The sequence below is a fragment of the Amblyomma americanum genome, chromosome 4 (genome assembly GCF_052857255.1).
Source record: "Amblyomma americanum isolate KBUSLIRL-KWMA chromosome 4, ASM5285725v1, whole genome shotgun sequence".
Classification (NCBI taxonomy): Eukaryota; Metazoa; Arthropoda; class Arachnida; order Ixodida; family Ixodidae; genus Amblyomma; species Amblyomma americanum.
In genome coordinates, this window is record NC_135500.1 from 95246349 (window position 1) to 95368244 (window position 121896).

Genomic DNA, 121896 nt, shown 5'->3' on the forward strand with positions numbered 1-121896 from the left:
GCCACTGATCTTGCTAGCTGCCAAGTAAACAGTCATTCTGCATTTTCCTGTCTGTCCAAGCCGGGTGACAAACGCTTTTAGGCAGCAAAGTTTGTACTGAATTATAATCACGCATCCACTTACCTGTACTGCTGATTCAAATTCTCCAGCTTCTGCCGCACCTGCTTGACTGTTACGTAGTAGCACGTGCTGGCGATTAGTTCATTGAACCACACAGTCATTTCCGAATATAAAGATGCATTGTGCTTTTGCGATCTCAGCGGGGGAAGGTAATCTTCCCACAAATCAATCAGAAGGTTGGTCATCACTTCCATCTATACGAAGCGTTTGGCCACGACGGGGCCACGCTGCGCTGCTGCCGAACGTCCTTCGGTGGCTTCCATGCTGCTGCCCACGTGCTGCTACCGCTGCTACTGCGCCGTTCACACGGTTCACACTTCACGCGGCAGTCGGGCAGTCACGTGATCACGCCTTCAGTCACGTGATCACGCGACAAAATTTTTGATAAGTAATTAAACCTCTTAGTTTTGTTTTATTTTTATACGTTTGTTTAATGTATCTCGAGTGTTATTTGCCTTGTTTTTTTAGTTTCATGCTTTGCATATGCCGCTGCACACTGAGCCAAAACAAGTTTTTCGGCCCGTTGGTCGCCATCTTATCAGTTGGCCGTTCAACTGGGATTCCCGATCTCAGTCGAACTGAACTGCCGTGTAGATTTCAACGGCAGTTAGCGTTGCCATGTAACACCGCCAACTGCCGTTCAGTTCAACTGACGCTCAACTGAACTGCCGTTGAAAACGCCCATGTAACAGGGGTATAAGCATATGCGCCTCCTAGTTCAAGGCAGTGGCAATCATCCACCCAGGAGATAGAAGCGGAGAGCTTAGTGGTGGTTTTTCGGCAATACATGCCGGTACCATGCCGACAGTCGCAGACAGCGGCATGGCATAGTTGGTCATGCGCCCGATAATAAAGCGCAATGTGTACACAAACTAGTGGCGTGATTTCTATAAAATATAAGACGGCGAATGTTGAATGTGTGCACGCTAGACGCGCACATACCTCACGCAAAGAATCGTCACTTGACGGCGTCGTTTCTTCAGTCTCTGTATCCGACGGCCTCGGCGGCACCGGAATTCATTTCTGGCGCTCGGCCTCTTCTTTTGTGTTTGCGAGATAAGCAAATAAACAAGCTTTATCCATGCTTGCAAATCACTGAATGTGGCACATATTCTATCTCACTTTGGTAAGTGAGATAGAATATGTGCGAGCGAGATAGAATATATATAGAAAAGTTGCACGATTTGGGCTTGGTAATAACCACTTTGCTCATTATCTTCCCCGAAGACCTCATACCACTTGCTTGTCCTAAAGTCTTTCAGGCTTTCGGCTGGAAGCTGCGGAACTGACTAATCGGAAGAACAGTCTTCCTATCGTCATCATGAAACCTTACGTATGCGAACATCGTGATCGCTTCAGAGGTCGCAAACACGTACTACACCAAATGAACTCTAATGACTGCACCCACGTTGCGCTGACAACAGAAACGTGCACTGCGGCATGGGCAGTCAGGCGGCTCAACAAGCGTGGTGGAGTACTGATGATGATAGCCACGCATGCAGTTCTTTATTAACTTTTTGTCCCGCTGAAATTAAAAACTCAAAAATATACATAAATACAAATGATAATTTTTGCAATAAATTTTATCATAAGTGAAATGTTATTATCAGTATAGATATGTGCATCTGTGATTTGTATACATTGGCCGCAATGCCATGGTCATCCCTTAGCTGACTCTTATCAAATCCAATCCAGTTGCTGTTGTGTGATAGCTGCAAGGAAGGTTATGGATGAAATGCAAAGCACACCGCGAGCGAAGAAAAGAAAAAGGTATTTAGAACTGGGCGGGGAATACGCTGTGCCGAGGACGTTGCTCTACCAAAAGAGGTCAACCTTCTGCAACGGTACTGAATACCTTCCCGAAAACTGGCATCCAAAACCACTCGCCTCCAACTGCTAATCCCGTCACGGATGAGCAGTCTTCAGAAATCACAACTCCATATGCCTCTGTCAGTGAGCTTCAAGAGCAACAGAACTGCTGCGAAGATCACGAAGTCCACATCAATGACGATTGCTACAGAAAACCGGATGAAGAGAGCACATACGCAGACAGTTGTTCTGCGAACGAAGACAGCGTGGACAGCTGTTCTGCGGGCGAAGACGACTTCAGCGATGATCGCTGCAGAAATGCGGACCAACAAAACTCTGATAGTTGCCGCTCTGCGGACGAAGACGATGTCGCCGACCATTGCAACAGAAACGCGGACAACACGCACAGTTGCCGTTCTGCGGACGACGGCGACAGTGATAGAGTTCAGTGATTTTTTTTCCATTGAGCGTCTGCCGAACTCGGACGTAAGAGATAGAGACGCCATGTTCATTTTGATGGCATACACATCATCATCTGGGGCCAGATTACGTAACTGTCAATTAGGAAAATTGTCAAAAACTTGTCACAAAGGTGTCAATAAGCCTCGTTCCTATTGGTCGGTGGTGGCCGGCGGCCATATTGCTTTTTTGCGTCATGGGTGGCTGCAGATGACGTCACGGATGTGGCAGAAGTGATGACGTTGCACACCTAATTATGCAGCCGCTATTTCACAGTTTTTTGTCACAGTTTTGAGGCTGCCAATTTGACCGTTGCCTTTGTGACAGAAAATGGCAGCGGTGTACGCGGCCATACGACTAAGGCGGCTGCGCTGGCACGAGCAATGGCGAAGGAAGACGCGTTTGACTTGCCGAACGAGTTGTTTCGACGCCTTTTTCGACTGGAGAAGCAGACTGTGGAGTGGCTGTGCATCGAACTCGCCGATGAACTGGGAGGTTTGCGTGCGAGCGCGCTGTCGGTGCGGCGGCAAGTGCTGTGTGCACTGCGGTTCTTTGCCAAGGGCGGCTTTCAGGCTGCCGTTGGTAGCGAGGCGCACTTCGGCATCGCACAATCGACGGTGAGCAAATGCGTGCGGTGGGTGGCGCAGGCAATTTGTAAAGTCGGCGCGCAGGAGGGGTGGGTTACGTTCCCCGTAAGCCCTGAGGAGAAGGCGGCGGCAAAGGAGGGCTACCTTCGCAACGGCAGTATCCCCGGCGTCGTCCGGTGTGTTGTGGATGGCACACTCGTCGCCATCAAGGCGCCGCGGGGCAATGCTGCCCACAGGGCAGCCTTTTGGAGCCGGAAGGGATACTTCACCCTAAACACACAGATCGCGAGTAGACTTCTGCCTTTGCTTGCTCACATATGTTTGGTTACGAGTTCGGCCCTCGAGAGTGGAAGTCCACGAGGGAATTTTTGCTGTCCGTTTTCTGCAGATTTGCGACGCCAACATGTGTATTCTGGCTGTGGACCCCCGCAGGCCGGGATGTTGCCAGACGCGTTTGTACGGCAGTATTCAGCGGTCCAACGAGAGATGGCAGGCCTGCTGGCCGAAGGAGAGTTTCTGCTCGGTAAGCATTAAGAAAGCCCTGTCAAGCATCGTGCCACCTTGGTTTTACGTATAGCGCTATGCAGTGACCCGCATGCACTCAAGCTAAAAGAATGAGGCGGGCTAGTTGGTCATGCGTCGCAGCACGATATACACGGCTTGTGCAAGTTTTCCCGTATGTTACTGCTTGTTATCACAGGCGAACACAAGGCATATAAAGCATTGTTCAAATGGACTGTATTATCAGCCCCAATCGAAATCAAGGCAGAATCAGCTGTGCTGTGTGAGAAACTTAACACATCGTGATAAGTTACAACGCTTGTCTTGCAGCAGCGGTTACTTAAGCATCTTTTATTTATTTATTTATTTATTTATTTATTTTCCTCAAATTTCCCTTTCGGGACATTACATGAGGGGTGGGGATAACACGGCAAAAAATATTATACATTAATGAAAAATGGACAAAAATTATGTTGATGAATAAGCTTCCTCGATAGTGGTCTTGAACAGTCGATGATTCATGATGGTGGCCACTTCGGCGGAGAGGTTATTCCAGTCACGGGCAGTTTTTAAGAAAAATGATTGCTGGAATGTGGTGGTATGTGCACGTTCAGGGTAAACAGCGTTCGGGTGGTTATGGCGGGAAATGCGATGCACACGTGGAATTAATCGGTTGGCATCTGGAAAGTTGTGAAAGAACTTATGAAATAAGCAGAGACGTGCTGCGTTCCGACGGGTGGCTAGCGTAGGCAACTGCAATCGTGATTTCAGACCTGAGATGCTGGTATGATAGGAGTAGACAGATGAGATGAACCTGGCGGCACGATTCTGAACTGACTCAATGGTATTAATTAGGTTAATCTGATGGGGATCCCAGACAGAATGAGCATATTCAAGTTTAGGTCTGACGAAAGTCTTGTAAGCGAGCGATTTGAGAGAACTTGGTGCTAGAGCAAGGTTGCGCCGAAGATATCCAAGGACACTGTTTGCAGAGTTAGTTATGTTGGTGACATGGAGAGTCCAAGTTAGATCATGAGAGATATGGACACCTAAGTATTTGTAATGATTGACCGAAGAAATTGGGCAGTTATTAATAGTGTACACTGGCGCGATGAAGTTGGGGCGACGGTGAAAAGAAATCAGTGAGGTCTTTGAAACATTAAGAGACATGAGCCACATGTCACACCAATGTTGCACTTGTGAAAGGTATTCTTGAAGAGCGACGATATCTGAAGAATTTGTTATGGGGCGATATACGACACAATCATCAGCAAACAGTTGGACGTTTGAAGAAAGACTAAGTGGAAGATCATTAATATATATTAGGAAAAGAAGGGGACCTAGTACACTTCCCTGTGGGATGCCAGACTTCACGGGTGAAAGAGATGAGTGACAATTAGCATAGACGAACTGATGACGGTCAGTTAAGAAGGCACGAATCCAATTAACGATGAAGGGGTGCAGATTCAGACGGGAGAGTTTGTGTATTAAGCGGCCATGAGAAAATTTATCGAACGCCTTTTCGAAATCAAGGAACACAGCGTCACATTGAATATTACGGTCCAAGTTCGAGTGTAAATTGTGTAGGAAAAGGGCAAGCTGTGTCTCACATGAGCGGCCTTTAAGGAATCCATGTTGATTAGGATGGAAGAAATTTACAGAAGTTAGAAAGGCAGCAACATGTGAGTACAAATATGTTCCATGATTTTGCAGCAAACGCAGGTGAGTGAAATCGGGCGATAATTTAACAAGGATGAACGGTGACCTCTCTTGAAGACTGGAATGATTTTGCCGATCCGCCAGTCACGTGTTAAAGATCCTGATGATAGAGATTGCTGAAAAATGAGTGACAAGATCATACTGCTAATATCTTTAGTATTCTTGAGAACTTTAGAATTTATGCCGTCAATACCAGAGGACGAAGTATTGGTTAGCGAGTCAATAATTTTGGCAATACCTTGAGGTTCAAATGATATGTTTTCCATGAGTGGATGGTCCAAAAATGGGATATCTGGAAGGTTATCGGCAGGTTCACTAGTGAAAACAGAAGAAAACGCACAGTTAAGGACACCCGCCACATCAGATTTATAAATGGGAAATCTGGAATTATCACAGAGGGTAATAACAGAAGGTTCATGAGGCATAATGGTTTTCCAAAATCGCTTGTGGTTATTTTGTAGCATTGATGGTAAAGTGTTTGAGAAGAAGGTACGTTTTGCTTGTGCTGTTTGCGTGTTGTAGTGTTTTTCGGCGCTGTTATATTTCGTCCATGCTAGGGGAGAGTTAGTGAGCTTAGCCTTTCGAAATAAGCGTTTTTTCTTGTTATTTAGTCGTTTTAACGATACGCTAAACCATAGGGAACCAGCCCGCTCGGTTATGTCTATGGTTGGTATATGTAGTTTTAAGTGACGCTGAAATTTCGATTTGAAAAGCATCCAGTTTGATTCGACGGAGCGAGAAGGAAACCCAGGTGCAAACTTATCTAAGAAGGTTGTTAAGTCGCGATTTATGCCTACGTAATTGCCTTTATTATAAAGTGTAATCGTCTTTTTAATTTTTTTGTGATTAATCATGCTGCAAGAGAAAGTAGTGTGAACTGCCAAATGGTCGCTCAGGCCATGCATACAAGTTATAGAGGAAAAATTCTCTGGATGAGTCGTTTGAACAAGGTCCAAAATGTTGGCGGAGTGATCTGTTACACGCGTAGTAGTGGTAACTAACTGTGTTAAACCGAACGTAAGGCACGTGTTTAGGAATTCGCTTGGTAGTGTACATTTGGTTAGCATGGACGCTGTATCAGACCAGTTTATTGACGGAAAGTTGAAGTCACCAAAAAGCATGATGGGCGTGTTTGGTGTGTGGTGATTATGGTGCTCAGTGCGTCATGAAAGAGAGGTACGAAGGAACTATCATAACTGGGCGGACGGTAGCAGACGCCAATGATGACGTTTGGAAAACTTTCGGTGCAAATGAGCCAAATAATTTCAAGCGGTGATGAGATATCTAAGCGGGAGTGATGCCCATCGTAGATGTGCTGCCAAGCCCACTGAAGGGTGCACCGATGTGCAAAGGGATTATATTGGCCGTCCTTGATGGCGATAGCATGATTGAAGTTCCGGTGACCAGATGTGAAGATAGGCACAGCCTTTGATCCAGAGAAGGGAGGTGGGGTCGCGCACACTGGTATGCGCAACCGTCAAATGATGCAACGCCTTCCGAGAGACGCAGTTTCTCCACGTACACCGATCGCTTGGGCGTGAAGTTGAAGTCCTCAGGCTCGGAACGAGCGACGCAACGGGACATCGACCACGGGCCAGGCGGGACGCCCGGTAGCGGACCGGTCACAAGGGCAGGACTGGAGACCTGCCCGCCGTAGGAGCCCAGGGACTGAAGCCACCAGATGCCAAGGCACTGCACAGCGAAGAAGCGAGGCAGGTTAGTGATGCCCATCGTAGATGTGCTACATTGCATGCATGTGCATAAATACTGTAGTGTCGGCCTGGACGGACCCCCAAGAAGTGAGTCGTGACTGAAGAGTCATGACGAATGACGTTTTATTAATGGCAGGGTGGGTTTTTATAGAAAACAATCACGTTACAATCTAAGGCAATAATGAAGTCAGGTACTGAAACTTTAACACCAAATGCAAAACCGTAACTCAGAACACACCAGATTCCAGTTAGAGAAACCAGCGCAACAGGACGTGTACACAAGACAAAGAAATCACTAGGATGACGCTGGAGTGTAGCGTTTTCCTTGTGATGTCCCTGTCTTGTGTACATGCCCTGTTCCGTTGGTTTTTCCAACTGATCCCAAGCGGCAACTGGCCCAACAAGGTACGCTTCTACAACACTTACCATGCGTTTAAAAATGAGCCACTGAGCTCCGGGATGTGGATCTTGCTTTGTATAGTAGAGCGTGCTGCAAAGATGTTGACATCAACGACAAAGGGCATGTTTGTTGACTATGCAGGGGACAGTGGCTACCCGCTGGAGCCCTGGCTATTAACACCAGTGCCGGGCCATCCAAGTGCTGTGTCTCCAGAAGGCTGTACAACGCGGCACACGCCTCTATGCGATCGGTGGTTGAGCGCGCCATTGGCGTGCTCAAGAGCTGTACCGGACGCTCCACTACGAACCGGAGCGAGCGGCTTGCATCGTTGTAGCGTGTGCCGCGCTGCACAACCTCCGGATGACCCCATTCCAGCAGATGAGGAAGATGCAGCTGATCTGGATGACAACGGGCCGCCTCTGCCAGACGGCTACTTGCGAGGCAAGGGAACTCACCTGACGTACCTGCGGGGTGCAGCCACGAGGAACAGAGTTATCGACCTGTTCCAACGAACACGTCGCCAGAGGCTGGACTACCTCCGCATGGTACGTCGGCGGTTTCGGCGTCAGTCTCACCCACCGCAGTAGCTAACACCACCTTCCACTTGTTGCCTTCGTGTGCCTGGAAGCCTTCCGTGCCAAGGAAACAAGTGCTCACACCAGCTGCTGCTGCACGGATAGTGCACCTCCCAGTTCTTCAGCAGTATGTCACACACTCACTGCACAGTCTCCTTCCCGAGTCGAATGAAGTGTCAAAACAGCTTGTCCGACAAGTGAAAAGTGTCATCGTGCACCATCCTTCGTCGTTGCTAGCGCCAACCAACCTGCCTCATCGCTACAGTCACCTTGCGGGTCCTGGAAGTGTTGCATGTAGGCCGCACGTGTGTGTGTATCAGCGCAACAAGGCAAACCCACCCGCCTCTCCACTGCCATCACATTGCAGCTTGGAACAGTTGCTTGCGATAACCACCAATGTGTGTGTGCATGTGTGAGTCACTGCATAAATTGAAGTGTTTTGAGTGAACACGATAATAAATGGTCGTGGTGTTATTTGAAAATGAAAGGGCACGTGAACACTTTTTTTTCTATCACATGTATGCTTCGTGCTCTTAAAACCAGTACGGCGCGGCATGGCGCCCATTTGGAACATGCAGCGGCGCCCGTGCTGCATGCAATAAAATGGTCGCTGAATTACCGCACTCATCCTTACCACGTTACGCACAACTTGAGCCACACAGAGACGGGAAAGAAAGAACAGTTGGTTACTGCCTAAAGTTTACAGGGTGGTATCATAGCCCAGGCACTTCCTGCATAAGCAGAAAAGCCACATGCGGACATCGCAGTGTTAAAACGTGGTGCACAACTGCAGCATTGTGCAACTCTTGTATGGGACAGTTGTCTTCATAAATTTAGCAGGAGTAGCAAAACATGTGCAGTGCACGAAGCATTTACATATCACAGATGATGCATATACGTGTATGACTAGTTTAGTTCTATATTTTTTGCATTGCCACATCCCGGCCATAACAGGCGCGTTTACATATAGGGGAAATGCAGACTGCACCAGTGTACTGAGTAATGTCAGTGCACATCAATCTTAATCCGGATCCCTGCAATACACCATCCCTGATAGGCAACGAGTTCCTGCGAGATGTTGGAACCTACAAAACACAAGAAATTGTTATACCTCTAAATCGCAGTGTAAACATCACAGTTCTAAGGGTACACATAAAATGTTCGCCTATCACGAATAGAGAAAACAGGAGGACAACAGCGTTGCATATGCAACACCTTATACACTTGTGATAAGGCACGGGAAAGAGGGGAAAGCACGCGAATACACAACGAAACTTCTGCGCCCGGCAGAATGAAACTACAACAATAGGATTACAGGGTAGCTTCTGCAACTGGCAGAAGCTGCTAGGAGAAAGTAAAAAACAATATATGTGTGCAGCGTCTGCACCTGGCAGAAGGTAGAAAAAATAAACTATAAACAGAACAACTTTTGTGTTTTGCAGCCGTACAAAGAAAAAAAATGGCGAGAAAACATTTAAGATGACTCCTCCTGCGGCTGAACATTGCCGCGGAACAACATGGTGAGCAGCCCGACACAGTCCGCCAGCATCTGGTGTCGGGTCGAGTCCTGTTCCCGCGACAACGGCCGCCATCAGCTGCAATGCTGCTGCTGCGGTCTGCAGCACGACTGCAGCTGCTGCATCAGCGACGGTATGCGCAGCCGCTGCCACAACTGCTGCTTCCTGGCTCTGCAAGGAAAAGGGCCTTCAACTGCAAACTTCTACGGCGAATATTTGAAAAGGACTGCTGGCTTCCCTTCCATGAGACAATACACACTGTGATATGCAGGACCAATTCCCACAAGACATGGTCGTGTACACATCAATCTGACATGTTAAACACAAATTTTTCATACATTATGCTATAGTTATGCGCGTGTACACGTCAATCTGACATGTTAAACACAAATTTTTCATACATTATGCTATAATGCGCAAATTTAGGTATGTTTTGACCGCATATACCTGACTGTTGCTCTCAATGAGGCGATTCAGGGTGCCGAGCAGCTGCTGGTGGAACTCGGCGTCCTGCCGGTTGCGGGCCTCCAACAGGTCAGCAATGCGCCGAGTTTCCGCCAGCAGCTGCTCCACAGCTGCGTCTTCAGCGCGCCTGCACCTCCTTGGCGGGCGACCGCTTTGTCGGCTTGTGCCTGGCTGTGGCTGCTGGGGGGCTGTCAGTGGGGAACCTGCGATCATCATTTAATGCAGTACGCTGTGACAGCAGTATGGATGTGAATACAGGTAAAGAGCCCCATGCAAAAGCAGACGCTGTTAGTGCTGTAACAAACGCAACATTGTAGAAACATATATGATGAGTGCATGCAGCAACCAAGAGGTGGCATCACAATCGCCACTGCACGGGGACAAAACTTGCATGAGCTGCAAATGTGTGATGTGTACAACAGTTTTGCGGCCACTGCCAATTGATTGTGGTTGCACTTCTTGCCCTGCAAATCATGCAATTTTCAAGCAGCTTCCAATGTGTGGTTCTGTGGAGGGTACATATTTGCAGGTCGACTCACCAACTACACTCCTCAGTTCCTCACCGAGGAGCTCTCCCAGCAGCACACGTCAACGCTGCTGCTGTCGTCTGTATGAAAGCGTTGCAACACAACTTCTCAGTGGACAGTTTCTGCAAAGCGTGCTGTGCATCACAGTGAAATGCATGGCTACTTTATCCGAGGTCAAACAAGGACAAGCACATCCCTAAGAACAGATCAAAACCATTGCAAACAAATCTTGCGCTTGCGACCTCCATTTTCTGCGTTCCCTCTACAGCAAACAGACACATGACCTCAACATTATGCAGAACTCGCAAGCCGTACAGGCAATTGGTGAAATGGTTTACTTGCCTACTGACATTGGTGCAGACTGCACATATGACGGTGTAGCTGCCGCTAGTCGAGGTGGTGGTGGTGGTTGTGGCAGTGGCGGTGATGGTGCTGCTGCTGGGGGTGATGGTGGTGGCACTAGAGATGGTGCTGCAGCTGCTCCTGCAGGAGGCTGGCGCTGCAAGAAGGTAAACCACCGCACGCTTTTACATGAGTGTCCCGAAGTTCACCTTGTAGGTTCATTGTTTACAGCACATGAGCCTGTGAAACAGTCAGGAATCCCTCATTACCAGTAAGTAGGAAACGGTGAAATTGTCTGTAACCTAACTACGATTATCACTGCTAACGCACCTGTGGTCTGACAACGGCGAAAAAGTCGTCCCCCACGCCCTCGGCGCTGGCCAACCCCAGAAGGTTCATCACACGCCCTCCGGAACCGGCAGCTGACCACCTCCGGTGCCCCTACGATGGAATGTGGAGACGCACGTTAATGTGGCATTCCATGGACTAACAGTGTTGAGAGGCTCACCCTTGGCCGGCCCGCAGATGGGCCAGTTGCGCCCTTCTGCGGCAGCAGATTTGGCGCCAAGACTGCCGCCAATTCTCTGCTGTCTCGACGGCTGGGCCCGCGCGGACCAGTCGCTCGCTGCACGATTTTGCAGCCCCGCGACTGCGAGTCGCAAACCGCTGAACCAATCAGCGAGCGAGCCGAGCTTTCGGCAAGGACGCCGCTCGCGGGTGCGCCGAACGACAAACTGCTCGGCTGCCGTAGTCGTCGCTAAGCCTAGCCGGTTTCACGACAAATCAAAATCAGTTTTATTCAAACGATTAGTAGGAAGCACATGTGAATCATCTGGGCCCTTAGCCTTCTCGGCTCGACTTGGACCCATGCAGGAAGTGCGAAAAAAAATTATAGCGAGACAACTCAGTATTTTACACAGAATTCATGTAGCAGCAGTTATGCGACAGTTATACACAAAGAAAGGCGAAATGCTCAAGAAATTATACAATAGCTCGGAGGACAAAAGAAAAAAAATAAAAGGATGAATGCATCGAAGAAAAACACTGGAGTCGAATATTGCTGGCTCCGGAAAATTTTTTTTATATCGGCGATTGAGAATTGACCTACGTTTAAGTTAGCAGGCAGTTGGTTCCAAATTTTAGCAGTGGCATAGGCGATAGTTCTTTTACCGTACACATTATTAACAGCTGGAAGGTTAAAACGACAACTGAAAAAATTTCTAGTTGGACGAGATGGATATACAAAAACGGGATGTTATGGTTTAGTATGGACCTCCTTCACCCCGCGACGTCACGAAGATGCGGTGGCGCTGATGTTAGCAGCGACTTTCGCATGGTAGGCAAAACAGGTTCCGCTTGCCCGTGCCTACCGCAGCTACCGGCGGCTACTTCAAGCCTGTGCACTGCAGAAGCAGCATGTATTGACCAGCTGCGTCACTGCTAGATCCGCGTAGTAGCATAAAAAATATTAAATTAGCCTCGATAGGTTTCTCGCGCATAAATGCCGCATTCGGGAACTGGCTAACAGGCATTGGGCCACGGTAGTAAAGCGCGAAGTCTGGGAGTCGATAGGCACTGCCACTCAATGCACTTAATAGCATGCAAGTTACTGCGTTCATTCACCTGAACTTCAGGATAGTAGGCTGATAATTGCTCAAGGAAAAAAAAGACATATGCAGCTGCACACGTACTTATCACCTTGAGCCGGAGTGCACGGGGCGCCGACAGGTTCACTCGCCTTCAAGGAATGCGTTTTTTTTAATAGCACACCATGTTTTAATGACGCGTTTTATGACATTTAATATTTACTTGAAACCGTTTCTTGATATGACGACGTAATTATTTCATTCGAGTAGAAAGAAGTCTGGTTAAGTTGTGTCAATCTTGTGCGGTCGCGTCGGTGTGCTTAGAATAGCGTACCTTAAGTGTGCTAAGCGCCATATAGTTTTTCATTGCATCATGCATGTGTCATGTTTCATGTGGTAGTACATGATCGCGAAGCTTGTTTGGAAAGAAGCAGCCGCAGACGTGCTACTGACAGACGTGGCGAGAATGAGAGGGGACGCCGCAATGAAAAGTGTTTTCGTTATTCATGCATGCAATATGTAACTAAACTTGGTGCAAATATGAAATTCCTACGCTAGTTTTAGCAATTTCTTTTATTTATAGCTATACCTGGTGCAGTTATGGGTAATTATAATTAACACCGTCGTCAAGTCTCCCCAAGGTCTCAAATATTTGAGTAGATAGTGCGCAGTTTTTTTATGCCAGTATGTACATAAAGCCCTGTTCTGTACGATGACGCGATTAGTTCTTTTTCTATATGATCAGTACTTATGCATGCATAGTTACATGAAAACGTTTCTTACAAGAAATAACTAACAGTACTTACTGCACGTGTAGGGAAAAAAATCGAGAGATTTATTACGCTCCTCAACGTCTCAGGAATAGTTTGCGACAAATGGAATCATTTGATTTTCATGCGAATTACGAAGGTGAGTGATCCAGTCGCAGAAAATGTGAGAGGTCACAAAACGAACCTTAAAGTTTATTCCCACGTTTATGGCATCTTCGCTTTCGTCGAAGAAATGCGGCACTGAAATCAAAGAAATCACCTCACAATTTTGACGAGCACACTTCTAAAAAGCGTAATTTATAAATTTGTACTCAATATTTTGCTATAATTTTTCGTCACGAAACTAGACCTCAGGGCTAGGAAAGAAAATAATTCTAGAAATCAAAAATTTTCACCAAATCGACCAGCTTAACAAGAGGACAAGTCGGCCTGGGTGGTGCGTGGTCATGCGGCTAAAAACAGCGCTAAGCAAGACAGGAGATCAGGGACACGACGCTGTCCCCACTTTTCGCACAGCGCGACACGTACGTATGTCAGCAGACGATGAGCGCATGTCTGCTCCGACGAAACAAGGCCGGCGCTTCCCCTCACTATTGTCCTAGTGCAGAGTGCAAAACTAGTGCAGTGACACTAGTGCAGAGTGTCAAAACTTGTTTTACTCAATGCCAAGCGCATAAATAAACGGCAGGAACGCTTTCTACATGTTTACTACTAACCATATATACAATACAGTGGCAAACTATTTCTCTTTATAGGCCGCACGTGGCCAACGCGAGCTCGTGTACTTCAACAAATTACTAAGTTGGAAGCATCGACCATTGCTATGATTCGCAGAAACTGGAAACGCGCCTACAAGCCTTGAAAACCCGCGCTCAATACCTATCCGCGACGCCACTCCCCGACCTTTTGCCTACCACGAGCTCGCTAGCGACTGCAGCGCCACCTCGTTTGTTTACAAACATGGAGGAGGTCCATGTGTATAACCACACAAGCTAGTTGAAATCCCGCATAGCAAAGAAAGGTGTAATGTCTAAGTGACGAATGAGCGGATCTATCTGTGTTTACTGTGTTATTATTCGAAGTGCTCTTTTTTGTAAAATTACTATTTGATTTAAGTTCGTGTTATACGTAAGTCCCCAGGACTCCACACAGTAAGTCATATTGTTTTGAAAAAGGCAATAATACAAAAATTTTTAATGTGCGAAGCGAGAACTTTCTAGCGTTTATTAGGACAAAGCAAGCCCGTCTCAATTTGCTGCTTACTCGAAATTATGTGAGGATTAAAATTTAAAGCTGAGTCTAGAGTTACACCAAGATATACCTGTTGATCGACTCGTTCGAGGGGGTTTGCGCCTATTCGTAACTCATTTAAGCTATATGAATTTTTATATGGACTAGAGAACACAATGTATTTAGTCTTTGAGGTGTGTATTGTTAATTTATTTTGTAAAAACCACTGGCACATCTGAGAAAGATCATTATTAGCGTGCCTTTCGAGCTTATTAGGGTCATGACTAAAGAAGAGAAGGGCTGTGTCATCAGCATACATAATAGTTTGGGCATAATTCAAAGCATCTGGCAGATCATTTATGTACAAGGAAAAGAGTAATGGTCCCAATACCGAGCCCTGAGGCACGCCACAAAGGATGGAATGAACGCTTGATACGGATTTGTCGATTTTAGCACATTGCTTGCGACCAGAAAGATAGCTTTCGAAAACTGCTTCGCTTGACCTCTGAATCCATACCGATGTAATTTTGATAGTAGTATATCATGGTTCACAGTGTCAAACGCTTTTTTAATATCAACAAAAATGCGAACTACATACTCTGTTATTTAATGCTTTGTTGATGAATTCACTTAAACACTGTGCAGCCGTGGAAGTAGATCTGTTTTTCCTAAAACCGTGCTGGTTGGCTACTAGTAGGCTATATTTATCTAGAAAATGGGTAAAACGTTTCATCAATAACTTCTCAAATACTGTGTTAAGGGCACTAAGTATTGATATTGGTCGGTAGTTCTGGATGTCATCCTTACTACCGGACTTGTATATTGGTGTGACTTGCGCTATTTTAAATGCGTCTGGATATGTGGTCATGTAGAAGGATGCATTAAATAATTTTTCTAAATGCCCACTCAGTTCCTCAATGTGCTGTTTAATGACGAGTAAGGGGATCTTATCTTTACCTGGTGTTCTGCCTCCAGTCATTGTTTTAACGGTAGAAATGATTTCATCATGAATAATGTCATCAAAAACAAAACAATTAAGTACAGGAGCTGGGAGCTCGGGGGCTTCGTGCATACTTAGTTGTTTCGCAAGAGTTAGACCTATATTACAAAAGTATTGATTAAAGTCTTCCGCAAGGCTTTCTGTGGTTCTAGTAGGTGGGATAATTTCTGGCAATATATGATCCTTCTCTCGAAGTGTAATGACTGAGTTAACTATTTTCCACATTTTACGCGGAGCATGTTGGTTGCTTTCTATAGGAGTTGTATGATACTTTTTGGATTTTCTAAGTAAGACCAGAGCTTTATTTCTATGTATTTTATATTGTATACGATAGTATTCATTAGCTTTGAACTGCTTGTGCTTTCTATACCATTTATCTTTAGTTTGTATAGCAACTAAGACCTCAGTCGTTACCCAAGGACATATTGGGTCAGAATAATAAGAATTTGCATTAATAATTGTTTCTTTAAAGCAAGATGAGGTAACATTTATAAAGTGGTCGAATTCTTTGTTAATATTCTTACTGTTCTCAACATTTATCTCTAGGGTGCGTATACGGGAACTTAACAGGCTGTGATCAACAGTTGTTTTCACACGTTTCTTAATTTATTTTTTGAGAGGAGAACACGATGCTAGAAAAAACACTGGAAAATGGTCAGAAATATCAGCATCAATAACTCCAAAGAGAGACTGTGAGGTTTCGAAATTGCATAAGATATGGTCTATGAGCGTCGCTGTGGAGGGGGTGACTCGAGTTGGTTGTGTTATTTGATTAAGGAACCCGTAAGACTCAATCAGGTTCACGTATGGTGCTGCATTGTCATTAAGAGTGTCAATATTAATGTATCCACATATTATTGCAGGATTATTCATAGAAGCGAAATGTTCTAGAACAGGTTCAAAGGCATCTAGAAAAAGACTAATGTGCGAACTTGGGGAACGGTATAAAACACCTACAATTAACCTGGAACTCAGTTCAAGGAATATGAAATCATATGTTTCGGGAACCTGACATGTCAGTTTGGGACAATGCTTGAAAGAAATATTCTTGTGTACATACAAAGCAACTCCTCCGCCACGCGTCTTTGTTGGTCGCGAGAGATAAACTGAATTAAAATTTGGAATATTAAAGAATTCATCAAGTTTCAACCACGTACAACGCGATTATATCATACTCAAAGGAATGGGACTTTAATAAAACCAGCAAAGAGTGAATATTTTTAGTTAAGCTTCTAATATTTCAGTGTAGTATCTACAGATTATGCGCAGCTGAAAAAGCCGCATTCAGATGCGACACATTACACAATTCTGGAGATGGCTTACCTACTGCAGAGGCCACAAAATCATACAATTAAATTCAAGTCTTCCTCACAAGTGATGTCAATGACTGACGAGGTTTCAGTTTTCCGGACAAGAATTTTTCGATTGGAAACCCAGGAAAATGTCCACTGTTTTTCTTTCCTTTTCTGAGTGGTCTTGCCGAGCAATATCTTCAATTCCGGACATAAATGTTCATTTATGTAAATAGGATTGTCATTTTTGAATTGCAAGTTTAATGTAGAAAGTTTCTTCCTTTTTGCGAGTTGGAGGAAGTTGTCTCTGACTTTGCGAGATGCAAATCGAACAATGTTGGATTTCGTCTTATCTTTAGTTGATACCCGATGAACTACATCAATGTCCGATGCGGAGACTTCCATACCAAGTTTAGCTCCAAGTACCTGCACCGTATTTTCAAGGTTCTCATCAACAGTGAAAGGAAGACGCTTAATTTCCAAGTTCATTGCCCTGCTGTATTGCTTCAAATCAATCACGTTCTTCTTTGTGGCGGCAAGTTTCTGCTTAAGGTGCAGGTTTTCTTTTTTAAGCTGCTCATTGTCGTCTTGAGATCCGCGCAGGCAATCTCAAGCTTGGCCTTAAAATCATCAAAGGAATTACTAATATACTGAGTCGCTTCCTTGATATCGTCAAGGTCAGTCCTGATTGCATCAATTTTGTCAAGCTTCAGTGACATGTCCTGAACAATTTTCGCCAATTCTTTGATGGTGGTAGGTGCTTTTTCTCCCATCATAGAGCCAGAGCAGCGAGCGACTTAGAGTAGGTAATAAAAAGAAAGCGCCAAAGTCACGCACCTGCAAGATGGCGAAGGGCGTTTTTAGCAGCGCTGTTCCACGCGTGCTATTCCCACTGAGTCGCCCGCTGCTCTGTGCTGACAGGGTTCCACCGCCTTGCTTTTGTAGCTGCAGGACCGGCGGTGCGCAGGCGCAATGATGGCTTCTTGTCAGTAGAGTTGAGGGGGCGTCATGCAGGCTCTCCAGGTAATCACCGCGTCGATCTGCAAGATGGCGAAGGGCGTTTCTAGCAGCGCTGTTCCACGCGTGCTGTTCCCACTGAGTCGCCCGCTGCTTTGTCGATGCCGCAGCTGAGGGCGTTACAGAACTGACCAGCGCTGTAACTAAGATGCAACTTTCGTCACGGCTTTATTGTGAACCCCGTCTCATGGTAATATAAAAATATGCTCGATTTCCGCGACGCCTTCAGCAGCGGAGAAAGCAGATGCCAGGCGATCGAGCCGCTTTGGGCAACAGCAGCAAAGAGGCTATAAGAAGGAATCTGCTTGTATCCAGCAGCTCGGTATTGGCCAACGATCCTCAAAGTTGATTCATTTTTAAATTTCGACTTCCCAGAGCATGGTATGAACGGGAACAAACAACATATACTAGCGCATTTTTCTGACGCTAGCGGCCGGCCGGCATCCAGGCCGTCTGGCAGGCCGCTTGTACGGCCGCGGTGCACATTGCCGCTACATCCACCTCTTCGCTCAGGTCGTCGTAGTACATTGCTAATATCGAGAGACTAGAGCACTTTCGAGGACCAAGCGCGAGCGCAGGAGACGCGGCCAAAGCAGACGAAACTCTCGAAAGCGCGCGAACGGCGTCATTCCCAAGAGTTATCATTTCAAACGAAATTCGAACGAGAAGGCTACCCGCAGGTCGCCATTGCAAGTGTGAACATCGGTGTTGTCTAACTGCGGTGTAGTCGCAGGCGACTGCTGGTCGCGCGACTTCTGCGACTCTCAAGTGTGAATGAGCCCTTAGACATCGGTCCGGAAACAAGGAACGACGAGAAGTGCAGTTAGTGCTGCCCCACAAACCGTGTTGCTCTTCCTTGTTCGTTCCCGCGGTCGTTTTCGTTGCTTAGTCATCTATGTGCCGCAATTATGTATACATATCAACAAAACACGAATGTGCGCGCATAAAACTATTTTTCCCAGCAAATCGCACTTCGTGGTCGTCTTCTATTTCCTGAGGGAAAAGACACAGACAACCACATATTACACACTGCAACACTCAACCCTTTCACACTTCTGTCATCGATTGTAAGCGCAGACCAACACAAGACTCACCTCAAGCAGTTGTCTTCGTCGATTTCGTTTCATGCGCTTCTTGCAAGTTCGCTCGGTAGTCACGTAGCCTTCACCGCATTCGTTGAAATTTTTCTGCTCACTTAGGTCAACCGCAGAGTAGCTCGATTCCAGACGCCGCGCAAAAAAACTAGCACGGTGTGAAACAGCTGCTTTAGTGCAAAGCGGTCTTTTTATTGCCGTCAGCACACCCCCGCAGCACCGAAATTTACTCACCAGTCAATTTAATAGCACAACTTCGAACGCTTTTTGTTTTGCACATTGACACACAACAGCCTGTCATGTTGGCTTGGTGGACTTGACAAGCTCGTCAGTCATGCGGTAGAACATTCTCAAACAAGTAGAACCTCCAGCGAGTCATCCGTAGCCACTGTGCTTCGAACAACGCAAGAACAGCTGCTTGCACCGAGTAACTACGCCCGCCTGCCGTGATTCAAAATGGTGCCACAGGGAGAAATGAGGCGGCGTGGGTGCGGTCAAAAGATGGCACCACCCTGAACGGCGGCGCTGGCATCGAGGCACCCTAGCTGCGGCGAGTGACGAGGTATGTCACGTGGCTGCCACACCACCACCGCTGCTCCACTTGACGGTTAAATTGCGGCGCCGATTACTTTGGCTTGAGTAAGACAGTAAAGCTTTGGCTTTAAACGCTTTCCAGTGAATCCAAGATTTCCAACATAACCTAGGACACAATGGCGCCCTCCTCTCTCCAGCTCTAGCCTCCTGCTTATCGACAGTAAAAACAAATTGAAGGGCGGCTGGTGGCTTGAGCTCTTCTGTGTTCAGAGCAAGTGTGGGAACCTAGTGAGAGCATGAAGAGAAAGCCTAGGAAGGTGCCAGTGAGTGAAAGGAACCATTGTTCCCTTTTCACCACTGCCCCTTTACACACGTTCTCGATCCCTGATGGCAAGTGCCAGCGGACAATCCGCATGCTGATAGCATTCACTTTCTTGGCAATGCCGCAGAGGCTAGGCAGGAAAGGGAAGGCGACGGGCTGTTGTCCCTTAGCCTTGGGAGGGGGGGGGGTATCTAATTGTTCCAGGTAAGGGTGCGGAGGGTAAAGGGGGAAGCTACGAAGCTCATTTCACCTTGATGTCCTATCTCGCACACCCAAAAGATTGCACAATCATCTCAGTTTTACACGCATCTATGGTGACACATTAGCCTTCAATTCATCAGCACTTCCGCGAGCCATCAGATTATGGAATAACCTCCCAGACAACATCGCCTCGCTGACTAATCCTGATACCTTCCATCACCAACTCTGCACATTTCACTGAAGCCATCTTAACATGTTGATGCAATCTCTTTTACGTTTTCTATTACACATTTCGTTTACTTTTTCTCTCCTTTTGTTTGTATTTCTGTTTCCAAATTTTGTTGACACTAGTAAACGCGTCATGTGCTTTTTAATTTTATTTTTTTTTGTGGTGTACCCTGGGTCCCTTTTGGATTTATTTCGGTGTTCCTATGTGAACTTTACCTTTACTTATCATGCGTTCTTATTTCTGTGTTCCTATGTCAACTGTTCTGTATTATATTGAAGTTTCAAATTTTTTACTGATCATGTATAGTGTCTTGTTTCCTTGTTTTTGTTTGTCCCCTTTTAAATTTGTACTTGATGTTTTGCCGCCCCCCCTTACACAATGCCCTAAGGGCCTGTATGGTATTTCAAATAAATAAAATGAACAACACGGCATGGAGGCAAAGCCTAGCTGTCTTCTCCTTCGTGTCAAGCCTCTACTGCTTTGTCAAAAAAGTTGCCCCCAGTATATCTCTACTGCAGGTGGACGGCGCGGCGAACGGCAGACGCGGCAGCTTCGATCTGGGCACGTATTCTGATTTGAGACCGTTCGGAAAACATGCTTTTCGGCGATTTCAAAGGGAGCGCATGTTGGAATACGGGCCCTTGTCAGGGAATAGCCGTCAGAATGCAGGCGCATTGAAACGTCGTGTGGTTGCGATAGTGGCATTGCTAATACATGTGGACGAAGATGACTGTCGTGATGTCAGCTGTGCGGATCAAAGTCACTGGCAATAAGACTGGACCGCCAGGAAATAGCTCGGAGTAAAGAAATAACATAAGAGTTCAGGGTTACCAGATGTGTCCGAGGACAAGCCGTCATGCTATTCGGAAAGGTAGCCCAAATATAATCAAACGTGAAAATCGTATATGCTCACATATAGCCACAAAAAATTGGTGGTTTCTAAGGCAATATTGCGCACATCGAAACCTTGCAAAGAGGACAATTTCACAGGATGACCGTAGCATGTCTTTTTTGCTTTACCTCTTTGTCTCATATCGCCGGTTTCTGCGCTTTCAGTGGAATGCCCTGATCACTTCACAGCAGCTGCATGCGCGCTGAAAACTCAGTTCGCCATTCGCACTAGCCGCACATCACACCAACCAGGACGCCCACTACACCACCGAAAATTGACATTTCGAAAAAATTTTGCAGAGAATTTTACTTACCTTGAGTTTGGCGCATGATGGCCTGAGTTGCCTATTTGCCATAAAACCGAACACAACACAACACGCTTCTTCAACCGTGTCTATCGTGCTGCTCCTCTTCCCTCAGACCAAACATCTGAATGGAAATGCGTGAACAGTGATGCCAATACAAGAGGGATCGCGGTGGAACGGTAGTATTGACACGTTTATAAAATTTACCTAAGTTAAATACTAAAAAGATTTTTGCGCCACGACAATACACACAAGAAAGACGACACCACGGGCGCTTACTTCAACTGTTTAACGCCCTGCCTGGGGAGTAAGCGCACTCCCAAATTATATGGTCGAGGGTTCCTCCCGCCCCACACTTTTTACATTTATCGTCCTCGCAGTCCGATCGGATATGTTTGTTTAGTACTGGGTTTGGGTATACTCCAGTCTGCAGGCGTCTCCACGCCGTCGCCTGACTCCTATTTAACGCCGTGTTTGGTGGGGGAAAACACCTCCGGCATTGCTTAAAACATTAGCAGTAGGGAAGCCTGGGAAACCTTGTTGCGGAGCTCGGACCCTGAGCTCCAAATCACCGCCGTCCAACTGGCAGAAGAGGCCGCCGGCGAAACCAACCCGGCCAGCATCGAATGCGACCATCCCGTGCGGCTGGGCCACTCCTAAGTCCTCTCCCCTGTAAAGGGGGGTGAGACAGAGCGGCCCAGGCGGTGTGGTCTTTCTCTGTTGGACAATAAAAGTTTTCAACAACAACATTCAACTGTTTAACAAGTTTGAAAGCACTCGACATATATAGCCCTCCAAAACCCCGCGCATGCGCATGCGTACGACTTCAAGTGAAAAGTCTTATCAGAGGAGGCGGGATAGAAACCTCAGCTCAGCCTCGTAAAGGAAAACCCATGTGTCACTAACACAGTTCGGACCCGCTTTCGTAGAAGGCTTCCAATGTTTCACTCGATGTCTGGTACCCGGAATCCTCGCGTCGAGGAACCGTGGAATACAATCGGTGCAAGCCCTGCAGTGTTGCACAAGTCGCTCACCTTCATCTTTTGCATGCTCTCTAAGCCGGTGGTTCGCACAACGTCCCGTCTGTCCAATGTAGGATTTCCCGCAGGACAGGGCAATTTCATATACGACGTTTGTGGCGCACTTTATGAAACGCTCGCCATGCCTTTTCTGACAGCCAAGCATTTGTCTTTCGCAAGTTATGCGACGGCTTAGCTCAGCAAGCTTTTGGGGAGCGTAGAACACCACCGCCAGATTATACCGGTTAGCCACTTTTTTCAGGCTGTGCGCGACTTTGTGGATGTAGGAGACCACTATAGACCACTCTTTTCTCTTCGTATTTTTCCTGTTGTTGTTGTTGTTAGCCTATCAAAAGATGGCACATACCCACACTGGGGGATCGGGCAAGAATCGGGTGGCTATTCACCTGTACTCAGGTAATTAAAATGAAAAGCACGCGGAAAAGCAACACCGGAGTATTCTTCCTCATTAACAGAAAAGGGATAAACGTTTTGACTTCAAAATTTGTAATTATAATACTAATAACAATAAAGAGGGGAATGAAACAGAATTATTAAGTCAAAATGTAATAATTGACAGAAAAGAAAATTTTGTAACACTTAGCATGGCAGTCGGTGAGATTCTAGCAGGAAATTTAGAACAGCGGTACAAACAGATCTGTGGCTGAACCCAAATGTGGTGGCTCCAAATGATAGCAAGAGCGGGCTGCTTAAACTAAGACCAAGGAGCCGCAAGGGCTCCTCCATCAGCCTTCTTCTCAAATAGGTCTATCGGCGACAATATAGCAAAAAATGCTCAATAGATTCAGGCTCACGGCAAGATGCACAGAGGGGAGAGAGCGCCAAACCTGACATGTAGAAATAGAAATTTAGAGGAGGGATACGGCGCCGCAGCCTCGCCAAGAGATACTTCAAGCGGCCGAGATCGACAAACTTGCCTGTTCCAAGAATATCTTAGGTGCTGATAATCCGCCAACGTTACAAGTGTTGTGTCTTGCGTGCTTAAAAGCGCACGTCGCCGAAAACTAGATGCTGTAATATAGGCTGTAGCCGGAATGATAGGCAACCCAGTAATATACGTTGTGGGCTAGTTGGTTCATACTCAGACTTCTTTTATGCGCACAGAAAGACGACACAAAAAGACAAGGTAGACAGGACGGAGCGCAAACGGCCAAACAAAACCGAGATGTCAGGAGGCACCAATCCCTTCCTTATGCAGAATCCGAGCAACCTCGCACGGCACGTAGTCAAGGAAATGTGAGCAACAAGGCTCGAATCTTGGAAAGGATGTGGCGAAACACTCACAAAAGGGCCCACTGTAGAAGAAAGGTAATCCAGTAATATACGTTGTGGGGCTAGTTGGTTCATACTCAAACTTCTTTTATGCGCACAGAAAGACGACACAAAAAGACAAGGTAGACAGGACGGAGCGCAAACGGCCAAACAAAACCGAGATGTCAGGAGGCACCAATCCCTTCCTTATGCAGAATCCGAGCAACCTCGCACGGCACGTAGTCAAGGAAATGTGAGCAATAAGGCTCGAATCTTGGAAAGGATGTGGCGAAACACTCACAAAAGGGCCCACTGTAGAAGAAAGGTAATCCAGTAATATACGTTGTGGGGCTAGTTGGTTCATACTCAAACTTCTTTTATGCGCACAGAAAGACGACACAAAAAGACAAGGTAGACAGGACGGAGCGCAAACGGCCAAACAAAACCGAGATGTCAGGAGGCACCAATCCCTTCCTTATGCAGAATCCGAGCAACCTCGCACGGCACGTAGTCAAGGAAATGTGAGCAATAAGGCTCGAATCTTGGAAAGGATGTGGCGAAACACTCACAAAAGGGCCCACTGTAGAAGAAAGGTAATCCAGTAATATACGTTGTGGGGCTAGTTGGTTCATACTCAAACTTCTTTTATGCGCACAGAAAGACGACACAAAAAGGCAAGGTAGACAGGACGGAGCGCAAACGGCCAAACAAAACCGAGATGTCAGGAGGCACCAATCCCTTCCTTATGCAGAATCCGAGCAACCTCGCACGGCACGTAGTCAAGGAAATGTGAGCAATAAGGCTCGAATCTTGGAAAGGATGTGGCGAAACACTCACAAAAGGGCCCACTGTAGAAGAAAGGTAATCCAGTAATATACGTTGCGGGGCTAGTTGGTTAATACTTCTACATTTCCTTGACTACGTGCCGTGCGAGGTTGCTCGGATTCTGCATAAAGAGGGGATTGGTGCCTCCTGACATCTCGGTTTTGTTTGGCCGTTTGCGCTCCGTCCTGTCTACCTTGTCTTTTTGTGTCGTCTTTCTGTGCGCATAAAAGAAGTCTGAGTTTGTACCAACTAGCCCCACAACGTATATTACTGGATTACCTTTCTTCTACAGTGGGCACTTTTGTGAGTGTTTCGCCCCATACTTTCCAAGATTCGAGCCTTGTTACTCACATTTCCTTGACTACGTGCCGTGCGAGGTTGCTCGGATTCTGCATAAGGAAGGGATTGGTGCCTCCTGACATCTCGGTTTTGTTCGGCCGTTTGCGCTCCGTCCTGTCTACCTTGTCTTTTTGTGTCGTCTTTCTGTGCGCATAAAAGAAGTCTGATGATAGGCAACACGGGGCCGCTTAGGGAAGCCTTCGCGAGAGTATCAGCAATCTCATTTACTGTCACACTGCTGTGACCGGGAACCCATACTAAATGAACAAGACTCAAATGCGGAGAAAGCAGGGACAAGAATGTGTTGAAAATGGGACCGTTAACATGCGCGGCGAGAGACGAACACAGAGATAAAGAATCGGTAATTACTGCCACTGCGGTAATAGAGGGGTCTAGCTTGCGTAGAGCCAGTACTACTGCCAGAAACTCTGCTTGAAAAACGGGTGAAATCTGGAAGGCGCAGTGAAAAGGACCAGTCCAAATGCGAACAGAATATTCCCACACCTGCATTTTCTTTGCACTGCGATGCGTCGGTTGCTATTGCAATATTTGTAGGTAGGGTCCTTAGATGATCGTCTAGTAGATCATTTAGAAAACAGGGTGGCAAAAGTTTTGCATTTTCGGGGTAAATATCGTCTAAAACAATGTGGAGAGTGGGCCCTCTGCATAGCGCAGGAAGGATGTCATAAATTTTCACATCTAAAGGCTCAAGTAATCTTTGCACAAGCACTACCTGTGGGGTATGAAAACGAGACCAGAGGGCACTAAAAAAGGAGGTCGGTTGGCAACAGAAAATGCTTTCTGAACGGTGGAAATGAGATTCATAGATTCTTAGGTAAGTCTGCACAGTTAAAAATTGAAGTCGAGATAAGAGAGGGGGAATGCGGGTTTCAAGGTGCAGCACATTGGTAGCCACAAATTTTGGGAGTCCGAGGCACATCCGAAGTGCTTCCCTCTCCAAAAGAACGAGAGGACAAAGTTTGTATGTAGCCGAGCCTGAAAAAACAAAAATCCAAATTCTGAAATTGGCCTGACATACATTTTGTAAATCATTAATAGCACATACCTTCGCATGCCGTACCGGTGACTACATAATCTACGTATCATGCCCATGGCACGAGCCCCTTTCACCGCTAAATGGTCAATGTGGAGTCGCCAGGTGAGTTTCCCGTCATAATGACCCCTAGGTCTTTTAGGGATTGAACCTGCGGTATAGGTTGTAACTGGAAAGTGAGAGAGAGTACTACAGGATTGTGTAGAGGCAAAACAAGGATGGCGCACTTGCTAACATTTAACTTCAGGTGTGATCCCTTTCACCGCTACATGGTCAATGCGGAGTCGCCAGGTGAGTTTCCCGTCATAATGACCCCTAGGTATTTTAGGGATTGAACCTGTGGTATAGGTTGTAACTGGAAAGTGAGAGAGAGCACTACAGGATTGTGTAGAGGCAAAACAAGGATGGCGCACTTGCTAACATTTAACTTCAGGTGTGATCCGCTCAACCAGAGCTCAAGTGTACTCAAATGTGCCTGCAACAGAGCATACAGGGAATGTATATCCGGCGCAGCCGCAAAAAACGCAATGTCGTCCGCATAGACGTAAGTGCGTACATGGCGGTGGAGGGGAATTGAGCTCAACAATATTAAATTTAAGAGCATCGGAGAAAGAACAGTTCCTTGCGGTATACCTCTTGTTTGTTTGTACCTCTCTGAATGAACACCATTATAGGCGCAAAAGAATTCCCTGTTATAAAGAGATGCAGATATCCAAGCAACTGTATAATCTGGAAACTGAAGAGACTGCAGCGTGTGTATTAGGATGGAGTGTTCTACACTGTCGCATGCTTTGGCAACGTCTAGCGTAACCAAAGCCGCGAACTGGCGTTGACGACGAGCAAGGAGAATTCTGCTCTCAAGATCAGCATGTGCATTCCTTATCGAACACCGTGGCCGGAATCCGAGTTGACACGGGCTGAACATATTTTTGCTTCAGTAAAACTTCTTTTTGGGCTAGTTTTTGGAGTTTGCACAACACCAAGAAAGTGGCCAAGAGGCATGGTGTGTCCGTTGTACTTTCGGCACCCAATAAGCTGAGAAAGTTATGCCCACGATTTTGCGGCTCCAAAAAAAAAAAGATGCCAGATAAGACATGACACTCCGTTTGTCAAGTGCTCAACAGACGTGATTTCCCACGACGTGTGGAAAGGTTTATGTAGGCGAAACCGGCCGTTGCATCAATGAACGATTAGGGATCATGCCCGAAATTTAAGTCAGTTAAAAGATAAGTACGCACATTTGGTTGCGCACGTCAGTAAGTGCAGAGGATGCGTGGCTCGTTTGCCTGAGACTAGGATTCTAGGTAAGAGTGCTGCCAGGACTGCGCGTGTTAGCCTGGAAGCTTACGATATTAAGAGATATGGCGATACTTGCATCAGCACTCCCTCATTATCACTTTTTGCAACAAAGGTAGACTTTTCAGATGCAGCAACGTTTGAATTTTTCATGTCTTGATGCTTGCTTTGGCTTGCTGTTATCTTTCTCGATAGTTCGCTCTCCTCCTTTTCACCTCTGTTGCTCACCATATTTAAGGCGTGCCTTCCTTCAATAAAATTCAATTGTTAGCGCTTGTGTCTTGTCCTTCCTTTGTGTGTGGTTGCATGCTTTTGCGCTGCTCCTTTTCCTTGGTTCATATTTTTGCTGTCCACGAAGGCTGACACCCGAATTAGTAACACCCTTTCTATTAATTTCTTTAACACGTTTGATGTTAAAGAAATTGGCCTAATATTATCCAGTTCATAGCCTCCACCCAGATTTTTAAGTAAAGGGAACACCTTGGCTAGCTTCCACTCAGGAGGTATCAAAGCGTGTTTTATAGTGCAGTATATGAGGTGCAATAAAGAGTCGGGAGACTCCTCGTAGATAATCTTGAGCATCTTTGTAATGACACCATCAGGGCCAGGAGCAGCAGCTTGTAATCTCTGTAGAACTTGAGAAAGCTCCGATAGATTAACTTGCGAGGCATTATTATTTGGCACCACTGACGCAAACAACATTGATCGCAAATGTAGTAAAGATGAGAACCGCTTTTGCAGGCCCGTGGCAATTAATTCAACCGTCTGGATAGCTTCTTTAGATGACATAACTAACGACTGTAAATTACTAGAGGACTTGAGTGGTTTTCTAGACCATAGAAAGCCGAATAGTGCACGTCGGTTGCCCGACTTCGAAAGATAATCGAAATGTTCTGAGTCATATTTTTCCTTCGCACGAGAAACTGTGCGTTAAAAGGTGGCTGCAATAAATTTATAATCACTCCAGTTATTTGGGCATTGGTTATGAAGAAGCTTTTTCCATGCTGCCTTCCTCCGCCTGTAATCTCTTGTACTGTCCGCATTCCACCAGGTAGAAGAATTCTCTTTTGTTGGCCGCACCAGAAACTACTACCTTTTACGGCATTCTTCTATAGCCAGACACATGGTTGTTGACTGGTGGGCCTCGACGATGCTAGACACTGACGCAAGGGCAGAGCGCAACGCCGTCTGAAAATCATAATTTACATGTGACCGCAACTGAGAAGACGCAGGAGTTACACGACATACGATATAAAAATGAATAGGTATATGGTCACTTGAGGTGCCGCAATCAACAGTCGACCAATCCGTTACGCCAATGCCAGGACTAGTGAACGTGAGATCTAAAACAGATTGAGTCTGTGCGCGAAGGTAAGTGGCCGATGCTGAATTTAAGCACATAAGGTTGTGATCAGAAACCCGGTCCCAAAAGCGCTTGCCGCATAGATTAGTCCTAAAACCCCACGACACACGTGAGAATTAAAGTCGCCAGCCACGAGAACTGGGTTTTTACAGTTTGCGAATAACAAGTCCAGAGGTCTAATATTCTGTACTCCAGAGGGGAAATAACAATTTGCTATGAAAAATGGAGAGCACCCAGGAAGTAAAGTCTAATACCAAAATCTCACAGTCAGGAGACATTTGTTGAAAAGATACCTTAGCCTTGTGGCAAAATTTTGAAGAGACTAAAGTTAGTAAACCACCTTCTCTTGACTGGCGATATAGGCGAAATGAACGGTAATTTTTGAAATGAAAATGTTTGTCGGTTGAAAGCCAGATTTCTTGCAAAATTATGACATCCGGATTAAGCTAGGTAGAAATGCAGAGTAAATCTGTGGAAGTTGAAAGAATAGAGCGACAGTTCCACTGTAGAACTCGCAACGACGCTATGGTTGCGAAATCCTAGCAGCAGCAACTACCTGCCCCAAAATGGTATCCTTGGGCTTGGTGCCAAGCTGTTGCTTCTTTGGTTTGGACTGGGTACGCGGAGATGAATGATATATGGGAGACCCGCTGCCCTTGAGAACCCGCGCATCAGGCTCCATCATCTCGGAATCATATAAGATACCATCATCAGTCGAAGTACACGAGGTATGTACCGCGAAAGGGGCTGTAGTACGTTCCTGGGGCTGAGATGCTTCAGGAATTGGAGACCGGGAAAGAGTAGAGGGAATTGCTGTAGAGAGAGGGGCCAAACCGGCCTGCACAGCATGTGTAAGCTGAGTCGCTAGAACGTTTGTAAGGCCCTCCGATACACTTGCGACAATCCTTTCTACCTTTTTAGACATTGAAGCCTCCACAGCAGCCGCAATTGCCTGGGACAACGTCGAGTCTGACATGACTCCTTGACGAGCGGTCACACCTGCATAACCGTGGGCACGTTCTTTCACCTCTGTAATAGCGTCACGGCGCGAACAGCGTTTTCTGTCAATTATCTCTAGAATTTGGGTGTCCTGCGCTCGGGAGGGACAATTTGAGTAGTTTGCAGAGTGGGCCCCACCGCAAAGGCAACACTTCTCGTTCTGCTCAGTGCAGGTGCTCGTTGCATGACCATCCCCACAGTTGCAACACCACAAGTTGGATTTGCAACCGCCGGCGTTATGGTCAGCGCCAGCAGTTGTTGCACTGCAGAGGCCTAGATGACAAAGGGTCTACCCGAAAAATTATGAGGCCATGCTTTGATTTCAGAGGGGCAGGAATTTCCGACAAAGGTGGCAATCACAGATTCGGTAGGCACCCGCGTGTTGCTTACATCCCGGCTACAGCGGTGAACAACAACACCTGCAGCAGACAGAAGCTCAAGAGTCTCTGCTGGAGACAGGGAAGAGTCCACGCGTCGAACGATACCTTTCGTGCAAGCCAGATGTGTAGGGAGAAAGGAACTTACCCGAAGCGAGGCAAAGGATGAGGCCTTTAGTAAATCTCTGACACAGTCGAGGTCTGGCGATCTACACAGAATCCCGCCGCGTCCAAACTGGCGTACCTCTCAGATTGACTCATAATGAGAAGTGGCTGACTGGAGAGCAACAGTGGGGACGACTCAACTATCGTCGCCTCTGACGAGGAAGTGGCTGACATGGCGGAAATGGACAACGATGGCTTCAAAGTGGTGAGTCATCGGAAGCACCGGACAGTCGGCATCCCAGTGATAGTTCAGCCAAAAGAGAAAGGTGTTGACTTCAGAGAGTGGAACCCTATCAGGCTGTTCGATATTAAAGTACTACTGGGATCTGCTCCGATTCGCAGTCGCTTCACAACGCAAGGGGCTCTTCATCTAGATATCTCAACGGAAGAGCAAGTAGACATTCTTCTGCGGTGCTCTCAGATCGGTGGCATACGAGTTCAAGCCCGGTTGCCACACTCCTACATGACTAACACATGTGTTATAAGGGGAGTACTAGTGTGGTATTCGGAAAGTGCCCTTCTTGACTACTTGAAACCGCAAGGAGTTCTGCACGTGCGACGGTTAATGCGCCGGGTGGAGCCTGGAGAACAACAATGGGCAGCGAAGCCTACAAACTCTATTGTGCTAACGTTTGCTCCCAACACCGAGCGCCCTGGAATAATTGACCTTGGTTTCACCAAACATGCAGTCCACGAGTTCGTTGAAACTCCTCCCCGGTGCTTCAGGTGCCAACGCTTTGGACATGTAGCGAGAGTTTGCAACAAAGATCAACGTTGCAAGCAGTGTGGTGGTGGCCATGATTACAAAGAGTGCAAGGCAGATTTTGCTTGCGCTAATTGTGGAGGTGACCATCCAGCGAGTTTCAGTGGCTGCACATTCCGTGTAAGCGCCTTACACCGTCGCAAGTCCTACATTAGTGGCCCCAAACCACAACCTACTGAGAAGCCGATACATGGAAGTGAAGAGTTCCCTGCGCTCGAGTCGGAAGCTCGGGACGTGGTAGCAAGCGACGTCGCTGCACGACCTGATCCGAGCAAGTCGGCAACGGCCTCCGAGGGTGAGCTGGCTGTTCGATCTGCTTCTGCAAAAAGTGTCCATGTTCCTCAGCGACCAGATCACAGCAAGACTCGACAACATGGAGGACATCCCCTTGCCTTAAAAGAGATGCAGACACCAGCTACCGTGGCCAAGATTGGGTCCCAGTCCTCGTCTTTTGTCGAAGTGGTGCGCCAGTGCGTGCAGCAAAATAAGGAGTTCAAAAGCCGGAATCTCTCCGACCTTCTACGCGTTTTGTTTGATGTCCTGCGTTCATATAGCCAAGCGATGCAGCCTGGCACTTTGAAAAACTTTATATTGCTGGTGCTTTCCTTTGCCTTGATCACCGCCTTCGCAGAGAACTTCAACTCTTAGATGGCTAGTTTTCTTCAACCTGTTGCAACTAAAAACCCTAGAAAAGTGCCGTTTATCATGCATTGGAACTGCGCTGGGATTATAAGTCGATTAGCAGAACTAAAATTGTTCTTGAAAGAGACCTGTGTTCCGGTACTGGCCCTGACGGAGGCTGGCTTGCCAAGCGGGAGGTCTTTGCCGGGATACGTCGCCCACAAGAATTGCAGCATAAAGTCTTTTCCCGCAGGCAGTGCCGCCCTTTACATACGAAGGGAGATTCCTCATGTGGCTTTGAACGTCACCGATCTTTGCACCGACAGTATTGAGGTACTGGCTGTGAGGATTCGGCTCGCCTTCCGAACTCTGTCCATTGCATCAGTATACGTGTCCCCGCGGAAGAAGGTCGATATGGCTTTGTTCCTCCAGAAACTTTGTGACCGCTGCCCAGCACCCAGAATCATCTGCGGTGACTTCAACGCCCACCACCCTGTCTGGGGTGACAGGAAGGAACACAGATCCTCGCGGACGCCAACTTGTAGAAGTCATCGACAGTTTGGACCTGTGCGTGGCCAATGACGGAAGTCCCACTTTCTTTCGGCTTCCAACCTCACCCACATCTATAGACCTAACCTTACATTCACCTGACGTCCGTGTGCAGTGGTCAACTAGAGCTGACCGAATGGGAAGTGATCACTACCCGATATTTGTGTTTATTGCCGACTTCCATCTGCGTGGTCCTAAAATTTGCCATGTTGTTAATTGGGACAAATACAGGGAGCACTTAGCCTGTGTTTCCGGTGATGTGTCAGACAAAATAAACCTTTCGAGGCGCTTGCATTGCGCACGCAGAAACATCTCGAGTGCTTGGCAGAGGAATTTGCGGATTGCTCTGCCTGCTACGTCTCCGTCTGTTATGGACGCCCCGTTCACACTTCGAGAACTACAGACAGCGTTCCGCAGCCTGCGGCGTCGCTGTGCACCAGGTCCTGACGGCATTACCAATCAAATGTTACAGAACGTGCCTCTGGAACACCGGAAGATGCTCCTAACCTATCTCAATCGAGTGTGGGAGTCTGGTGACGTTCCTCCTTCATGGAAGGTGGCTTGTGTAGTCCCACTGCTGAAGGCCAGCACAGAGATGACAGACACGGCCTCGTATCGTCCTGTATCGCTGACATCGTGTGTGGCTAAGCTCATGGTGAAGATGGCAAGTAAGCGCTTGTCTTGGTGGCTTGAGGATAGAAGGGCACTACCAACATGCATCACTGGATTCCGCACAGGTTTAAGCGCGCAAGATAGCGTCCTGGACTTGATAAGCCACATTGAACATCAGAGTGCTTTTGGACTTTCAACACTAACTATTTTCCTAGACGTATCAAAGGCTTATGATAGCGTCCTCCAGAGCTCAATACTGAATAGTCTGCAGGTCATAGGCGTACAGGGCTATCTTCTGCGATTCATTCACTCATTTCTCAGTGATCGTAAATTTCGAGTGCGGTTAGGCAGTACAATGAGCTCCGAAAGGGCGGTATCGCGAGGGGTACCTCAGGGTAGTGTCCTGTCCCCAACGCTCTTTAATGTTGTCATGGCTGGTCTTCCCGCAAAAGTGCAAAAACATTGTAGGCATGTCCATATGTCGATATATGCAGACGACATTTGTCTTTGGTTAACCGGATATCAACACAAACGCTTAGCTCTATTAGCGCGACAGGCCGTGCTTTCATTTAAAAGTTACCTTCAAGGTGTTGGGTTGACTCTCTCGGTGGAAAAATCTGGCTTCGTCCTGTTTCCAGGTAGGGGACGACGGTATGCGCGGCTGAGCATAGACCTTGATCAGTCTTGCCTTCGTCAGGTTAACCACATACGTTTTTGGGCGTCACGATTGACTCACGTCTACAGTGGCGACGAGCTGTGGACTCGATTGTGGCTTCACTATCTTCGCGTCTCAATGTGCTTTGCAGAGTTGCTAGTGAGCAATGGGGAAACCATCCTGCATCAATGATCAGGCTTCACGATGCCCTGGTGACAAGTCGCATAATGTACCAGCTCCCTTTAATTTCCCCCTCGGTATCGCAGCTGGAATGCCTTGAGGTTTTGCACAGAATGGGACTAAGGAGGGCTCTCGGCGTTCCGCAGGCTGCTCCAAACAATGCAGTACTGTATGAGTCTCAATCGAAACCTCTTCGGCTAGCCGCTTCACAAAGACTTTTGCTGCAAATTGGCCGCCTCAGAGAGACTGTTGCCGGGAGAGCGCTTCTACAGCGCCTTCGAAAGAGATCTGAGTCCCGGGCGTACTTGACTTTAAATACTCTTCGTTCTCTGGGTCTCGACCTTCGAGATCGACCTAAGACGTTGAAGCCACCTTGGTCCTTTCCGAGCCTCGATTGTTCCTTGACAATTCCCCACGTTCGCGCTAAGCGGAATTCTCCTTTAGCGGCAATGCGTTCGCTCGTACTGGAACATCTTGAGACCGAATATGCCAGTCATCTTCAAATTTTTACAGACGGCTCTGTGGACAAGGTCAGAGGATCTAGTGCAGCTGCTTTTCATATTCCGTCTTTGAAATATGATTGGTCTGTTCGTTTTACTAAAGTCGTGTCCTCCACAATGGCCGAAAGCGTTGCCATTGAGGCAGCTCTAAAGAAGCTACGGTGTTGTATGCCTCAACCTACTGTCATAATTACGGATTCAAAATCTGCCCTTCAAAGGTTAGAGTACGGGTTCCCCACTGATGCCTTGAGTCTTAGATCCCTACGTTTGGTGCAGAATCTACATAGCAAAGGCTTCTCTATACGTTTTCAATGGGTGCCCTCGCACATAGGTGTCTTAGGCAACGAGATAGCAGACAACCTCGCCCATACAGCTCTCTCCGGGATTCCAGTACATGGAGTCCCTCGTGAAGTCAAGCAAATGTTCAGAGATGTGGTGTTGTGCCACTTCAGTTCTTTGTGGAGCTCTCCTCATCAGCCATGTGTGACCAAGGGTCTCAAAAGGTACCAAGCCACTTTGCTGCACCGCGTTCGCACGGATTCTGCTCGTACGCCGACGTGGATTTATAAGACTGGCCTAGCGTTGTCACCATTGTGTTCAACGTGTGGTGTGTGTGGTGACAAAGAACATTACCTCTTGTGCTGTACTTTGTACAACGCGGAATGGGCTGTGTTATTCGGATTCCTCAAGAAGGCAGGAGTTCCTCACAATTCTCTTCAGGACATTGTTTTCCCGCGCGGGAGCCAGTCGAGCAGAAGGCATGCTTCTCGCCTTCTTCTACTTTACCTGCAGGACACGGATTTGGCCTCCACATGGTGACCTCAGGAGTGTCTATTTGGGTTTTCGCGGACACTGTTTCTGAGATTTCTATTTAAGTGTCGCTACGGTGGAGCAATTGCCGGCAGCAACTGCAAGGCTAATCCCACCGGTAGTTTACAACCACTCAACACAACTCAACTCAACTGGAGAGCAACACGAACAGCTAGCTCCAGGGTTGGTCATCTTGATTGCACCGCCATCCTGAGGCACCAGCGCAACAGGGATACTGCCGACGCCGCTGCGCAAAAAAGGCTTCCGAAGGCAGGAGATCAGGGGATAGAGAAGCCGACCAGGGGGAGCTCCCCTGGCCGGGAGACTGGGTAGACATATCCCTGGATTACTGCCTTACCGCGTGCTTAAAGCCTACAAAACGAGAAGCCACCCGAAACTTAGCCGATCGTTCCCAGCAGAGCAGAGCAGCAGAGGAGCCAGGAGAATTCGAAGACCCTTTAGCGGGCGCTGCAGAGCGACCAGCACTAGCGAGAACCCCAGCCCAGCCCAGCCTACATCCTTCTTCTTCTTCTTCTCAAGTAATATGGCACATACCCACGTGGGGGGGATTGGCCAAGGTATAGAGTAGAATGCCAATGAAGCATTTGCGCGGGGAAGGAAACGTCAGAAGACTGAATCAAGATAAAAAAATTGGAAAAATAAAATGAATTCAAGAGGTATGAGTCATCCGGAATAGAATCAATCTAGCCTTTTTTGGACATGCGAACGAATTTTGTATATAGCTAACAAGATAATCGATTAGTTGCACTTATGTAATTGCGAAGGTAGCCGCATACACTGCTTAACGGGAATCCCTTGGCGCTCGCACCGAACGACAGAAGAACTGTAAGAGACAGAGGCAGTCCTTGTCTCGAAAGAGGAACCTCCAGATATTGCTTTCTCTGAACCGCGAACCGCCGGCAAGAAAGGAGAAGATGATCGATTGATTCAACTTGCCCACATGATACACAAAGGTTTGTCGCAGCGAACCCGCACCTGCATAAGTACAAGTTTAAGTGAGGGATTCTACATCGCAGGAGCGTCATGGACACTTCACAAAGCCTTTACTTACACCACCGGATATTCCATGGGTACTTTAGGTGTTGAAAGTCCACGGTATTGAGCAACGGATCACAAAAAGTGGCTGAAATATGTTGGAATCGCTGGAAACGTGAAGCTGCTAACAGAATGAGGTGCGGGACGGGATATATTACAGGTGCGCCGAGAGCTGACCTTGCCAATAAATCAGCCACCTCGTTAAAATAGACGCCTGAATGCCCAGGTACCCAGACCAAACCGATCTCGCGCACTGTGCTCGGAACAAAAAACCTAAGTGAACGAGTCAAGAAAGATTTTTCCGAATTTTGGAGAGAGACAATAACTGAAAGCCAGTCTGTAAGAATAAGAACCCGTGCGAAATGTCTGGGAATTTTGAGAAGAGCCAAACCAATGGCCAAAAACTCTGCGAAGAATATAGGAGTATAATCAGGGATACGAACGGAGTAGCTCCAAGCTAGATCCTGCGAATATATGCCAATCGCCGCTTTCTCACAGCTGCCGGAGGCATCAGTGGAGAGAACAGTATGATGTGGAAAATTCTGTAGGTGTTCAGAAAAAAGACCATTTAGGGTATGTGCGGGCATATGCTTCGCATGGGACGGGAAAATAAAGTCGTAATAGAAGACGGGATCAGCCTGCGTGTCAGCAACTCGTTGCAAGGAGATCAGATCAACCTGAAGCGGAGCTAGCTAACAGATTCTGCGTGAACCTAACTTGTGGAAGCTGATAACGTGGCCAGTGATTAGTCAAAAAAGGTGTGGTTGGGATACAAAAATTGGAATACTAACGCCTGGGGCCGGGTCAAAAGACTTGAGGAAAGTACGCACTGTTAGAAGTTGGAAGCGGGAATAGAGGTTGGGGATACGGGCTTCCAGATAAAGGACAGCGGTGGAAGCTGATTTTGGGAGCCCGAGGCATAGCCGTAGGGCACGCCTTTCCAGTAAGGCTAATGGCTGCAGCTTGTAGTTCGCGCTACCAGAGAACAAGGGGCAACCAAATTCCAGAATCGGTCTCATATAAGCCTTATAAAGCAACAGTAGCGTGTCACGACGCATGCCAAACTTTTTATTGCCAACTCGGGTCAAACGGCCCAGTGCACGTTCCCCTTTAATAACATTATTCTTAATATGGTGTCGCCAGTCCAAATTTTGGTCATAAGTAACACCTAGGTATTTAACCGACTCCACCTGCGGAATTGGAGTGGAGCGGTAGGCTAGCGAGATGTACATAGGAGCGTCGGGTGGAAATACCAGCACGCCACATTTGCTGACATTAAATGATAAATTGATTTGGTTCAGCCAGACTTCAAGAGCATTCAGATATGCCTGCAAATACCCGTAGAGCACATGAATATCCTTTGCTGATGCGAAAAAAGCTATATCATCTGCGTATACATAAGCTGTAACGTTAGGATGAATGGGGATGTCCCGAACTAACATGTTGAAAAGCAGCGGAGAAAGAACAGAGCCTTGCGGTACACCTCTTGGTTGACCATAGGTATTAGAACAAAAAGATCCGTCTGTACAGAAGAAAAATCTATCTTTTAGAAATTCACAAATCCAGGCGTAGAGGTAATGCGGTGGTTGTAGTTGAGCAAGATTGTTAATGAGGACTGTGTGATCCACGCTGTCATAGGCCTTCGCAACGTTAAGCGTCACTAAGGCCGAAACTTCTCTCTGGCGCATTGAGAGTCGTATTCGGCTCTCGAGATCCACATGCGCGGACCATATGGAACAACCGCGACGAAAGCCAATCTGCGGGGCTGAGGCCGTTAATATGATGAACATGCTTTGTGAGGCGACTGTGTACTACTCTTTCTATTAGCTTTACTAAATTTGAGGTTAAAGCAATCGGCCGAATATTGTCTAATTGAAATCCATTGTCTGCATTTTTTAAAAGTAAAATTATTTTCGCAATTTTCCAACTGTGAGGAATCCAAGAGGTTTCCAATGACGCATTTACAATATCTAGAAGGTGAGTTGGAAAGTCGTGCGCTAAAATCTTTAACATGCCCACAGTAATCCCGTCAGATCCCGGAGCAGCAGAGTGCATCGAGGAAACAATTTGCAGGAGCTCCGACACGTCGACGTCAGCCTTCATCTTCTTCAAAAGCGTATCTGCCACAGGGACCAAGACAGACTCATGGAATCCAGCTGCAACGAGCCTGCCCAATTGGTTGTAAAAACTAGCTTGCATCGCATGCACACACGACTTCCGGAGCGATGATTCGAGGCAGAGGCTCGCGATGCCCCTTTCACTATATATATATATATATATATATATATATATATATATATATATATATATATATATATATATATATATATATATATATATATATATATATATATATATATATATATATATATATATATATATATATATATATATATCTTTGAGTGAGCCGAATTGTACGGCAGGAGCCCTTTTTGCGCACTAGGGGAGTAAGCCCAGCAAATGTTCCCATCTGAAAACTTTAACTGTAAATCTAAAAACTGAAGCATATCATTATCCGGTAGTTCATTAGGAAACTAAGCCCTTTCCCCAGGTTTATAAAATCATCTAAAACACTGCTCACTATAGCCTCATTCGAAACGGAGCACTGCTTTTATAAAACAACTAAAAAGTTGTCCATGTAACGAAACACTTTAAGGCCTTTGTCATTAATAAACTGGCTAAAACGATTGTGTAGAGAGCGAAGGATGGATGATCGTATATAGCTCACATATAGCCAGAAAAAAATGGCGGTTTCCAAGGTAATATTGCGCACATCGAAACCTTGCAAAGAAGGCAAGTTTTACTGATGTTATACTAAAGAGCTACCGGATAACGGTATGCTTCAGTTTTTAGATTTACAGTTAAAGTTTTCAGATGGGCACATTTGCTGGGCTTTCTTCCCTCGTGCGCAAAAAGGGTTCCTGTCGTACAATTCGGCCTACTCAAAGATAGCGAAAATGGGCATCGCGAACCTCTGCCTGGAGTCATCGCTCCAGAAGTCGTCTGTGTATGAGATGCAAGCCAGTTTTTACAACCAATTGGGCAAGCTCGTTGCAGCTAGCTTCCCTGAGTCGGTATTGGTCCCTGCAGCCGATAAGCTTTTGAAGAAGATAAAGGCTGGGGTAAGCAGGAAAGAGTCGAAGGGAAAAGAGTGGCCTATAGTGGTCCCCTACATCCACAAAGCCACGCACAGCCTGAAAAAAGTGGCTAACCGGTTTAATGTGCCGGTGGCGTTGTCCGCTCCCCAAAAGCTTGCCCAGCCAAGCCATCGCATAACTTGCGAAAGCCAAATGCTTGGCTGTCAGAAGAGGCATGGCCAGCGTTTCATAAAGTGTGCCACAAACGTCGTGTATGAAATTCCCCTGACCTGCGGGAAATCCTACATTGGACAGACGGGGCGTTGTGTGAACGATCGACTTAGGGAGCATGCAAAATATATAGAAAATAATGAAGGTGAGCAACTTGTGGATCACTGCAGGGCTTGCGCCGATTGTATTCCGTGGTTCCGCAATGCGAGGAATCTGGGTAGAGGCAGACACCAGACATCGCGCGAAACATTGGAAGCCTTCTACATCAAGAAAGCGGGTCCGAACCGTGTGACATCGATTTTTCTTTACGAGGCTGGGCTGAAGTTTCTATCGCGCCTACTCTTATAAGATTTTTTATTGGAAGTTCATGTTGCCTTGTACGCGTGCGCATGCGCGGTGTTTTGGAGGGCTATATATGTCGAGTGCTTTCACTCTCATTTAACAGTTGAAGCGACTGCCCGTGGTGTCGTCATTCTTATATGTGTTGTCTTGGCGCAAAACTCTTTAGTATGTATGATCACAGACTATTACTATAAAGTATATTTTTCAGTTACTAAAGCGCGAACGGAATATTTGTTGCGTCAGTTGATGCTACTAGGGCTAAAAAGGTTAAATCCGTCGATTATATGGCTACTGGTAGCTTTTATCTACATATTGGCTTTAAATATTTCATGCGCACAACCTTAAGACAGCTTTTAGACATCCCAATGTAGTTGGATTTGTCAAGTCCTTCAAAGGGATCGCTTGTTGCCCTCTGCGCTGCAGGGCTTGCTCACGCAGGAATCTCTTGCAGTAAAACCCAGGTGTAAGCAATGAAATGCCATGAACTGGCAGGAACTGCATACCCTTTCATCCGGTGATGAAATATACTGGGATGCTATTAAATGGCAGTGACTAAGCCCAGCACTGCAGAAATGAAAATTGTTTTCCGGGTATATGTATCAGAAACTGCCAACAGCATGCCCTTCGGCTGCATGTGCACTCAGGAGCCAGTATACAGAGGGTTTTTTGAAGTCAAGATTGTGTTTATATATATATATATATTTACCTTCAGCTGCGAAACATACGTAGTGTTTCACATATAATAAAAACTAAAATGTCACGCCACCTAGGTTTCTGTAGGTGGTCAGGTCGACGTCCACTGCATGGTAAGCCATGACCCGACCTGATGCTCGTATTCCCAGGGCTACATGGCTTGGGAAAGGAGCCTGCGCCTTCAGATCCCGACACCGTGTTCTTGAACAGGCACACCGAAAAGAAATGGTCACAGAAGATATAAGTTTTTTGACGGCGGAACGAATCGCTGACCCGTCAATGCAACGGTTTTGGTCCAAGACCCTTTTCCCAAGCATTTCACCCAAGAAGACCGGAGCACCAGGCGGGAGGAAATCTTGTGCCCATTAGAAAACCGGTGGCTACCTGGCGGCACCAGAGATCCAGCCCCGCACTTCCCGGATGCGAGGCTGTTCTACCACAACGTTTTATTTACTGCACCTTTATTTACAACATGTAACTGGTACCGTAGGAAATTAGGCGAGGAAAATCGCAATAGCATTAAAACTGAACAGATGTATTATTGAAGCATTTAGCGCAGGATACATAGCGACACAATAAAACATACGTCAGGAGTTGGTTTTCAAAGCACAGTTCAACTGTTAATAATAACGTCCGGAGCTGGGATTTAAAAGCGCAGTTTAACTGACACAAAATTAACAAGCAGGGATTGTAACTATGCAAGCAGGCGTGATCGGAAGACCGACACGAGCACTGTGAACGATCAATATCATAACCTTGGAAAATGCTCTATTAATATGCGATAGCAATCAAATTTATGCCACAGCGATTAAGCCGAAGCCGTTGGCGACCCATGGAGACGCAAGGCTTCCATCGGCCCCTACTGAGCATTAGTTCGGGCCGACAGCAGCCCAGGAACAGGAGCGTTGGCCAGACTGCGGCACTTGGTGGCGACGGTGACGCTGTCCAAGACTTCGGTGCCGTTGGCGAAGAGGGAGCGCGTGGCGTTCACCGCTGGCAGCCACGCCTCGCCGTTCTTCAGGCTGGGCACTCTCCTGGGAGGGAATTAAGGCGGCCATAAGAATGCTTGCGGATTGTGTTGTCTAACATTCTGAAGCGACACTGGAGCTTCGATGGACGCCGTAGCGGAGGACTCCGGATTAATTAAACCACATGGGGTTTTTTAATGTGCACTTGCGTCGCACAGCACACGACCTCCTTTTGTATTTTGCCTCCATCGATATACGGCCGCTGCGGTCGGGATCGAACCCGCGAGCTTGGATCAGCAGCCGACCACCGGTGCCACTGTGCCGCTACGGTGGTTGTACTGGGTGTTTCACGTAAGATTTTACGAATTTTTAAAGATCGGCTTGTTTAGTTAGAAGAGCGCTTTTTCGGCATTGTATACTGTCAGCGGTATAGTACATCAGAAAACAGTACGGGCTAACTAGCAGGCTGGTTAACTAATATTGAATAGTTTAACTATCACTTTTAGGCTACTTAATTATTAAGAGGCGTGTAGTCCATCCTAAACAATATCCATATCATTTTTTAGAATTTCGGAAGCCGTTACCCTCGGCGTTGTGGTTCAACAAACGTTCGCTACATCGCGCCAAAATATATGTGCGTTCGAGAAGCTTGCAGGCAAAGCAACTTCTCCAGTTTGCGTAAGTTGTCGAAATACCCCAAATTTGTTGGGCCACGGTAAGGATAACCGAACAGCGCTTTCGAAGTTCTAAAAACTCTTATGAATATTACGAAGGACTCCGATGTTACTTAGGGTGCGCTACACGCCTCTCGGTAATTAATGAGCCCAACAGTGATAGTTAAAAAGTTAACTGTTCAATATTAGTTAACCAGCCTGCTAGTTAGCACGATAAATGGGTATCAGCGTTCAATCCTCCCAAGCTTTGGATTTGGATTGCTAGATGTTCAAGGGAGTCCTGCTGAACAGCTTAAACACAAACCCCTTGGGCTGCGTACTTTTGACGGGGGTTGTACTACACCGGTGAGCAACACCACCTAAAAAATGCGTCGTCATGCGTTAACAGTAAAGGGTATAATGACCCTGCGATGTCCAGAGGGCGCTGAGGTTGCTCTGGAAACACCTTGTCGATTTCTGTGCCAGCCGCGTCAGCCGGCATCGGCAAATCAAGCCGACTCCGATTAACCTTTCCTAAGCTCTCGGAGTGGCTGGCCATCGCCAGCTAAGAATACGCAATGAAAAGGTGGACACCCCACCATTTGTACAGTTCAGTAGAAGAATCCCGCGGCCGCTTTGACGCAACGGTGGTGGGCGTTTCACGCATTTAAAATTTCGGGTCACGTCGCGAGATGCGCTCACCCGTCAGAGAGAAATTGGGCGACGTCAGCTGTGTTCAGCAGCGGCTCGAACAGCGGCTGTCCGCCGCTGTCGACGACGTAGTGGTAGCCGTGCAGGGCGCTCAGGGCTACGGTGCGCGCGCTGCAACCCGAAATTGCGAGGGCCAGGAACCTCAGCCTGGCCTCGTCATCTTTGGCTTGGAGCCACCGCTGCACTTCCCTGACTTTGATAGGGTCGCTGCCGACCAGGTAGCCGACAGCGTACGCGAACAGCGCCTCGCCCGTCGAAGCGCTGCCGTTGGCCTTGGCTTTAGGTCGCACGTACTCCTCAATGAGGGCCCTCGCCTGCGAATGCGCGAGAAAATGAGCAGTAATATATAGATATTGCAAGCGGCTTCATTTCCCTCAAGGGCTTGATTATCGCATCTCTCGCGCGCACAGCTTCGTAGAAGATAGGTCCCGCAAATAATTTCAGCGAAACATCGACTCATAATTCGACTAAAAATGTCTTTTGAGATAAGTATACATCTTATCGGCAACTATAACTGGAGAGTGCGGAGGCAACTCTATAACCCCCAAGCTTGAAGTGAGATGCTCGAAGGGTAACGTTCCTAACCCATCTAACGATCGAGTTAGTTGATTCGTTTACTGTTCCTTTACTTTTTTTCTTGAGCCGGCCTCCACTGCATCAATTATCTGAACCAAGCGAAGAGCATAAAGACCGCCATAGCTTTTGGCGGCTTTTGCGTGTGAGTTTCTGTATTAGCTGGATGAACGAGGTGCGCTTACGAAGAAAATTGATGTTTAGGCCCTGGCTCAGGCTGCAGAATACGGCAAGCGTTAAAATTACTTCCCTAAATTTCCTCTTTAGGAAGAAACTGCCACTAATGTGTTTTTATCCACTGCCGAGATCTTGCTAATAAGTTGGGTTCCGCTAATGTGGGGTACCATGAGTCGCATAGCCTTTCTAGAGTCATATAGCTGGCAGACCTGAGGGAAGAGGACAGAACAAGAGTACCGCCATGCCTGCTTCGTGATACTGAGGGCTGGCGACACATTCGACTTCAGCCGGAATAGCGAAATATTGAACTCGCAAAAAATAGTTTCCAGTGCTCGAGATGGCCTTTCCAACCTAAAAGAGGCTCCGCACCGAATAACGCTAGCACGAACAGTCACTGCAGCTGTGAGAAGTCGAGGCAGGATTAGAGATGATTACCATGCGCCAATTCTCGCGAGCGCGCCGCGTAGTTTTAAACTACCGCAGTGAACACTTACTTGCAAAGCTCGTTATTGTAACAATGTGGCCGGTGTTACGTCTCGCCTACGACGCGCGGTATAGCCGGCGCGGATGCAACGGACGCCGCGGCTTCGTTCATCGCGGCCGCAACGCCTCCCGCCAAGCGCGTCCAGGCAGGTTTCAGTGCCACGTGTCGTCGTGCGTGCGTGTGTGTGTGTGTGCATGTTGGTGCCCACGCTTGTCAAAGCGCGGCAGCCAGGGAGAGGAGCTCCCCAACTGGGAGGCGAGGAGGTCTGACCGGCGCCGGCCCGGCGGACGCGCCCGTCACGTCTGGACATGTCCGTGCGTCGCCGTCTTGTGCGACTCATCCCAAGCCGTTCCTTCTTGCCCTCGACTCCGAGGGTATAAAAAGACAGCTGCGCCGGACGCCGAGAGGGAGAGAACGCCGCGCGCCCCTGCGCGCGCGTTCTTCCTTCTTCCTCTAAAACCCTACCTATCCTTCTCTCTATCTGCACGCCGGCAGTGGTGGTGGTGTTTTAACACCAGTCACACGCCCGTGCATTTTCCTTTCCTCTTCCCTTTTCATCCACTTACTACTACTTACTACTACGCCGAGAGAGACTTCGATTCCTTCCTTCGAGTAACGTGGTCGCCCTGACCGGCTGCTCTTTTGCGATGCCAGAATAAACAAGTTGTTCTGTTGCCAGTCGACTCATCCTTTGCCGGGACCTTCGAATGTTTCCAGCTTTGCCCCAGGCCGCCAGGCCAACGCTACCTTTGGGGCTTGCAACCCTTTTGCAACAACTGGTTGCCAGCGGTGAGATCCCGACAACGGAGGCCAGCAGCGAAGATATGCGGTCAACTGTATGCTGAGCAGCACAACGACCATCCGGGAGCAGTGCAACGAGCCCTGTGTGATGACTGGTTGCCTGCAGCGGAACGACTGCGCTGAATTCTTGGCTGCGAGGTTTGGTGAGTGCGGGACTTTCTTCTGTGTTTTGCCAGGCTTTTGTTAGTGTCAGAAACAGAGCTGGTAATTGTGGTTGTCGTTGCTGCCGGGTTAGTTTGCGGCAAGACAATAGTAGGCAGTAGAGAAAGCAGCATTCGGAGCAGCCATGGATTTGAAGTCGTTGCGCAAACCGAAATTGCTGGAGCTTGCAAGAGAGTTGGGTCTGGATGTCTCAGACAAACTCAGAAAACCAGAACTGCTAAGGGCTATTCTTGAGTTGGAGGCTGAGGATGACGAGCTGTCGGAATGCCTTGAGACCATTGAGGAGAGGGAGCAAAAAGAGAAAGACGAGCGCGAACGTAAAGAACAAAAAGAGAAAGACGAGCGCGAACGTAAAGAACAAAAAGAGAAAGACGAGCGCGAACGTAAAGAACAAAAAGAGAAAGACGAGCGCGAACGTAAAGAGCAAAAAGAGGAGCGCGAACGTAAAGAGCAAAAAGAGAAAGAAGAGCGCGACCACGCTTTAGAAATGAAGCGTCTCGAGGTAGAGATGGAACGCGCTCGTAATGGAAGTCAGGCACACGGTGCAGGAGAACGGGTATCGTTCAAAATGACTGACCTGATGCGGCCGTTTAAGCTTGGAGAGGACATTGGTTTGTTCCTGGTTAACTTTGAGCGAACGTGCGAGAAGCAGGGGTTCTCTCGGGAAACGTGGCCACAGCGCTTGCTCACGTTGTTACCCGGCGAGGCGGCCGACGTAGTCGCTCGCTTGAAGAGAGAGGAGGCAGAGGATTTCGACCAAGTGAAATCGAGTCTGCTAAAAAAGTACAGGCTGTCAGCGGAGGCGTTCCGTCGGAAGTTTCGGGAAAATGAAAAAGGCAGAAGCGAGTCATATACAGAGTTTGCCTACAGGCTTATGTCAAACATGCAGGAGTGGCTCAAAGAAGAGAAAGCGTTTGGTGACCACGAGAAAATTCTGCAATGTTTCGGGCTGGAACAGTTTTATAGTCGGTTACCTGAGAACGTGCGGTACTCGGTCTTGGATAGGCCAGACGTTAGTACAGTGGCTAAAGCCGCCGAGCTAGCCGAGGAGTTTGTGACGCGTCGGGCTCGCGGAGCTAAGGACGGTCAAAAGGGTGAATTTGGCTCCAAGTCTGAGAGGCCGAAGTTCACACCAATGAGAGCAAGGGGGGACACGCGTAGTGCGGATGCGAGTGAAAGCAGTCCGACCGAACGTAAGGAGACGGCGGCAGCCGAAGCCGAACGCAGAAAGCGGTTCGAGGCGAGGCAAGCGCGCGTGTGTTATACGTGCCAGAAGCCGGGTCACTTTTCGGCGCAGTGTCCAGAAACAAAAACAAAAGTCGTGTTTTTGTCATTATGCAGCACTGACGAGAACATGAAGCTTCTCGAGCCTTACATGCGAGACTTCCTCGTGAACGGGAAAGAGTGCCGAGTGCTTCGTGATTCCGCAGCTACAATGGATGTAGTTCACCCCTCTTACGTAGAACCCGATATGTTCACGGGCGAGTGCGCATGGATCAAGCAAGCCGTGGAAGCTCACAGCGTGTGTCTGCCCGTAGCAAAAGTGCTTATTGAAGGACCTTTCGGAGCAATTGAGACGGAGGCCGCAGTGTCATCTATGCTGCCCCCCCAGTACCCGTACCTATTTTCGAACAGGTCCGATCACCTCCTGCGCGAGAAGGGGCTTTTGTTTGGTGAGGCTAGCGTTCAGGCCTTAACCAGATCGAGAGTTCGGGAGCTCGCTGCAAAGGCGGTAGTTGCGGGGCCGACGTTGTCGAACAATGAGAAAGGGTCGGAGGCCCAGCAAGCTGATATTCAGAGCACGTCCGAACTGAATAAAATTGAGCCTGTAGCGCTGAAGGCACCAGGTACTGAAGAGGAAACGCCCGACACGGGAAAGTTAGAAGAGCTATCTGCAGATTTGCTCATCGCGCCTACGTCCGATGGACTTAATAGGTTGCTAAAAGTCAGCCGGTCGGCTTTGATAGCCGAGCAAAAAAAGGATGGCAGCCTAGAAAACATGCGCTGCAATGTCAAAGAAGGTATCGCCAAGAAAAATGCTCGTTTTGTGGAAAGAGGTGGGGTCCTGTACCGGAAGTATCTAGACCGCAGAGGAGTCGAGTTCGATCAGCTGATCGTGCCTCAATGCTACCGTCAGGATCTGTTGCGCTTGTCGCATGGCGGTTCGTGGTCCGGACACCTAGGAGTTAAGAAGACTAAGGACCGTCTCTTGCAAGAGTACTATTGGCCAGGGTGTTTTCGTGACGTAGAACACTTTGTGAGGACATGTGACACCTGTCAGCGGGTTGGCAAACCAGGGGACAAATCGAGGGCGCCGTTGAAGTTGGTACCTATCATTACGGAGCCTTTTAGACGGCTCGTTATTGATACAGTGGGACCTCTGCCGGTAACACGCACGGGGTACAGACACATTTTGACTGTGATCTGCCCAGCGACAAAGTTCCCTGAAGCAGTGCCGCTTAAAGAACTCAGCTCAGTTGAGATAGTCAATGCACTACTGTCCATATTTGCGCGAGTTGGTTTTCCTGCGGAAATCCAGTCAGATCAGGGCACAGTGTTTACCAGCGCTTTGACGACAGCCTTTCTCGAAAGGTGTGGGGTAAAGCTGTTACACAGCTCAGTGTACCACCCACAGTCGAATTCCGTTGAGAAGCTCCACTCCGTCATGAAGCGCGTGTTGAGAGCATTGTGTTTTGAGCAACAAAGTGATTGGGAGCTGTGTCTGCCTGGGGTGATGTTTGCATTAAGGACCGCGCCGCATGCGGCTACGGGGTTTTCGCCAGCTGAGCTGGTGTACGGTCGCTCGCTGCGGTCTCCGCTTCGCATGCTTCGAGACTCGTGGGAAGGCAGGGGCGACGACCCAGTCGTGGTCGAGTACGTGCTTAGTCTCCTCGAACGCTTAAGAAGGGCACAGGAGTTGTCAGGTGAAGCAATGGCAAAGGCCCAGCAGAGGGCCAAGGTTTATTATGATCGGACAGCCAGGGCCCGTCGTTTTGAGGTGGGCGATGAGGTAATCATATTGCGCACATCGCTAAAAAACAAACTCGACGTGCAGTGGGAGGGCCCAGCACGGATTGTTCAAAAACTGTCGGATGTTAACTACGTGGTGAGTCTGCCAGGAAAGCGGAAAGCACAGCAAGTTTACCACTGTAATCTGCTCAAACCCTATAGACAACGGGAAGCAGTGGTGTGTATGATGGTAAACGTTCCCGAAGAGCTTCCGGTCGAGCTTCCGGGACTAGGCTCAGTTACGAACAGGGAAGACACCGATCAGGTCATTAGTGACTTAATCATTAAAGCACCGCTGTCGGCTGAGCAGAAAACCGAACTACACCAACTCTTACAAGAGTTTCAAGGTCAGTTCTCTGAGAGGCCTGGTAGGACTTCTGTTCTTACTCATGATATAGAACTTACCTCGCCAGAGCCAGTACGATCCAAGGCGTACCGGGTGTCACCCCGCCAGCGCGATATTATGGAGGCTGAGGTAAAGAAAATGCTACAGCTCGGTGTTATTGAGGCGGGTGAGAGTGATTATACCTCCCCTTTGATTTTAGTTGAGGTACCGGGCAAGGAACCTCGTCCTTGCGTCCACTACCGCAGACTTAATTCCATCACTAAGGATCAAATTTATCCGATCCCTAACGTCGAGGAGCGCCTCGAGAAAGTTAGTAGCGCTCAGTTTATTTCCACCCTAGATCTTGTCAGGGGTTATTGGCAGGTTCCACTTACAGAAGAGGCTAGTAGGTATGCGGCGTTCATTTCACCAATGGGAACATTCCGTCCTAAAGTTTTGAGTTTTGGTTTGAAGAACGCGCCATACTGCTTTTCAAGCCTCATGGACAAAGTGTTGCGGGGACAGGAAGAATTCGCTTTACCGTATTTAGACGACGTAGCGATATTCTCCGCATCCTGGTCTGAGCATATGGCACACTTGCGGGCAGTGCTAACCCGCCTGCGCGAAGCGGGCTTGACAGTCAAGGCTCCCAAGTGCCAATTAGCACAGGCCGAGGTTGTCTACCTCGGTCACGTGATTGGACAGGGTGGTCGCCGCCCCTCTGAAATAAAGGTGGCCGCTGTGCGAGACTTCCCGCAACCGCGCACGAAGACCGATATTCGGTCGTTCTTAGGTGTCGCCGGCTACTATCAGAGGTACATCCCCAGGTACTCCGATATCGCGGCTCCCCTGACGGATGCTCTAAGAAAAACAGAGCCCCAAACAGTCGTCTGGGGCGAGACAAAGGAAAGAGCTTTTAGCGCCCTTAAGAGCGCCCTAACAAGCCAGCCTGTGCTACGATTGCCAGACTACACAAAAGGGTTCGTTGTTCAGTGCGATGCTAGTGAGCGAGGCATGGGCGTTGTACTGTGCCAAAGGGACAATGGAGAAGTGGAACACCCCGTCCTGTATGCTAGTCGTAAGCTAACCTGTCGTGAGCAGGCGTACAGCGCCACCGAGAAAGAGTGTGCGTGTCTCGTGTGGGCCGTTCAGAAATTGTCATGCTACCTAGCCGGCTCGAGGTTTATCATTGAGACGGATCACTGCCCTCTCCAATGGCTGCAGACCATCTCTCCCAAAAATGGCCGCCTCCTGCGCTGGAGCCTCGCTTTGCAACAATATTCCTTTGAGGTGCGTTACAAAAAGGGGAGTCTCAACGGTAACGCCGATGGCTTAAGTCGAAGCCCCTAACGTAGGAATCCGCCTCAAAGTTGTTTGTTAGTGATGTTTTCTTCCTGAGGCAGGATTTTTAACATATTGCTTTTGTTTAGTGTTTCTAAGTGATTATGTGCTTTCTAGTGCAATTTTCCAATTTGTGGACGCGTTCTGAGTGCTGCTTGACTACTGTAAGGAACTAGGCAGTAGTATAAAAGGGGAAAGAGCCTGGCAGAGCTTAGTGAGGGTTGTCTCGTGCTTGCTGACTGAGCGGTTGCGTTTCGGCGTAGTTCTAACGCTTGCTGGGAACGAGCACAAAAATGGCAACTCTCCCGAAGTCACTTTGCAGTGTCCTGTGTGATCCTGAACATGTGAACGAGGCCTTCTCTGTGCGCTGCGCTCAAGCAACGTCGAGGGACGATCGGTTTCGATTACGAGCATCATCGAGCGACATCCCTCTGGACAGCGGATGCAGTCCCCTGACCATCGGGATCTCCTTCTCCCGGCGGGGCGGTCTGTTACGTCTCGCCTACGACGCGCGGTATAGCCGGCGCGGATGCAACGGACGCCGCGGCTTCGTTCATCGCGGCCGCAACGCCTCCTGCCAAGCGCGTCCAGGCAGGTTTCAGTGCCACGTGTCGTCGTGCGTGTGTGTGTGTGTGTGTGTGCATGTTGGTGCCCACGCTTGTCAAAGCGCGGCAGCCGGGGAGAGGAGCTCCCCAACTGGGAGGCGAGGAGGTCTGACCGGCGCCGGCCCGGCGGACGCGCCCGTCACGTCTGGACATGTCCGTGCGTCGCCGTCTTGTGCGACTCATCCCAAGCCGTTCCTTCTTGCCCTCGACTCCGAGGGTATAAAAAGACAGCTGCGCCGGACGCCAAGAGAGACTTCGATTTCTTCCTTCGAGTAACGTGGTCGCCCTGACCGGCTGCTCTTTTGCGATGCCAGAATAAACAAGTTGTTCTGTTGCCAGTCGACTCATCCTTTGCCGGGACCTTCGGATGTTTCCAGCTTTGCCCCAGGCCGCCAGGCCAACGCTACCCTTGGGGCTTGCAACCCTTTTGCAACACCGGTAAGAAATTCTGACGGCTCTTGCCCTACTGTATACGGCTGCCGGGGCGCCTGGCGTCCCTGCAGGTACGATTGATTGCGCTTCATATAGAGACCTGGCGATATATGCTTAGCACGAGAAGCCCCTATGGTGTGTTCTTTTGTGCATAACACCGCGGTACCAAGACGGTAATCTGACTTATCTGCCTTTCAGAGTCAGTGGTGAGCTGTAAGTGCCGCAGCTGTTCAGGCGCGGCTGGAGTTAGCAGCGGTGGACAGACTATATTAGCCATGTAGAGTTCCTGAGCTAACAACTTCACCCTTACACTCAAACTTCGGTTAAAATTCAAGGCTTCTTTGGTTCTTTATGCAATACAAAAAGGGCAAAAGAATTGTTTGAACTCTTAGCTGACGGCTAGCAAATTGGTCCAAGTCAGACGTGCAATTAAACAGGCATTATATAAATATAAGAAAAAGAAAATAAAATTATTAATGCGTAAAGAAAGCAGTATATAAATATTCACAATGGATGATACCGCATAAATGAGAAGAGTACAACAGTACTCTATGTACATGGGAGGTACAATTTATGGCCCAAAATACTCATCCCTACATTTACAATTCTTGCACATGAGAAATCAAAGCCATAAAACGTTTCTTCACTTGCGTGGAAAAATCTTGCGCAGTTCTCAGTTCCGATAATAAGCTATTCCACACTTTTGTGCTTATAAATTGAATTCGTCGATCCACATACGAAGTATTCATTGGAGGCAAATTATATTTGCCTGCCCTCGAATTTCTGGAGGTGCGGGATGAGGAGTATTATACATGGAAAGAATGGTTGTTTCTGTGGACAGTATTCACGGTGAGGGATGTCGTTTCTGCCGAAGGACGAATCCCAACATAAAAACGTAGCAGCTGTTTATTCGGTTAGCGATGGCAGTGGACGAGCGTACCAATGCTACGCTCGTCTCTGCAGCGGAAGTAAAAAAAATTGCTCTTTCCTGCCGGGCAGCCTGCTTTTGTAGCCACCGTTGGTGATGCATGCCTCGGGTGACGTAGCGGTGGCGCTATGTTTTATCGGTAACGCGTACAGCGTGTGGCCGTGTTACGCTAGGCCGGATTCTAACAAGGCGGAGGCTGCGCGGAAATATGCGCAGAGTGGGTCGCCACATCACCCCTGTTGCAAAAGGGTTGCAAGCCCCAAGGGTAGCGTTGGCCTGGCGGCCTGGGGCAAAGCTGGAAACATCCGAAGGTCCCGGCAAAGGATGAGTCGACTGGCAACAGAACAACTTGTTTATTCTGGCATCTCAAAAGAGCAGCCGGTCAGGGCGACCACGTTACTCGAAGGACGAAATCGAAGTCTCTCCTTGGCGTCCGGCGCAGCTGTCTTTTATACCCTCGGAGTCGAGGGCAAGAAGGAACGGCTTGGGAAGAGGCGTCCGACACGGCGACGCTTGAACATGTCCAGACGTGACGGGCGCGTCCGCCAGGCCGGCGCCGGTCAGACCTCCTCGCCTCCCAGTTGGGGAGCTCCTCTCCCCGGCTGCCGCGCTTTGACAAGCGTGGGCAAAACATGCACACACACACACACGCACGCACGACGACACGTGGCACTGAAACCTGCCTGGACGCGCTTGGCGGGAGGCGTTGCGGCAGCGATGAACGAAGCCGCGGCATCCGTTGCATCCGCGCCGGCTATACCGCGCGTCGTAGGCGAGACGTAACAGACCGCCCCGCCGGGAGAAGGAGATCCCGATGGTCAGGGGACTGCATCCGCTGTCCAGAGGGATGTCGCTCGATGATGCTCGTAAACGAAACCGGTGGTCCCTCGACGTTGCTTGAGCGCAGCGCACAGAGAAGGCCTCGTTCTCAGGTTCAGGATCACACAGGGCACTGCAAAGTCACTTCAGGAGAGTTGCCATTTTTGTGCTCGTTCCCAGCAAGCGTTAGAACTACTCCGAAACGCAACCGCTCAGTCAGCAAGCACGAGACAACCCTCACTAAGCTCTGCCAGGCTCTTTCCCCTTTTATACTACTGCCTAGTTCCTTACAGTAGTCAAGCAGCACTCAGAACGCGTCCACAAATTGGAAAATTGCACTAGAAAGCACATAATCACTTTGAAACACTAAACAAAAGCAATATGTTAAAAATCCTGCCTCAGGAAGAAAACATCAGTAACCAACAACTTTGAGGCGGATTCCCACGTTAGGGGCTTCGACTTAAGCCATCGGCGTTACCGTTGAGACTCCCCTTTTTGTAACGCACCTCAAAGGAATATTGTTGCAAAGCGAGGCTCCAGCGCAGGAGGCGGCCATTTTTGGGAGAGATGGTCTGCAGCCATTGGAGAGGGCAGTGATCCGTCTCAATGATAAACCTCGAGCCGGCTAGGTAGCATGACAATTTCTGAACGGCCCACACGAGACACGCACACTCTTTCTCGGTGGCGCTGTACGCCTGCTCACGACAGGTCAGCTTACGACTAGCATACAGGACGGGGTGTTCCACTTCTCCATTGTCCCTTTGGCACAGTACAACGCCCATGCCTCGCTCACTAGCATCGCACTGAACAACGAACCCTTTGGTATAGTCTGGCGATCGTAGCACAGGCTGGCTTGTTAGGGCGCTCTTTAGGGCGCTAAAAGCTCTTTCCTTTGTCTCGCTCCAGACGACTGTTTGGGGCTCTGTTTTTCTTAGAGCATCCGTCAGGGGAGCCGCGATATCGGAGTACCTGGGGATGTACCTTTGATAGCAGCTGGCGACACCTAAGAACGACCGAATATCGGTCTTCGTGCGCGGTTGCGGGAAGTCTCGCACAGCGGCCACATTTATTTCAGAGGGGCGGCGACGACCCTGTCCAATCACCGGACCGAGGTAGACAACCTCGGCCTGTGCTAATTGGCACTTGGGAGCCTTGACTGTCAAGCCCGCTTCGCGCAGGCGGGTTAGCACTGCCCGCAAGTGTGCCATATGCTCAGACCAGGATGCGGAGAATATCGCTACGTCGTCTAAATACGGTAAAGCAAATTCTTCCTGTCCCCGCAACACTTTGTCCATGAGGCTTGAAAAGCAGTATGGCGCGTTCTTCAAACCAAAACTCAAAACTTTAGGACGGAATGTTCCCATTGGTGAAATGAACGCCGCATACCTACTAGCCTCTTCTGTAAGTGGAACCTGCCAATAACCCCTGACAAGATCTAGGGTGGAAATAAACTGAGCGCTACTAACTTTCTCAAGGCGCTCCTCGATGTTAGGGATCGGATAAATTTGATCTTTAGTAATGGAATTAAGCCTGCGGTAGTCGACGCAAGGACGAGGTTCCTTGCCCGGTACCTCAACTAAAATCAAAGGGGAGGTATAATCACTCTCACTCGCCTCAATAACACCGAGCTGTAGCATTTTCTTTACCTCAGCCTCCATAATATCGCGCTGGCGGGGTGACACCCGGTACGCCTTGGATCGTACTGGCTCTGGCGAGGTAAGTTCTATATCATGAGTAAGGACAGAAGTCCTACCAGGCCTCTCAGAGAACTGACCTTGAAACTCTTGTAAGAGTTGGTGTAGTTCGGTTTTCTGCTCAGGCGACAGCGGTGCTTTAATGATTAAGTCACTAATAACCTGATCAGTGTCTTCCCTGTTCGTCACTGAGCTTAGTCCCGGAAGCTCGACCGGAAGCTCTTCTAACTTTCCCGTGTCGGGCATTTCCTCTCCAGTATCTGGTGCCTTCAACGCTACAGGCTCAATTTTATCCAGTTCTGACGTGCTCGGAATATCAGCTTGCTGCGCCTCCGACCCTTTTTCATTGTTCGACAACGTCGGCCCCGCAACTACCGCCTTTGCAGCGAGCTCCCGAGCTCTCGATCTGGTTAAGGCCTGAACGCTAGCCTCACCAAACAAAAGCCCCTTCTCGCGCAGGAGGTGATCGGACCTGTTCGAAAATAGGTACGGGTACTGGGGGGGCAGCCTAGATGACACTACGGCCTCCGTCTCAAGTGCTCCGAAAGGTCCTTCAATAAGCACTTTTGCTACGGGCAGACACACGCTATGAGCTTCCACGGCTTGCTTGATCCATGCGCACTCGCCCGTGAACATATCGGGTTCTACGTAAGAGGGGTGAACTACATCCATTGTAGCTGCGGAATCACGAAGCACTCGGCACTCTTTCCCGTTCACGAGGAAGTCTCGCATGTAAGGCTCGAGAAGCTTCATGTTCTCGTCAGTGCTACATAATGACAAACACACGACTTCTCTTTTTGTTTCTGGACACTGCGCCGAAAAGTGACGCGGCTTCTGGCACGTATAACACACGCGCGCTTGCCTCGCCTCGAACCGCTTTCTGCGTTCGGCTGCGGCTGCCGCCGTCTCCTTACGTTCGGTCGGACTGCTTTCACTCGCATCCGCACTACGCGTGTCCCCCGTTGCCCTCATGGGTGTGAACTTCGGCTTCTCACACTTGGAGCCAAATTTACCCTTTTGACCGTCCTTAGCTCCGCGAGCCCGACGCGTCACAAACTCCTCGGCTAGCTCGGCGGCTTTAGCCACTGTACTAACGTCTGGCCTATCCAAGACCCAGTACCACACGTTCTCAGGTAACCGACTGTAAAACTGTTCCAGCCCGAAACACTGCAGAATTTTCTCGTGGTCACCAAACGCTTTCTCTTCTTTGAGCCACTCCTGCATGTTTGACATAAGCCTGTAGGCAAACTCTGTATATGACTCGCTTCTGCCTTTTTCATTTTCCCGAAACTTCCGACGGAACGCCTCCGCTGACAGCCTGTACTTTTTTAGCAGACTCGATTTCACTTGGTCGAAATCCTCTGCCTCCTCTCTCTTCAAGCGAGCGACTACGTCGGCCGCCTCGCCGGGTAACAAAGTGAGCAAGCGCTGTGGCCACGTTTCCCGAGAGAACCCCTGCTTCTCGCACGTTCGCTCAAAGTTAACCAGGAACAAACCAATGTCCTCTCCAAGCTTAAACGGCCGCATCAGGTCAGTCATTTTGAACGATACCCGTTCTCCTGCACCGTGTGCCTGACTTCCATTACGAGCGCGTTCCATCTCTACCTCGAGACGCTTCATTTCCAAAGCGTGTTGACGGTCGCGCTCTTCTTTCTCTTTCTCTTTTTGTTCTTTACGTTCGCGCTCGTCTTTCTCTTTTTGCTCCCTCTCCTCAATGGTCTCAAGGCATTCCGACAGCTCGTCATCCTCAGCCTCCAACTCAAGAATAGCCCTTAGCAGTTCTGGTTTTCTGAGTTTGTCTGAGACATTCAGACCCAACTCTCTTGCAAGCTCCAGCAATTTCGGTTTGCGCAACGACTTCAAATCCATGGCTGCTCCGAATGCTGCTTTCTCTACTGCCTACTATTGTCTTGCCGCAAACTAACCCGGCAGCAACGACAACCACAATTACCAGCTCTGTTTCTGACACTAACAAAAGCATGGCAAAACTCAGAAGAAGAAAGTCCCGCACTCACCAAACCTCGCAGCCAAGAATTCAGCGCAGTCGTTCCGCTGCATGCAACCAGTCATCACACAGGGCTCGTTGCACTGCTCCCGGATGGTCGTTGTGCTGCTCAGCATACAGTTGACCGCATATCTTCGCTGCTGGCCTCCGTTGTCGGGATCTCACCGCTGGCAACCAGTTGTTGCATTTGGGGTTGCAAGCCCCAAGGGTAGCGTTGGCCTGGCGGCCTGGGGCAAAGCTGGAAACATCCGAAGGTCCCGGCAAAGGATGAGTCGACTGGCAACAGAACAACTTGTTTATTCTGGCATCTCAAAAGAGCAGCCGGTCAGGGCGACCACGTTACTCGAAGGACGAAATCGAAGTCTCTCCTTGGCGTCCGGCGCAGCTGTCTTTTATACCCTCGGAGTCGAGGGCAAGAAGGAACGGCTTGGGAAGAGGCGTCCGACACGGCGACGCTTGAACATGTCCAGACGTGACGGGCGCGTCCGCCAGGCCGGCGCCGGTCAGACCTCCTCGCCTCCCAGTTGGGGAGCTCCTCTCCCCGGCTGCCGCGCTTTGACAAGCGTGGGCAAAACATGCACACACACACACACGCACGCACGACGACACGTGGCACTGAAACCTGCCTGGACGCGCTTGGCGGGAGGCGTTGCGGCAGCGATGAACGAAGCCGCGGCATCCGTTGCATCCGCGCCGGCTATACCGCGCGTCGTAGGCGAGACGTAACACCCCCTCCCGGAGTGGAGATTTTTACTTCAGGCCTTGTAAAAATCTGTGCAGCGTACCCGACGTCTGTGGCGTGTAGTGACAGAAGCAGGCAGCGATGTCGGGGGTCATGGATGGACGCCTGTGAGTGCACTGGTAATTCCTGGTTCGCCGGGATCGATGTAGGCAGTCTTCAGCTGGTCGATAGAGACGCGGACGTCGTTCCCGTTAACGCGCAGAGTGAAGGTTTTGTCATCGCGACGGAAAACTGGATAGGGTCCGCTGTAAGGTGGCTGGAAAGGCCCGCGGACGATGTCGTCGCGGAGAAAAGTGTGCGTGCACGTTGCCAGATCCTTGAAGACGAAAGGGGCAGTCTTACAGTGGTGAGCTGCAGGGGACGGGCGGAGGGCAGCGATGGTGCGTCGGAGCCGGGCGACGAAATCGGTGGGATCTGACGTCGCGGTGGTGGATGGCGGTGCAGCAGAAAGTTCGCCTGGGAGACGGAGTGGTTCGCCGTAGACAAGCTCTGCGGGTGTATCCTGAATGTCCGGCTTGAAGGCGGCGCGAAGACCTAGGGGGTCGGCTGGCAGTGTTAAGCGTGTGGCCGTGTTAAGCTTGGCCGGATGATAACAAGGCGGAGGCTGCGCGGAAATATGTGCAGAGTGTGCCGCCACAACGGTAATGGCCATGTTTACTTCACCTAGATTATCAAAGGGCAATAGCTGTAATTTAAGAAACAATACCTTGCTTAAGTGGTCATAGCTATAGTTTGTTAGTATTCACAACGCTCGTGTTTGTAACTTCCTTATTGGTTGAAGATACGCCGTGTAAGTCCATCCCCAAGAGTCTACACAATATGATAAATGGTTATGAATAAATGCAAAATATAAAATTCTTAACACCTTATCGTGAAAAAATTTCTTGCTTGTAGTAGTGCGTGACAGCCAGAAAATAGCTTCGCGCAGATTGAGTGGTCTTGCGCTTGCCAATTTCAGTTATCAAGTATTATGCCAAGGCATTTGAATGAACCAATCCTTGCAAGTTCACAATTGTTTATTTCTGTTTTAGTATTATTTTAGTTGATTAATCTATACCCGGAGTGAATTATTATGTGTTTGGATTTTTCACATTCAGAGTTACTTTATTTTGCACGAAACAGTGAGACATGTTGGATAGTTCTGAATTATCTTTAATTTCTTTCATATTGTCTCCTGTGACTGCTAGAGCTGTGATGTCGGGGTACATGAGTATATCTGCTCAATGGGTGACTAGAGGTAAATTGTTTACATGTAATGAGAATAGTAAATGGCCTAAGCACCGACCCCTGAGGTACTCCTATGTGCAGCAGTTCGGGTGATGACATGACATTATCAATTGCAACTAGCTGGCGATGCTCCCTGGTGTAGCTAGTGAAGAATCCAGAAGTCCTGCCACGAAGCCGTAGTGTGTTAGCTTTTTTTTTTAATAGGATGCAGTCATCAGCAGTTTGGAATGCCTTTTGTAGGTCAAAAAATAACAGCAATAAGTTTGTTGCTATTCAGCGCGGGATTTGTAAGTTGTGCGAGTGAGGACAGCAATTGACGTTGAAAAGGTTGGCCGAAAGTTATGTTGCTGTTGGCGTATTTACATTGTTTTCGAAAAACTTTTGACTTTCAGTCGAGAGTATATTTTCAGGTACATTGTTGATGATGCTAAGAACTGATATCCGGCGGTAAGATGATGGGCCTGAAGAATCACCATCTTTAAGTATTGGTGCAACTTTCGCTATTTTCAGCGGTAACAACTATGTTGAACTTGATGATGCATGAGACATGGGAATGGAAAAAGGTTCTCGTTGTGACATACATGACGTAATATTCGACGTACTACGTCCGCCGCTGTGGACGAGGGTGACGCTGGTGAACACTCTCAGGGTTCGGTTACTGTATGCAAAAATACCGCCCAAAGCAGGTTTTGGTAGAGCACCGGACCCAAAATTCGGAGGTCGTGGGTTCGCATCCCACTGGCGGCATGTGGTTGTTTTTCTTCTGCTTTTATTAATCTCTCATTAATGAAAACCACTAATTAAAAAAAGTCATCCTCCATGCTCTTTGGTTTCGGTGGCTGTTGACATCCGTCATGATAATGCATGATTAAAGATCGCACACAGAATCGGGCCCAATATGTCAACGTTGTATTTAGTCATACGCACCGTTGTTCCATCTAGACCGCGTGCTTTTTTACTAGATATCTTTGACAATGCGAGTACTAAATCGTCCGGTCAATTTCATAAATGTAGAAAGTGTTTCTTACGGATCTCGATAAGCATATATCAGTATTATATTTGTATTATGACGGTTGTGGCTTGCGGCTAAGGTAGGCTCTATGCTATAACAGTACGAATTGAAGTTCGCGGTGTCACAGGCTATATTTGTGGGGAGTGTATGTCTCACCTGGGGGTTACTTACTTCTCTTACGGTTTGCTTTACTCTTTTGGGGTCGCCTTTTGCATGCTGTATCAGCTGGGCATAGTACTCCCTTTTGCGAGCTCGCCGTGTGGTCCTAGATTTATTAATGAATACTTTCGACTGATCATCCGCTAGGTGGCGCCGCCCTGTTTAGCTTGCTGCCTATCGAGCTCCGTTTTCACCTGCCCCTGGCCTAATCCAGGGCTTCGCCCGCCCCTGGATTTCCTCTCCATCGTTTCCGGAAGGCTTCCGAAGCACGTGGATACCATCGGCATCACGGCCCGCTGCCGGGCTGGCCCTTCAAGCGCCTCCAAAAGTCAGAAGCGGCGCGGCGCCTCGCTAACCCTAACGCGCCGCGCCTGCACCTCTGCAATGCAGCGTCTCACGAAGCCCCTGCAGCCCAGACCCACTGATGCCGCCACCGCGGGGCCTACTCCAACCGCCCACGCCACCGCGCAAAATCCTGTCGCAACCAACACTGTGAGCGACGCTGGGAGCTCCGGATCGACGGCCGCGGCGCAGCCGGCAGCGTTCGTCGTCGCCGCAGCGTCCACTGCTCGCCAACTCCATGCTCTAAGAGACGTCAACACCTTTGGGCCCATAGACGCGTCGCAGCCGCCTGCGTTCGTCGACGCCGCCGGTGCCGCCGCGCCTACACCAGCCACATTACCCGCTGACACCAAGACCTGCAGCCCGGCACCAGCGTCGCAGATTGCGCCCCAGGCTGACGATTCGTCGGCAGACATGGACTTCATGGCGTCCCCGGTAGACGACACTTCATCCCCGGAAATCGGCTGGAGCACCATCGGTGCCAGCCGTAAGCCTGCTTCCGCCACCCGACCCCGCTCCGAGCTCATCACTGTTGGCATACAACTCCCTCCTGGTACCCTCAATCCCAAGCTGCCTCTCTACGACGTGCTCGCCGCAGTCACCTCCGCTGCACAACTTTCCTCCAAGACCAGTGCAGACATCACCCTTCAGGCCAAGCCAGCCCAAAGCCTTGTGTTTTTAAAAACTCATTCTCCTCTCACCGCCCACCTCCTACTTTCTATCACGCACCTTCACCTTCACGGTAAGCCTGTCAGCATCAAAACTTATTCCCCCCATCCTCCCATCTCATGCCTCGGCGTCATCCATAACGCCGGTGGCCACTTCACTCCTGATGAGCTCATGCATGAACTAGAATCTTTCAAAACAGATATTCTCGCTGCTCGCATGATGGGATCCACTCAATCAGTGCTCATAACGTTCGCTGGTACCGTCATCCCCCACTTTGTATATTTCAAACGCGTTGCCTTCCGGTGCCGTCCTCATAAACCTAAGCCTCCCACCTGCACCCGTTGTCTCACTCTAGGCCACCGCGCCCACCAATGCCCCCAGCACAGCGTTCCGGCAAAGTGCCGTCGCTGTGCTGCTCCTCTACCCGCTGACCCTTCCGCTCATGTGTGTGCCCAGCCCTGGTGCGTTCATTGCCAGGTGAATACCCACCCCTCCCTCGACCCCACTTGCCCCTTCCTCCTTGCTAAACAACGCGAGTGTGCTAAAGCTGCATACCTCCGACGCCTAGCTTTGCGCCGGGCCACTCAACCCACCACCCCCTCCTCCTCCTCCTCGTCCTCCTCCTCTAATCATGAATATCCATCAGCTCCGATCACGTCACCACCAGGCTCCTTCGCCGCCATAGTTAAAGGATCCTCGGTGCCAGCGTCCCTCTCTTCCACTACACCACCCTCTCCATCCTTGACTGACGCGAGCCGCTCCTTCGACCTCCGGCTAGCAATGCTCGAACGCCAGCAGCGAGAGCAGCAGCGCATTTCCCACGATCTACAACAGCAGATACATGCCTTGACTCAAACCCTCCAGACAACCACCTCCTCTCTTACCTCCCAGCTTAGCAAGCTAAATGAGCACCTTGCCACGTTCCCCACTCCCTCCTCCAGAGCCCAGGTCGCCCCTTTGGCTGACCTTGTCGAAACCACCACACAGGCACATCACACTCGCTTGGTTCAGCTGGAAACTTCGGTTCTCCAGATTCTTACCACCCTCCAAGCACAATCAAAGCAATTGGAATCTTTCACATCTATGCTCCAATCCGTCCATGAGTCACTGCCCCCGGCAAAAAAGAAGGAACGCGTACCATCGCGTTCCTCTCCACTCTCATAATGGCGTTTGGCGAGGACCTCGAAATTGTGCAGTGGAACTGCCGAAATCTTTGTCACAATAAGACCCCCCTCCACCAGTACCTACTCACCCGCCCCTCTCTGCCTCATTTTCTCCTTCTCCAGGAGACCCGGACGGCCCGCAATGTCCCAGGCTACCGCGCCTACCATGCCACTACGGCCACGCCACTTGCGTCTATTTATGTACGCAGTGACGTGCTCGTAGAGCAAATTGACATCCCCTCCACCCTCCTTAAATATTTAGTTTGTGTGGTTTATTACCACCCTTCTTCCCGCATCTCACTCGTCCTTTTGTCTTTTTACAACCCCCCTGTCACTTCCTCTTTATTCTCTGCTCTGGGCAAATTCCTTCACTCTCTTCCTTCTACCTCCCATCTCCTCTTTGGTGGTGACTTTAATGCCCCTCACACACTCTGGGGCTACCCACAAACCCTCAAACCCGGCCGCCTCCTGCACTGTCTGGCCCAGGAACGCCACCTCACCCTTCTTAATACTCCTGGCTCTCCTACTCGAGCGGGCATTGCCTCACAACGCTCCACGACACCCGACCTCACTTTCTCTCGGGGTTCACTTTCCTTTCACTGGCAGGTGACAGCCGAAACTCTTCTAAGTGACCACTTTCTCATTCATATCACCGCCTCTCTTTCCCACATCCCTCGCTGTCATCCGGTTATTCACACTGACTGGCATGCTTTTCGCACAAATCTCGCCTCCGACTCCTTTCAATCCTACGACGACTGGACGTCGCGCATCTCTGCAGCGCTCACGTCCAGTAGCCGTCGCGTTCGCTCTCGTTACCCAATCCAGGACCCAGATCCACACCTTATCCGTTTATGGCGTCGCCGTAAACGTCTTCAACGCTCCTTTCGCTCCCAACCACACAATGCCCAACTTTCCTCCCGGATCACTGCTCTGCGGGCTGAGATCGTCGCCCACTGCGCCTCCCTCGAGCATTCTCGTTGGAGTGCTCTTTGTGATGGCCTTGATTCTGCATTGCACTCGCGATCCGCATGGTCTCTCTTTAAATCCCTCCTTGGCAGTAAGCCTGCCCTTGCTCCCACTCTAGCTAAAGCCCTCACTCAGGGGACTCCCTCCGAAGTTTTTGATCAACTCGCCTCTCTCTACCTCCCGCCCCCTCTGGCACCCTCCTACCCGGTGTACTCAGGTGGACCTAACCCCGATCTGGACCAATTCTTCACTCTCCGGGAGCTCGAATCTGCTCTGGCTGCTAATTCTACACGCTCGGCTCCCGGTGAGGATGCCATTACATACACCACACTTCGTAACCTTCCTGACTGCGCCAAAGAATTCCTCCTTCAAACCTACAATGAGGCCTGGGAGAGCGGCTGCTTGCCGAGCTCCTGGACATCCTCCCTTATTTCTATGATTCCAAAGCCGGGCAAACCTCCCTCTCTCTCTAACCTCCGCCCAATCTCCCTGACGTCGTGCGTTGGTAAGACCCTTGAGCGAATGGCTCTGACTCGCCTCTCTGATTTTCTTGAGGCACGGGAGTTCTTCCCCCATTCTCTCATTGGCTTCCGACGCCGCGTCTGTGCACAGGACATGTTTCTGATTCTCCAGCAAACGTTTCTGTCCCCTACACCCACTCAAATTTACGCACTTGTGACTGTCGATGTTCGCAAGGCCTTTGACGGTGTTTGCCACGATCACATCCTTTCTCAACTCGCCTCTTTGGATTGTGGCTCCCGCATGTACTCCTATATCCGCTCATTCCTCTCTAAACGTGTGGCTCGCTTTCGAGTAGATACCCACTTGTCTAACCCACACCACCTCACCCGTGGCACTCCTCAAGGTGCTGTTCTCTCTCCTACCCTTTTCAATCTCGCTATGGCCCCTCTCGCCTCCCAGCTAGCTGAAATTCCCGACCTGCATCATATATTTTACGCCGATGACATCACTCTCTGGTGTTCATCTGGCTCTCCCGGTCACGTACAGGACACCCTGCAACGTGGCCTAGATCTCATCGACTCCTTTCTCACCACCGCTGGCCTCTCTCCTGCTCCTGAGAAATCCGAGCTTCTCCTTCTCAACCATTCCTCCTACCAGCGCTCACACAACCACTTCGTCTCTCTCCACCTTTCTGGCTCTCCCATTCCTGTCGTCACACAGTGCAAAGTTCTTGGCTTCCCTTTGCATGCGGCTAAGAATGTGCAAGCCCTCCACCGCGCTGTCACCACCTGCCACTCTGTAACTCACCTCCTGCGGCGCGTGGTCACTCGACGCTCAGGTCTCCACGAGGCTCACGCGTGCCGCGTTGCCCACGCGCTGGCCCTCAACAAAGTCTTGTACTTTGCACCCTACGCTTCCTTCAATCAGACTCAACTTAACGCTCTCGAGACTGCCCTTGTGGGCCTCTACAAGGCAGCCCTCAACCTCCCTATCACTACCTCTACCACTAAGCTCTTTGCCACAGGCCTCTTCCATCCTCTTCGTTCTCTTATCAGTCTCCATCGTGACTCACAACTTGCCCGGCTTTCCCTTACCCGTCAGGGTCAGTGGTTATTGACTCAAGCGGGTATCTCGCCCATTCCAATCTCCCCGTTTACCTCTCCTATTCCCACCCCCGCTCCCAATCTTCGTATCCTTCCCCTCCCGGCCAACATGTCCCCCGTCCTGCACGCCGGACGTCGTCATGCGGCCGCACAGCACCATTCCCCTCTCTTTGATACCCAGGGTGTAGCTTACACGGATGCCTCCTTCGTGGCTCCTCGAGGTTCCTGCGGCTACGCCCTGTACCATCCACACCTCCCTTCTCCTGAAACCCACACCAGCGAGCCGTATCTACACCCTCCAGACGCATTGTCCCTCGAGGTCCTCGCCATTGCGCATGCCCTCCAGTCATTTGCCCTCCTTCCCTCTCTCCAAGAGTACACAGTCTATTCAGACTCACAAGCCGCTATACACCACATACAGAAACGCACCCTGACCCCTTCTCTCCAACAGGAGGTCGAGCGAGCGGTCTCCGCACTGCAGCCTTCCATCGTTTTCCTCCGCTGGGTCCCTGGGCATTCAGGGATTGACGGCAATGAGCTGGCCCATCAGCTCGCCCGCGACACACTTTTCCGGGCACCGTTGATCCCCTGGCCCAAGCCCTCGGAGGACGGTGGGAGGCTCACCCTTCGCCGCACCATAAAAGAGGTCTACCTTGAGCTCCGCCTCGACAAACGCCTTTACCCTCCTCCTCATCCATCACTCACGGTGCCGGAGTCTCGCCTTCTTCGGCACATTCAGATGAATGCAGTTATCACCCCGTCCCGCCTCTTCCTCTATCGCTATCGATCGGACCCTTCCTGTCCCAACTGCCCCTGCATCTATGCGGACCTGGCCCATTGCCTCTTCTATTGCCCGGCTGCTCAGCAGTCGGGTTCCTTCCCCCCACCCTTTCTATCCATCACCACCTGGCTCGACTGGCTTGGCGCTGAAGGGGAAGAAGAACAGCGGCTTCTGGTCGCCCAGGCGGTCGACATGCTCGGCCTATAAATTATGGTCGAATAAAAGTCTTTACTACTACTACTACTTTCGACTGCCCTAAATAATATTTACACAATAAATAATACTTAATGTGTTTGTGTTGTTTCCACTTGTGGTGCCAGGAATACCATTGGTCATCCAAGTACAGATTAGTACTTTATATGACCATGGCGATACACTAATGCTGCTGTTACTAATAGCGTGAGGAAGCATTTCAGTTAAGTTAGTGATGGCGTAAGTTGTGATAGAAATGCCTAATAATTTAGGACATCAAACCTAGGTGTCTCGTTGTTTGGAACCTTTCCCTCAACGTTTCGCGACTTGTTCAAAGCAGCAATTATCATAATCAGCCTTACTGCGGCCACTATAGGACATTGAGTTATATTGTATGCCTCCAATTAATATCTTAACTAATTAACTCATCCGTACAACTGACTCGCTTCCACCCCTGCTGCGCTTGCCTACACCTTACATAGCCTACCCATACCCATTTCTTCTTGAATTTAACTAGCATATCATTAACTCGCCTTTATTCCCTGAATCACTCTGCCCTCTTCCTGTCTCTTAAAGTTACACCTATATTTTTTTTTCCTTTCCAGGGCTCGCTGCGTTGTCCCGTTTATGCCAAAACCCTTTTCGTTAGCCTCAACGTTTCTGCCCTGTAGGTGAGCACAGGTAAGATAGAGCTGTTATATTCTTCCACTTGAAAAATAGTGGTAAACTGCTATTCATAATCTGAGAGTACATGCAAAAATGCGATCCACCCTATTCTTATTCTTCTAGATATTTCAGTTTTGTGGTCCGGATCTGCGGTCACTACATGCCCTGAGTAGATGTATTCCGTGACAACTTCCACTGCTTCGCTGCCTGTCGTTAACTGGTGTTCGCTTCCGAGTCTTTTGAACATTAGTTTTCTGCATATTAATACTTTGACTAGCCGTTCTGCCTTGCCTGTCTTATATCCTCGATAATGCTGCGGAGTTCGTCCCTAGAGTTTCTATCAACGCAATATCACCAGAAAATCCGAGATTACTTAGGTATTCTCTATTAATTATTATCCTCAACTCTTTCCAAAGCAGTTCTCTGAATACCTCCTGAAGATATGCGGTGAACAGTATCGGAGAGAATGTCTCCTTGCTGACATGGTTCTTGATTGGCATTTTATCACTTTGCCCGTGAAGGACTATGTTCGCTGTGCAACAACAAATATTTTCCAACCCAATTACTGTAGGTAGCAGAGCCTCCGAATTCACAGTGAGCTTCGCTCATAGCCTGAGATGAACGTGAGCGTGTATTTTTTCTACTTGTCCTTTTCTACGAGTTGGCCCGTGTCATAATTGAAAATAAGAACGCGTAAACGCCTATGAACCTTATTCATCGGGTGATGAAGATGTCGAAGTGCCATCTCTCGGAGCTTCTTTAAACCGGTTTGTGGCGACACCCAGGAGGCCCTTTATGGAAATGTATGTATGCTGCCCTGTCAGATGTGTTCTCTTCTCAAATCACTCCAAAACTTTCCTATCGCTGTCTATACCAAGCAATACATTATAAAATGTATGACTAGCCTAAGCAAGCGACGTGAAGTGTCAGTGGGATACGCAGGCAGCAGTTTGCTCCGGCCATTCCTATATTCAATTACAAGACATTTGCCAAAAAGTAAGGACGTCACAGCAGCTCACCTGGGCAACGTCGGCACCGGCCAGAACGGCATTCATTATGGGCAGCTTCCTTTCGCTGAAGCCTAGCGACAGGGCGTAAGCGTCCCACGCCGGTGTGAAGCGCAGCTCCATGTCCTTCGCGGCAGACAGGAGCGCTTTGAGGCTGGCGTCCGAGAAGCAGGTCGCCCAGGTGTCGCTGTCGTTGACGTTACAGCCCAGTTTTGCCGCGAGCTCCTTAGAAGGGTCCATCTTATACTGCGTTACAAAAGGCAAAGACAGATTTAGGAACCACTTGGTTTGCAAGGACGGAGCAGCGAGAAGTAGAGCTCCATAAATTCGAACACTCAAATAACGGTGTTGGAACTGAGAACAACAAGGTGACGATGCAGCAGTCACTACAGCGCTCAATGAAAAGGTAGCAAATCCGGTGAAGAAGTGCATGACTGTCTCCCGCCCCGCCAATTAATGGCGGTTACATTTCTCATCGCTGCGCATTACCAGAATTAAGCTCATGCAGAGCGCGCCACTAAATCTCTGCGGAGAAAGTGCCATAGGTCTGAAGGGTCACAAAAGTAAACACCGATTAACTAAACGCACCTACTGTCATTGGTAAGCAGTTAGGCGTGGAATGTTATGACGTGAGCAGATAATGGATAGCTTGCACTGTATTATGGCGCAATTTCCGCTAAAGCTTTCTTTCTTTACATCTCTCGGTGATATCGAATAGGAATGCTGATTATTCATGGAAACGATTCTAATCGAGCAGGGAGAAAGTGACGCGGGAGCCAGACCCTTGCTCCTGAATAATCCAAGTGTGGGATTCATCCAAAAGTTCAGAACAAGCCTCAAATTGTGTGGTGAAAGCGCAGGAAACAGGTGAGCAAATACGTGATGCTTGAGGAGAAAGGTATTTAGGGAAGTGTCTCAGGCTCTTTGCGACTATATGACTGTTGAGCAGTCCGTGAAGATATTTTTAGCGCATTTACATTACCTTTTTTATACCCACTTTAAACAATGGTTGCGTGATTCCCGAAGTTTCCTACGAATCATATTCTTTGAGTAAAAATTACGGAGTGGATTTAAGACTACACGTACTACGTGCTGTGAATGCGAAAGCATGCACGCGGGTTGTTCGGCTGCAGTCATGGCATATTACTTAATGCAGTGGCCAGCGAAGCTGACCTGCACGCTCCGCCGGAATGGTAGTTGATGAAGACGACGGTACCTAAACCCAGCACGGGAAAGTGACAGTTTAGCTATTTTGGTATATCACCCAAGGCACAGCTAATAGCTGGGCACCAGTTTACCCTCTTCTTTTGGCTCTCCTCACTGAACCGTGGCCTATCCCCTGTCGTGGGTATGTGCCATATCACTAAGGCAATCACGGCAGCGACAGTTTAGCCCGCAGTGGTGCTGTTCTGCGGCGATCAACCTGGATGGATGCCAGGATTTTCCGCCTCATGAGTCATATAACGCATTCGCATTAATAAATGAAGGGTCCACTGAACGATTCGTTACGTTTGCTCTTTTCCGTATACCCCGACTGACGGCTTGGACAATGTCGGTTATAACTAACCACTAGCAGTCACCTGGTGGTGGGAAATATTGAAAAATTAGCGCAATATAGTGACAGGCGCAGTCCCGCTATGAAGAAGAATCCTCTCTCTATCCATTCATCGAGCCTTAAAGCTACTAGAGACGGAGACCAGTGCTGTCTCCCCACTTAACGGTCACCGCACTACTTGCCGTGTTTGCAGGGACCGCAGATCTGTAAACAGAACCCTCGAGGACCGCTCTGACAACGGTGACGTTGAGTCGCCCGGCCGCCTGCACGAGCAGGTAGCCTCCCGTGCCGTTGCCGACCAGCATCAGCGCCGAAGGGTCAGCGCCGAAGGCGGCCGCGTTGTCCTGAGCCCAACGGAGCGCTGCCATGGTGTCCTCCTCAGCAACATCCCGGACGATGCCCTTCGCTCTGGGGTGCAGGAAGCCCAGCACCCCGAGCCGTACGTTGGGGGACATCACCACCACGCCGGCTGCGAAGAATATCGGGTGCCGCATTCCCAGCGTTTTGGGTGAAGTCCATTCTCCCATCGCTGGGTATATGGTGCGGCTGCGCTTGGCAGCGAACGTCTAGGTCATGCGAGAGCATTACATTTTGATTGAGCCGCGTTGAATTCCTCCAAGGCTCCGGTCTAGACTTCATATGGTGGCACCAGCAGTCGATGGATTTTGTATGTGATTGTGTGCGTACGAATAACATCTGCAAGGTAACAGATACGTGCCTCGAATTCTCTAACTTAACTAGCAGCTAAGTGTCGCTACGATGGACCAATTGCAAGCAGAATAATGGCAAGGCTAACCACACCAGGAGCTAACAACAGCCTTAGCTCAGCTCTTGAATACGATGGCAACCAGTGCTGCTATACGTGGTCATATAGTAAAGAAAAACATGTTGATCGGCTAATTGATGCATATTCGTTGACTGTTTCAAGTTTTTACAAACAGAGACCGGAACGAAACAAACGCTTGTCCTTTCCCGGTCTCTGTTTGCGTGTGCACGTTACGCTGACCACTTGGGTATACATTGTTTCAGTGGTTCACGAACTTCAGTTGGCGTTCTCCAGAGGCAATGGCAGATGCCGTAGATCCTTTTCTGTTCGCTGCAGGACCGAACACCCAACGAAAGGGTAACGCCAGGGGCACAAGGCTAAAGGCAGTGAAGCACGGACTGGGACGGCAATATTGCAGCGAAGTCCCTAAGATGAAACCTAACCAAGCAATTCTGCTCGCGTATCCAAAATACCACGTCCTACTGTTACCGTTATTTATTTCGTTACTTTTCATGTCGCGGATCCACATTTGTAAAATACAACTCAAAGCAGAGAGTTCGTATAGCTCCGCCAAACCACGCAAAGAAGGGAAACACATCAATAAGCACACCTTGCCATCTACTGGAAGCTGCTGGTGTTTTTATTCTTGCTGACATATCTTGCAAGGAAGAGTTTCAGCGCAGGCAAGTCTTTGCCAGTGGCCGAGCATCATGACATGAACACGTCATGAATGCGGGGACGTGAAAGCCGCCTGCGCGCGTTGACGTGTGCCGGTGCGCCAAAGCGCCGCATGAAGTGCAGTCTCCTGCCCTCCATTGGCAGTTTTAGTGTATTCGGGTGACACAAGTAATTCGTGCACGGTGAAAAAAAAGTTCCGTGAACGGTGGTTATGAGCGAATAAATTCAGTGCACGGTGGCATTGCTGCCACCATGCTGTCACTATCGCCGCTATTCGCACTGCTGCCAAATTATATGATTATCGAGATAATCAAGCGGATTTCGCAAATATGAAATGTGGTGCGGGTGCCATCACTATTTCACCTCTGAGAAAATAGAGAAATTCAGCATTCTTATGATTGGCTTTGTACTTTCTTTTTTGCGCGCCAACACTCTGGGCAGCGCTAACTTAAAGTCTAAGAATAGAATAGAATAGAACTTTGTTTACATCACTTTACATGATGTACATCACTATACAAATTCGGTTGCGAAATTGATGAAGCCACAAAGTGAGTTTTAAGCCACAGCGTAAGATTCTTATTCCGCACAAAATCTGGCAGCGGCGTGGGCGAAAAATCTGCTTTGGTCGAAAAGGCGGCTACATCACCCATAAAGCGGCGGTTTTAAAAAGTAAGTAAAACCACGGAAAACTGGTGATTAGAAGGTCGCAACATGACCCAAACGACATTCGGACATGTGAGCATATATGAAGTCAATAACTGCGCTGAAAATAAGAGTATACAGCCACGCGGTGGCTCATTGGTTAGGGCGCTCGGCTACTGATCCGGAGTTCCCGGGCTCGCACCTGACCGCGGCGGCTGCGTTTTTATGGATTCAAAACGCTAAGACGCCGTGTGCTGTGCGATGTCACTGCACGTTAAAGATCCCGAGCTGGTCGAAATTATTCCGGAGCCCTCCACTACGGCTCCTCTTTCTTCTTGCACTCCCTCCTTTATCCCTTCCCTTACGGCGCGGTTCAGGTGTCCAACAATATATCAGACATATAGTGCGCCATTTCCTTTCCCCAAAAAACCAATTATTATTATTATTACAATTACTGCGCTATTTACTTCCCTCAAACGACTAACTTTCAGTTTCAATTGGAATAAAGAGGTGCCGTAGTGGAGGGCTCCGGAATAATTTCGACCACCTGGGGATCTTTAACGTGCGCTGACATCGCACAGCACACCGGCGCCTTACCGTTTTTCCTCCATAAAAACGCAGCCGCCGCTTTCACTCCCTCCTTTATCCCTTCCCTTACGGCGCGGTTCAGGTGTACAACGATATATGAAACAGATACTGCGCCATTTCCTTTACCCAAAAACCAATTATTATTATTATTTCAATTGGCCGGGAATCGAGGACCGGGCCCTCGAGTTGCGAGTCAGACACGCTCCCGCTACTCCACGCTACAGGCACGTTCGTACTGCTTGGTTAAAGCGGGGCTTGATATCTATGTCGTGTAGCCTTTCACATAATAATTGTGATTGTGAAAGAGGAAACAGCGTCCGTGTATGTGTGGGCAGGAGGAACCAGTGGCGGGAACCATTAATGCTGTCGCTTCATAACTTTGAAGGGCGGAGCTGGAGCAATTAAGGGTCCCCCAAAATTTTAAACAATGGTTGACGCTAACGTGATGTAGTTTTTCTTGCTGTCCTGCGCTCCGCAGTCTGATCAAAGCATGTCCTGGGGTACATTACCCCGGCCGGCCAGCTCCTCCCATTGGGGCACGTCGTTGGTGCCCGTCTGGAACCAGTGAACCGCGGCCGCCAGCACCAGGCCTCTCTTGGCTTCCCCCGGAGCTCTCTCTGCGGGCGCCCAGATGTTCATGCGTAGGCAGTCCTCGTCGCCCACGACCTCCGCGCCTCTGCCCCACTGGGCGCACGGAGGGCTGGCTACCACGGTCTCCATCACAGCGCATCGGTCGGACGCGTTGAGAGGCTCGGGCTTGGCGAAGCGTCGCCCTCCCTCGGTGCTCTGGGCGTACGGCACGCCCAGCCAGCGCGAGAGATTCGCTTCGCCCGCAGTCACCGAGCTGCCCACCAGAATACCCGCGGTGGTGGCGGCCTGCGGGCAAGACCGGAATCATTTTTCAAGGAGCATTAGCGCAAAATGGCTGTTGTGCCTCGTTCGTTTTGGAGAGTTCTCGTTAAGAACCAGGAATAAATAGTACATTAAGAGCAACAGAAAACTAGGCAAGACTCTGGTGATTCATGTTCACGTAGAGCAAGAATACGCAGCCCAGAGGCAGAGACGTCCGCACCACGAGCGTTGTGGTGTTTAGCTACGTAGTATGCAGCCCCAACCACTCCGGAGAGTGTAAAGTCTCGCATGCTGGACAGGTGATTAACATCGTTCTGTTCTCACACGCGCCTTTTTTTCCTTAAAAATAAGCAATCGAACAAGGACCGTTCTTTCCCTGCTATTTAATTCACGCTGTGAATAATTCCTATCAGCTGAAATTTCTTTTTCGTATAGAGCACCAAGGTCCCAGTGGTCGAAGCTCCTGTTACACTGGGGCAAGAAGTCAAGGACCCGTTGCAGACCCGCAGTGCTGACGCTGTCATTCAGCTAACTTGACCGTGTAAGCACCTCATCGTTCTTTTTTTGTTTTTTTTCTGTGGCCACTGCTTGGCTACAGAAGGCTTACCACGGCGGCCTCCGAACTGATGTTGAGAATGGTTGGGCATGAGATGTCCGGACCAACGGAAGCGTCATACTCATCCGAGGTCCCGCTTTTGCTCGAGACCACGGATGTCGTGGAGGGGGCAACGGCTGTCGCACCCCAGATCATGGAGCCGACCACGACGGTCGCCAGGAAAAGGACAACAGCGACAGCAACGGCGGCTGGCACGATGACGCTGCGGTTTGAGGACCACGTGACGCGGTGTGACACTTCAGAGCTGCGCAGCGTTAGGTTTTATGCTCTGTTGCTTTTATAAGGCCGTTGAAAAAAATTAAACAACGGTTCTGGGATCGGCGCACTTCGGCAGGGCTGGAAGGGCTGTTGCACAGAAGTACAGTCGGAGCTATGGACAACGAGCGCTCGTAGGGTACGTTCATTCGAGATAGTAGAGATCGAAACATAGTTAAAATGACAATGACATTTCGGTGGCATGGAGTGCTGACGTTTATGGGTATAAAGGCGGCATATTTTTCTTAAAGTTCGGTAAAAACAGAGCGCAGCAATAATCACTTGTTCTCCCCTTATTTACGGCCCGACAGGAGGACACAGTAAAGAGCGGTCTCGAAAAGGCCCAAACGAATTCTGCAGGAAACTATGACGTATGTTGACCATGTCTGGGAACTGAGCATTGACGAATGCTGAACACTGAAAAGAAAATAGTTTGGATCAATTGAGCGGTTTCACGCATTTAAAGCGACGGTTCTGCTACCACGACGGTTCAGCGACGGTTTTCTCGTTCATGCTACCAAAATTTTCTGGGCCCAGCGGTATGTTTATAGAGTGACTGCTGTCGACTAGGCGGGGGTATCAAAATCCGAAATTTTCACGGGCAGAAATTTTCCTAAGCGCAAAAAAGGCTGTGGATCAGCTCAGCTAATCCAGGATATGGAAAGCGAAAGCTGACGGCGTTCATTCGGTTCACTGGCGTTGGCGTTCACAACGTTCTAGACTCCGATGATTTTGAGGAAAGGAAGGGCGCATAACTGCCTCCATGGGTGAGTGGGAGCCTCAATCGCGCTTTGAGGTACGTGGCGGTGGTGAGAGAGAGAGAGGGAGAGAGAGAGATGTGGGCTGCATGCATTAGCGCGGACAACGTTGGGGCAGACACACGGCACTACAGCAATAGGCCGCAGTGTTCATTGTGTGACCAACCTCTTAGGATCAACCAATAATTTATCTGCCACCTGCCAGAGTGGCGGTGTGGGTGCGCTGCTTATCTATAGTGTGCGGAAAGCACTCAACGTTACAGAAGCCAAGCCGCGTCTACTTGCCCGATACACCTCAGCTTTCGCTCACTAACCAGGTTCAGCAGTAGTTAAACCGCAGCTATTTTTTTTATCCAGCTGAGGTTTTATCCAGCGACGGCGAAGACTCGGCTCGGCGGCGCGGCGAAGTCACGTGATGCGTTGCTATGGCGGCGGCGCATTAAGGACGTTCAAGGTCAAACGTGCGGCGACAGCGAAATAGCTCCGACGAAAGTAGTAGAAGCTTTCGTTTTTAAAAATTACACGTTGTGCTGCCGGGTTTATGCACTCCATCCTGTGTCAAGTGATAGAACCGTCACCTTCATGGCTACTCTGCACATGCTAGGCTAAAGTAAGGCGAAGTGATGTTCTTAAAGCTGTGAGTGCCGGAAAAGCGGTTCTTCTCACCTCTTGGGGCTTCGCTGTTCGGTGGCTGGAAAAGCAGGGGCCTGTTCAGAGATCCGCCGCGCCAACAGTGGCTGCAAAGTGCGTTACAGGACGTGTAAGATAAAGGATAGCAGCGCATATGTGAGCGTAGAAGTAAAACAGTTACATCGTTTGAACAAATTCTCTAAACCGTTGATTTTGTAGCGTATAGATCAACCCGACCGGTTAAGCTATAAGTGAGATCCGAAGCCCTAACTTCATCCGGCTGTGTCCAAGTTCGTGGAAACTTGAGAGACGCAATGAATCATAAAGCAAACGCAATGGGACATCCAGAGATCGAAATGGGGAGCCTGGGTCTGGGGATCTGGGTGCCTGCGCACTCTGGAAACCCCGGCAATGGGGCCGCCAGTTCTTTATCCCGAGGGTCTAGAAACCGGGCACAGGCGGACCTCGTGGGGTATTTCTCGATGGAGCGTATGCACTCTTTTTCTGAGCTCACCGTAAACTCCCGTACTGAGCGCCTCATCTACGCGCCACACCACCCATCCTTCACTACCAGAGAACAGTCAGTCTGGCGTCGCCTGCGGACGCGAAGGCTGCCTACACCAGCCCATCGTTCTATATTTATGCTGGTACCCCCCCATATCCCTTGCGCTCCCACCCCAAGGCCACCCTTAACCACATTCTCCTTCCTTGCCCGGCGTCCCCTCCCCACGTCGAGCCGGTGCCTCTCCGAACCTGGGAGGACTGGAAGACCTCACTGCGGTCTGCGGACCTGGCCAAGCAGAAGATCGCCGCCAGCCGGGCCGCATACGTCATGAAACAATACAACATGAATGCTTACACCGTGATTGGGGTCGTGCGGAGACCCAGGGGGCCTGCGTTCTTCGAATTCTCTTGCAGAATAAGTTTTACAACCACCACCACGGCTGCATATGAATGAAGGTACAATTTCAGAAGTAACAGAAAAAAAGGTGAAACGAAAGCAGTGTTCCTTTTGACGTTTCCCCTCCATATTACGAAAAAGGCCTTGCTCACCGGACGGGCAGCTGCAGATGCAGCGCCTGGCAGCCGGCTCGACTCCGCGCTCAAAAGCGAGGTCGCTCGCTGTGTGACTGTGGTAGGGGGGCCACCTGCACCTGTCGCAGTCACTGTCGCTGTCAGCAGTCCAACGTCGCTCTGACCCTGCGCTTCTCCAACGGCCTGGGTTGGCTTGGGGGGCGCCGAGTCGACGTTCGCGTCTGGGGGCCTGCGTACAACCAGCTTTGCTGCGAATACCCCGCAGGACGTGTGGAGAGCGAACGCAGATGTTATCTCATACCATGCTGTAGGTAAAAGACCTGGGGAAAGAATTCAGGAGCATAATGCTATAACGGGGGGCCGATATCCCAGGACGCACGCGAACTTCGAAACGTGGGAATAGAAACACGTTCTCGTAATTTGACTCTGTACGTTTTCCCTCAGGATGAACCAGCGAGCTGTAGGAAGGAAAATGATAGGTGTAACGTAAAGAGACAGCAAGATAGCAGAAGGGGTCAGAGAACAAAAGCGGGTTACCGACATCAAAGCCGAAATCGAGAAGAAATGGGCTTGGACAGACGTGATGTGAAGACAAGCGATTCCAAGAGAAGACAGGCGTAGCACGGGCTGCAGAAAATAATGTGGGCTGATGAGATTAAGAAGTTTGCGGGGAGAAGGTGCCCACGGTTGGCGCAGGATAGGGTTAATTGGGGAGATATAGCAGAGGTCTTTGTACTGCAGTGGGCGTAGTAAGGCTGATTATTATGATGAATCGGTACAAGGTTTCAACAAAACGCGTTGCAGCCATTGTATTGGTCATGTCACTGCCTTACACCGCCTCCCTTAATGGTATTGTCATCGAAGAGGGCCATCGAAAACTAGCACTTATTTTCAGGAGCGTCCTTGCGGATGGATGGTAGCACACCGCGAGAGGCTGGCAGCTAAACACGTTAATGGTAGTCTGCGGTGATGTTGTAAGTGGTGTAATGCAGCGCCTAGAGAAGCTGATCTGTTCGCGCCGCTGCTGGTTCGAATCCTGCAGGCGGCCAATTCTATTTCCTTATTTCAGGCCGCTGCGGTGGCTGAGTGGTTATGACGCTCGGTTGCTGGCCCGAAAGACGCGGGTTCGATTCCGGCCGCGGCGGTCGAATTTCGATGGAGGCGAATTTCTAGAGGCCCGTGTACTGTGCTATGTCAGTGCACGTTAAAGAACCCTAGGTGGTCGAAATTTCCGGAGCCCTTCACTACGGCGTCCCTCATAGCCTGAGTCGCTTTGGGACGTTAAACGCTCATAAACCTTATTTCACACCCCGACAGGGTGTGACGTAGATGCCAGAAGCCATGTTTTGCTGCTATGCAAATCTTCTATGCTATCGGATAAAAGTGGTCCTGTGATCACCTCTTCAGGCCGATCTGTTGGGTGGCTGGAAGAGCAGGGGCCCCTTCGGGGACAGGAGCTGACGCTGGGTCTGGCTGGAAAGCACGGTATTAGATACGGGTTACTGCAAGGAAGCATTGGCATTGGTGGGCTTCTTTAAAAAGAGACTTTTCATTGCCCCTAGAGCAGATCAAAAGCTAGAAGTGTATGCCTTAGGCTTTACATACGTTTCGAGGTAGTTAGACTCCATATATAAAATTTCTATTACTCTCCTCTCCACCTTCCGCTTACATCATGCACAATATACCACTCCAACACTGATTTTCTCTTCTTACTTTCAACTTCAGGTACAAACCCCGCATGGATATCTTCACACCAACGGTTTACCACCAATATTAGAGCACTTAAATACCAGCTAAGCTTCATAAATAAACACACGTAAACTTGTATCTGAAAGGCCGCACCCAAGCCTCTGCTTCTATGGGTAGTGCCAACACGTAAACGGCGTTCGCAGATGCACATGCATCTCCACCGCACCCCCCCCCCACCCCCCCGCCCATCCTGGTATGCACCTCCGGTAGCATAGCCGGAGTACAGTGGCGGTCGCCTTTCGTACTTAGCGGTTCTTGCGCAGTTAACTCAGCCGAAAGCACAATGTGGCAGAAAGCTTGAGACAATGCAAACACCACAACGAACGTCTTCATAGGAGGATGACTAACGTCCTTGAGGGCATCAACCTCGTTCACGAGTATATTGCTCCTAGTGGTATCAGTGTGCTTAACGCAACCACTGACACCGCTTAAACCAATCGGGTGATTACATTACGTTTATCATACTACTTCTTGACTTTGATCCGTGGGACACAGCTGTGTCCCAGTTCATGTGAACGCAAGACAGACGCATGTGAAGATTGAGAACAATGCAAGTACGCAACACTAAGCAAGCAGTACTGAGAAACCACTGTGGTGTGCTAATGCCTGCATTTCAATGCAGCTATGATTTCGTGCTTGCACCACAAACGCAGCCGACTAAAGAGCTATATGCTTCGCGACATTTCTTTCTTTTTTTTAGAATGAAGAGAAAGCTACAGGGGCAGAGCATCTGTAAAAACGTCCCTCATGACGGTGGTTCGGCCGCAAGACAGCCGCCTGGCCCTTTGCTGGCTGCGCGGCTGGTCCGGTCAGTCGCTGATGTAGCTCGCGTCAACTAACATTATTTTAACGTGCCTAAACTGTTTGTCGGAATCAAAGAAACTTTTTTTATGTGACTCTTACATTGAAAGTGGGCAGTTACGTCATAAATATGCATTAAATAATTATTATTAACCTATATATACTGGGCTTTAAAGGAAGCTTTTTTCTGCAGCCGGAGACTATATAAATCGCTGCGTAGGAAGAGAGGGCACGTTTCTACACTTTAGCTTTAGCTACACTGCCAGGAAATGTTGTCGCCGAGTATATTCGTCCTGACAACTCTTTTTCTTGTTTTCTGGCTACTGCCCGCCTAGAGTGAAAACGTCTCGCTCACTGCAGGAGCCACAGCAGAGGCGATGCTAGCACCCACGGTGGAGCCCACGGCAGGACCGTCGGAAGAACTGAGGGCAGGGGCGGGCAGAGGAGCGACACCAGGAGCGACCGCTGGAGCGACAGAAGGAGCAGCGGCTGGCAGCGGTGATGCTGAGCTCAAAGGCGAAGCCACCGGCTGAGCAGTACAGGAGGGGTCACCCACAACGGTCGCTGCCGACGGTCCCACGTCGCTCTGGCCCTGCGCCTCTCCATCTGACTGCGCTTGCTTAGGAGGTGCTGTGTCGACGTTCGCTTCTGGGGCCCTGCAAGAAAATACTGCTGTGGATAATCGCTATCAGATCACCTGGCCAAAATAATCAAGAGCACAAATCTGAATTGACGCCTAATGTCTGAGGACACTCACATGTGTATGAACAAGTGGAACATATTCTCTTGAGACGGCCTTCCATACTAGATTTTATGGGGCGTTTGGAGGGTGTTCTTTCGCTGGCTGGGGTCGGCTAATCCTAATCGGATAATTCCAGAATAGCGAAATAGTAACAGCAACCTATTATTGGGTTGTTTCAAACAACCTATTGGGTTGTTTAAAAGAATTAGGACTAAGAAAAGATGGTTCACATTCGCGAAAAAAAGACGCTCTGTCACCAAGACGAGGGCACCACACAAAAGATATATGATAACAGTCGAGAAATTGCGCGAATTAGGCTGTCCTGAATAGGCTTACAGGACAAACACCACTGTCGACCACTGTCTCATCGATCATAGACGGGGACTGAAGCTGGTTCCTTCACTAGCAACAGCACAGGCTTGCTCCCGCTGCTCTTTCGATGCATGCCGCAGTGCGTTACGATCGCGGGAACGGCTGAGAAAAGCCCAGGGCACGTAATTGCACGCTCGGCGCCTGCTGCCACGAGTGAGGGAAGTATTCGTGCGAAGTTTTGCATTCGGGAGCGGCTGCATACACTACATAAGCGCTTCGAAAAGTGTATTCCTCGCCATCGGCCATACCATGCTGAATACGCCGGTTCTCGTCCGATCACCGAAGCTAAGCAGCATTGGGCTCGGTCAGTACTTGGGAGGGAGACCACCTGGGAACACCGAGTGCTGATGGCACTTCTTTTGCATTTTTTTCGTCTCTAACGTTTTTTTTTTGCCTCATAGTTATATCAATTATCCGATATGCCTCGTGCAACTATAGGAGGTTTCGCGATATTGTCATAAATAACAAATTCCCACTGGCAATGTACGTACGTGCGGACGCGAAATTCCGTGCACGCGTGCTTCCGGCAAAACTGAAAAGCGACCGCCCGGCTTCCCGGCTGTCATTCTGACGTCTACGGCGGCGTGTACAGTGCAGATCAAACTCGGCAATGCGCCTAGATAACAGAGAGGCCCAGTTAGCGCATAAGACTGTGCATTAGCGCACAATTAGCGTTCATCGATATAGTCGACACGCATTCCTTGCCCGGTCCATGTGTCAACAGCACAGGCTTGCTCCCGCTGCTCTTTCGATGCATGCCGCAGTGCGTTACGATCGCGGGAACGGCTGAGAAAAGCCCAGGGCACGTAATTGCACGCTCGGCGCCTGCTGCCACGAGTGAGGGAAGTATTCGTGCGAAGTTTTGCATTCGGGAGCGGCTGCATACACTACATAAACGCTTTGAAAAGTGTATTCCTCGCCATCGGCCATACCATGCTGAATACGCCGGTTCTCGTCCGATCACCGAAGCTAAGCAGCATTGGGCTCGGTCAGTACTTGGGAGGGAGACCACCTGGGAACACCGAGTGCTGATGGCACTTCTTTTGCATTTTTTTCGTCTCTAACGGTTTTTTTTTTGCCTCATAGTTATATCAATTATCCGATATGCCTCGTGCAACTATAGGAGGTTTCGCGATATTGTCATAAATAACAAATTCCCACTGGCAATGTACGTACGTGCGGACGCGAAATTCCGTGCACGCGTGCTTCCGGCAAAACTGAAAAGCGACCGCCCGGCTTCCCGGCTGTCATTCTGACGTCTACGGCGGCGTGTACAGTGCATATCAAACTCGGCAATGCGCCTAGATAACAGAGAGGCCCAGTTAGCGCATAAGACTGCGCATTAGCGCACAATTAGCGTTCATCGATATAGTCGACACGCATTCCTTGCCCGGTCCATGTGTCAACAGCACAGGCTTGCTCCCGCTGCTCTTTCGATGCATGCCGCAGTGCGTTACGATCGCGGGAACGGCTGAGAAAAGCCCAGGGCACGTAATTGCACGCTCGGCGCCTGCTGCCACGAGTGAGGGAAGTATTCGTGCGAAGTTTTGCATTCGGGAGCGGCTGCATACACTACATAAGCGCTTCGAAAAGTGTATTCCTCGCCATCGGCCATACCATGCTGAATACGCCGGTTCTCGTCCGATCACCGAAGCTAGGCAGCATTGGGCTCGGTCAGTACTTGGGAGGGAGACCACCTGGGAACACCGAGTGCTGATGGCACTTCTTTTGCATTTTTTCGTCTCTAACGGTTTTTTTTTTTGCCTCATAGTTATATCAATTATCCGATATGCCTCGTGCAACTATAGGAGGTTTCGCGATATTGTCATAAATAACAAATTCCCACTGGCAATGTAGGTACGTGCGGACGCGAAATTCCGTGCACGCGTGCTTCCGGCAAAACTGAAAAGCGACCGCCCGGCTTCCCGGCTGTCATTCTGACGTCTACGGCGGCGTGTACAGTGCAGATCAAACTCGGCAATGCGCCTAGATAACAGAGAGGCCCAGTTAGCGCATAAGACTGCGCATTAGCGCACAATTAGCGTTCATCGATATAGTCGACACGCATTCCTTGCCCGGTCCATGTGTCAACAGCACAGGCTTGCTCCCGCTGCTCTTTCGATGCATGCCGCAGTGCGTTACGATCGCGGGAACGGCTGAGAAAAGCCCAGGGCACGTAATTGCACGCTCGGCGCCTGCTGCCACGAGTGAGGGAAGTATTCGTGCGAAGTTTTGCATTCGGGAGCGGCTGCATATACTACGTAAGCGCTTCGAAAAGTGTATTCCTCGCCATCGGCCATACCATGCTGACGATTCGACTTCCGGCCACCGAGCGTGACGGACGCGTTATCATGAGCTCCGTCGGAGCGGTTTCAGCGGCCCAGTCGGGCCGCGGTAACAGGTTTTTTGCGGCCACTGCCGATGATTACCAGGTTATTCTGCCCAATCTGCCATCCGGACGCATCGTCGCCAACACCGTTTTCATGCACGGCGATCCAAGAGCCCGGCCGTATCGTGTTGAAGACTACCGGGACACTTTGGCCAACCTTGGTGCGCTTCCCGACGTTGTGGCGTTGGGGGCGTATCAAATGAACCACGTGTGGGCTGTGACAATGACAACTGCTGATGCTGCTCAGAAGCTGCTTTTGGCCGTCGACGTGAAGGTAAAGGATCGCCCATGTTTGCTCATTGATCCGAATAACCGAGAGGTTCGCGTAAAGCTGCACTGGTTGCTGCATGGCGTTACCGACGAAGACGTTCGCGTGGCACTGTCGCCCTACGGGAAGGTGTTGGAAGTGACCCGGGAGAAGTGGCGGGCGCTCGGTGTCACTGAAAAAGGGTCGACGACTCGTACAGCTGGGCTAAAATTGCATGCCGACGTCAAAATAGACGATATTCCGCATCAGCTCAAGATAGCCGGAGAGCTAACTCTTGTTGTTGTGCCGGGCCGCGCTCCTCTGTGTCTGCGCTGCAAGAGCACCGGGCACATTCGTCGCGACTGCAAAGTGCCGCGCTGTAGTCGTTGTCGTCGTTTCGGCCACGTCGATGCTGACTGCGCAAAGACGTACGCCAGCGTAGCCGGACCAGTGCAGGCAAACGACATATCGGACCACGTCATGGATGAGGAAGACTCAGAGGAAACAGCAAGGACGAGCCGTAACCTGGTTACGCAAGGTGCATCGTCGAACTTTCAAGGGGAACAACTAATTGACGGCGGAGATAAACCCGCAGACAACCGGCGACATGACGACGCAGAAGGCGGGAACGAGAAGGATGAGGCAAGCACTACGGGCCACCCCTCTCCCGGAGGAGGCGAGAAACCACCCACCGAGCCGGCACCAGTCACCGTGATGGACAGCGACAGTATTAGTGCCGCTGCAAAGCGACCTCACGACGCAGGCGAAAATGGGAAGGAGCTTAGTGTCGTTGCTGCAGACGAGCCGCCAGCCAAGACGACTGTTGGACGGCGTCCTTCATTTCGACCGCTGCCGAACACTTCGGCTGCGCGCAAGACGGCGGAAACGCCGCCTATGCCGCCGTGAGGACCGCCCTGTGCTAGCACACTCCGGATCAAACCGCAGTTGTGAGGTAAGCGCCATGCCCCCGGTTTTCTTTCCCGCCTTGCTATGATGACTATGGATAAGTCCATTCGCGTGGCAACATTAAATGTCCGAGGGCTTGCCTCAAGGAGGAAGCAGAGTCAACTGTACCGCCTGTTAAGCGACTTTGACCTTGACATTCTAGCAGAGCAGGAGACGAAAGTCGAGGGCGACGTGGAAACGGGGGGCATGGTGCAGCAATTCGTAGCGCGATACTGTGCTATTGTGAGCCATTCCGTGGGATATTCTTCAGGCTGCGCATTGTTGGTCCGACATAGTCTAGGAGCTAAAATAGAAGCCGTTACGTCATGCACGTCAGGACGGTTTATTGTATGTGATTTCTTGTTATCGTCCTTGGAGTGGCGTGTCATCTGTTTGTATGCGCCGACTGTTGCCGGGGAAAGGTGCAGGTTTTTTGAACAGCTAAAACAGTATACCCAGTGTAATAGGTTGGTCATTCTTATTGGTGATTTCAACTGCGTTCTTTCATCCCGGGACAAAACTAGCACCCGACCGTACAAGGATGCAAGCACGACTGCCCTAAATGAAATAATAGGGAACAGTAGTTTGGCGGATGTGGCTGAATGCCTAGGTGGTGGAAGAAATACGCAGTACACCCATTTTCAGGCTTCGAGTCACGCTCGTTTGGATAGAGCATACGTAAGCCTTGATTTGGTACCCTTTTGCAAGGAGTACCGAGTGAGCGCTGTTTCATTTACTGATCACTGCTTAGTCAGTTTTCTAGTAGCAAGCACGAAAGAAAGGAAAAGAAGCTTCGAGTGGCAGTTATGGAAATTGAATTCAAAATTACTGGATGATGAAATTTTTATGGCAGACGTGACGACGCAAGTTGATGCAATGAAACATATGGGTAATACGACGTACAGAGAAAAATGGGAGAACTTCAAGCAGACAGTTAAAATGAAAGCATTGGAGCGGGCGAGCGCTATACGCAGACAAAAGGGGGCAGAGGAAAAAACGATGCGCAGAAACTTGGAAAAATTGATCAGTGAAGAGTGTAGTAGACCCGGCATGTTCATGGACGATATTCGCGCACTAAAGCATAAAATAGAACAGTTCGACATCGAAAGATACCACGGTGCTCTGGTGCGAGCGAGAGCTGAAAAGCTGATAGCGGGGGAAGTTCCATCAAAAAGAGCGTTGGGCGCAGAAAAGTGGCACGCGCGGCGCAATCAGATAGTGGAAATTGAAATTGGTGGAAAAGTTAGTGACACAGCAGAAGATATTGAGCGTGCTTTCTTCGAGCACTACAGTGGGTTATTTGCCAACTGCTCAGTTGACATTGATCGTTTCAAGGACTTCCTTTGGTTGATGCCCAGCCTAGACGACAGTACGAAGGAACTATTGGAGGCAGCTATCTCAGTAGAGGAGGTGGAAAACGCTATTGAAAGCTTGCAGCCGGGGAAGTCTCCGGGCCCGGATGGTCTGACCTCAGCCTTTTACAAACGTCTAAAAGGAATAATTTCACCAGTTTTAGCTGCTGTCTATAATGAGGCATTCGATCTCAATGTACTGCCGCCTTCCTTCACATCCTCCCACACTGTTCTTATACCGAAATCAGAAGACCCCTCTGTACTGCGCAGAGTAACTTCTTACCGTCCAATTTGCCTCACAAATGGAGACTATAAGATAATGATGAAAATTTTGGCCAAGCGATTGCAGACAGTCATTACTGACCTGGTGGGGCCGCATCAAACGTGCGGAATTAAAGGCCGATCTATTTTCTCAAATATACATGTAGCGCGTAGTATCCTTGAGTGCTGCGACGCAATGGGCACACAAGTGGCAATGATCCAAATTGATCTGGAGAAAGCTTTCGATAGGGTGCCTCATGAAATTCTGTGCATTCTAGATCATGTGAATGTGGGTAGAATTATTCGAGGCGGGGTCGCCATGGCGTACCAGGATTGCACGACAAGTCTAATTGTCAACAAGGTTGTGGGTACACGCATTCCAGTCAAACGCTCGGTGCGCCAGGGTTGCCCTCTTTCGCCACTGTTGTTTTGTTTGTATATAGAGTCATTTTGTTTGAGCGTGATACAGAGCGATTGTATGCGCGGTTTTAAACTACATCAGTTAGAAGTCCGACTGTTGGCTTATGCGGATGATATAGCCATGTTTTGTAATGATTACGACAGTGTAACACAGGCTGTTAAGTGTGTTAAAAGTTTTTGTGCGGCCAGTGGCAGCGCGGTAAACTGGAGTAAGTGCCTGGGATTCTGGCACGGGGATTGGCCGGAGGCCCCAGACACTTTTGCCAACATGAGTTTTACTACGACTCCTGTTAAGTACTTGGGAGTTCCTCTTGAGTGTTACAAAGACAGCGAAGCCTACTGGAGGAGTGAAGTGGATAAAATGAGGGAAAGAGTGAATAAATGGAATGGCTGGAATTGGTCAATGTTCTCGAGAGCCACAATTTGCAACATATTTTTAGTGAGCAAACTTTGGTATGTCCTTCAAGTCTTGCATTGCTCCAGGGTTCATATCCAAAAATTTCATCGGGTGTTTGCAGTGTTCGTGTGGGCATCTTCCTGGGAAAGATCAAGCCGCACCAATTTATTTCTACGAGTTCGAAATGGAGGACTCAGTTTGTCACATTTGTTTTTGAGACAGGTTGTCAATCGGTATTTATTTCTTCGGGACGTTAAGCACCCGTTTCTACACACTGTCTGTCAACTTCGCCTGGGGAAGCACTTGCCTAATATGGTTGTCTCTGCTGGCAGTATGCCCGGTGGAGTGCATGGTTTTCTACGCGAAGTTGTGGTTTCATGTAGGTTTTTGATGGCGCGGTTTTCACTGCAATACCTGAGTGAAGTCAACCGGAAAAAACTGTATAAAGACCTCTGTAGTGTGGTTCTCCCCGTGCCTTTATATCGGTCCCTTTACAGGGAAGGTATAGGTAACAAGGTACTAAAGCGTGTTAAGGCAGTGTTAGTCCCGTCTGGTGTTAAGACTTTCTTTTTCAAATTACACACTGGAACTCTGACTGTCAAACCGTGGATGGCTGAAAAAGGTTTTTTTGTTCCCTGGGGTACTCACTGTATAATATGCAGAAAGGAGGAGACAATTGAGCATGTGTTCCTTGAATGCTGGGATGCTGTGTTCCTTTGGGATGTGCTTCAGCGCACAATCAAAAAAGAATTTCCGCTTGATGGGTACGGAATTCGCTACTTGCCAATTGAAAGTGATGACGGTACCCCATTTGATTTGATCATGCTAATAGCCCTACACAGTATTTGGAAATGCAGAATGGCAGTAAGGCACGCCGATCTCGATGCAAGACCGGCACGTCAATATTTCAAAGAAAGCATAAGCAACTTTGTTCAGGAGAAAAAGATGCTGGAATGTAGTCCAGAGTGGATGTCACGTGTTGAGTTCTTATTGGCGATGAAGGAATTTTAGCATGAGCGTGACCGCACAAGCTGAGCGGCCGTTGTTTTAACAAAGATGTTGATTGTGTTTTAGTGCTTATGTATGAATATGTGCTTTTTTTTCATGTGGGTCAAAATACCGGCAATAAAGAAAAAAAAATCGGCCATACCATGCTGAATACGCCGGTTCTCGTCCGATCACCGAAGCTAAGCAGCATTGGGCTCGGTCAGTACTTGGGAGGGAGACCACCTGGGAACACCGAGTGCTGATGGCACTTCTTTTGCATTTTTTCGTCTCTAACGGTTTTTTTTTTGCCTCATAGTTATATCAATTATCCGATATGCCTCGTGCAACTATAGGAGGTTTCGCGATATTGTCATAAATAACAAATTCCCACTGGCAATGTACGTACGTGCGGACGCGAAATTCCGTGCACGCGTGCTTCCGGCAAAACTGAAAAGCGACCGCCCGGCTTCCCGGCTGTCATTCTGACGTCTACGGCGGCGTGTACAGTGCAGATCAAACTCGGCAATGCGCCTAGATAACAGGGAGGCCCAGTTAGCGCATAAGACTGCTCATTAGCGCACAATTAGCGTTCATCGATATAGTCGACACGCATTCCTTGCCCGGTCCATGTGTCAACAGCACAGGCTTGCTCCCGCTGCTCTTTCGATGCATGCCGCAGTGCGTTACGATCGCGGGAACGGCTGAGAAAAGCCCAGGGCACGTAATTGCACGCTCGGCGCCTGCTGCCACGAGTGAGGGAAGTATTCGTGCGAAGTTTTGCATTCGGGAGCGGCTGCATACACTACATAAGCGCTTCGAAAAGTGTATTCCTCGCCATCGGCCATACCATGCTGAATACGCCGGTTCTCGTCCGATCACCGAAGCTAAGCAGCATTGGGCTCGGTCAGTACTTGGGAGGGAGACCACCTGGGAACACCGAGTGCTGATGGCACTTCTTTTGCATTTTTTTCGTCTCTAACGGTTTTTTTTTGCCTCATAGTTATATCAATTATCCGATATGCCTCGTGCAACTATAGGAGGTTTCGCGATATTGTCATAAATAACAAATTCCCACTGGCAATGTACGTACGTGCGGACGCGAAATTCCGTGCACGCGTGCTTCCGGCAAAACTGAAAAGCGACCGCCCGGCTTCCCGGCTGTCATTCTGACGTCTACGGCGGCGTGTACAGTGCAGATCAAACTCGGCAATGCGCCTAGATAACAGAGAGGCCCAGTTAGCGCATAAGACTGCGCATTAGCGCACAATTAGCGTTCATCGATATAGTCGACACGCATTCCTTGCCCGGTCCATGTGTCAACAGCACAGGCTTGCTCCCGCTGCTCTTTCGATGCATGCCGCAGTGCGTTACGATCGCGGGAACGGCTGAGAAAAGCCCAGGGCACGTAATTGCACGCTCGGCGCCTGCTGCCACGAGTGAGGGAAGTATTCGTGCGAAGTTTTGCATTCGGGAGCGGCTGCATACACTACATAAGCGCTTCGAAAAGTGTATTCCTCGCCATCGGCCATACCATGCTGAATACGCCGGTTCTCGTCCGATCACCGAAGCTAGGCAGCATTGGGCTCGGTCAGTACTTGGGAGGGAGACCTGGGAACACCGAGTGCTGATGGCACTTCTTTTGCATTTTTTTCGTCTCTAACGGTTTTTTTTTTGCCTTATAGTTATCAATTATCCGATATGCCTCGTGCAACTATAGGAGGTTTCGCGATATTGTCATAAATAACAAATTCCCACTGGCAATGTACGTACGTGCGGACGCGAAATTCCGTGCACGCGTGCTTCCGGCAAAACTGAAAAGCGACCGCCCGGCTTCCCGGCTGTCATTCTGACGTCTACGGCGGCGTGTACAGTGCAGATCAAACTCGGCAATGCGCCTAGATAACAGAGAGGCCCAGTTAGCGCATAAGACTGCGCATTAGCGCACAATTAGCGTTCATCGATATAGTCGACACGCATTCCTTGCCCGGTCCATGTGTCAACAGCACAGGCTTGCTCCCGCTGCTCTTTCGATGCATGCCGCAGTGCGTTACGATCGCGGGAACGGCTGAGAAAAGCCCAGGGCACGTAATTGCACGCTCGGCGCCTGCTGCCACGAGTGAGGGAAGTATTCGTGCGAAGTTTTGCATTCGGGAGCGGCTGCATACACTACATAAGCGCTTCGAAAAGTGTATTCCTCGCCATCGGCCATACCATGCTGAATACGCCGGTTCTCGTCCGATCACCGAAGCTAAGCAGCATTGGGCTCGGTCAGTACTTGGGAGGGAGACCACCTGGGAACACCGAGTGCTGATGGCACTTCTTTTGCATTTTTTTCGTCTCTAACGGTTTTTTTTTTGCCTCATAGTTATATCAATTATCCGATATGCCTCGTGCAACTATAGGAGGTTTCGCGATATTGTCATAAATAACAAATTCCCACTGGCAATGTACGTACGTGCGGACGCGAAATTCCGTGCACGCGTGCTTCCGGCAAAACTGAAAAGCGACCGCCCGGCTTCCCGGCTGTCATTCTGACGTCTACGGCGGCGTGTACAGTGCAGATCAAACTCGGCAATGCGCCTAGATAACAGGGAGGCCCAGTTAGCGCATAAGACTGCTCATTAGCGCACAATTAGCGTTCATCGATATAGTCGACACGCATTCCTTGCCCGGTCCATGTGTCAACAGCACAGGCTTGCTCCCGCTGCTCTTTCGATGCATGCCGCAGTGCGTTACGATCGCGGGAACGGCTGAGAAAAGCCCAGGGCACGTAATTGCACGCTCGGCGCCTGCTGCCACGAGTGAGGGAAGTATTCGTGCGAAGTTTTGCATTCGGGAGCGGCTGCATACACTACATAAGCGCTTCGAAAAGTGTATTCCTCGCCATCGGCCATACCATGCTGAATACGCCGGTTCTCGTACGATCACCGAAGCTAAGCAGCATTGGGCTCGGTCAGTACTTGGGAGGGAGACCACCTGGGAACACCGAGTGCTGATGGCACTTCTTTTGCATTTTTTTCGTCTCTAACGGTTTTTTTTTGCCTCATAGTTATATCAATTATCCGATATGCCTCGTGCAACTATAGGAGGTTTCGCGATATTGTCATAAATAACAAATTCCCACTGGCAATGTACGTACGTGCGGACGCGAAATTCCGTGCACGCGTGCTTCCGGCAAAACTGAAAAGCGACCGCCCGGCTTCCCGGCTGTCATTCTGACGTCTACGGCGGCGTGTACAGTGCAGATCAAACTCGGCAATGCGCCTAGATAACAGAGAGGCCCAGTTAGCGCATAAGACTGCGCATTAGCGCACAATTAGCGTTCATCGATATAGTCGACACGCATTCCTTGCCCGGTCCATGTGTCAACAGCACAGGCTTGCTCCCGCTGCTCTTTCGATGCATGCCGCAGTGCGTTACGATCGCGGGAACGGCTGAGAAAAGCCCAGGGCACGTAATTGCACGCTCGGCGCCTGCTGCCACGAGTGAGGGAAGTATTCGTGCGAAGTTTTGCATTCGGGAGCGGCTGCATACACTACATAAGCGCTTCGAAAAGTGTATTCCTCGCCATCGGCCATACCATGCTGAATACGCCGGTTCTCGTCCGATCACCGAAGCTAAGCAGCATTGGGCTCGGTCAGTACTTGGGAGGGAGACCACCTGGGAACACCGAGTGCTGATGGCACTTCTTTTGCATTTTTTTCGTCTCTAACGGTTTTTTTTTTGCCTCATAGTTATATCAGTTATCCGATATGCCTCGTGCAACTATAGGAGGTTTCGCGATATTGTCATAAATAACAAATTCCCACTGGCAATGTACGTACGTGCGGACGCGAAATTCCGTGCACGCGTGCTTCCGGCAAAACTGAAAAGCGACCGCCCGGCTTCCCGGCTGTCATTCTGACGTCTACGGCGGCGTGTACAGTGCAGATCAAACTCGGCAAAGCGCCTAGATAACAGAGAGGCCCAGTTAGCGCATAAGACTGCGCATTAGCGCACAATTAGCGTTCATCGATATAGTCGACACGCATTCCTTGCCCGGTCCATGTGTCAACAGCACAGGCTTGCTCCCGCTGCTCTTTCGATGCATGCCGCAGTGCGTTACGATCGCGGGAACGGCTGAGAAAAGCCCAGGGCACGTAATTGCACGCTCGGCGCCTGCTGCCACGAGTGAGGGAAGTATTCGTGCGAAGTTTTGCATTCGGGAGCGGCTGCATACACTACATAAGCGCTTCGAAAAGTGTATTCCTCGCCATCGGCCATACCATGCTGAATACGCCGGTTCTCGTCCGATCACCGAAGCTAAGCAGCATTGGGCTCGGTCAGTACTTGGGAGGGAGACCACCTGGGAACACCGAGTGCTGATGGCACTTCTTTTGCATTTTTTTCGTCTCTAACGGTTTTTTTTTTGCCTCATAGTTATATCAATTATCCGATATGCCTCGTGCAACTATAGGAGGTTTCGCGATATTGTCATAAATAACAAATTCCCACTGGCAATGTACGTACGTGCGGACGCGAAATTCCGTGCACGCGTGCTTCCGGCAAAACTGAAAAGCGACCGCCCGGCTTCCCGGCTGTCATTCTGACGTCTACGGCGGCGTGTACAGTGCAGATCAAACTCGGCAATGCGCCTAGATAACAGGGAGGCCCAGTTAGCGCATAAGACTGCTCATTAGCGCACAATTAGCGTTCATCGATATAGTCGACACGCATTCCTTGCCCGGTCCATGTGTCAACAGCACAGGCTTGCTCCCGCTGCTCTTTCGATGCATGCCGCAGTGCGTTACGATCGCGGGAACGGCTGAGAAAAGCCCAGGGCACGTAATTGCACGCTCGGCGCCTGCTGCCACGAGTGAGGGAAGTATTCGTGCGAAGTTTTGCATTCGGGAGCGGCTGCATACACTACATAAGCGCTTCGAAAAGTGTATTCCTCGCCATCGGCCATACCATGCTGAATACGCCGGTTCTCGTCCGATCACCGAAGCTAAGCAGCATTGGGCTCGGTCAGTACTTGGGAGGGAGACCACCTGGGAACACCGAGTGCTGATGGCACTTCTTTTGCATTTTTTTCGTCTCTAACGGTTTTTTTTTTGCCTCATAGTTATATCAATTATCCGATATGCCTCGTGCAACTATAGGAGGTTTCGCGATATTGTCATAAATAACAAATTCCCACTGGCAATGTACGTACGTGCGGACGCGAAATTCCGTGCACGCGTGCTTCCGGCAAAACTGAAAAGCGACCGCCCGGCTTCCCGGCTGTCATTCTGACGTCTACGGCGGCGTGTACAGTGCAGATCAAACTCGGCAATGCGCCTAGATAACAGAGAGGCCCAGTTAGCGCATAAGACTGCGCATTAGCGCACAATTAGCGTTCATCGATATAGTCGACACGCATTCCTTGCCCGGTCCATGTGTCAACAGCACAGGCTTGCTCCCGCTGCTCTTTCGATGCATGCCGCAGTGCGTTACGATCGCGGGAACGGCTGAGAAAAGCCCAGGGCACGTAATTGCACGCTCGGCGCCTGCTGCCACGAGTGAGGGAAGTATTCGTGCGAAGTTTTGCATTCGGGAGCGGCTGCATACACTACATAAGCGCTTCGAAAAGTGTATTCCTCGCCATCGGCCATACCATGCTGAATACGCCGGTTCTCGTCCGATCACCGAAGCTAGGCAGCATTGGGCTCGGTCAGTACTTGGGAGGGAGACCTGGGAACACCGAGTGCTGATGGCACTTCTTTTGCATTTTTTTCGTCTCTAACGGTTTTTTTTTGCCTTATAGTTATCAATTATCCGATATGCCTCGTGCAACTATAGGAGGTTTCGCGATATTGTCATAAATAACAAATTCCCACTGGCAATGTACGTACGTGCGGACGCGAAATTCCGTGCACGCGTGCTTCCGGCAAAACTGAAAAGCGACCGCCCGGCTTCCCGGCTGTCATTCTGACGTCTACGGCGGCGTGTACAGTGCAGATCAAACTCGGCAATGCGCCTAGATAACAGAGAGGCCCAGTTAGCGCATAAGACTGCGCATTAGCGCACAATTAGCGTTCATCGATATAGTCGACACGCATTCCTTGCCCGGTCCATGTGTCAACAGCACAGGCTTGCTCCCGCTGCTCTTTCGATGCATGCCGCAGTGCGTTACGATCGCGGGAACGGCTGAGAAAAGCCCAGGGCACGTAATTGCACGCTCGGCGCCTGCTGCCACGAGTGAGGGAAGTATTCGTGCGAAGTTTTGCATTCGGGAGCGGCTGCATACACTACATAAGCGCTTCGAAAAGTGCATTCCTCGCCATCGGCCATACCATGCTGAATACGCCGGTTCTCGTCCGATCACCGAAGCTAAGCAGCATTGGGCTCGGTCAGTACTTGGGAGGGAGACCACCTGGGAACACCGAGTGCTGATGGCACTTCTTTTGCATTTTTTTCGTCTCTAACGGTTTTTTTTTTGCCTCATAGTTATATCAGTTATCCGATATGCCTCGTGCAACTATAGGAGGTTTCGCGATATTGTCATAAATAACAAATTCCCACTGGCAATGTACGTACGTGCGGACGCGAAATTCCGTGCACGCGTGCTTCCGGCAAAACTGAAAAGCGACCGCCCGGCTTCCCGGCTGTCATTCTGACGTCTACGGCGGCGTGTACAGTGCAGATCAAACTCGGCAATGCGCCTAGATAACAGAGAGGCCCAGTTAGCGCATAAGACTGCGCATTAGCGCACAATTAGCGTTCATCGATATAGTCGACACGCATTCCTTGCCCGGTCCATGTGTCAACAGCACAGGCTTGCTCCCGCTGCTCTTTCGATGCATGCCGCAGTGCGTTACGATCGCGGGAACGGCTGAGAAAAGCCCAGGGCACGTAATTGCACGCTCGGCGCCTGCTGCCACGAGTGAGGGAAGTATTCGTGCGAAGTTTTGCATTCGGGAGCGGCTGCATACACTACATAAGCGCTTCGAAAAGTGTATTCCTCGCCATCGGCCATACCATGCTGAATACGCCGGTTCTCGTCCGATCACCGAAGCTAGGCAGCATTGGGCTCGGTCAGTACTTGGGAGGGAGACCACCTGGGAACACCGAGTGCTGATGGCACTTCTTTTGCATTTTTTTCGTCTCTAACGGTTTTTTTTTTGCCTTATAGTTATATCAATTATCCGATATGCCTCGTGCAACTATAGGAGGTTTCGCGATATTGTCATAAATAACAAATTCCCACTGGCAATGTACGTACGTGCGGACGCGAAATTCCGTGCACGCGTGCTTCCGGCAAAACTGAAAAGCGACCGCCCGGCTTCCCGGCTGTCATTCTGACGTCTACGGCGGCGTGTACAGTGCAGATCAAACTCGGCAATGCGCCTAGATAACAGAGAGGCCCAGTTAGCGCATAAGACTGCGCATTAGCGCACAATTAGCGTTCATCGATATAGTCGACACGCATTCCTTGCCCGGTCCATGTGTCAACAGCACAGGCTTGCTCCCGCTGCTCTTTCGATGCATGCCGCAGTGCGTTACGATCGCGGGAACGGCTGAGAAAAGCCCAGGGCACGTAATTGCACGCTCGGCGCCTGCTGCCACGAGTGAGGGAAGTATTCGTGCGAAGTTTTGCATTCGGGAGCGGCTGCATACACTACATAAGCGCTTCGAAAAGTGTATTCCTCGCCATCGGCCATACCATGCTGAATACGCCGGTTCTCGTCCGATCACCGAAGCTAAGCAGCATTGGGCTCGGTCAGTACTTGGGAGGGAGACCACCTGGGAACACCGAGTGCTGATGGCACTTCTTTTGCATTTTTTTCGTCTCTAACGGTTTTTTTTTTGCCTTATAGTTATATCAATTATCCGATATGCCTCGTGCAACTATAGGAGGTTTCGCGATATTGTCATAAATAACAAATTCCCACTGGCAATGTACGTACGTGCGGACGCGAAATTCCGTGCACGCGTGCTTCCGGCAAAACTGAAAAGCGACCGCCCGGCTTCCCGGCTGTCATTCTGACGTCTACGGCGGCGTGTACAGTGCAGATCAAACTCGGCAATGCGCCTAGATAACAGAGAGGCCCAGTTAGCGCATAAGACTGCGCATTAGCGCACAATTAGCGTTCATCGATATAGTCGACACGCATTCCTTGCCCGGTCCATGTGTCAACAGCACAGGCTTGCTCCCGCTGCTCTTTCGATGCATGCCGCAGTGCGTTACGATCGCGGGAACGGCTGAGAAAAGCCCAGGGCACGTAATTGCACGCTCGGCGCCTGCTGCCACGAGTGAGGGAAGTATTCGTGCGAAGTTTTGCATTCGGGAGCGGCTGCATACACTACATAAGCGCTTCGAAAAGTGTATTCCTCGCCATTGGCCATACCATGCTGAATACGCCGGTTCTCGTCCGATCACCGAAGCTAGGCAGCATTGGGCTCGGTCAGTACTTGGGAGGGAGACCACCTGGGAACACCGAGTGCTGATGGCACTTCTTTTGCATTTTTTTCGTCTCTAACGGTTTTTTTTTTGCCTTATAGTTATATCAATTATCCGATATGCCTCGTGCAACTATAGGAGGTTTCGCGATATTGTCATAAATAACAAATTCCCACTGGCAATGTACGTACGTGCGGACGCGAAATTCCGTGCACGCGTGCTTCCGGCAAAACTGAAAAGCGACCGCCCGGCTTCCCGGCTGTCATTCTGACGTCTACGGCGGCGTGTACAGTGCAGATCAAACTCGGCAATGCGCCTAGATAACAGAGAGGCCCAGTTAGCGCATAAGACTGCGCATTAGCGCACAATTAGCGTTCATCGATATAGTCGACACGCATTCCTTGCCCGGTCCATGTGTCAACAGCACAGGCTTGCTCCCGCTGCTCTTTCGATGCATGCCGCAGTGCGTTACGATCGCGGGAACGGCTGAGAAAAGCCCAGGGCACGTAATTGCACGCTCGGCGCCTGCTGCCACGAGTGAGGGAAGTATTCGTGCGAAGTTTTGCATTCGGGAGCGGCTGCATACACTACATAAGCGCTTCGAAAAGTGTATTCCTCGCCATCGGCCATACCATGCTGAATACGCCGGTTCTCGTCCGATCACCGAAGCTAAGCAGCATTGGGCTCGGTCAGTACTTGGGAGGGAGACCACCTGGGAACACCGAGTGCTGATGGCACTTCTTTTGCATTTTTTTCGTCTCTAACGGTTTTTTTTTTGCCTTATAGTTATATCAATTATCCGATATGCCTCGTGCAACTATAGGAGGTTTCGCGATATTGTCATAAATAACAAATTCCCACTGGCAATGTACGTACGTGCGGACGCGAAATTCCGTGCACGCGTGCTTCCGGCAAAACTGAAAAGCCACCGCCCGGCTTCCCGGCTGTCATTCTGACGTCTACGGCGGCGTGTACAGGGCAGATCAAACTCGGCAATGCGCCTAGATAACAGAGAGGCCCAGTTAGCGCATAAGACTGCGCATTAGCGCACAATTAGCGTTCATCGATATAGTCGACACGCATTCCTTGCCCGGTCCATGTGTCAACAGCACAGGCTTGCTCCCGCTGCTCTTTCGATGCATGCCGCAGTGCGTTACGATCGCGGGAACGGCTGAGAAAAGCCCAGGGCACGTAATTGCACGCTCGGCGCCTGCTGCCACGAGTGAGGGAAGTATTCGTGCGAAGTTTTGCATTCGGGAGCGGCTGCATACACTACATAAACGCTTTGAAAAGTGTATTTCTCGCCATCGGCCATACCATGCTCTTGGGCCTCCACAGTATATGGCGCTCCAGAATGGCAGGCTATTATTGTGACAAAGACGCACGACCTGCCCGAATTTATTTTCGGGAAAGAATGGACTGCTTTCTGGCCATCCAGAAAGCAGCTGCGGAGCCTCCCGAGTGGCTCTCGAGGCTAGAGCCGCTCTGTATGCTTCGTGAATTTTAGTATGACGAAGCCAGACTCATGATGGCTGACCACGACAGTGTCGTATGTACATAGCGTTTTGTGTGTTTTTTGTTGAGTGTTTTTTGTGTAAATGATATGAGTCAAAGCCAGGCAATAAAGAAAAAAAAATCGGCCATACCATGCTGAATACGCCGGTTCTCGTCCGATCACCGAAGCTAGGCAGCATTGGGCTCGGTCAGTACTTGGGAGGGAGACCACCTGGGAACACCGAGTGCTGATGGCACTTCTTTTGCATTTTTTTCGTCTCTAACGGTTATTTTTTTGCCTCAGAGTTATATCAATTATCCGATATGCCTCGTGCAACTATAGGAGGTTTCGCGATATTGTCATAAATAACAAATTCCCACTGGCAATGTACGTACGTGCGGACGCGAAATTCCGTGCACGCGTGCTTGCGGCAAAACTGAAAAGCGACCGCCCGGCTTCCCGGCTGTCATTCTGACGTCTACGGCGGCGTGTACAGTGCAGATCAAACTCGGCAATGCGCCTAGATAACAGGGAGGCCCAGTTAGCGCATAAGACTGCGCATTAGCGCACAATTAGCGTTCATCGATATAGTCGACACGCATTCCTTGCCCGGTCCATGTGTCAACAGCACAGGCTTGCTCCCGCTGCTCTTTCGATGCATGCCGCAGTGCGTTACGATCGCGGGAACGGCTGAGAAAAGCCCAGGGCACGTAATTGCACGCTCGGCGCCTGCTGCCACGAGTGAGGGAAGTATTCGTGCGAAGTTTTGCATTCGGGAGCGGCTGCATACACTACATAAACGCTTTGAAAAGTGTATTTCTCGCCATCGGCCATACCATGCTCTTGGGCCTCCACAGTATATGGCGCTCCAGAATGGCAGGCTATTATTGTGACAAAGACGCACGACCTGCCCGAATTTATTTTCGGGAAAGAATGGACTGCTTTCTGGCCATCCAGAAAGCAGCTGCGGAGCCTCCCGAGTGGCTCTCGAGGCTAGAGCCGCTCTGTATGCTTCGTGAATTTTAGTATGACGAAGCCAGACTCATGATGGCTGACCACGACAGTGTCGTATGTACATAGCGTTTTGTGTGTTTTTTGTTGAGTGTTTTTTGTGTAAATGTTATGAGTCAAAGCCAGGCAATAAAGAAAAAAAAATCGGCCATACCATGCTGAATACGCCGGTTCTCGTCCGATCACCGAAGCTAGGCAGCATTGGGCTCGGTCAGTACTTGGGAGGGAGACCACCTGGGAACACCGAGTGCTGATGGCACTTCTTTTGCATTTTTTATCGTCTCTAACGCTTTTTTTGCCTCATAGTTATATCAATTATCCGATATGCCTCGTGCAACTATAGGAGGTTTCGCGATATTGTCATAAATAACAAATTCCCACTGGCAATGTACGTACGTGCGGACGCGAAATTCCGTGCACGCGTGCTTCCGGCAAAACTGAAAAGCGACCGCCCGGCTTCCCGGCTGTCATTCTGACGTCTACGGCGGCGTGTACAGTGCAGATCAAACTCGGCAATGCGCCTAGATAACAGAGAGGCCCAGTTAGCGCATAAGACTGCGCATTAGCGCACAATTAGCGTTCATCGATATAGTCGACACGCATTCCTTGCCCGGTCCATGTGTCAACAGCACAGGCTTGCTCCCGCTGCTCTTTCGATGCATGCCGCAGTGCGTTACGATCGCGGGAACGGCTGAGAAAAGCCCAGGGCACGTAATTGCACGCTCGGCGCCTGCTGCCACGAGTGAGGGAAGTATTCGTGCGAAGTTTTGCATTCGGGAGCGGCTGCATACACTACATAAGCGCTTCGAAAAGTGTATTCCTCGCCATCGGCCATACCATGCTGAATACGCCGGTTCTCGTCCGATCACCGAAGCTAAGCAGCATTGGGCTCGGTCAGTACCTAACCACCTGGGAACACCGAGTGCTGATGGCACTTCTTTTGCATTTTTTTCGTCTCTAACGGTTTTTTTTTTGCCTTATAGTTATATCAATTATCCGATATGCCTCGTGCAACTATAGGAGGTTTCGCGATATTGTCATAAATAAATTCCCACTGGCAATGTACGTACGTGCGGACGCGAAATTCCGTGCACGCGTGCTTCCGGCAAAACTGAAAAGCGACCGCCCGGCTTCCCGGCTGTCATTCTGACGTCTACGGCGGCGTGTACAGTGCAGATCAAACTCGGCAATGCGCCTAGATAACAGAGAGGCCCAGTTAGCGCATAAGACTGCGCATTAGCGCACAATTAGCGTTCATCGATATAGTCGACACGCATTCCTTGCCCGGTCCATGTGTCAACAGCACAGGCTTGCTCCCGCTGCTCTTTCGATGCATGCCGCAGTGCGTTACGATCGCGGGAACGGCTGAGAAAAGCCCAGGGCACGTAATTGCACGCTCGGCGCCTGCTGCCACGAGTGAGGGAAGTATTCGTGCGAAGTTTTGCATTCGGGAGCGGCTGCATACACTACATAAGCGCTTCGAAAAGTGCATTCCTCGCCATCGGCCATACCATGCTGAATACGCCGGTTCTCGTCCGATCACCGAAGCTAAGCAGCATTGGGCTCGGTCAGTACTTGGGAGGGAGACCACCTGGGAACACCGAGTGCTGATGGCACTTCTTTTGCATTTTTTTCGTCTCTAACGGTTTTTTTTTTGCCTCATAGTTATATCAGTTATCCGATATGCCTCGTGCAACTATAGGAGGTTTCGCGATATTGTCATAAATAACAAATTCCCACTGGCAATGTACGTACGTGCGGACGCGAAATTCCGTGCACGCGTGCTTCCGGCAAAACTGAAAAGCGACCGCCCGGCTTCCCGGCTGTCATTCTGACGTCTACGGCGGCGTGTACAGTGCAGATCAAACTCGGCAATGCGCCTAGATAACAGAGAGGCCCAGTTAGCGCATAAGACTGCGCATTAGCGCACAATTAGCGTTCATCGATATAGTCGACACGCATTCCTTGCCCGGTCCATGTGTCAAGAGCACAGGCTTGCTCCCGCTGCTCTTTCGATGCATGCCGCAGTGCGTTACGATCGCGGGAACGGCTGAGAAAAGCCCAGGGCACGTAATTGCACGCTCGGCGCCTGCTGCCACGAGTGAGGGAAGTATTCGTGCGAAGTTTTGCATTCGGGAGCGGCTGCATACACTACATAAGCGCTTCGAAAAGTGCATTCCTCGCCATCGGCCATACCATGCTGAATACGCCGGTTCTCGTCCGATCACCGAAGCTAAGCAGCATTGGGCTCGGTCAGTACTTGGGAGGGAGACCACCTGGGAACACCGAGTGCTGATGGCACTTCTTTTGCATTTTTTTCGTCTCTAACGGTTTTTTTTTTGCCTCATAGTTATATCAGTTATCCGATATGCCTCGTGCAACTATAGGAGGTTTCGCGATATTGTCATAAATAACAAATTCCCACTGGCAATGTACGTACGTGCGGACGCGAAATTCCGTGCACGCGTGCTTCCGGCAAAACTGAAAAGCGACCGCCCGGCTTCCCGGCTGTCATTCTGACGTCTACGGCGGCGTGTACAGTGCAGATCAAACTCGGCAATGCGCCTAGATAACAGAGAGGCCCAGTTAGCGCATAAGACTGCGCATTAGCGCACAATTAGCGTTCATCGATATAGTCGACACGCATTCCTTGCCCGGTCCATGTGTCAAGAGCACAGGCTTGCTCCCGCTGCTCTTTCGATGCATGCCGCAGTGCGTTACGATCGCGGGAACGGCTGAGAAAAGCCCAGGGCACGTAATTGCACGCTCGGCGCCTGCTGCCACGAGTGAGGGAAGTATTCGTGCGAAGTTTTGCATTCGGGAGCGGCTGCATACACTACATAAGCGCTTCGAAAAGTGCATTCCTCGCCATCGGCCATACCATGCTGAATACGCCGGTTCTCGTCCGATCACCGAAGCTAAGCAGCATTGGGCTCGGTCAGTACTTGGGAGGGAGACCACCTGGGAACACCGAGTGCTGATGGCACTTCTTTTGCATTTTTTTCGTCTCTAACGGTTTTTTTTTGCCTCATAGTTATATCAGTTATCCGATATGCCTCGTGCAACTATAGGAGGTTTCGCGATATTGTCATAAATAACAAATTCCCACTGGCAATGTACGTACGTGCGGACGCGAAATTCCGTGCACGCGTGCTTCCGGCAAAACTGAAAAGCGACCGCCCGGCTTCCCGGCTGTCATTCTGACGTCTACGGCGGCGTGTACAGTGCAGATCAAACTCGGCAATGCGCCTAGATAACAGAGAGGCCCAGTTAGCGCATAAGACTGCGCATTAGCGCACAATTAGCGTTCATCGATATAGTCGACACGCATTCCTTGCCCGGTCCATGTGTCAACAGCACAGGCTTGCTCCCGCTGCTCTTTCGATGCATGCCGCAGTGCGTTACGATCGCGGGAACGGCTGAGAAAAGCCCAGGGCACGTAATTGCACGCTCGGCGCCTGCTGCCACGAGTGAGGGAAGTATTCGTGCGAAGTTTTGCATTCGGGAGCGGCTGCATACACTACATAAACGCTTTGAAAAGTGTATTTCTCGCCATCGGCCATACCATGCTCTTGGGCCTCCACAGTATATGGCGCTCCAGAATGGCAGGCTATTATTGTGACAAAGACGCACGACCTGCCCGAATTTATTTTCGGGAAAGAATGGACTGCTTTCTGGCCATCCAGAAAGCAGCTGCGGAGCCTCCCGAGTGGCTCTCGAGGCTAGAGCCGCTCTGTATGCTTCGTGAATTTTAGTATGACGAAGCCAGACTCATGATGGCTGACCACGACAGTGTCGTATGTACATAGCGTTTTGTGTGTTTTTTGTTGAGTGTTTTTTGTGTAAATGTTATGAGTCAAAGCCAGGCAATAAAGAAAAAAAAATCGGCCATACCATGCTGAATACGCCGGTTCTCGTCCGATCACCGAAGCTAGGCAGCATTGGGCTCGGTCAGTACTTGGGAGGGAGACCACCTGGGAACACCGAGTGCTGATGGCACTTCTTTTGCATTTTTTTCGTCTCTAACGGTTATTTTTTTGCCTCAGAGTTATATCAATTATCCGATATGCCTCGTGCAACTATAGGAGGTTTCGCGATATTGTCATAAATAACAAATTCCCACTGGCAATGTACGTACGTGCGGACGCGAAATTCCGTGCACGCGTGCTTGCGGCAAAACTGAAAAGCGACCGCCCGGCTTCCCGGCTGTCATTCTGACGTCTACGGCGGCGTGTACAGTGCAGATCAAACTCGGCAATGCGCCTAGATAACAGGGAGGCCCAGTTAGCGCATAAGACTGCGCATTAGCGCACAATTAGCGTTCATCGATATAGTCGACACGCATTCCTTGCCCGGTCCATGTGTCAACAGCACAGGCTTGCTCCCGCTGCTCTTTCGATGCATGCCGCAGTGCGTTACGATCGCGGGAACGGCTGAGAAAAGCCCAGGGCACGTAATTGCACGCTCGGCGCCTGCTGCCACGAGTGAGGGAAGTATTCGTGCGAAGTTTTGCATTCGGGAGCGGCTGCATACACTACATAAACGCTTTGAAAAGTGTATTTCTCGCCATCGGCCATACCATGCTCTTGGGCCTCCACAGTATATGGCGCTCCAGAATGGCAGGCTATTATTGTGACAAAGACGCACGACCTGCCCGAATTTATTTTCGGGAAAGAATGGACTGCTTTCTGGCCATCCAGAAAGCAGCTGCGGAGCCTCCCGAGTGGCTCTCGAGGCTAGAGCCGCTCTGTATGCTTCGTGAATTTTAGTATGACGAAGCCAGACTCATGATGGCTGACCACGACAGTGTCGTATGTACATAGCGTTTTGTGTGTTTTTTGTTGAGTGTTTTTTGTGTAAATGTTATGAGTCAAAGCCAGGCAATAAAGAAAAAAAAAATCGGCCATACCATGCTGAATACGCCGGTTCTCGTCCGATCACCGAAGCTAGGCAGCATTGGGCTCGGTCAGTACTTGGGAGGGAGACCACCTGGGAACACCGAGTGCTGATGGCACTTCTTTTGCATTTTTTATCGTCTCTAACGCTTTTTTTGCCTCATAGTTATATCAATTATCCGATATGCCTCGTGCAACTATAGGAGGTTTCGCGATATTGTCATAAATAACAAATTCCCACTGGCAATGTACGTACGTGCGGACGCGAAATTCCGTGCACGCGTGCTTCCGGCAAAACTGAAAAGCGACCGCCCGGCTTCCCGGCTGTCATTCTGACGTCTACGGCGGCGTGTACAGTGCAGATCAAACTCGGCAATGCGCCTAGATAACAGAGAGGCCCAGTTAGCGCATAAGACTGCGCATTAGCGCACAATTAGCGTTCATCGATATAGTCGACACGCATTCCTTGCCCGGTCCATGTGTCAACAGCACAGGCTTGCTCCCGCTGCTCTTTCGATGCATGCCGCAGTGCGTTACGATCGCGGGAACGGCTGAGAAAAGCCCAGGGCACGTAATTGCACGCTCGGCGCCTGCTGCCACGAGTGAGGGAAGTATTCGTGCGAAGTTTTGCATTCGGGAGCGGCTGCATACACTACATAAGCGCTTCGAAAAGTGCATTCCTCGCCATCGGCCATACCATGCTGAATACGCCGGTTCTCGTCCGATCACCGAAGCTAAGCAGCATTGGGCTCGGTCAGTACTTGGGAGGGAGACCACCTGGGAACACCGAGTGCTGATGGCACTTCTTTTGCATTTTTTTCGTCTCTAACGGTTTTTTTTTTGCCTCATAGTTATATCAGTTATCCGATATGCCTCGTGCAACTATAGGAGGTTTCGCGATATTGTCATAAATAACAAATTCCCACTGGCAATGTACGTACGTGCGGACGCGAAATTCCGTGCACGCGTGCTTCCGGCAAAACTGAAAAGCGACCGCCCGGCTTCCCGGCTGTCATTCTGACGTCTACGGCGGCGTGTACAGTGCAGATCAAACTCGGCAATGCGCCTAGATAACAGAGAGGCCCAGTTAGCGCATAAGACTGCGCATTAGCGCACAATTAGCGTTCATCGATATAGTCGACACGCATTCCTTGCCCGGTCCATGTGTCAACAGCACAGGCTTGCTCCCGCTGCTCTTTCGATGCATGCCGCAGTGCGTTACGATCGCGGGAACGGCTGAGAAAAGCCCAGGGCACGTAATTGCACGCTCGGCGCCTGCTGCCACGAGTGAGGGAAGTATTCGTGCGAAGTTTTGCATTCGGGAGCGGCTGCATACACTACATAAACGCTTTGAAAAGTGTATTTCTCGCCATCGGCCATACCATGCTCTTGGGCCTCCACAGTATATGGCGCTCCAGAATGGCAGGCTATTATTGTGACAAAGACGCACGACCTGCCCGAATTTATTTTCGGGAAAGAATGGACTGCTTTCTGGCCATCCAGAAAGCAGCTGCGGAGCCTCCCGAGTGGCTCTCGAGGCTAGAGCCGCTCTGTATGCTTCGTGAATTTTAGTATGACGAAGCCAGACTCATGATGGCTGACCACGACAGTGTCGTATGTACATAGCGTTTTGTGTGTTTTTTGTTGAGTGTTTTTTGTGTAAATGTTATGAGTCAAAGCCAGGCAATAAAGAAAAAAAAATCGGCCATACCATGCTGAATACGCCGGTTCTCGTCCGATCACCGAAGCTAGGCAGCATTGGGCTCGGTCAGTACTTGGGAGGGAGACCACCTGGGAACACCGAGTGCTGATGGCACTTCTTTTGCATTTTTTTCGTCTCTAACGGTTATTTTTTTGCCTCAGAGTTATATCAATTACCCGATATGCCTCGTGCAACTATAGGAGGTTTCACGATATTGTCATAAATAACAAATTCCCACTGGCAATGTACGTACGTGCGGACGCGAAATTCCGTGCACGCGTGCTTGCGGCAAAACTGAAAAGCGACCGCCCGGCTTCCCGGCTGTCATTCTGACGTCTACGGCGGCGTGTACAGTGCAGATCAAACTCGGCAATGCGCCTAGATAACAGGGAGGCCCAGTTAGCGCATAAGACTGCGCATTAGCGCACAATTAGCGTTCATCGATATAGTCGACACGCATTCCTTGCCCGGTCCATGTGTCAACAGCACAGGCTTGCTCCCGCTGCTCTTTCGATGCATGCCGCAGTGCGTTACGATCGCGGGAACGGCTGAGAAAAGCCCAGGGCACGTAATTGCACGCTCGGCGCCTGCTGCCACGAGTGAGGGAAGTATTCGTGCGAAGTTTTGCATTCGGGAGCGGCTGCATACACTACATAAACGCTTTGAAAAGTGTATTTCTCGCCATCGGCCATACCATGCTCTTGGGCCTCCACAGTATATGGCGCTCCAGAATGGCAGGCTATTATTGTGACAAAGACGCACGACCTGCCCGAATTTATTTTCGGGAAAGAATGGACTGCTTTCTGGCCATCCAGAAAGCAGCTGCGGAGCCTCCCGAGTGGCTCTCGAGGCTAGAGCCGCTCTGTATGCTTCGTGAATTTTAGTATGACGAAGCCAGACTCATGATGGCTGACCACGACAGTGTCGTATGTACATAGCGTTTTGTGTGTTTTTTGTTGAGTGTTTTTTGTGTAAATGTTATGAGTCAAAGCCAGGCAATAAAGAAAAAAAAATCGGCCATACCATGCTGAATACGCCGGTTCTCGTCCGATCACCGAAGCTAGGCAGCATTGGGCTCGGTCAGTACTTGGGAGGGAGACCACCTGGGAACACCGAGTGCTGATGGCACTTCTTTTGCATTTTTTTCGTCTCTAACGGTTATTTTTTTGCCTCAGAGTTATATCAATTATCCGATATGCCTCGTGCAACTATAGGAGGTTTCGCGATATTGTCATAAATAACAAATTCCCACTGGCAATGTACGTACGTGCGGACGCGAAATTCCGTGCACGCGTGCTTGCGGCAAAACTGAAAAGCGACCGCCCGGCTTCCCGGCTGTCATTCTGACGTCTACGGCGGCGTGTACAGTGCAGATCAAACTCGGCAATGCGCCTAGATAACAGGGAGGCCCAGTTAGCGCATAAGACTGCGCATTAGCGCACAATTAGCGTTCATCGATATAGTCGACACGCATTCCTTGCCCGGTCCATGTGTCAACAGCACAGGCTTGCTCCCGCTGCTCTTTCGATGCATGCCGCAGTGCGTTACGATCGCGGGAACGGCTGAGAAAAGCCCAGGGCACGTAATTGCACGCTCGGCGCCTGCTGCCACGAGTGAGGGAAGTATTCGTGCGAAGTTTTGCATTCGGGAGCGGCTGCATACACTACATAAACGCTTTGAAAAGTGTATTTCTCGCCATCGGCCATACCATGCTCTTGGGCCTCCACAGTATATGGCGCTCCAGAATGGCAGGCTATTATTGTGACAAAGACGCACGACCTGCCCGAATTTATTTTCGGGAAAGAATGGACTGCTTTCTGGCCATCCAGAAAGCAGCTGCGGAGCCTCCCGAGTGGCTCTCGAGGCTAGAGCCGCTCTGTATGCTTCGTGAATTTTAGTATGACGAAGCCAGACTCATGATGGCTGACCACGACAGTGTCGTATGTACATAGCGTTTTGTGTGTTTTTTGTTGAGTGTTTTTTGTGTAAATGTTATGAGTCAAAGCCAGGCAATAAAGAAAAAAAAAATCGGCCATACCATGCTGAATACGCCGGTTCTCGTCCGATCACCGAAGCTAGGCAGCATTGGGCTCGGTCAGTACTTGGGAGGGAGACCACCTGGGAACACCGAGTGCTGATGGCACTTCTTTTGCATTTTTTATCGTCTCTAACGCTTTTTTTGCCTCATAGTTATATCAATTATCCGATATGCCTCGTGCAACTATAGGAGGTTTCGCGATATTGTCATAAATAACAAATTCCCACTGGCAATGTACGTACGTGCGGACGCGAAATTCCGTGCACGCGTGCTTCCGGCAAAACTGAAAAGCGACCGCCCGGCTTCCCGGCTGTCATTCTGACGTCTACGGCGGCGTGTACAGTGCAGATCAAACTCGGCAATGCGCCTAGATAACAGAGAGGCCCAGTTAGCGCATAAGACTGCGCATTAGCGCACAATTAGCGTTCATCGATATAGTCGACACGCATTCCTTGCCCGGTCCATGTGTCAACAGCACAGGCTTGCTCCCGCTGCTCTTTCGATGCATGCCGCAGTGCGTTACGATCGCGGGAACGGCTGAGAAAAGCCCAGGGCACGTAATTGCACGCTCGGCGCCTGCTGCCACGAGTGAGGGAAGTATTCGTGCGAAGTTTTGCATTCGGGAGCGGCTGCATACACTACATAAGCGCTTCGAAAAGTGCATTCCTCGCCATCGGCCATACCATGCTGAATACGCCGGTTCTCGTCCGATCACCGAAGCTAAGCAGCATTGGGCTCGGTCAGTACTTGGGAGGGAGACCACCTGGGAACACCGAGTGCTGATGGCACTTCTTTTGCATTTTTTTCGTCTCTAACGGTTTTTTTTTTGCCTCATAGTTATATCAGTTATCCGATATGCCTCGTGCAACTATAGGAGGTTTCGCGATATTGTCATAAATAACAAATTCCCACTGGCAATGTACGTACGTGCGGACGCGAAATTCCGTGCACGCGTGCTTCCGGCAAAACTGAAAAGCGACCGCCCGGCTTCCCGGCTGTCATTCTGACGTCTACGGCGGCGTGTACAGTGCAGATCAAACTCGGCAATGCGCCTAGATAACAGAGAGGCCCAGTTAGCGCATAAGACTGCGCATTAGCGCACAATTAGCGTTCATCGATATAGTCGACACGCATTCCTTGCCCGGTCCATGTGTCAACAGCACAGGCTTGCTCCCGCTGCTCTTTCGATGCATGCCGCAGTGCGTTACGATCGCGGGAACGGCTGAGAAAAGCCCAGGGCACGTAATTGCACGCTCGGCGCCTGCTGCCACGAGTGAGGGAAGTATTCGTGCGAAGTTTTGCATTCGGGAGCGGCTGCATACACTACATAAACGCTTTGAAAAGTGTATTTCTCGCCATCGGCCATACCATGCTCTTGGGCCTCCACAGTATATGGCGCTCCAGAATGGCAGGCTATTATTGTGACAAAGACGCACGACCTGCCCGAATTTATTTTCGGGAAAGAATGGACTGCTTTCTGGCCATCCAGAAAGCAGCTGCGGAGCCTCCCGAGTGGCTCTCGAGGCTAGAGCCGCTCTGTATGCTTCGTGAATTTTAGTATGACGAAGCCAGACTCATGATGGCTGACCACGACAGTGTCGTATGTACATAGCGTTTTGTGTGTTTTTTGTTGAGTGTTTTTTGTGTAAATGTTATGAGTCAAAGCCAGGCAATAAAGAAAAAAAAATCGGCCATACCATGCTGAATACGCCGGTTCTCGTCCGATCACCGAAGCTAGGCAGCATTGGGCTCGGTCAGTACTTGGGAGGGAGACCACCTGGGAACACCGAGTGCTGATGGCACTTCTTTTGCATTTTTTTCGTCTCTAACGGTTATTTTTTTGCCTCAGAGTTATATCAATTATCCGATATGCCTCGTGCAACTATAGGAGGTTTCACGATATTGTCATAAATAACAAATTCCCACTGGCAATGTACGTACGTGCGGACGCGAAATTCCGTGCACGCGTGCTTGCGGCAAAACTGAAAAGCGACCGCCCGGCTTCCCGGCTGTCATTCTGACGTCTACGGCGGCGTGTACAGTGCAGATCAAACTCGGCAATGCGCCTAGATAACAGGGAGGCCCAGTTAGCGCATAAGACTGCGCATTAGCGCACAATTAGCGTTCATCGATATAGTCGACACGCATTCCTTGCCCGGTCCATGTGTCAACAGCACAGGCTTGCTCCCGCTGCTCTTTCGATGCATGCCGCAGTGCGTTACGATCGCGGGAACGGCTGAGAAAAGCCCAGGGCACGTAATTGCACGCTCGGCGCCTGCTGCCACGAGTGAGGGAAGTATTCGTGCGAAGTTTTGCATTCGGGAGCGGCTGCATACACTACATAAACGCTTTGAAAAGTGTATTTCTCGCCATCGGCCATACCATGCTCTTGGGCCTCCACAGTATATGGCGCTCCAGAATGGCAGGCTATTATTGTGACAAAGACGCACGACCTGCCCGAATTTATTTTCGGGAAAGAATGGACTGCTTTCTGGCCATCCAGAAAGCAGCTGCGGAGCCTCCCGAGTGGCTCTCGAGGCTAGAGCCGCTCTGTATGCTTCGTGAATTTTAGTATGACGAAGCCAGACTCATGATGGCTGACCACGACAGTGTCGTATGTACATAGCGTTTTGTGTGTTTTTTGTTGAGTGTTTTTTGTGTAAATGTTATGAGTCAAAGCCAGGCAATAAAGAAAAAAAAATCGGCCATACCATGCTGAATACGCCGGTTCTCGTCCGATCACCGAAGCTAGGCAGCATTGGGCTCGGTCAGTACTTGGGAGGGAGACCACCTGGGAACACCGAGTGCTGATGGCACTTCTTTTGCATTTTTTATCGTCTCTAACGCTTTTTTTGCCTCATAGTTATATCAATTATCCGATATGCCTCGTGCAACTATAGGAGGTTTCGCGATATTGTCATAAATAACAAATTCCCACTGGCAATGTACGTACGTGCGGACGCGAAATTCCGTGCACGCGTGCTTGCGGCAAAACTGAAAAGCGACCGCCCGGCTTCCCGGCTGTCATTCTGACGTCTACGGCGGCGTGTACAGTGCAGATCAAACTCGGCAATGCGCCTAGATAACAGGGAGGCCCAGTTAGCGCATAAGACTGCGCATTAGCGCACAATTAGCGTTCATCGATATAGTCGACACGCATTCCTTGCCCGGTCCATGTGTCAACAGCGCAGGCTTGCACCCGCTGCTCTTTCGATGCATGCCGCAGTGCGTTACGATCGCAGGAACGGCTGAGAAAAGCCCTGGGCACGTAATTGCACGCTCGGCGCCTGCTGCCACGAGTGAGGGAAGTATTCGTGCGAAGTTTTGCATTCGGGAGCGGCTGCATACACTACATAAACGCTTCGAAAAGTGTATTTCTCACCATCAGCCATACCAAACAACACGCTTCTTCGCGACGATGTCTACTACCGAGCAGTAAAGGATGAAATAGGAAAAATAAACCCGTGCAAGAACCTGAAGATATGGCAGCAGTGGGAGTTAAGCAAAGAATCTTTAAAAATCAAAGCAATAGAAAGGGCCACTTGTATACGGTATAAGGAAAAACAAGACGAAGCTGAGTTAAAAGCACTACTGGAAACGTTGCTGAAGCAGGAATGCAAGGCGCCTGGGAAATGGATTGAAGATGTCAGGAAAACCAAGCAAAAGATAGAGCTCATGGAAGAACGGCGTTATCGCGGAGCACTGGTGAGGGCGAGGGCGGAAGACACAGCTGCTGGCGAAGCGCCATCAAAACGTGCTCTCGGTTTAGAAAAAGCCCACGCTGAAAGTAATCACATCGATAAAATAGAATGGGGGGGGGGGGGGTATCTTATCGGCAGACAATGACCACATCGAAGCAGCCTTTACACAATTCTACCAGAGGCTTTTTTCGTGGCATCCGGCAGACGCAGTTGCATTTAAGCATCAGTTTCTTGGTGCAATGCCACGGCTGGACGAAGAAAGGAAAAAGAAAATGGAACTAGAAATAACTGAAAACGAAGTAGGGCATGCGATAGATGAATTAAACCTCGGAAAATCACCAGGACCAGATGGATTCAGTGCGGCATTTTATAAAGAATTTAAGCATGAAATTGCCCCGGTGCTATGTACAATGTTTAACGAAGCCTATGGAATAAACTTTTTGCCTCCGTCTTTTGGGACCTCCCATACGGTACTCATACCGAAAACTGATGATATAGAGAAATTAAAATCTGTTACCGCATATCGACCGATAGCACTCACTAATGTGGACTACAAAATTTTTATGAAGGTATTGGCGCGAAGACTACAGACAGTGATAAAGGAAATTGTTGGACCCCACCAGACATGTAGAATAAAAGGGCGATCGATTTTTTCCAACATTCACAAAGCACGCAGTGTACTTGAAACCTGCGATGCAATTAATGGGCGGGTGGCCATGCTTCAGATTGATCTCGAAAAAGCTTTTGATTGTGTTTCTCATGAAATCTTGTTTTCCGTTTTAGACCATGTGAATGTCGGTTCAGTTATCCGCGAGGGTGTAGCCCTGGCGTATCGAAACTGCACGACAAGATTGATTGTTAACAAATGCTTGGGGGCCCCCATTAGCGTGCAGCGTTCAGTGCGTCAGGGCTGCCCCCTCAGCCCTCTCTTATTTTGAATACGCCGGCTCTCGTCCGATCACCGAAGCTAAGCAGCATTGGGCTCGGTCAGTACTTGGGAGGGAGACCACCTGGGAACACCGAGTGCTGATGGCACTTCTTTTGCATTTTTTATCGTCTCTAACGCTTTTTCTGCCTCTTAGTTATATCAATTATCCGATATGCCTCGTGCAACTATAGGAGGTCACGCGATATTGTTATAAATAACAAATTCCCACTGGCAATGCACGTACGTGCGGACGCGAAATTCCGTGCACGCGTGCTTGCGGCAAAACTGAAAAGCGACCGCCCGGCTTCCCCGGAAAGATTCCCATACACTCGGCTTAGCACGATGCGAAATGCCGAGAACAATAGCTTTCATTAAGGCTGCATTTATGGGCCAGTTCCGTTTGCATGGGCAACGGAAAGAGGATACCAGAGAGCGCATTTTCTCCTGCCACTCTTCTAGGCCTTTACATTGTTTTTATCCACCACTTAAAAGAGGGCTGGCCACCAACAACTTATCTTAAATTGGATGGCCAACAAAGCCCATGCACCTGCAAAACATTTTTTGCACATTTAAGCGCTTCGGTTTTCGGTTACGATACATTATGACTCGGCTGCCGTTCCCTCCGCAGAACGTGCTCTACGTAATTAAATGGATTCGATCCTTTCTATAGCTAACTGGTCTTGCTGTTTCTTCCTTAAGTGTCCTAGCCTCTCCCCACTGAGTGCCGCAGTCTTGAGAGATGAATGGCTGGCACGGTGTCCGTGTCCCGCTTACTGGTTAAGAACGCAAAACATCAGATTTAGAGGTGAGTGGCTGTGCCTGACATGTTTAATATGCCGCTGGGCCTGCACATGCATCTTTGTTAGCGCTATAGCTGAGCGGGGATGGCAGCAAAGGGCTCATGGAAGAGGGAAGCGCACCGACAGGGGACGGTTCTTCAGGGCAATGGCTTACTTGCCGCTCTCCTTGCTGGTGGACGACTTCTCGCCGTGAGACCTCTTATGCTTCTTGTGATGTTTCCCATTGCGCCCGGGCCGGGTTGACTCGACAGCGCCGGTGTTCGCGTTAGGGGCGGCGTCCATGGCGCATGGTCCTTAGAGCCGAGCGTACACTCGTGCACGTAGAAGCGACGATCTTCTTCGTCGACTCCTCGGGGGCCGGGAACGCGCCGTTTCGGATTTCTTTCTCTTTCTTGTACTCGTACACAGGTTGCGAATAATAGCATGCTGAGAATTCTTTTTGAGATGAGGATAACATGTCGCCACTGTGTGCAACTCATCAAGGGACACTGAGGACCACTCCGTCGAGGTGTTGTTCTCAAGGGAAATTAATTCCTTGGTTTTTTCTGACTACGCTGAAGTTTTTTTCTGCAACAAAATGCCCATTTATTGCCAGAAGAATTGGATTTAAATAGCTTCCCGCCAGGGGGTTAGAACCCGTAACGTCCTTGTACCGAAAAAGATGGGTTGCCACCGTTTCGAAGTGAATGGCGGTGTATCGTAGCTTTTGAAATCCGCGCACAAATATCGGTGTCGACGCACTAATTATACTTGCATGCACTATCGGTCGCTGATGGCGGCATCTGCATTTCCGTTTTTGGTCCTTTCTAGCTTGTAAAAGCTCTATGTTTGTTGGGGGTGGTCAGTTCGTGATTAGAACGCGGCACCCTAATGATAAAGGCTAAAGGCTTTCATTTTTTCACTGTCGCTGTGGGTTATCGCGGTTGCTGCAAGAACAGAAAAAAATTCGGGGGGGGGGGGGATAAATTCGCTTTGATGCGGAGGAAATGCGATATCATTCTTCTTTCACTCGCCAATCTATTGCAGTTCTCATTCTATTCCGTTTCCGACTACGCAACAACGCAGAATCTGTCACATTGTTAGACTGCACTGCTACTGCACTGGCAGGCGGCTGTTTTAAACACAGCCACCTGTGGAGCTTGTGAGACCCAGGTTGCCCTTCCCGAGCAATGCGACAAGAAACAGCTCCCGCAAGTGTAACTTTTGCAGAGTTCTTCTGGAGGCTCTATATTTTGCACGCAGGCGTGCTGTTGTCCGAGTAACTTTCTGCTTAGTCATTTTCATTTTCGCTGAGTCATTCTTTTTCCGGCGTCTGCCTCTTCTCTCCAACAAATGGAGATGGGGACGGTTGACAAGGGGCGGGTGGAGAGAGCAAAATCTCTCTAAATATCACCTAGCAGATAGGCGCTTCACACACATGCCAATACCGCCAAACAATATTCGCATTCATCGGCCTCCTAATTCTGTCGCATTAATATGGTTTTGTGATTCTTCACGAAATGGAGGCCCCAGATCCATGTAAAAGGAGGAGGACAAAGACTTTGCTGTTGCTACTAAGCTCAGCGAAACCAGAGAAACACAATAACAAAACTGGCCTTGATATACTGTAGCCGCCTCGGCTTCAGTAGGTAGTGGGTTCAACTCCCACTGCCGGCTGGGTACCCACCGGTTTCTCCAAATGGGTACAAGCTTATACCATGGCCTGGTGCTCGGAATTTTCTGGCTGGATTGCTTGGCAAAGCAGCCTGCGCCTTCAATTCTCGTCATTCTAAGCTTTTATGACCGCATACTGCCTAGCAATTCGTCAGAAGTAGAGCTTAGGGAGTTCGCTTTTAGTCATGTATTCGGGTTCATGCAGCATCCGAGCAAGACTCAGTTTTCGGAAGGGTGAGGATGAGAGTTGCTCTCTGAGAACAATGAAGATGTGAGAAAAGCTGGCGATTGATAAAGATTCACACAACATAATCTCGAAGCCGGCCCGTTGAGTCCTAAACTTTCGAGAAAGGCTGTACCTTGCACCGACAGCTGTTAAGAACCCGTTCCTGGGTTTCGCGTCGTAATGGGGAAGCATTCGGAGGTTGGTTACCATGGGAGGGGAAGGGTACGTCGTGACCGGAGGAACGCTAAGCGGCAGGTGATTACCACCGGAGCCACCCGGAGGGTGTTTACCGAGGAAGGTATCGCGAGAGCGGAAGAATCCCCAACCGGAGAATGGCTATCGTTGAAGGAGGTGGGTATGGCGAGAGCGCAAGATGGCGCATCCGGTGGGTGGTTGCCACTGGCATCACCCGGAGGGTTGTTACCCTGGGGGGAGGAAGGTATGACTAGAGCGTAGGATGGCGTAACCGGAGGGTGGTTAGCACGTGAACCATTTGGATCATGTTTAGCGTGGGAGGAGGAGGGTGTGGCAAGAGCGGAGTAATCGCCAGCAGGAGGATGGCCACCGTGAAAGGAGGAGGGTATGGCGTTAAACTGCTAGACACTCGTAGAGCCCTTCACGACACCAGAAACATACCGGCAAACAATCTGGGAATCCCACATGACAGCCTAAGCCGAGAGCAAGCCACTATACTTAGGCGCCAACAAACCAACGTGTATCTAAACTGAGCACTTTATCACAAGAGGTGGCCTACACGATACAACAGTGTGTCTAGTACGGAGGCACAGGTACGCTGTACCACGTAACATGGGAATGCAGGGCTAGCCCCATAATGCCTAAAATAGATAGCCGCAGTTCTGAGCAGTTGGAGAACCTTCTACCCGACTCGGACCCATAGCGTCAGCTCACGCTGGTACAGCAAGCCAGAGTCGCAGCTGAAGCCAGCGAATTTCAATGGAATTATATTATTCAGACCCACTAACCCACCTTATTCCATGTCCTGGGGTGGGCCAACTTCCAAATTTTGGTGGTCCTCAGATTTTCAAATTTGACGGTGCCCTATGAATGGTGCGCTGGCGGTCACGTGGCGTTAATGACGTCATGACTTTCTCAATCGCGTTCGTTGATCGCGGAGGGTCCACGTACCACTACTAGCGGAGTGGAGCAGCGGTTAAAAAATCCGCCACCGGCGCGGCAGGTGGCTGTTTTAAATACAGGCACCGGTCGGGCGTGTGACACCCGTGCTGCTCTTCCCGTGCTCCCGTAAGCCTCAGCGCAGCGCAGCGGTGGGGCAGGTGCATACTGCACTGAATCTGACAACGGTGGGCACGTTCTCGATTCGGTGGGCAGGTTGTGATGTCAACGTCACTTAACCTCTCTCGACCAATCAAGAAATTTCGTGACAGAAATTTTTTTGTGAGACAGCAACTTAAAGGCTACCACATTAATAAAAAATAATGAAGCTGACACTTAAGCTCAGCCTTAAGGGTATGACAAGACAGCGTTAATGCCCATATATGCAGAGTTCGTCATTCTCGATTTTAAGTTCATAGATCCCTGGTGGTCCTCATACCACTACTGGCATAGTGGTTCAACGGTTCAGGGATGCACCACTGCCTAGCTATGGCAAGTGCTGCTATCGGTGGGGCTTGTGCGGCCCAAGTTGCTCTTCCCGAGCAACCTTTCCCGACCGACCATTATTTTAACTGCCACCTAACGGTGGCCAGGTTGTTCACAATCCGGTGGGCAGGTTTTGATGACGCCGCAATGTCACTTCAACTAGGTGGGCCACCTATGTTGCATACACGGGAATTACTAGCTCACAACGACAAAGGATTTTCTGCAGAAGGGGAGCCTTCACGCTTTTGCGTTAAGAGAAGATTATGCAACTGTCCCGGTCGTTGCCACTAAGGTTACCTGCCACTGGCCATTGACAGGTGGCGCTGGGCATTTCCGCTTGTACAGACCCTAGTAATGTAAAAGCCTTAGAGTAAATGTTGCAGTGGTGCACATCTGAGTGACCTACAACATCGTGGAAAGAAACTGCTCCGTTTGTACCGAAGGCGATTCAATTCCCGCTTAGGGGTAGTAAGCTTTTTCTCCCGGCTCCCATTAGGGAGAGTAGTTGGGTATTTTGGTATACAAGAACGCCATCATGTTCTTAGATTCGGGTTCATCTGCTTCCTTAGGTTCGGACGACATTCGCCTATAAGCTTGGCCAAATGAGGAGGCAGATGCATTTCACGCTTAGAAAGTGCATAAAGCAATGCGTTATAATTGTCTGAAAGTTCAAGCGCCAAGCCGTTTTGCCTGTTTTCACTGCCGATGTTATAAGGTACGGCGCTTGAAGGAGAAGCTGTGCTCAGCCGTTAAAACCTAATTGCACAATGGGATGTCATAATATATGCGTAATATACTTGTGGTTGTGGTTTATGGGGCTTAACGTCTCAAGGTGACTGAGGCTATGAGGGTCGCCGTAGTGCGCTGGGCACCTGACAATTTCAACCACCACTGACATCGCGCAATACACGGGCCTCTAGCATTTCTCCTCCATCGAAATGCAACGGCCGCAGCCCGGATAGAACCCGCGTCTTTCAGGTCAGAAGCCGAGCGCCTTAACCACTGAACCACAGAGGCGACCTTAAAGCACTTATACTTCGAGAAAGTGTCGCTGACATCAGTGCCATGGTTAAGGGTATAGACGTTTTTTTTTTCAGGACCCTGTAAGAGTTGCTGCTAGTACTGAACAATGGCTGTACAACTGTGCCGGATGCATACGAAATAAGGAATGTATGCCGTTTTGCGTAGCCCAAATGCGGCACATCATAACACCAATGGCAACGATTCATTGTGACTTTGGGAGAAATAATGAGTAAAGACGACGGAACATGCTTCAGTTTGGTGCCTGCAAAACAAGCCAATGCATGCGCAAGTCGTGACAGTACAACAAAGTGGTCTAAACAGGCGTGTGTACGAAGGTTGCACCGACATCATAGTGGTCACCAGAAGTGCGGCGAAAACCTGCTGGCTATTTTAAATCTGCTTATCGCCGCCGTGGAAGCTATGCTGCATGCTCCATCATGGCGCCTGTGACATCATGCAAAGCCAAGGTGTCGAAAAGCAGCCTGCACTGTAAGCATTGTACTTACCCTTTCGGACCGCTTATTATTTTGCTGTTGACGAACTCCTTGGACTATAAGGACATGGGAGGATACATTGAGTAAAATTTTTCTGCTCTGGCGTAAAACGGGCGGCGCCCGCCTTAAATATCCTGGGATATTGCCTTTGGCTTTGCAGTAGTAGTCCAATTTTTATCAGCCTTAAGGTGGCGAATATTTCGTCACTTGCCCATTACCTGTTCGAGGTGTTAAAACTGGGCTTAAACGCTTAGAATTTATTCAATTAAATTGAAAAATTTCGCTATGCGTTCTGAAGATATGCTTCTCTAGCTTCGGAGAGGTCCTTCCATATCGGACTGAAATGCGAATTCATTCCGATGAAAACAGCACTTTCTTGGAGAGGCCCCTTACGAGTCATCAAAATGGATCAAGCAGATTTCAGCGTACGCTGGCGCTAAAGACATTTATTTTCTTCCGGGGAAAACGCGTACAACCAAACACCAGCGCATTTGCACTCATTTGGGCGGAGCCGACCGCGACGTCGATACCTGCATCCCTAAGTGATGATGCTTCATTAAATTTTAGGGCCACCGCACAGCACCGCAGTCTTCGTGTCCAGTCGCTCTGATCAGCCGACGCAGCCTCGCCAACGGTGGCCAGTTGTGCAGCTATATGCAGGAACAGCGGCCGGCACACGTCCTGCTGGCTCGATACACTGGAGCGACGCTCTCTTGCACGGTTCCGCGTGTGCGCGTGCAGCAATACACCTGTAGCAACACACGAGAGGAGACACGAACATAGGACGTTTCAGATAACCGGGCACGCATTAATCTTGCTCCAGTTGGTGTTTTTATGCAATTTCTGAACCAATCGACAAGAGCCGAAGAGATGCTTGCTGACCATACATTGCAAGGCAGCGAGCAGGGTGAGGTAGCAGGGTGCACACAAAGTTGGCTATAAAGGACGCAAGCAAATAGCGTGAAATGATGTGCGTGATATCATTAAGGCGCGAGAGGGAAGACACAGAGAGCAAACAACGCACCAAGCGGTCGTACGGTAATGTTTTCTCGTACGTCAGTAAAACCTGGTGCTGGGCTTCTTGTTTCTGCATGCAACCACACGTAAGTATATACGAAAGGAAGAACTGACACACATCAGTGTGCTGGCGCGTGCTGTTTCATGATTTTATAGCTGTCTGTGGCTTCTGCTACTTTAGTTTAAAAATTATTTTTTTGTTCGTTGGCTTTCTGAGCATAGATTGCAACCAACAGGGTCAAATTCTTCCACGAAAACGCGAGCAAGAAGTCACTTGGCTGGCACGTGCCACCGCTGTGCAGCCAACAGTTCCACCATGCACCAATAAGAAGCGGCAGGACAAAAGCGTCGTGCATCCATTGTTATTGGCTTGAATGCAAAACGTGATGCTGGTGCGTAATAGTGGCAACGGCTACTCATTGTCGTACAGGCGTTCAAAGCACAGAAAAAATGCGCATACAATTCCAACAAATGCACAACTAAGCACGTGTACAGATATTTGGCGAAGCTATAAAAGACGCAGAATCACGCCGAGTCTGAGTCCGGATAAAAATTTAAAAACGCAGCGGCCAATGTCCCTCAAAAGAGGCCCTCCAGGAAACAGCATCGCACTATTGTCACGGCGTAATTGTAGGTAGACTTACATATCAGCCGTCTGCGGGTGCCAAGCTAGCAGCTTAAAGGTGTTTAACCACGTAGACAGCGGTTTGAAGGGTTCCTTTGCGGGAATTTTGGTGATATTTTCATGAGGTCTATCCTACTATGGAGAAGCAACTACCATATGCTAGCTAATTATGAATTTTAGTGCTGTCGTCCATGCGCAGCCCAGGCACTAGAAACTGTCGGCTGAGAAGCAGGAACTCTCTGGTTCAGAAAGTGCGGTTGATTTCACCTGTGTGAAAATCAACGTGGAATATTTTGACCGGCGAAACATATGCAAAATTTAGTCCGTGCTCGGTTAACCATGCGACACAAGTATTACCGTTAGTTGAGATAACCAGCAGGAAACTCAGCTGCAAGACCAGCTGCTTTCCTCTGCGCAAGTCAAGCGGCACCATTTAGCAACGATCTGAAATTACAAGTGAAAGACAAATGGACCGGTTTCGCCGCTACATAACAATCTTGGAACGTAACTGTGGCCATCCAGAAGCTACCAAGTGGAAATAAAAGGACAAGCTTTTGTATACTGGAAAAATTGCAGCGCAGCAGTAACAAATACGAGACGAGAAGGACGCAAACACAAGCGCTTGTGTTTGCGTCCTTCTCGTCTCGTATTTGTTACTGCTGCGCTGCAATTTTTCCAGTATGCAGAACCAACTAGCCAGTCACTATGTTTTAAGCAAGCTTTTGTACACTGCATGGTAAAAAGTGGGCTAAACCCTTAGAGGAGCAAGCTTGTGCATAGCTTGCAGAATTCAAGCTCAACAAATACAGCCCAGAAAAAAAAGAACTGCTGTCCAGTCGTTCTTCTTTCTATGACCGGGAGTAGCATGCATAAAAGCACAGTGCTGTCTTTGTTGCGCTTGAATTACGGAAGCAAAAGTGGGCTGTTTAGATAAACGCAAGTGTTGGACATCGTTTATTAAGGGGCACCACATAGAGGCAATCATGAGATACCGAGAAGACCCGGGTAAGGTAACAATAGAAAGTGGTAACGTGTACTGAGATAAATTTCGGCGATGGGAGGTTCGGAGCGGAAGGAAGCATGAAATGTTGCAAAAAAACTTAGTTTAGGAAAGACATGATAATCAGCAGCAGCCTGACAACGCCCACTGCAGGAAAAATGCCTCTCCCATATGTCTCCAATTAACCCTGTCCTTTTCCAGCTGCGGCCACAGTATCTAATCCGCCCACCTAACTTCCTGCCGCCCCCTGCTACGCATACTTTCTCTTCGAATCCACTCCGTTACCCTTCAAGACCAGCGGTTATCTAGCCTTCGTATTACACGCCCTTCCCAAGCTCATTTCTTCCTCTTGGTTTCGACTAGGATGTCATTAACACGAGTTTGTTCCCTCACCCCCACTGCCCTCTTCCTGTCTCTTAAAGGTGCACTAAAGACTATTCTGAGCTCTTTAGAAAAGACTAGTGCTATAGACGAGGACACAGAAATAGAAGTACACATGACAAGCCCCTGTATTGTGTACTTCTATTTTCGTGTCCTTGTCTATACAGCTAGTCATTTCTAACTTAATAATGTGCAACCAACTATAGCCCTGCTTGAAGTCTGAGCTCGTCTTTGTATATCCCGAGAACTCATCCTACACGCTACAAGCATTCTTAAAACTTCGAATTATTGTGCTGTGCCGCCGATTTCCCTATTAAATCGAATTAAACGCGCCGGCTTCCCCCTTTTTTAAACCCACGTACGAAATAGCAGGAATGGACCAACGCGTGGAGTGCCTTTCAGTCAGCCTACTGCGCATTTATTTTGCTTTTTTAGTTTCCGCGAACAAATTGTTTCAGTTGCAGATAACATAGCCGCAAATTAGGCACACGGAAAAAAAATACGCGTTGACTCTTTGCTTTATGTATAACTCCGCCGATGGCAGAGCGGCAAGCCGCCAAGCGACTGGCTGACGACAAGGTGGTCCTCGCCTTGGACCTCAAGGGGGCGTTTCACAACGTGACCCACGACATCATCCTCGCACATTCGTCATAGACGAATGGTGGCCACAACACGTTTAGGTATATCCGACAGTTTCTCACTGATTGGCACACGTATATACGTATCCAAGACCAGGAGCATGGCCCGTACCCCTTGGGTGCAAGAGCTACCAGACAGGGAGCAGTCCTATCTCCCCTCCTCCTTAATCTCGCCATGACTCACCTCCCTCCACTGCTTAATAACGTCCCAGGAATCAGGCATGTCCTGTATGCCGACGACATCACGCTCCGGGCAACACATGGGTCATTGGGACCGATCGAGGCCAACCTGCAACAAGCGGCGACTACGGATACGCCCGCCGCAGCGGCCTGGAATGTTCCCCGACCAAATCAGAATTCTTGCACCTCCCAGGTGGTCGAAATTATGCCGGAGCCCTCCACTACGGCACCTATTTCTCTTTCTTCTTTCACTCCCTCCTTCATCCCTTCCCTTACGGTGCGGTTCAGGTGTCCAACGATATATGAGACAGATACTGCGCCATTTTCTCCCCCCCCCCCCAAAAAAAACAATTATTAAAAACCACCTTCGGCCCAAACCTAAGTGTATCACCAAAATTTACCTCATCTTTGCGATGAGGTAAGAGATTTGGGACTCTTTATCCACCGCAACCGCAAGACCTATACAACCCTGAAGAAGCTACGCAAGATTGGAGAGCAGGTGGGCCGCATGGTACTCCGGGTATCTAACAAACGAAGGCTTACGATGCAAGACACCCTGAGGCTGGCCAATGCATTCGTAAGAAGCGAGATACTCTATTCCGCACCCTATCTCCACTTGCGGAAATGTGACGAGAACGCCCTAGAGGTAATCCTTCGCAAAATCTATAAGCGCGCCCTCTACCTCCCCATAACGATGTCCAGTCAACGGCTCATCGATCTCGGGATGACCAACACCTTTGCGGAGCTACGCGAGCCGCACTTAAACAACCAATACTTGCGGATGAACAAATTGTCAGGCAGCAAAATCCTCCTAGACCACGTGCACGCTGCCTACAAAGCACAAGCAGGGGAACGGACCAAGGTTCCAGAGGATTGGCGCCACGCGTTCAAGGTCCAGCCTCTGCCACAAACATGACAAAGGGGACTCATGAGAGCCATCGTACCGTGTGCGCGACGGCCCTTAACGACGGCTGCGGCTCTCGCTATGGAGTCTTCTACACGGATTCTGCTTGCCCACTCCACTGGGGATGGTATACGGCGGCAGTAATCTATAAAAAAAAGTACGCTCAGGGACTCACTGTGCCCCAAACATTACACACGTGGAGGAGGTCGCCCTAGCACTCGCCGTTGCAGAACCACATTCCCGGGTTATTATCACCGACCCCCGGGGAGCCTGCGGAATGTAGAACAAGGACGCATCTCTCGACGCGCCGCGAAAATTTTACATAGATGCGAGTACCGGGATCGCCCGGACACACGTGGACTCCAGCACATGCGGGACTAGAGGGGAACGAAGCTGCAGACGCCTTAACCCGCGCGCTTAACCACCGGGCATCGCCTCGACACTCGCCGCCTGAGGTATCAAAACCTAACCCGGCTATCATTTACAAAGACACCGTTCAATTATATCAAACCCAGCATAGCCACTTTCATCCCCCGCGAAAGGGCTAACTAAAAGCGAGGAGCGTTGGCTCCTGCGCTTATGTACCAACACGGTACTGTGCCCGGCAGTGCTGCAATAGTTTTCATCCGGCTTTTAACGAGGAGTGCCCGCATTGTGGGTGCGCTTTCTCGGACGTGTAGGACATTGTGTGGGCATGCCACTATAACTTCGCTTACCCCCTTTTCCTTCACCTGCCCGAGAGAGTGGGAGGCTGCTCTACCTTAAAGAGCCAACGAGCTCTCGTGGCTAGGGCCCGAGCTGCCGCAGAATCCACAGGGGCCCCGGACTAGGGACCCCTCCCACAATGTGTAAGGGGCCAGTCCTCACTCTCTCCTGTAAATAGCCTTGAATAAATGTTTTCAACCACCACCACCAGTCGCACTCTGTTCAAACGCGTCCTGGGTCCCACAAAGCGAAGATGTCGCCGAAGATAGTGGCCTTCCGAGAGTGCGCAGCGCACTGTCTCACAGCAGCTTTGTCACGGATTAATCTTCAGCACCCATTCACCAGTAGCATGATTGCTTTCAGCGCTAAGACATGGCTGGAGGTAGACGCACAGATCAGACAAAGAATGAGGGGACCGTGTCATGCTGACCCTGGAGGCGTTTCTATTCACCCTGATGAGGTCTGATAGTACAAGCCAGCTTTGCAACCGATGATCAGAGTGCTCTTCGAGGCTGTCGGCCCAAATACGGTGCGCCACCACTGAAAACCTAGCATTGCAGAATGGTGGCCCATCCTTGTAGAGCCCTGGAAAGGACAAAAGCCAAGTATACAACACATGAGAGAAAAGAAAAGAAAATTTTCATAACAGTCTGTCTGGCAAAGAAAAACTCAATAGGGGAGAAAAACAACTATGCCCAACCTGTTTAAACAAAGCGCTTATGTTTCAAGACCAACTTGGTCCTTTCTGCAGGGGTGGCTGAAGTGGCACAGGATGGCAACCTCTTTGCGATGTGGTCCTCAGTAGAGGTCAGTCATTGTGTGGGTGGTTGGGCGCTATGCCAACACCAAGCCGTGCAGCTGGGCTTAGCAGTCCTCTGTTCCGGCTCCCTCCGGCAGCGAGGCCCCGCCCTCTTCAGCGGGACTGCCGATCATAACCCTGAAGACTAGCACACATCATACGAGCGGGTGAGCCCATGTAGTAAGTCGGATGATAGCACCCCGCTTAACAACGTCATCTTCGTCATCTTTTATTTGACCGGCGGTGCCAACCTGTGGTTTCTAAACCATGACACAGACTTCTCCACGTGGACTGTTTTCAAGGCGAACCTCATCGAAGTGCTCGGACGCCCTGCTGTGCGCAAGTTCCGCGCCGAACACCGCTTGCGCGAGCGTTCTCAGCAGTTGGGTGAGACCTTGACAAGTTGCATTGAAGATGCGGTC

At 49.8% G+C, this 121896-nt stretch overlaps 3 protein-coding genes, 19 non-coding genes and 13 pseudogenes across 22 annotated transcripts; 33 read left to right on the forward strand and 2 right to left on the reverse strand.

Moving 5' to 3' along the window:
• Nucleotides 1–40494: 40494 nt before the first annotated feature.
• On the reverse strand, nucleotides 40495–66421 carry LOC144130264 (uncharacterized). The gene is made up of 3 exons (XM_077664226.1): nucleotides 66193–66421; nucleotides 42326–42648; nucleotides 40495–41036 (listed from the first exon to the last, which is right to left on the reverse strand). Exons 1-3 carry the CDS (start codon nucleotides 66418–66420, stop codon nucleotides 40862–40864), a joined length of 726 nt encoding a protein of 241 aa, XP_077520352.1. The 5' UTR covers nucleotide 66421; the 3' UTR covers nucleotides 40495–40861.
• A 1442-nt stretch (nucleotides 66422–67863) lies between these two features.
• Nucleotides 67864–110510, reverse strand: LOC144129683 (uncharacterized). Its single transcript, XM_077663784.1, has 8 exons — nucleotides 110364–110510; nucleotides 77461–77761; nucleotides 75955–76028; nucleotides 74574–74784; nucleotides 73557–73627; nucleotides 71869–72079; nucleotides 70919–71285; nucleotides 67864–68204 (listed from the first exon to the last, which is right to left on the reverse strand). The coding sequence occupies exons 1-8, from the start codon at nucleotides 110489–110491 to the stop codon at nucleotides 67864–67866; spliced, it is 1704 nt and encodes a 567-aa protein (XP_077519910.1). The 5' UTR covers nucleotides 110492–110510.
• On the forward strand, nucleotides 78454–78572 carry LOC144130918 (5S ribosomal RNA). Its single transcript, XR_013314345.1, has one exon. It is a non-coding gene; the product is annotated as a 5S ribosomal RNA (ribosomal RNA).
• LOC144130919 (5S ribosomal RNA) lies at nucleotides 79138–79256 on the forward strand. Its single transcript, XR_013314346.1, has one exon. It is a non-coding gene; the product is annotated as a 5S ribosomal RNA (ribosomal RNA).
• Nucleotides 79823–79941, forward strand: LOC144131268 (5S ribosomal RNA). The gene has a single exon (XR_013314684.1). It is a non-coding gene; the product is annotated as a 5S ribosomal RNA (ribosomal RNA).
• On the forward strand, nucleotides 80568–81925 carry LOC144130265 (uncharacterized). The gene has a single exon (XM_077664228.1). The coding sequence runs from the start codon at nucleotides 80571–80573 to the stop codon at nucleotides 81759–81761; it is 1191 nt and encodes a 396-aa protein (XP_077520354.1). The 5' UTR covers nucleotides 80568–80570; the 3' UTR covers nucleotides 81762–81925.
• Nucleotides 85367–85485, forward strand: LOC144130571 (5S ribosomal RNA; annotated as a pseudogene).
• Nucleotides 86051–86169, forward strand: LOC144130921 (5S ribosomal RNA). The gene has a single exon (XR_013314347.1). It is a non-coding gene; the product is annotated as a 5S ribosomal RNA (ribosomal RNA).
• Nucleotides 86735–86850, forward strand: LOC144130625 (5S ribosomal RNA; annotated as a pseudogene).
• On the forward strand, nucleotides 87415–87533 carry LOC144130922 (5S ribosomal RNA). Its single transcript, XR_013314348.1, has one exon. It is a non-coding gene; the product is annotated as a 5S ribosomal RNA (ribosomal RNA).
• LOC144131137 (5S ribosomal RNA) lies at nucleotides 88100–88218 on the forward strand. Its single transcript, XR_013314553.1, has one exon. It is a non-coding gene; the product is annotated as a 5S ribosomal RNA (ribosomal RNA).
• LOC144130923 (5S ribosomal RNA) lies at nucleotides 88784–88902 on the forward strand. The gene has a single exon (XR_013314349.1). It is a non-coding gene; the product is annotated as a 5S ribosomal RNA (ribosomal RNA).
• LOC144130924 (5S ribosomal RNA) lies at nucleotides 89469–89587 on the forward strand. The gene has a single exon (XR_013314350.1). It is a non-coding gene; the product is annotated as a 5S ribosomal RNA (ribosomal RNA).
• On the forward strand, nucleotides 90154–90272 carry LOC144130925 (5S ribosomal RNA). The gene has a single exon (XR_013314351.1). It is a non-coding gene; the product is annotated as a 5S ribosomal RNA (ribosomal RNA).
• On the forward strand, nucleotides 90839–90954 carry LOC144130627 (5S ribosomal RNA; annotated as a pseudogene).
• LOC144130927 (5S ribosomal RNA) lies at nucleotides 91518–91636 on the forward strand. The gene has a single exon (XR_013314354.1). It is a non-coding gene; the product is annotated as a 5S ribosomal RNA (ribosomal RNA).
• LOC144131269 (5S ribosomal RNA) lies at nucleotides 92203–92321 on the forward strand. The gene has a single exon (XR_013314685.1). It is a non-coding gene; the product is annotated as a 5S ribosomal RNA (ribosomal RNA).
• LOC144130928 (5S ribosomal RNA) lies at nucleotides 92888–93006 on the forward strand. Its single transcript, XR_013314355.1, has one exon. It is a non-coding gene; the product is annotated as a 5S ribosomal RNA (ribosomal RNA).
• On the forward strand, nucleotides 93573–93691 carry LOC144130535 (5S ribosomal RNA). The gene has a single exon (XR_013314145.1). It is a non-coding gene; the product is annotated as a 5S ribosomal RNA (ribosomal RNA).
• Nucleotides 94258–94376, forward strand: LOC144130929 (5S ribosomal RNA). The gene has a single exon (XR_013314356.1). It is a non-coding gene; the product is annotated as a 5S ribosomal RNA (ribosomal RNA).
• On the forward strand, nucleotides 95272–95390 carry LOC144130613 (5S ribosomal RNA; annotated as a pseudogene).
• On the forward strand, nucleotides 96286–96404 carry LOC144130615 (5S ribosomal RNA; annotated as a pseudogene).
• LOC144130653 (5S ribosomal RNA) lies at nucleotides 96969–97079 on the forward strand (annotated as a pseudogene).
• Nucleotides 97643–97761, forward strand: LOC144130930 (5S ribosomal RNA). The gene has a single exon (XR_013314357.1). It is a non-coding gene; the product is annotated as a 5S ribosomal RNA (ribosomal RNA).
• On the forward strand, nucleotides 98328–98446 carry LOC144130932 (5S ribosomal RNA). The gene has a single exon (XR_013314358.1). It is a non-coding gene; the product is annotated as a 5S ribosomal RNA (ribosomal RNA).
• On the forward strand, nucleotides 99013–99131 carry LOC144130933 (5S ribosomal RNA). Its single transcript, XR_013314359.1, has one exon. It is a non-coding gene; the product is annotated as a 5S ribosomal RNA (ribosomal RNA).
• Nucleotides 100026–100144, forward strand: LOC144130616 (5S ribosomal RNA; annotated as a pseudogene).
• Nucleotides 101041–101159, forward strand: LOC144130617 (5S ribosomal RNA; annotated as a pseudogene).
• On the forward strand, nucleotides 101724–101842 carry LOC144130934 (5S ribosomal RNA). Its single transcript, XR_013314360.1, has one exon. It is a non-coding gene; the product is annotated as a 5S ribosomal RNA (ribosomal RNA).
• On the forward strand, nucleotides 102738–102856 carry LOC144130618 (5S ribosomal RNA; annotated as a pseudogene).
• LOC144130619 (5S ribosomal RNA) lies at nucleotides 103752–103870 on the forward strand (annotated as a pseudogene).
• LOC144130621 (5S ribosomal RNA) lies at nucleotides 104767–104885 on the forward strand (annotated as a pseudogene).
• Nucleotides 105450–105568, forward strand: LOC144130935 (5S ribosomal RNA). The gene has a single exon (XR_013314361.1). It is a non-coding gene; the product is annotated as a 5S ribosomal RNA (ribosomal RNA).
• Nucleotides 106464–106582, forward strand: LOC144130622 (5S ribosomal RNA; annotated as a pseudogene).
• Nucleotides 107478–107596, forward strand: LOC144130623 (5S ribosomal RNA; annotated as a pseudogene).
• Nucleotides 110511–121896: the final 11386 nt, after the last annotated feature.

What these genes read in the sequence shown, in the direction of transcription:
- LOC144130264 (XM_077664226.1), bottom strand. Translation starts at nt 66,420, where the DNA reads ATGGACCCTTCTAAGGAGCTCGCGGCAAAACTGGGCTGTAACGTCAAC. An exon ending in CCGGTGCCGACGTTGCCCAG is followed by an intron (nt 42,649 to 66,192) that starts GTGAGCTGCTGT and finishes GCGCATTCGCAG; the next exon opens with GCGAGGGCCCTCATTGAGGA. An exon ending in GCCCAATTTCTCTCTGACGG is followed by an intron (nt 41,037 to 42,325) that starts GTGAGCGCATCT and finishes ATTCCCTCCCAG; the next exon opens with GAGAGTGCCCAGCCTGAAGA.
- LOC144130265 (XM_077664228.1), top strand. Translation starts at nt 80,571, where the DNA reads ATGAGCTCCGTCGGAGCGGTTTCAGCGGCCCAGTCGGGCCGCGGTAAC.
- LOC144129683 (XM_077663784.1), bottom strand. Translation starts at nt 110,491, where the DNA reads ATGGACGCCGCCCCTAACGCGAACACCGGCGCTGTCGAGTCAACCCGG. An exon ending in CATCTGCAGCTGCCCGTCCG is followed by an intron (nt 73,628 to 74,573) that starts GTGAGCAAGGCC and finishes CGCACTTTGCAG; the next exon opens with CCACTGTTGGCGCGGCGGAT. An exon ending in GGAGGAGCTGGCCGGCCGGG is followed by an intron (nt 68,205 to 70,918) that starts GTAATGTACCCC and finishes TATTCTTCGCAG; the next exon opens with CCGGCGTGGTGGTGATGTCC.